This window comes from Bactrocera oleae, chromosome 6 (genome assembly GCF_042242935.1).
Source record: "Bactrocera oleae isolate idBacOlea1 chromosome 6, idBacOlea1, whole genome shotgun sequence".
Classification (NCBI taxonomy): domain Eukaryota; kingdom Metazoa; phylum Arthropoda; class Insecta; order Diptera; family Tephritidae; genus Bactrocera; species Bactrocera oleae.
In genome coordinates this window covers 19,650,115-19,794,293 of record NC_091540.1, presented here as the reverse complement: position 1 = coordinate 19,794,293, position 144,179 = coordinate 19,650,115, and the positions used below count along the sequence as shown (strand labels likewise).

Below are 144,179 nucleotides of genomic sequence, written 5' to 3'. Positions count from 1 at the left end.
AAGTTCGTGCGGAAGAGCCAAGATGTAACCGAACATTTTATACTCTCGCGAAGTCAAACGGTATACTCGTTTGAGATTTCTTTATATATTTTGCTTAATTTGCATAGTAAAAAGTGAAAGAATCAAATGGAATTAAAAATGGAGTTATATGGAAAATAAGGGCACAATAGACCATAGGTCGCGGTGCATACCTCAAAATTATTTAAAACTATCTATATGGAAAATAAGCGTGGTTGTAATTAGAATGTTTTGTACCAAATTTGATTGAAATCGGTTAAGCAGATCCCAAGATATGGGTTTTCACCTAAAAGAGGGCGGTGCCACGCCTAATTTTGAACGCGATTCCTATACGAGTCAAATCCCAAAAATAATATTTAATGTCTATGGTGTGTTTAGTGCTTGATCTACCGCGATTTAGTAGTTTTTAACAGTACGGTTATATGGGGATCGGGCGGACCATTTTCACACTGTCGATAGAAGTGCTAAAAACATTTGTTATCAGTGAAAATATCGAGACTGGCAACCCTGCGTTGCAAGAGAGCAATCAGCTCACTCGTCCGGTCTGTAGAAGCGGTGGTGAATGCTTATTTACATTGCGCTCTTATAAGATGGGTCGTATCAGCTGATTCGGTCTACGGTTTTGCGTCGGTGACTGTTTCCAGCATGAGCTCTAGATTTCTTCTTAATATGATTTTTCCATTGTCAATTAGATAAGGTTGTATTTGCCGAAACAATTGTAGACATTAGGGAATTTTGTCTTAAAACCCCTCTAGCTTTCGTGGGTTATTTAAACGTTATAAAGTAAGCGATCAAAGCTAGCTTCTTACGTAATAGGTAGTTTAAGCTTGTAAACACATAATATTATATATCTTTATTTTAAGAAAGTTTTGTGATTATATTTAGGAAATTTTCTGTACAAATGCACAAATTACATTTAGACTTTTACATAATCTATTCAAACGTCTAATTATTATTATTTTAAAATTTTATTAATTTATGACATCATTCCAGACCATAAAAATAGTCACAAACAGCCGCCGTTTAGTGGAGTTGTTAGCCGCCCACGTGATCATTCACAATCGTCTCAAGGTCATCAGCAAGCAATGGTTCCAGGCAATTCTTCACGTTCAGGTCTTCCATCATCCAGCGGACGATCTCTGAGCAGTATACCTGGTCAAAGTCTGCCACGTCAGACTTTGCAAAGTCATCAATTAGATGTGAACTATCATAAACCTCGAGAAAAGGGTAACATTGTAGGTTCATACCCACATAATGCGCCATCACAATCGCATGCTGGGCATAAGGTGTCGCAAAAACAAGACCCGAATCGAGTGATACAGAAAGAGCAGACTGCTGTCAAAATGTCAGAACCTGGAAAAGGCGCCAGTAATAGTAGTAGCAACAGTAAAATATTCCCGCCTACTTCCTCAATGGCGACTATGCCCCAATATGGTAGCAACCCTTCACAGGTTCAAAGCAAGTTGGATATGGGTCAAGATATGTCACGTAATATTTTGCATGGTCAGCGTTCTTATGGGGTTAACAATGGGTCTGGAAATGTGCCCATATTAGGTAGTTATCAGCCACCGCATGCACGGCAGAGTAGTAATAGCGCTAGTAACAACGGCAAACACGATTTATCAAAACCCGCATCCGTCCACCTTCAACAGCATGGCAAACAACCAACTATTCCGACAGAATCAGTCTACAACACTGGCACGCATGAAGTTCAGCAAACAGCTGCGCATGCGCAATCGCATCCTACTGCCGGTTATTTGATTTCGCGGCCGCCAGAAGGTTCACACAACGAAGAGGCCAATTCTGCCCAGTTACCGTCAGTTCATGCGATACTTCAACAGCCAACGAACGCTAACCAAACAAAGACCTCTATGTTTAGCCCCGACTGGAGTCAACAACAACAACAAACACAGTTATTGTCTTCAAATACTTATGTTAATAATAATATGTCAACCACCGTTGTGGGCGATGCATATAATTATAAATTACTGTCTAATAAGGAGGGAGAGCGAGAGAAAACCGATCGCGATCGTATGGACGCTAATGCCACAGCACCTAAAAAGGACCGTAACCGCAGTGCACATCCTGGAATGGATATTACGAGTTCAATGCTTATGGGTGTACGACCTAATACTTCGCAGACACAGTTTCACCAGCAGTTACAACAACAGTCTTTAAAAATAAGCATGCCAAAGAAATCAGACTCGAGCATTATCGGTGAACTTACTGGTAGGATACATTGTTTCATATCTCTACAACTTTTTCTTAAGTCTTGGGGTAATGATTTCTAGAGTCGTGAACTGATTCGTTAGAAATAATTAAATATTTGTGGGAGGAAAATCACACGCATTTAGTTTTTTACGTTAGATGAGGAGAACAAGGAAGACGTTGATATTACGTGCTTGAGGTTAGTCTTAATTTTTTGAGCTAAGTAAGTTTTCCATTATGAAACAAAAAACAAGAAATAACGATAACTTCGGTTGCATCGAAGCTATAGTTCCCCCCTTCACAAATAAAAAAGTTTTTCATATAAGAATTTGATTTTGATCGTTCAGCTTGTATGGCCGCTATATCCTCTAGTCGTCCGATATCAGCGGTTCCCACAAATGAGCAGCTTATTAGGGAGGAAAGGATGTGTGCAACATTTCAGATCGATATCTCAAAGACAAGGAACCAGTTTATATACAGACAGACGAACATGACTAAATCGACTCAGCCCGCCATGCTGATCATTGTATATGTATATTTTATAGGATCTCCCACGTTTTAATTTACTAAATTTTTTAAATATAAATCAAAGGTGAAAATTTGAAATTCACAGGTATAAATGCCGGTATCAAACGTCCCAATGAAGGTGCCTACAAACAAGAAGAAGAACAAAACAAAATTCGGAAACTTGATACTCAACTTACATTGTCTTCGTATAATGAACCAAAAGCCGGCGATAGTAACAAACTGCATGTAGTAAATGGAATAGAAACTAATCCTGATATGGTGAGGAGTTTGTTAAAAGAAAGCCTATGCCCTTCCAATGCTCTTTTGAAAACGGAACAGTTGGGAGCACTTAGTTTACATCCACCAGCTGAACTTCTCGAACCATCCGTAACCTCTGCTCCGGATATGACGGTTGCATCTGCTGAGTCGTCGCTAAAATCGACAAGCCAAAGTAGTGGAATTGAACCATCATCTATGGAAATTAATGATTCCGGCAGTAATAAAGCAGAAAAGAAAAAGAAAAAAGACAAGCATAAACGTAAAGATAAGGGTAAGTCAAAAGATCGGGAAGATCGAAAAAAGCACAAAAAGGATAAAGACAAGCATAAGGAACGTGATCGGGGCGAATTAGAAAGCTCCGGACACGTAAAGATTAAAATATCTAAAGATAAAATTGAAGGAACTGCCGAATGTTTAAAAATCAAAATACCAAAAGAACGTATAATAAGTGATGTGAACAACAGTACGTGCAGTGCTAACAATAGCTCTACAGATAGCGGTAGCGGTATGCACCCGGCACCAGCGTTAAAAATTAAAATCAGCAAAGATAAATTGGAAAACTATGCGACAGACTCCTCTACACATTCATCTTTACAACAAGCGCAGGCGCTGGCACAAACGGCAGCTGGTTTCTATTCGTCCTTCGTAACACCCAATAATGCATCGACATCCACGTCACATAGTAGTAGTGGTAGCAGTAGTAGTGGGAAAAAAAAGGACCGAGATCGTGACAAGGATCGCGAGCGAGAGAAAGACAAAAAACGGGCAAGCAATGAAGGCATTAAATCGAATGGAAGTGGATCATTTCATTCGGCAATGATGTTACAAGGCGGTACTGGGGGTTCACTGCTTTCACATCCGCCACCAACAACTGTCGTGACGTCGAAAAGCCAAAACGTCAACAAGGTAAGCAATGTATACTTGTAATCGAAATTGGTTAATTGGTATTGAAGGTCATTAACATACTCGCCATTACTATACTATACAAATACTATTTATCGTACACAATCCATGGGCACTCACGTATTTCCATTGATATTATGTACAAAAAAGTCCTCACAATTAGAAATTCTATTGCGTTTTCGCAACACTCTTCTACACAAGTGTTAATAGAGGTACATTAATTTATAGCTAAGCATGAAATTACTGTGTACAATTTTTTAATTAAATACACATATGTATATATATATAAGACATGGGTTATTATATTTAAACACAAACATAAACTAACTTATCCATATAGAAGTTGATTGTAACTGATCTACAATACTAAAAAGCCAGGTTTCTACATCGAACAGTATTCCAGCACTAACATAGAGCTTTAGGTGTCAAGTATGTGTTCCTTTTTTTTTTTTAGTCTAACCTTCACTGTTTCAACGAAGAAACAAATAAAACAGTCAAACAGTCACATACAAGAGCAAATAAGAAATATCATTGCTTCATGCGTACTCAAATGGTGTAAGAATTATAACATTAAGAATTATATTAGTCCGTGTTCTAAAATACACAATGAAACAAACTAATCCTTGTGGTAATGGTGTTTTATGAGCGCCTTTATGGCGTGTTATTCCAAATTTGTAAGGCATTAGCTTGAATCCATTTGAAATGATTTTACAGATGCAACTCTTATCGAATAATATGAATCAGCTCTTCGGAGAGTCGAATGATGATGATGATGACTATGATGATAATCACAGTGTTAATCAAAAAAATTATAAGGATTATCATAAAAACAGAGTTCAAAACACGGACTCCTTCGCATCCACATCCAATAACTCTGCGGGTTCTGTACGTAAAAGCACCGATTACGGGCAAAAATATTCGCAATCACATCAAATGCAACGATGATAAATCCAATCATCACGTAAAATTGGTAATAACAAAACGATATCACATAAATAAGGAAAGCATACACGTTTCAGTTTAGTTACAAACTTCTTTTCTAGCAAAGGCCAATAAAGTTATCTGATAAGAGACTCAAGTTATAATGCTTCAGAAAATGCAAGCTGATGCAAAGACAAGGATGCACATTAAAAAGAGGCGATTTCCAAATCATTTAAATCGTGTTTTCTCTCTGCCATGTTTAGGCATAAGAAAATAAGTTCCATTTAGAGATTTCGTTCTAGCAATGCTCACCCAATATTTGGCTTGACCTATTGAAAACGAAATTTAATAAAACTAGAAAAAACAAATAAAAAAGGTTTCCATACAAAAACTTAAGTTTGATCGGCCAGTTTGTATGGCAGCTATATGCTATAGTTGTCCGATCTAAATTTATTCGGAGGTAATACTGTCGACTTGGACAATATGCCGTGCCAAATTTCGTGAAGATATATTGTCCAATATAAAAGTATTTCATACAAGAACTTGATATATTGTCAAATAAAAAAATTGTCCATACATAGCCATGATTTTGATCGTTACGTTGGTATAGCAGCTATTTGCTACAGTGGTCCGATATCGGGGGTTCCGAGAAATAAGTAGTTTTTGGGGAGAAAATGACGTGCCCAAAATTTCACAGCGATATCTCAAAAACTATGGCACTAGTTCGCGCATTATCAACACAGTTCGTCACGCTGATTATTTATATAATATATACATTTTATAGGGAATCCGAAGTTTTCTTCTGTGTTACAAACTTCGTGGCACACTTAATATACCCTATTCAGGGTAAAAAACACTGTTTTGATATTGTTAAGGGCACGTTGAACTCATTCTAAATTTTCTTTCATTTAAAATAGTTTCATACTTCTGAAATAAATTGAAATGAGTCCTGCTGGTCTGGTACACAAGTGCTAACTGCATGTGGAGGTGAAATATCCGTCATTTCATAAGTCCAGTGTTATCTTTCCATTTGTGTTCTGTATCTTATTATTTGATGTTCGAAGTCGTAGTCTCCATTGAATGTGAAATTGTATGTTCTTTATACCAGACGAAAATGTTGCATTTCTCATTAAAATTATATTCTTTTTTACAGTTTTAAAGAGGCGTTACACTTGGCAGGACTGGCATATACATACTGCACATAAGTTGGTTTGCAAAATTTACACTTTACGTACATTAAGCTGCTACATACGTATAAGAAAACAAACGAATAAATTCTACAAAAAAATGAAAGTAAACTTTATAACGTAGAGATATTTAATTTTAATGTTCGGGCAAGACACTAACTTCGCCATGAACTGGTGAATAACAACAATATTCACACATAATTTCATTGACACATGTTAGATATTGCGTTATAGAGCCAAATACTCACGCAATTCAATTGACGCATTTACTACTTAAATTATTAAATACGCTGGAGTAAAGGCAAATCAATTACATTTAGTCAGTGCTGTTCCTCTATTTTGCAATATTGTTCAGAAATATGTAAACAACAAACTATAGAAAAAATAGTTTGGGGCACGGAAGTGAAAGTGTTTTGAAAAGTGATTATAGTTCATATGTCTCGCGCGTAATGAGATGGAAACCATAAAGAATCTCGCATGTAAATATACCGGAACAACGTACTTAGTATTTGGGTGATTTTGCAAAGTACGCGTATATATGTACAAATAACTAAACGTACATAAACAACATTAATACTGGCCTAATTTACTTTCACTTTCGTTTTTATTAAACCAACGTTTGTTTTTTGATATTCATAATTTTTGAGTGAAGAATTTTTAACGATTGTAGCAATTGTAGAACTTTTAATAATTCGTATTATAAATGTAAAATATATGATTTTTGTTAAAAAGATGTATAAATCTAATTGGAATGAAGATTTTTCTTTGATTGGCAACTGTGTAACAAAATTCAATAAATGCGATCAACGTTTGTATTGAATTTCAAACCTTTACACAAGAAAATAATAATTTATTACGCTAATATGTTTGAATTTAGAAAATTTGCTTATTTTGCAATGTAAGTGCTTGTTTAATATATATAAAGCAGCACTCTGCAACAGTGTTGAAAATATACAATTTTATATTTATATTATTTTATTCAGGCAATCAATTGTATGTACATACATATATACAGACATATGATGTTGTAATTGGAATAATTAGGGAAAAGGCATTCTTATATGGAGGTCATAGGTATTATACTATGCGATAAAGAATTTAGTGATTGTTGATAAAAATGAAAGTTTTTCTTTATTTTTTTCAAAAAATAATATTTTTTTGTATTGTGTTACAATCTTTTCAAGAGGATATAACCATATAGCATTTAAATAAACTTAAGTTAGCTACTAGTTAGAATAAAACAATTTGAGATTAAGTTTTGGTTTTTTTTTTTGTTTTGCTATAACAGTGATGGCAATATTTTTTAAATCAAGCCTCTGTTGCTTGTAGTTTTGAATTAAAATTTGGCGATCGCAATTTTAACGCTATAGTTTCATACAATATGCATAACCTAACTATAATACTTAACCTATGTGGAGCAGATATATTTTGCATTGTTTCCGATAATGTTGCCATTAAATTCTGCCTTGGCATACATGAGAAAGTTGAAATGACCAGCTCTACATTATACTTAATGGAAATCTGTCACACGTGATCAAACGTCCACACTAATATTCACATAAATACAATTCAGTTATAAACAAATGGGCCCACACAAAAGTTTGTGCGTATATATATTCAAATTCGCCTACCACATATATACATACATACATATGTATGATTACAAGTAATTCAAATCTCCCAAATACGGTCAACGTAAGTTTAACTAAATAAGTAGCATTTGAAAACAAGTAAAACACATACATACGAAAAGAAACGCAAGCCAACACAAACAATTTAATTTATGATAATGAATGGAAAGCAGTTAGCGATTCAAACTAACAATAATTTCATTGCAATCTATTTGCAGTTACAAAATCTAAGAGATCGATTATTGAAATATTTTCCAAGCCGTTAATAAGTTCAATTTAAGCACGGACAAAGGTTTTACGAAAAATTAAATATTGTTGTATATAAATTAGAAATACAAAAACATATATGGAACAATTGTATTGGATGCTAAAAATAGAAAAAAATTAAATGCATTGAAATTCATATAAAGGTTATTATATAATATTATAAAATAAATAGCACGATTATAGCAAACATAGTTTTAAACAAAGTTGGCGAGTAAAGGGATAGCGGACAAAACCGTGGCTTAAGCTTATCGTTGTATGTATAAATATAATTATGTAAGTCTTATTATTAAATCCTATCATCATAATTATCATCCACAATTGTATAATAATGTATTGATTTTAGTTTTACAATTGTCATTGTCCTTAATACATAAAAGCAATAAACAAATTTCATTTGGCCTTTCATAAAATCATACAAAAATATATCGAAGGTTGCGTCTAATTTTTCTAAATAAACAAAAATCCTATCACGAAAAAAAAATAAATGATTGCTGCATTATATTCAGATGAAAGATATCTAAAAAAACCTGTGTTGTTATTTGCAAGTGTTTTGGTTGGAGGTAGATTCAAATTAAAATTGTGAACTGTATATGCTAAATTTTTCAGGTATTACCTTTTTTCAGAAGGCATTTGCTTATGTACATATGTAAGTCGATGTATACGAGTATAGCTCCAAATTGAAAACAAAATTATTTGTTTATAAAAAAGGACGAATAAATTAAGCGTATTTCTCATTGGAAAGCGTAAATCTAACGGTTGTTTGTGTCACCTAAAATTAATCGAGTTAGATATAGGGTTATAGGTAAATTAGTGACTGTCTGTCTGTCCGCCCGTACAAGCGATAACTTGAATAAAAATTGAGATATCTTAATGAAACTTGGTACACGTGTTCGTTGGCAAAAAAAGGTAAGGCAAGTTTGTAGATGGGCGTAATCGGACTACTGCCACGCCTACAAAACGCCATTAATCGAAAACTTAAAAATTGTCATAACTAAGCCGCAAAATTTAGATACAATACCGTAATTTGATACAAAAAATCGCAATAATGAGGGACACCAGGGGGCAAAAAAATTTTTTTAAAGTGGGCGTGACCCCGCTTTCTAATGACTTTATTGTACAAAGGACAAATCCTTTAAGAACCCCTACCGATAGTGTGAAAATGGATGGAATCGGATTATTATATCGCCCTTTCCTCATATAACGGCTTTGTTAAAAACTACTAAAAGCGCGATAAATCAGTAACTAAATGCTTCAGAGACATAAAACTTTCCACCACAGATAGTACGTGAGTGATTTGTAGGAATCGGTGTCAAATTTGGACGACGAGCGTGGCATCGCCCACATTTTGGGGAAAATCCATATCTGAGGACTTACTGCACCGCCTTCAATCATTTTCGGTATGTAATATTAACGGGACATTCCTATAGTAATTACATTGAGAAAATAGGCGAAATCCGACAAAAACCACGTCTACTTCCCATATAACACAATTTAAATTTAAACATTGCACAATAAATGCCCTCAAGGTATTTCATCTTACTCCCAAAAGTTTTCAAAATCAGACAATAACTATTCGAGCCCCCAGATACCGGAAATGTAGAGCCCAGTGTGTATGGCTGACTTTTTGCCGAAAATATCAGACAATCTGTGAGATGTATTAATGAAATTAGTGGAAAATGTTTCTTTGATAATAATATACCCTTGTGTAAAAAATGTAAATATAAACATTTTCCAACTTCTAGTTGACTTTATATTACAAATATCGGCCAATGTGGGAGCTATTTTAGTGAAGTTGAGACGTGTTTTCTAATAACAATATATCTTTGTGCCTAAAAGATGTGATAAAATCGGGCGGACAAATGTAGTTCCCCTACCGACAGCGTGAAAATAGGCGAAATGGGATTAAAACCACGCCTACTTCTTACATAACGAGTGCCTTGAAGATATGTATGTCATCATCAAGTCTACAAATTGTCAAAATAGTGTCATAACTGGAGGCGCCTATATACCGAAGATGTGGACCCAGTGTCGAAGGTTGACTTTTTACCGAAATTGTCGTTCAATGTATGAGATGTATGTATAATTGGAATTCGGAAAGAGTCCTTTCCTGATAATATAATGTTTGTATAACATGTTGAAACGGGTCAAAATTTCTCTTAGCCCCCATATAACTAATATCAGGATTTTCAAATATCCGGTTGACTTTACGCATTACATATATCTGATGGTATATGAGATTTCTGAATGAAACTCATGCTTTCTCATTTTTTTCATTAGCAATATGTAGTTATACCGAAAATAGATAAAATCGGGTCAATACTACCCCCATCTCCTATATACCTAATATAAGATTTTCAAACTTCCGGTTGGCTTGATTCCACATATATCGGTCTGTATGTACGATATCGTTAGAAAGCTTAAGCGGACGTATAATATTGGTTATACTATAGTCTAACGCTAAAAAAATGTGAATTTTATATACGGAATGACCAATTCCCATATACTACATACATATGTACATAAAATGATGATGATGATTTTAGTTATTCTTACAAACCGTATGCCGAATATGAATGTCGATTATACCTTAACATTGTCAAAGGTTAACGCAGCAAGCCCCCAATATACCCTGTACGAGTATAGTGATTTCCAACTTTTCAGCTGACTATAAACCGGTTAGGTTGGGCAAAATGTGTGTTACTTACATGAAATTAAGTGGACAAGTTTTCTTCAAAATTATAAAATTATATTAATTGTTTAGTGCTAACTACCCGTATTTAAAGGTTTGGTGTAAACCTTGGTACAAACCTCATATCCCTAATATAATGAATTCCAAGATTTTGGTGAACGTTTTCCATTTCATCTTAATATATTAAATTAAGCCTTTTCGGTTGAGTTTATATCAGATAATTATATCTGATATGAAGATGATTTTAATATAATTAATAAAAGTGAGTCTATGACCTATAACATAACTTATAAAATACCAAATTTTATTGTAATCCATTCAAGATTTCGTCGAATAATATATGTTGAATTCTTTCGAAATATTATATTTTTGAATATGAAGTTTTGCTAAACTTGTAGGCATTTCCCTGCTTTGATCCTTGCAAATGGCAAGAGTATAAAATATTCGGTTACAGCCCTTACTTTCTTGTTATAATAAAATACTTTTCTTCGTATACTCAAATGCTTACAGGTATTTTTCTAATCCCCGCTAGAGTAGTGTTCAAATTGGTTGTCAAAGGAGTCATCTACCGGCAGGGTGGGATTCATTGGCCCAATAATTCAGCATACTTGGACGACCTAAGAATCAATGTTAACAGGAGCCTTTCACAACGGTGCGAAATCATAATTTTCGATTTATAACTATATTGGTTTTATTATATTTTGTAACAGTGATGTGACGCAAAATCTGTTGAGATTAAATAGCAACAAAGGATGGGACAATTTTTGTAGGATGCAGATTTAAACTATTTGCGTAAAAACATTAGCTGAGGCTGGTACTGCAGATGGGCGAAACTATTGTCACGATCACAAAATGCCGTTAATCGAAGAAATATAAAAGCTAAAACTATGTAGGTCATAAATTAGACTAAAAAGCTTAAGGTGCAGACGTTCTCAATAGGAATGACATTAAAAAGTAAAGTAAGAAAGGGCTAAGTACGAGTGTAACAAAACATTTTATACTTTTGCAGCTTGCAAGAATCAAAGACCAGAAAATTCCGCCAGGTGTGGCAAAACTTTTTATTAAAAAGAGTTGAGAAAGAATTTAGCATTGTGAATAAATTACAATTAAATTTGGTATCTTCTTGACTTAAAATGAAGCCCATAAACTTATACTTAATTTTATTGCTATATTTTACTTCGCGTTAGCCAAAATTAGGTTTAGACTAAGGTCTCGATCAATTTCAGCGCTAAACCACATATTTTTAAGAAAACTTGTCCATTTAATTTCAAAACTTATATCGCATATGCATATCTCAATAGAATGTATTATCAAAAAAAAAAAGCTAGAATATTTCGAAAAGAATTATGCCATTTAGTAGTAATAATAGTAATAAACAAGAAAAAACGTTAACTATAGATATAATACCCCTCATAGGTGCATTTCTTTTAGTAACTATTATATGTTTAACTAAATCTGAAAACGTAACTGGCCAACTGTTTGCATCCAACGGAAAACATTTTGCCAGTTTTTTCTAGCCAGGTTGTTGATATAAATAATCTTAAAGCCCAGTTAAGTTATTAGTTAACAAGGAAAATCGATTTTTTAGACATTTAACATACATATATTTTACCTTTTAGGCAGATTGATTATTCACATTAAATTAATGAGAAAAAAACAAATTATAATACTTATATTTTATTACATATACATATGTGTGTATATCCATTATTGTCCGTACCCAATCTATTACTGTTTGCAGTTCTGTTGCGGATTGAAGTCCCAACTGTTGTAAGCGAGCCTACAAATATATAACGGGAGTTCCTGTACACAAGTGATATATGTAGATACAGTTGAATTGTTTACGCTTAACAGTTGGTAAATGTTTGTTAAACCGGTGTCGTTCCTTGAAAATTATCCTTCTGATAGACCTGGGCACTGATATTGCTTGGGATATACTATAAGGACATTGGCAGGACGTCGTCGGGATGGCCTTGTTTCTCCATCAAAGTGTGCAGTAACATTATAGGGAATTCTTCATTAAGCAAAGCCCAAGTCTCGGCAAAGCACAGAATATCAGCAGGACAAATCAGCTTATTTTATCTGATATCTTCAATACTCTTATGCTTGTTTATGCTCCTTACATTTTGATAATAAATATCCAGGCATTGCTCCGATTTTTCGGCCAAAGTCTGTAGCATGTTGTCAACGCACCTCCTGTCTTCAAACTATTAAGTTGAGTTTTAATGGATAGCTTAAAAACTTCACAGTTTCTAAAATATTTGTCCTGCTGCGTTCTCTCAAGGAACTTGACTTAATTGTATCCTTAGCAGTGGAAATAAACTCCTCGGTCATCGCGTTCGCCAGTTTGGTTATATTGAAATTATTTCTTCCAGCATTTGAATAAATTAAATTTAAATAAATTTTGATTAATTGGATGTCAGCGTGTGTGGCAAATACTTGATCCTCACGCTGGCGCATTATTTCGGTGAGGAAGTAACGAAATTGATCCCAAAGCGGTGTTCCTGTAATGTCACTGTAATGATCATTTCTATTTGGTGCAAACATCCAACGATCTCCTACTGGTGGCAGCTGTTATAAGTCACCAAACACGATAATTGGTATACCTCCAAAGTAAGCGCTGCTCCTAAAAACTTCTTTTAGCCTACATTCTAAATAATCAATCATTTGAGATCCAATCCATCCAACCACAGACATTTCGTCAATTATTTTAATAAGACTTAAACGAGATTGGCATGAATAGGGTTCAGTGTGTCAGTTTTCAGTGGCCGAAGATCGCCGGAAGACTGGTTGACGGGGAATGAAAAAACGGAATAAAGAGTTAGGCCTCCAATTTCAAATGCTGCTTTGCCAGTGAATGAGCAGGATGTGCAGTAAAACCTTGCCTGTCTCGGTGTTGGTTCCTGGAACACTATTAGCTCCCAACGTCAACGACTAATATATAGACGTTATAAGGCGGCAAAACATTCCCTCTGATTGATGTTAAGTGACTGCATCATTGCCAGTAAAACTTCATCTAATAATATAGATATTATCTGTATTATTGTTCTCCTGAAAAACAATATTATCTCCTGTTTGCTCTTGAACGGCTAGAGTTCTGAATTCGGGATCTTAAAGTTGTGAGGTAGCTCGATCATCATCTGTTTTTTCCAAAAATCCTGTTCCATTTTTTAATGTGATTGAAAGTGCAGCTGTGGTGTCATCCACGTTTTCTATTTCATTGTAGTCTTCATTATTATCTGAAACATTTCTGCTTGTTTAGAAAAATCTCAACCATGCTACGAATTCGGCTAAGCATAGTTCTTCCAATTTATCGGGTTTTTGGGAGTAGCGCTCCAGCACACTCCGCACATATATGTCCGTCCAATTCAGGTGTGGGCTTTATATTTTCCGATCCGTTTATAAGCCTCAATGGCTTGTGCAATAGTGTTGATACTCATCTATTGGATTTATTTATACATATAATTAAAAATATAGCTGCGACAGGCGTAGGAGTCGAGAATGAATCGAATATACATATTTTCTCTAGGCAGTTTTAAAATATTTTTATTGTATGCATTTAGAAGCCTGTCCGAAAATTTTCTATTTATAAAAATGTGTGACTTTTTCACAGATGAGGGGAGAGCAAGCTTCCTTCATAATCAGTGTTAATTCGCTCATCTGCCAACAAATTTTCGAAACAGTTAAACCGTGTCATTTCTTCCTGTTGTTTCTGCTGTTATTCTTTTATGCTGAAATTAAATTCTGTAATAATGACGGACTACTAAATGCTCTCCAAACAGCCCGTTTTGTAATGACTTCAGCATTTAGCGGAATCGATTGTAGAAATATCTGAAACATATATTTGAATCTGTTCCTATTAGTCTACTCTAGCATATAACCTTTTCTCACCAAGATGCTGCTCATATGTCGGAATGGTCGATATCGGATCACTATAGCATATAGCTGCCATACAAACTGAACGATCAAAATCAACTGCATGAATGGAAAACTTTTTCATTTGACGAGATATCTTAACCAAATTTGGAACGGATCATTATCCCAGGCAGTAGTGGAATCTCCGAAGAAATTGTTCAAATCGGGTCACTATAGCATATAGCTGTCATACAAGCTGAATGATCGAAATCAAGTTTTTCTAAGGAACCTTTTATATTTGTGAAGGGTATTATAGATATATAAATTTATTTTAATTTACTACTACTACCTACTTTCCATATGAAACAGTTTTAAATTCCAGCAATAATATACCATAGTATATAAATCAATCGCGGAATAAAACTTTGGGCAATAATGCTCTCAGGGTGTAACATCTCTCTGGTATAAACGGTGGCAATCGGGAGACAACTTCTTATTGCCTCACATACCGAATTTGAGGATCTTAATGCCTATGGTTGACTTTTTATCGAAACTGTTGGTTAGTCTGCGAGATATCTTGATGCAACTTAGAGGGAAGGTGCTGCTAAAATTTAATCTGTATTTCCTCTAGGCACAATATGCCTAATATAGAGGTCTTCTAACTTCCGGTTGACTTTACAGATTTGTACAGTTTTACTACCGAATACAAGTATATGCAAAATAAATCCATTAATTACCCTAACGGTTACCCTGGGCCCAATGTACCCAATATAATGATTTTTATCTTACCGTTTGACTTTATATGTGCAAAATGAATACGTTTTCTTGACCAAACCTTGCTTTACCGTTAAATATGTATGAAAACGGTCCAATACTTGATCTGTCCCCATATACATATATTTATATTTAACAACTATGTATATAATATTTTTCGCACCTCTATTTGACTCTTACCTTATTTTTCCAATATTTGGGACTTCGGCAATCGATTAAATTAAAGTATGTGTCATACATCGGTGCTAGATATCTTAATAAAATTAAGCGAGAATATGTGGATAGTAAAAATTAGTAATATCGGTATATGAAATATAATTGTAATCCATTTACGGTTTCGTCGAACTTAGTCAATGTTACATGGTTAGATGTTCTGCATCGACATAACGATTTTTATACTCTTTCAGCATGTTGCTACAGAGTATAATAGTTTTGTTCACCTAACAACGGTTGTTTGTATCAGCTAAAACTAATCGAGTTAGGTATGGAGTAGATATGGAGTTACTGTATTGTTGACTGACTGCAAAAATTAAGATATTGTCATGAAACTTTGAACACGTGTTCCTTGGTCGAATCGGAAGACCGGTATTGTAGATGGGTGAAATCGGATCACAGCTATAACGCTGCGCGCCATAAATAGAAAACTTAGAAATTGCCAACCCTAAGCAGAGAATTAATATACAAAACTGTAATTTGATACACGAATCACATTAAAAAGAGGCAGGTGGTTTGAAAATCTTTAAAAAGTAGGTGTGCCTTCGCTCTTTAATCGGTTTAATGTATATATCTCTTAAACCATTCAATATCCCCTGAAGTTGCACCCTCCAATCCTCCCAATATAAGGTATTTGTTACTACTAAAAGTGCCATAAATCAATAACTATGTAAATGCGTCAGAAATAAAACTTTACATCCGGGATTTGTACTTTGTATAAATAGTGCGTTTATAGGATCCCATTTCGGTCCCAAAAATTGTCAAAATCCGATCATAACTGTTCAAGTTCAAGTAAAAAGATATTGAAGATGTGGATTTCTTGCCTGAAGCAGACTTTTTACCGAAAATATTGGTCAACGCGTGAGATATATTATTTAACTTCGAACAGAATCCTTTCCTGATAATAGTATGTATGTATGTCAAAAATGGGTTGAATCTAATCAATACGTTCCGTTTGGTTGACTTTATTCCGTATATATCGGCCAACATGTGAGTTAATTTAATGAAATTGGGAAAACGTGTTTTACTAATAACGATGCATTTTCCTACCTAAAGTCTGTCAGGATTTTCAAACAACCGGTAGACTTTACTCCTTATATATTGCTGATGGTATATAAGGTACCGAAATGAAACTCTGGGAGCATCTTTTGCTGTTAATGCCAAAAATAGTTAAAATCGGATACTACCAATATCTCCCATATACCCAATATAAGATTTTCAAATTTCCGGTTGGCTTTATACCGTATATATCGCTGAATATGTAAGATATGGTAAGAACTATAGTTTTATGAAAAAAATATTTGAATTTAGTATACGAATCACAGCAGTCCCATATGCTTCAATGATTATCTTTATTTTAACATTATGCCGAATATGTCGTTAAATTTGTGAGTAATATATTTATAAATTGCCTCAATATGTTCTCGAGTATACCTGTGCAATGTCAAAAGTTAATGCAATCACCTAAAATCGGAGTAAAATATAGCAATAAAACTTAAAACTCGAACTTAGCCCTTCCTTACTTGTATATTCTGATTTTGATGTGACAACAATCATACTGTTTGCGAATAAGAAAAAAATGTACCTTAGTTAACGGTATGTAGTATGTTATCACTTTCGCAGCGATTAACTTGTCGCGTGCTCACGATGTGACGTAGAAAACCGGCTGGAGGAACCCACTTGGAATTCCCACAAACTGCTGCTATCGTTCACAATACCTATGTATGTAGACGCTTATATATTGTACATACAACTCTATTTCGGATTGTATGCGCATGATTCATGAGATTTTGCTACAATTACTGGTATGTCAAGCTTCTCTGAAAGCGGAATTTACGCTAAGAAAAGAGTCACCAACAATTTGAATGCATATATGTATGTAAGTACATATGTAATTGTGCACGTTGAATATGAATATATGATAAATATTGTATAACTCAAGCCAGTGGACATAGTTTTATTTGTGTATGGATACTTCCGCTCTTTGTAAATTGTATGTAAAACGACATACATTGAGCCAAATGCTCCTTATAAGTTGATAATTAGGCAATTGTATGACCAATAGTTCGCGAACTTTGTGTTATTTAGAAGGAAAAGGCGGAAATTTTTTAGAATACCACAATTGAGTGTGTCGAATTTTTAAACGAAAACTATAAATTTAAACAAATCTCAAAATGTTCACATGAAATTAAAGATTAAAATGAAAAATCTGATCAGTTAACTATTATCCAATGTTCCACATGTACATACTAGTAATCAGTTAATTGATGTTGGTTTAATGCGTTATTTTCAAAAGTTAGAGTTGCTATTTTCGTGTTATTTACACCTGATTATTTTGGTGTAAGGTTTAATCATGAAAATAAGACTTAGTGTGAAAGTTTGATCTATCATATTTCGATAGTTTATACATTTAAAAATAACTTACTAAAATTTCAAATCAATATCTCTAATAGTTTGCGAGTTACAGCCCTTTAAAGGATAGCCGCTCAGTTCATTCATCACAACATTTTTCGAATTTGCTGCAGTGATAAATCGAAGACAAATGATCCGATCATCATGAAACTTTTTTTGTCTGTTCTGTGTTTAATTAAACATAAAATTACTGAACCGGTTTTATGAACTGATCAACATCGAATTGAATCGAACTTTGAAAGGCCAAAAACGACCAAAATTTGGGGTAAAATTCACTTTTTTAAAAAGGGCACCAAGTTGTAAATTTTTAATTTTTTTATCGTATTTCATTCTAGTTTAACGTGATTTTTTTATTTTTGGGTTCCGACCGGTATCGGTAATCTCCCACTCATTAATGTGTCATATTATCCCGAACATATTAAGTTTACCTTGAAGTTTGTAACAGCCAGAAGGAAATGTCGGGGACCTAATAAAATATGTATATAAATGATCAGTTGAGTTGATTTAGACTTGTCCGTCTGTCTGTACATACGCGGGCTAGTCGCTCAGTTTATGAGACATCGATCTGAAATTTTGTACATGTTCTTTTCTCCCCAAGAAGCTACTCATTTAGCGGAACCACTAAAACATATTGCTGCCATACAAACTGAAGGATCCAGTCCTTGTATGCAAAGTTTTTATTTGACGAGATATCTTCACGAAATTTGGCATGGATTATTGGCGAAAGTAAAGGTAATAATCTACCAAGTTATTGTATGGAATCTTGCCGATGTTAACGGCTTTTCTTGTTTTATTCCAGCAAGAAACACGATCAGTGGAGTTCGAGGATCTGAGTCTACTAATTAAAGTTTCGCAATAATTTCATTTTATTTAATAAAGAGGCTTTTGCTGTGGTGTTAAAATGTATTATATTTTCTTGTATTTTTTGTTTTGAATTGAACATCGCCTTGCCAAAATATTCGGTTGCTTCCATTAAAAGAGGCAGTCTAGTTGACCTTGTGTTTCGTACTTGTTTGTCAAGTAGCCTAAACTATTTAATTTGACTGCAGAGTATATAAAAATTTACACATATTCTTTTCTATGTTATGCTCAATACAAAACAGATCTCAATCTTTTGTTGCCTAAGCATAAGTAGAAAATTATCCCCGCCAGTTAGTAAAAGAACAAGGCAATGCGTCTAATTATCTCAATGTGCAAATAGCAAATTTATTTAAATCGTGAAGCGAGATATCACATAGTAAATTAAACCTGTTAACATATATGTACATTGCTGTTTGCAAGTGCTCTGCTAAGTTCTTTTAATCGCCACCTGACGACAACGGCTCACTGAAGGCTCATAACCTGCACAAGCCAACGTACATATCTCTCCCAATTAAATGGCAAGAGAAAAGTTCTTGAATTAACAAAGTATAATGTTGGTGGCTGCCACACAGCACTGCATGAATCCGCTCACCTAGCCACTCAGTTGCAATATGTCAGACTACACTCCAGAGCAACGTTTAAGCCAAAGCTCAACCGCGGCTCAGCTGCAGAGGCGAGTTAGTTGGCTGACTAACTCTCGGCGGCGATATTTATGATTTATAAAACTGCAAAACTACTAAGTCCCCACTTCAGTCATTTGTTTCTTGTGCGTTCGAGTTGAAGTGGTGTTCTCAAAAGAATAACGCGATTGCGAATTTAACCAGCGTCTGCAGTAAGCGTTTAGTACCACATATCACTTATATAAGAGAATAGAAATAACTGCACATTAACTCCCACAAGTGAATAATAAACCCTAAGCAATTAGAACGCTCTAACACACCTTTGAATAAGTATACTCGGACATATGTACTTACATAATTAAATGAAAGTGAAAATGCCACAAGACACAATGGAACGCCAGAACCAAGTCATGAACGATAATATTAAAGATAAATACGGACGTTCCATTAAGCCAGCTGCAACGTTCACAAATGCTGGATTCACCAACGATGAGCATGTTGCAGAGACGATTTTTCGGCGCAAAAGCGGTAATGCCAATGGTCTACAGTTGGCGGAGAGTGGAAATGCCAAGGAAGCAAGTGATTCGAGTCCACCCCCTATGGACTTCGATGATATTCTGCCGTTGATTGGAGAATTTGGGAAATATCAAAAAATTCTATTCCTTCTGATGATACCGTTTGCCACATTTGTAGCCTTCGTTTATTTTTCGCAAATTTTCATGACACTCGTACCTGAACAACATTGGTGTCATGTGCCCGAACTAGAAGAGCTCACTGTGGAGGAGAGGTGAGTTACAATGCAATATCTTTCTCAAATGAATTCCTTATTAAATTAGCAGCGGCAAATTTACACGACTTCTTCGATTATTATTATGTAATTCCTTGATCGCCTCCACCTAAAATAATCTCATTCTTGTACAAATACCATATTGATCGGAAATAGTTTTGAAAACCACATTAATAGTACAATAAAATTCAGATGAAGAATGGCAGGAGACCGTATAATAGTAACCGGGTTACTTGTTGTAGATCGAACAAAGAACCAAGAAAGAATAAGTTTTGAAGTGATCAGCTGTTTTATTCAGAGAACAATAATCGAAAAACTTTAATAATGGCATAAATCTTCAAGTTAACATACTAAGAATTTTGGACAATAATGCCATTATGTACAATATATACAATACATAGATTGAAACCACATTACTCATGTTCAACTTGATGTAGCTATCAATAGTTTAATAAATAATAATACATATGTGAGTTAAAACCAGGCGGAAATTGATTATGCGCACATATTATTGTAGTATGTAGTACTAAAAACAACTAGAACAAGTAAGGAAGGGCTAAGTTCGGATGTAACCGAACATTTTATACTCTCGCAAAGTCAAATGGTATACTCGTTTGAGATTTCTTTGTGGATTGACGGTCAACTATAGGCACTGGGGTCCACATATTTAGTACTTAGGGGTTTGAACAGTTTTGGTTCGATTTAGACAATTTTTGGGAAGTAAGCGTGGTTGTAGTCCGATTTCGCCCATTTTCGCACTATGACATAGAAACATGAAAAAAACGTTATGCACCGAATTTGGTTGAAATCGGTTGAGCAGATCTCAAGATATGGGTTTTCACCTAAAAGTGGGCTGTGCCACGCCCACTGACTAATTTTGAACGCGGTTCCTATAAAGCCAATTTATACCATCTCAGAGATAAAATTTAATGTCTCTGGCGTGTTTAGTGCTTGATTTATCGCGCTTTTAGTAGTTTTTAACAGTACCGTTATATGGGGAGTGGGCGGAGTTGCCACCCGATTTCAACTATTTTCACACCGTCAATAGAAGTGCTAAAAACATTTACTTCTGCACATTAAACCTATTAGAGGCGGGACCACGCCCACTTTTTAAAAAAAGTTTTAACTGTAGATGCCCCTCCCTAATGTGATCCTGTGTACCAAATAACAGTCTTGTATCTTATTGCGGAGCTTAGTTATGGCAAGTTATTTGTTTTTGATTAATGGCGTTTTGTGGGCGTGACAGTGGTCCGATTACGCCCATCTGCAATACCAACCGTCTCACGGTACCAAGAAACATGTCTACCAAGTTTCATAAAGATATCTCAATTTTTACTCAAGTTAGAGCTTGCACGGACGGACGGACGGACAGACAGTCACCCGGATTTCAACTCGTCTCTTCATCCTGATCATTTATATATATATAACCCTATATCTAACTCGATTAGTTTTAGGTGATACAAACAACTGTTAGGTGAACAAAACTATTATAGCAACAGGTTGCGAGAGTATAAAAACAGTTGGCCGTGCTCACATTCCTTACTGTACATATACTAATGAAAGTAGCTTAAAACTGATAGTTAGTGCTACAATTATGTTATTGTTTCTTAGACTGAAAAAAATGCAATCTTATTTAATTGGTTTACTATTGGTTCTTCAGTCCCACACGGATAATTGCAATGATCTGAAGTGAGAGACACTTTTTTCTATAAAGAGGATAGTTTAGTTCTTTAGTGTAGCGAAGACATGCGCAAACGGAGCAGCAAACTTTTCTTAAAATGTCCAGATTTTGCTCTGATTCATTCTATTTACGAAAGGTATCAAAGACTCGTTTTCTCCAGATGCAATTAACGTGACAAGACGTATCTAGGACAAATGAGTAATGTATATCTAAAGTATATTTATTCGTTTTAATAGATGTTATGTGTAAAAGTTATAAGTAAGAATGTAAATAGAGAAAATAGTTAACATTATTCAAAGAAAACAAAGCGAGCGCTAATTGAAAACATTCCTCCTTAAAAATATAAACAATCGTAATCGTTTGTGTAAATAAATTGTGAACACTTTGAAATTTTCCATTGCTAACCAACACAGAATAATCTTAGTTCATAAGGCTAAACAAAACGTAATTTGAAACAGATTAGTCTAATCTAGCCCTTAGGAGCACTATTACCTTTATTTATTATTTGTTACTTTAACTTTTTCTTGTCATCGGGCGGTTTTCGAACTCTAACCGCTCCCATAAGTTACTTATTTTAGCTTACGCCTGTCACTCCAGATATTTAATGTGATTAGTTCTAATCCAATCTTTAATGGCCCGGATCCATACTTTGGAGATATTATCCTGCTGAATTGTCTAAGCTAGTGGCAAGCCTTCAATTAGATATTCTCTCAAGATTTCTTTAAACATAACAACAGCCTCTTGTTATGGATTCGGACAATCGGACTGATACCTGACGATGTAAAATATGCGCACATCATAACTGATGAGCAACACATTTTACGGTGTGTTGTGATTATTGTTTAACTGCATAACTGGTTCCTAATAATTCTAAAGGTCGATAAAGGATTAGTTAGGGTCAACCTGACTGAACGGCAAAGACAACATTTCCTTTGGAAAATCCCAATACCTGTATATAGAGCACTTACGATTTGACTATCGGTTGCACTTGATATTTTATCTTAAAAGGAGATAAATGAAAAAAATTTAATGTCTCACCCTGAGAGCTGATAGTAATTTGACTACTTCATAACTTAATTAAGTGGTGCTAAGTAGAAATAGAAGGGGGAGTATCATAGTTACTTGAAAGTAGGTGTTTTATAAAAATTTGTTATTACAAAAATATATCGAACAAATGTATATAGAAGTCTGACAACTATTGTGGGTCTAAAAGACATATTTTTCTCACAATTAAAAAATAATAATTATTACAGTAATCAAGATATTAATACAGATAAATAAAATTTGAGTGGCTTTTTTACTATTAAAATATCCGCTTTTCACTTAATGCATATCGATGCCAAATAATATTTATACTCTTACAACATGTTGCCACAGAGTATAATAGTTTTGTTCACCTAACGGTTGCTCGTATCACCTTAAAATAATCGAGTTAGACATATGGTTATATATAATATATATAAATGAGCAGGATGATGAGACGAGTTGAAATCCGAGTGACTGTCTGTCTGTTCGTCCGTGCAAGTTCGTAGATCTGACTAATTAGACTACTGCCATTCCCACAAAACGCCATCAATCGAAAACTTACAAAGTGTCATAACTAATCAGAAAATTAAATTAAAAACTGTGAGTTGGTACAACGAATCGCACTAATAAGGAAAACCTGTGATTTTAAAATTTTTTAAAAGTGGGCATAGCCTCGCCCTCTAATAAGTTTTATGTATATATCTCCTAAACTATTAATGCTGTATTACCCAAATTTACATAGAACATATTGTTTTGAAACCTCTTGCGACAACAGGGGAAATCAGATGGTAACCACGCCCACTCCCTATATTACAGTTTTGATTAAAACTACTAAAAATGCGATAACTCATTAAATAAACAAGTCAGAGACTTTAAATTTTGCTCATAAGATGGTACAATTAAGTCTTATCGGAACCAATACAAAAATTGGACAATGGACATGGCAACCAAATGGTAGGTGACATGCCTACCTACAGTGCAAAAACGAGTGAATTCAGCGTGGTCTACTTTCAATATAACACATATATAAATTCTATCTGATTCTTTCACATTGTTGTATACAAATCAAGCACTAATTAATATATCGGGATAAAAATTTGCTCGAAAATTTCCTTTAAGATATGCCATAACTATTCGAGCTCCCAAATACCGGGAATGTGGACTCCAGAGCGTATGTCTGTCTTTTTGCCCAAAATATCGGTCAAACTGTGAAATTCCCGCAAAATGTTTCCTTGTGTAAAAAATGGGTTGAATCGGATCAATACTTCCCTTAGCCCCGATATACCTAATATAAAACTTTTCGAACCTCCAGTTGACTTTATACCACATATATCGGTCAATATCTGAGTTATCCTATTTAAATCTCTCCTACCTCTGTGCCAAAAATCAGGATTTTAAGTCGGCCGGACGATTTTACCCCATATATATGTATGTTTATATTTAAATAATTATAAAATTGCTTGAAATTGAGTATTCAAGTATACCTGAGCAATGTCAAAACTTATTGTAATCAGCCATTCCATCTATATGCCCCCAATGATTTTAGTATAATTTTCTCTGACGGGAAGTAAAATTTAAAGCTAAGTGAGCCTACGACCTTCAAATAAGTAAATTTGATCCCAAATTTGATTGTAATCCATTTACGGTTTCTTCGAACAATGAAGTTGAACCTTTTCGCTACATTTCTTAATACAAAGTTTTGCCAACACCTGAAGGTATTCTCCCGGCTTTGATTATTGCAATTTACAACAATATAAAATATTCGGTTTCACTCCAACTTAGCCCTTCTTTAATTTTTTTTACAATTTTTGTCTATCTGTCTGTTTGTTCCGGATAATCTCTGAAACGGCTGAACCGATTTTGATGGGATTTTCACTAGCAGTTAGCTGATGTAATAGGCAGTATTTTTATTTTTTCACGAATTCCTATAATACCGTTACATTTTCCATTTTAATCAAAAAGATTGCAATTCTCAAGCATGTTTACGTGCGAGGAATGGCAATAGTGTTGTTGGTTTAGCCCAAGAAAATCGCCCAAGTGTTGTACTTATATATAAAAAAAATAAATCAATCAATAAATCTTTTACGGTAATCTAAAAGTAAATAACAATAAAACTCTGCGAATAAGATATTTAAGTAAATACATACTCGTATATAGAAAGATTATTATATTTAATTACCATGTCATTAGATGTAATCATACGCATACATAAGGTATATGTAATTATGTTATGTTTGCTCACATATTCTTCTACACATAATCCACGGCTCAATAATCACAGAGCAGAAAATAATTAAAAAGTAAGGAAGAGCTAAATTCGAGCAGAAACGAATATTTTGAATTCGGCATTTTGCAGAAGAATAAATTTAATAATATATAGTGTTTGTATTGATAGTGATTAGTATTATTAGAATGAATTATAAAATCATCTTCATAAGTTTTCAGATACAGCAAGTAAAACACTGTTTAATTCTACGTTTGAGTAAATAAATTATCAAGTAGTAACTCATTTCATATATGAACATAACTTTACAGATAAAGTGAGTTGGTATAACTCTTGGCGCAAATCGTAAATTATATATTATATTATGAAAAAATATTTCTAGTTGAGATCACCTCGGTCTATTGACAAAGCAACTACACTCTCACATACCTACGTAGGCTTTATGAAATTTGTATGAACAGATTAGATGTTAAATATATATTTTTTAATTTTTATAATATATGTACATAAAATTTTGTTGGAGCGAGTTTCTTCTTATATAGACTTGCCTAATCTTTTAGAACGTGTAAAAGTTAGAATATTTCCGGGATTTTTTCTTTTAATCATTTAATTTACGGCATTTGATGAGACATGGTTTTATTTTTAACTCATAGATGGGTTATTTCTTTCAATTGAAGCATTATTTCCATTTAGTTTTTTATGCATACATATATCAAGTAAGTGAGATTAGTAAGAAAAGTGTCAAATAAGACTTAATTAGATTTAACATAAAATCGTTGATGAACGAAAATGAAAATGAATCATTCAATCGTCATATACGCCGAATACGGTACAAATTTACCATAATCTTATCGTCATTAAACCCACTGCCTGAAAAAAAACTGAAATGTATGTTGTTGCGTTTTTTTTTTAATTTAAATAAGACTTCATCATCAAATATCGAAAGTTTACAAAAAAATTTTTTCAAGAGAGAAGTACTTGTAGATGTCAAACTTCATCATGTATGATATGTCGCAATATATGCAACGCCGATTCATCCAATTATTATTTCAATGATTTACATTAATTATGGCTTTGTGGTGGCATTTAGAATTAAGCCAGTGTAGATACAATAGAATGCTTAAAAGTCAAGCCACCGTTTCCATTACGACATACAAAATACAGCAGAAGTGAAAATTGGTTTAGTCAATGCCATTCGGTAGTGTCGGCACCGGTGTTAACTAACATATACACTTACATATATCGCGGTCTGTCGGGTGTATAAAAAGAATAAACAGTACAATAAAGTTGACTTAAGTAAATTCACTGAAAGTAACATAACAGGAGAATTGGACTAATTCTAGATGACAGTTCAAATATTTTTAATTGTGCCACTTGCCGTTTTTATACCTTAATGCAAAAAATTAAAGTTCTAAAATATTATTTCGTGGACGCGGTTCACTGCATAAGTAGATATGTACATATGTCATCGTGTGTGTAAATTAACACTATATACATTCGTATAACTTAATCTGCTCTAGAATTAGTATACCCGACTGCAATTTCATTTAATCTCTGCTGCATTATAGTTTTGTCCTTTGTGGAATTCTGCAACCGCCCTCATACCTCATAGAATCTATAATGAGGCTATTATATTGCAAAACAAGTAAGGAAGGGTTAAGTTCGAGTACAACCGAACATTTCATACTCTTGCAACTTGCAAAGATCAAAGCCGAGGAAATACCTTCCAGTGTTAAGAAAACTTTATATTAAAAAATGTTACGAAACAATTCAGCATTCAATATTTGACAAAATCGTAAATGGATTACAATCAAGTTTTGTATTTTACTAAGATATAATAAAGGTCCTATACTTGTATTTACTAAGTTTTATTACTATATTTTACTTCCCGTCAGCTAAAATTGTATTAAAATCATCTTCAAATGAGATGAATCTTATATAAACTCAACTGAAGAAGCTAAATTTATTATAATCAGTTGATGTGAAAACGTCAACCAGAGGATCGGAATTCTTTATTTTAAGGATATAAGGTTAGGATCAAAGTCTAGCCTAATTTCATTCACATTTCCACACAATTTTTAAGAAAACTTGTTTATTTCATTTCATTAAAGTATCACACATTTTGTCAGGTGGAAAGTCGGAAATTATTATACAGGCTATATTGGGAGAGAAGGGGGGCCCATCATTTTGAGTTAATTTTGACATTTCTGAGATATACTTGCGATCATATTTTCAAGTAATTTTAAAAATAAATACATATTTGTATAACTCATACAATGAACGATATGTTCGTCACAAGGTTTGTTAGAATAACGAAAATCAATATATGTAGTATTTGGGAGTTAGGGTTATGCGTAGACTAAATTCATATATTTCTGGCATTAAACTATAGTATATCCAATTATATCCGTTAGTTTATTTTGCTATGATATCTTACATATTGACTAATATATATGGTATAAAGCCAACCGGAACGCCCACTTTTAAAAAATTGTTCAACCATAGAGGCCCTTCAGCATTGCAATTTCCTGTACCAAATTACAGCTTTATATCTTAATTTAGTGCTTAGTTATAGCATATTAAATGGTTTCCATTAATAACGTTTTGAGGGCGTGTCAGTGGTCATGCCAAGGAACATGTGTCATCAATATATCTTATTTTTACTCAAGTTACAGCTAGCTCGGACGGACGAATAGACAGACAGTCTCCCGGATTTCAAATCGTCTTGTCATCCTGATCAATTGAATATATGTATAACTCTATATCTATATCTAACCCGATTAGTTTTAGATCATACATACAATCGTTAGGGGAACAAAACTATTATACTCTGTAGCAACATGTTGCAAGAGTATAAATATTTTGAACAAGTTTCGTAGCGACATTTCAGAAAGTAAAAATTCGTATACCTTCGCATTGAGGATGTAATAAGTTTTCTTAATCTATCAATTGTTTGTACGTTGCAAACATTTTATCATATAAATGCCGATATTTAAGTAATTATAAAAGGATTTTGGCGGTAGGCTTGTCGGTACATCAGAACATTTGATACAAAAATAGATATATTTATGAATTTCGGTACACTTTCTTAGAACACTACGAATACCAATACGAAGATTTAACTCATACTAGATAAATTTTTACCGTATAACTTGGTGAAGTTGACACTTTTCGTTTGACCTATTTAGTTGAGATACTGATTCGCATCCGAAGCCGGTTAGCTTAACAGTAAATACATCGGATTATAAAATATATATCGATTTCCGATACTACTTGTGGGTTATTCAGCTTTCGTGTCATACACATATTCGTTGAAATTTAGAATATTTATATATATAAAATTTCATTAATTTAAGTTTTATTCATCAAAATATATATATAGTATAGTATTGCAAGTATAATTCCGATAAAGAATATTGACAAACAATTTGCCAAAACAGTTACAATTGCTCTAAAGCACAGGATATGTAGGTATGTGTGTGGGGAATATATACTTACATATATATTTTGGCTAAATTCCAAGCTCATTTGAATTGAAGTTCATTTATGCACATTATATTTATATTCCTAGCACTCGATGCTAATACGAGTATGTTCTTTAATTCACTTTAGATATGTACGATTTGTATACCTGTATAAACACAGTTAATTATTGTTGTTAAAATTTATTTTTAATTTTTTTACAAATGCAATTTATATATCTACATACATATATATGAATTTACCTTTAGTAATAGTATTAAACACGTCAAAGCTATAAGAACTGTGAGCGGGCAACTAACTGGCAAGTGTTCAAGTCTAGCATACAGCTGCCTTCAAGTGTATAAACAGTTTGTCCTAATGTTTGATATTTTTCAGTTAGCAGTTCACTTCTACATCTATTTTAATTTAAAATTAAGAGTTATTTTAATTCGCTTGAAATTTTATGCTGCATTCCATTGTCGACATCTGGATTGTTTCACAATTTTAACAGAGGTTGATTTCTAAAACACTTTTCATTGAATTTTGGCTTTTCCGTAGCCGTGTGGAATTCACATTCTCCAACCGCTTAAGAGATTGAGATCGCCTAAATTTGCCATTTAAGGCTTCTCGATCAAGCTAAAAAATTTAGAATAGTGAGTATTTCGTTGGGGATTTTGTTAGTTGTGCGGTTTGACTTACCCATCTATTATGGCTACTAGCGCGTGTATAAGTGCCGCTAGGCAACCGAGATAATACAATTTAATCTATGTGGGGCAAATTTCATTAATTTAAGTTTTATTCATCAAAATTCATACACATATAAGTATAGAGCTCGTTTTAGAGGTAGATAACCTCCCGAAACCATTGTTTCACGATCTGAAACATCCAACTCTTTTCCCACTGGTTCTACACTCTATCTATTAAATAGCAAACAATTCCTTCAATGAAAATACTGTTATTATAAAAATACAAGTAAGAGTAAAGCTCGAACTAATAACAAGCGCTTGCCAAATTATAAATATAATATTCCAGTATTGCAAAATTAATGACTATCTCTATATGCACCTGTACAAATGTGGATGCTCATAATAGTCCGTTATCAAGGTTGGTGACATTTTCAGCTGACGCAATGCCGTTAGAAAGTATTAAGATTTTCCGTTGCTTTATTAATGAGCATGTTTAAGATAGTAATAAATAATTATGTGTTAATAAAATACGTTACTGCGAATAGATTTAGAAGCACATAACAGAATCGTTTATATTATTCGGCTGGTCGCACGTAAGCATATTTTTTTGGTAGAAGCAGCAAGGTTCTTTATTGTATAATATCAAGGCAATTAGCTTTTAATCGAAATATACCGTATTTCATTTCGACCAAATAAGCCATAATTTGCCAGCAATCTAAAACGACACAAGTATCAACAACAAAAAGTACAAATTTAACTGAAGCACTTGCAGCAAGCTACAACTACAACAAATTTATTGAAGGTCTATCCGCTTGTCAAGTTAATGGTTAACTTTAAACACATTACAAAAACTTATCTACATTAAATCTCGCGTAAATTAACGTGATCGTAAAGCTCTACGGCATTTTTATAAATAAGCTTAGCTTGTTGCTTGTATTGTATTTTGTTTGTAATAGCACAACCTTATTATAAACATTTGTGCGCACACTTGCATCGCATCAATCAAGATCATGAAAACATAAATGCAAGTTGTAATTTGAAAAAATTAAAAATACAGTTTCAGGCAAAAGTTTTAAGGAATATATTCCGGTTTCTCCTATAAATTTCTAGTCTACCGTATCACCAGTTTCATATAATAATTTCCTTATCTAACAAACCGCTGAACATGATTAGAGTTGGTCTAGACCTTGATCTTTATCTCATATACCTAATATCATCCATTGCGATCTTGTGGTTGACGTTTTCACATCCGCTCAGTATATTAAATTTAGCCCGTTCGGTTAAATTTAACCGATCAGATCATCTTATTTGAAGTCAGATGTATCTTATTTGAAGATGATTTTAATCTAATTTTATTAAATCGCAGAGCACCGACGAGACATCGAATTCACCAGATTATTACTTTTTCCCTAAATTCTTTCTTATTTTTATACCCTGAACAGGCTATATTAAGTTTTCCGCGAAGCTTTTAACACCCAAAAGAAAACATCGGAGACCCTATAAAATATATGTATGTATAAATTATCAGCATGATAAGCTGAGTCGATTTAGCTGTCTGTCTGTATACAAGTATATACGATCTATTCCCTCACTTTTTAAGATTTCGATTTGAAATTTCGCGCCTGTCCTTTTTTCATTAAGAAGCTGCTCTTTTGTCGGAACGGTCCGATATCGGACCACTATAGCATATAGATCCCATATAAACTGAATAATCGAAATCCAGGGCTTGCTTAAAATAATTGAGGCATGCTTGGAGTCATTACCCTGCATGAACTTCCACTTCCACCTCGACATATGATAGCATCACCATCTCCAGTATAGTCACGTAATCTATAGCACACATTCTCCTCTTCTCCAAAATATCAAACCGACTGCTGAAACGGAAAAAGATCCTTATTAGATGATATTGCCTCCCCCATATTTGATAGTTTAATTTCATCAGATCAAAGTAGCAAATTATTCCTATTTTGACGTTTTATGTAAGATAGTCCTTTTAAAATATATCTTTTGCTTAAGAGTGGAACTTTTCTATTCTTATCTGAGCGTGTCTTCTAATCTTTTTCAATTTGTCTATTCGTGGTTGGCTGAGCTGACTGAACACTGGGGAATGCTAGATACTCTTGAGGTCCTTCGACGACAAGGTTTTTTTTAATTTTATTTTTCCTTCGTTTTTAGTTTTGTTTTTATAATATTGATCTGCTATTATTTAGTTAACATTAAAAAAAATACCCAAAATAATCGCGGAATCATGGCTTGATCCAACTATTTTAATTAAATACCTGGTCACTCATAAGATCTCAAAATGCGGTAAATATAAAAAACGAAATCGACTAAATACAAAGAGCAACATAAAGCACCGTTATCAGTGTTCTATGTGATATCGGTTATCTATTTATATATAACTTCCGTTCATAATTAACAATCCCAACACTGTACATTCACATATACGAGAAAATGGATATAGTAGCGATTTCTATAGCGTATGTTAAGAGACTGTTTTGAAAGACCCTTGAGATATTTTATATTATATCAAGCATTTGCGTTCTACATTTTTCTATCACGTATACTTGATTTTACTCGAGCTGAACAGTTTCATATTAGTCCGTATAAATACTTTTAAGTAGGATCACATTGTCGCGCTAACTCTCCTCTCTGCTATTATTTAGCCAACATCTGCTCATCGATAGCCATAATTAGAGCACTTACAACACCGATATATAGTAAATACATAATTTGCACATTTAATTCAAATCTATTACTCTAAGGAACCCGTTTTTCTTTGATACATACATACGAGTATGTATATATGTTTCCTCTTTAGTATTGTTGTATTGTTAATATAATGGTTTGCCCATTCGTCTAAGAAAAAACATATGGCCCAAACTCTTATGGCTTGGCAACCGCAGTTGGCGTGAACAGATTGGAATGCATGTTTTAGCCACCTTTGCGCTACAGCACCTGCTTGGAGATTGTACTTAGGTGTTGATAAATTCACATAGTCTAGCAAATTTGTTTTGTAAATCACGACAAAACCGTTTCCTCTCGTTTAATCAAGGTCGAGTGTTCATTCTCAGCCCATTGTTCAGACATAAATACGCATAGACCGGTCAAACCTAAAAGCGTTACTGCCGTTCACTATAATTTTTAGTGGTACTTGCGATATGTACGATTGTGTGTTCTTATTAAACATGGTGGTCTACACGCATATTTATATTTGCGCTATCTCGTGATCACCAGCAAATTAGATTTTTTTGCGTTTAATTTTATACCCATTAATTGTTTTGTTAATTAAATCTCCATTTTTTACCCATTCTTTCATTATTTATTTTTTGCATAGATTGGCGCTCTCAATACCGAGAATGAGCGGAATTCGGGAATACGACAATTGCAAGATGTATGATGTGAATTATACGGAAGTTTTGGCCAAGGGCATGCGCAAAGCTGATCCGAATTGGCCGGTAGTAGCTTGCCGACAAGGCTGGTCGTACAACTTTACCGATTATCCATACCCCACAGTGGCAACCGAACAGAATTGGGTTTGCGAGCATGACGCGCTGCCTACTTATGCTCAATCGATATTCTTTCTAGGTGCTATTGTGGGCGGCTTACTGTTCGGGTGGATCGCCGACAAATTCGGTCGTATACCCGCTTTAGTCGGCTGCAATTTGATTGGTTTTGCGGCTGGTGTCGGTACTTCGTTTACAAGAAATTTCTGGCAATTCGCCTTGATGCGCTTCTTCGTTGGATTCGCATTTGATAATTGTTTTACAATGATGTATATTCTCGGTAAGTATTAAATTTTAATTCAGCCATAAGTATAAAGTGTGATACACGCAAAGTACAAGTACTTATACGGGTTTGCTCTTTTACATACCGATTGTAATTAATATATTCTTGTATACATTAAACAAGTGCACAAGGTCTATATTTTGACGCAGGGAACTTTTCTATGTGTATGAGACAAATCAACCTATGCTAAAGCGCATGTAGCATATGGAAACTTGGTATCAAACTACATTGCGTTATTCTCTCTCGCTGTGTATTATACTAAGTGGATCACATTATGTTGACCAGTGGACACATAGACCTTGAATCCAGTAGCCCATAAGATATTATATTATATTAAACAAGTCACTAATAATAACTTAATTTCTTCGCGAGTTATAGCGGACGATGAAGCATCTAGATATTAGTTATTTTCGCCGTTCTGTTCATTTTATATATGTACCTATGTAAACAATTATATATATCTCGATTTAATAATAAATGATATGACGTCATAGTCGTATTACTCTATACTGCTCATAATGATGTCAATGTCAAACCCGAAAGCGAATGTATTCTGTGAAAACCCTTCTACTAAAATGTTTTAGCCATTCGAAGTCGTCTTGTATATGTCTTCATTTCTTACACAATATCACATAATGTACAATGATTTACTATTCCGTAACCATAATAGCGCCGTGCGGAAACCAAAACATACATTACAGGCTGAGCCACCAGTCTTTGTACTAAAATATCGGCCAATCTATGAGGTATCTTAACAAAAATCAGGTAGCATCTTTTGCTGGAAATAATATTTCATGATGCAAAAAAAGGATAACATCGGTTCCATACTTCTCCTAGCCTCTGTAATAGAAAGATTTTCAAACTTCCGCTTGGCTTTATACTGTATTGGTATACCGTTCAATATGTGAGATATCTTAAAATAAATAAAATGGTGGAAATAATAACCCTAGCCTTCGAATACGAAGCAAAATGTAGTAATAAAACTAAGTGAGTTTACTACATACAATATACATATGTATGTAAGTGAGTGAGATACTTTGATTGCAATCGTTTCTGTTTCTTCTAATAATGCATGAAAAAATCCTTGCTCTTTAAACACAATAAATTTGTTCAAATAATATTTACTTTCCCACTTTTTTGTTGTGAAATATTTTTTAAGAATTTGAATGGGCTATTGAGGTTTTCTTATAAATTGATAGTTAGTAAATAATTTTCTAGATTTTTTAAAACAACTTATGCACATTAAGGCACTTTAAAACTGGTAATACTAAATAATGATTACGCTTATTCATTTAAAATAAAACTTGGTATTCAAATACATAATAAATAACAATAATATATATATTTTTTTTGTACGCTCAATATTTCTGTGTAGTTCTCGAGTATGTCGGCCCTAGGTATCGGACGTTCGTCGCGAACATGTCGATCGCATTGTTTTTTACGGCCGCAGCATGCATTTTACCTTGGATAGCATATTTCATTGCAAACTGGAAGCTGTTTGCAATCGTTACATCTGCTCCCTTGATTTTAGTCGTTCTAACACCTTTCGTAATTCCAGAATCGGCAAGGTAAATTATACATACTTTCATATGTTATAATGTTCCGACTTTTTGATAACTGACGATTTAATTACAGATGGCTTGTATCACAGGGGAAAGTGGATAAAGCTGTATCTATATTAAAAAGACTTGAAAAAGTTAATGGAAAGCACGTGCCCACAGAAACATATCACAACTTCAGCGCCAGTTGTTTAAAGTTGAAGCAGGAGGAAAACAAAAATAGCAGTTATTCAATTCTTGATCTATTTAAAACGCCCAGATTGCGACGAACCACACTTTTACTTATTGTCATTTGGATGGCAATTTCACTGGTGTTTGATGGCCATGTACGGAATGTGAGCTCCCTAGGAGTAAATGTGTTTTTCACGTTCACTGTTGCTTGCTTCACCGAGTTTCCAGCAGATTCCATACTAACAATCATACTAGACAAATGGGGACGGCGATGGTTGGCGTGCGGTTCAATGGTTGCCAGTGGTATTTTCAGTTTGTTCGCTACAGTTGTGCCAACAGGCATTTACTTCGCTTCATTCGCCATTATGGGACGCTTTTTTGTTAACATTTCATATAATATTGGCCTGCAATATGCAGCTGAGATCCTACCCACGGTTGTACGCGCTCAAGGAGTTGCTTTTATTCACATTATGGGTTATGTGGCGAGCATAATCGCACCCTTTGTTGTGTACTTGGAGAAAATCTCACCAGTTCTTCCGCTTGTAATTTTGGGTGTTCTAGGTATTATTGGGGGTCTGCTGGCTTTATTGCTGCCAGAAACCTTGAATCATGATCTACCTCAAACACTAACAGATGGTGAAGAGTTTGGACGAGGACAGAGTATTTGGGACTTTCCATGCTTAACGAAAAAGCTGGATGAACCTAGAAGCTTAGAAGAGCGCCAACAAAATTTTGTACGTTCTACACAAACGGGCGCTTCGCTTCGTTCTTCAACGCGTGGTGAACTACGATCGAGTATATTAAGGAGGTCCGTGAATTCACGATACTCATCAAAACTTTAAATTCGCTCTATTAATAATTTAAGTTATAGTATAAGAAATAATTTTCCATAAGTATAACTGAAGCAATGCTTCCTAACTATTGATCAAGAAGTTAATTGAGTCCATAAACTTGTGATATTAGTAATAATTATATGCCTAAGAATGTAAACATTGGAACAAAGATATAAAAAAATCAATAAAATATTTTAAGGTATAAGGCAAATGGCTGAGGTGATCAAATCTATCATACTTTCCGGAAGTTTTGTTAAATTACAAATTTAATATAACACATTTCAACTGTATATTTTCATTCAAACTTTTATAATGCTTGAAAATGATTATTCTTTATTAAACTATGTATATCTACTTAAATATATGTACAAAAATATTTATCGCCTCTTCCTGCCCACAGCTGCTTTTTTCCCAGGTGCACGCTGGCCACGTCCACCTTTTGGTTTCCTGCCGCCTTTGCCACCTTTTCCTTTCTTTCCTTTTTTACCTTTCTCAGTAGGGTTGGTCTCTCTCCTGTAACACAATTTAAAATTAAAAAACAAAAAAAACCAATTTATTGTACATAAAAAAAAGCACACTTACTGAAGTTTGTCTTCATTTTTTTGAATGGATATCGCTTTCTCAATATCATATTTTGGTTTCTTGTTTAATACACTCTTTATTAAATCAAGATTAACCTCTTTCTCGGGCTGGGTGCTGATATGTGACGCTTTGCGCTTCGCACCTGGTATCAGTTCTTTTACACCAATACCACGAGCCTGCTTTTCCTTCGGTAATTTATTTTGGAATTTCCCCACAGAAGCTGTAGAGGACTTAGCAACAGTAACTGCAGTGAGCAACTGTCTAGATGAAGCGACTTCTGGTCCAAAATATCCACCTCGTGGTACTTCCACTTTTTTCGCCCTAACAATATTTTTCATGCGTTGTATTTCATTCTTTGCAACTTTTTCACTACGCAAATCAATTTTCTTCTGAAACATATCTTCATTTGGATCAACATTTTTTGGTACTTCCAGTACCCATTCCTTTTCTTTTTCAGCATCCGCTCGTTTGAAACCATATGTGGGTACCCATTTCTGTGCGTTGTCAATATAATAATGATAAACACTTATATTCTAACCCAAGGAAACTTATAATCTTGCAACTTACATCGAGTGTTGTATCGTATACTTTCTTATCCTTCTTTTTCTTCTTAATACCCTTTTCTTTTGCGAATTTCTCCCATTTAGTAAGAGGTTTTGGACCAGGTACTTTCCGTAGTCGAGGCAAAACAGTAGTTGGTTCCGGCAACTTCGCCACAATACATTCGTCTATACGCTCTGTAGGTAGCTCCCAAATCGAATTAATCAGCAACTGAGTATTATCACGGGAAAGATCAAGCAAATATTTTTCCCGATTATTTCTAAAAAAAAATGTTAAATTTAGAAACTACTTTTAGATTTATTAGAAATTCCATACTTAAGTTGACTGTCTTCCAAATCGTTTGGGTCAGTGCACAGTAAAGAGCCGACATCTAAACGTACTTCCAAATGTTTATCTACGGTGATTGGTTTGTATCTCTCCAAATCACGCTGTTGTTTTTCTAACACCTCCTTTACAATATCCATATTTAATATATTTTATAGATCATTTATTTAAAATTAAACAATTTTTTGAATTTGAAAACACAAATCTATTTCTCTTTTCACAAAAAACCAAAATTATGATTGCACGTGTATGACCACGGTTGCATTGCGCATATAAACAATAAATAGTGTTGGAAAGCGTTGATTGCTATTTTATTTTCTATTACCATAAAAAAAATAAATTACCTCACAGCTGATTGGTATTATTCTATTATGATAATCGTATTGTAATATCGTCTTTTACTTTATATATTATAATCATCATATAATATTTAAATATCACTTTACTACACAAAAGCATACCGAAAACAAAACTGATGTTTTTTTCCGACATAATTGTATTCTTAAGGCCGCTGTATTTCGCTACTATTATCCCGAGTGGAAGCCCCTTATTATATGCGATAGAATAAGTAATTGTCAAAAACACCTGATGATTGCAGAAGTACAACAAAAGATTCCGGTATTCACAAGTGTAAAATATACGCTCAACAGAATGAAATAAATTTAATTAATGTATCATAAATAAATAATTCTCGTGCTCAAGTCCAAACAGTAGTATACATTTTAAGAATTGTTGAGAAATTGGATAGAACAAGAATAATGGCTTACGGTTCAAGGAAGAAAGTGCCGAAACTGCAGGGATATCACTTCTACAAACGCGAATTGTGTCTATATTTTGGAGTATATTTTGCCTACCTCATATACGGACTATGGATTCTGTTTGACTTGCGTAAAGTATTACAACAACGTTCTGGATTTACACGTGACCCTTTCAACTACGAGTTGGACATATTCAATAATTATGTCCGATCGAACTGGCATTGGTACATCGTACATGCCATAATTGCAACAGGCTCAAAGTTTTTCTTTAACCGAGACAATATCGGACTTGCATTCGCATGTGTATCAATCCCATCATTGTTGAGCACTCTTCAGTTCCGAATGAACATATTTCTTGGCACAATGCTTTTAATATTTTATTTAGTGTCATATATTGGCAATAGAAAGTTGATATGGTTCGCAACAGCCTTATGGGTAGCAGTACTTAATATTTTAGCATTAAATATCGGCAACTTTTCAGACGAACAAGACATTTTTTATACATTTAGTGTAATATTATTTTGGACTTTGTTGCGTTGTTGCAGTTTTGCACATTTTTGGGCCGATATAAAAAAGGTAGACCTTTTAAAATTGTCCACAGTGACACACTATCTAGGATACACATTATACTTTCCTACGCTTGTAAATGGTCCATTTTTGGACTATAAAAGATATATTGTTATATTAAAAAAAAAGGACGCATATACATTCTTTAATGAAGTGAAATATTTTGCTTATGAAATAGTGCGAATTTTCTTCTGGTGGCTTGTTTTAGAGCTTGGAATGCGTTACTTATTTGTACATTACATGGCTGTAGAAACAGACAAAGCGAAACTTGTGAGATCACCTTTCGGACGGCATGCAATCGGGTATTTCTTAGGTTTGTCCTTTTTCATGACGTATTTCGTAAAATATGGCTTAGGAATTGCTTCCTCCCGTTACGATGGGATGCATCCTCCAAGTAAACCACAATGCATTGGTCATGTCCATTATTATTCGAATATGTGGAAACATTTCGATCAAGGACTTTACGAATTTCTATTTGATTACATTTACCAGCCATTAGTTAATGCAAATTATTCAAAATTCGTGTCCACGGTGCTCACCTTTGCATTTGTTTTCATGTGGCATGGTTGTCAGACTGAGATTCTTATCTGGACAGTAATGAATTTCTGGTGTCTGATATTTGAGAAGTTATTGAAGCACGCTATGCGGTCAACGTTCTACAAAAGTTGCATTGAACAAAATTTGGGTAAACAACTGTCACAACGTTTTCATGCAATAATTTTTAGCCAACTTTTCATTGTGGCTGCTTTTGCGAACGTTTTCTTTATTGGTAGTCCCGAAATGGGCGTATTTTTGATATTGAATGCATACCGGAATGGTTTTGCGAATTATCTTGCATTATCATTTTGTTGCTACTGTTTCTTTCAATGCTCTGAATTAATATCTATGAAACTTTGGAAAGAAAATGTAAAATGGAAAAGAAAAGCTAAATCAAATTAGCTAGTTTGTAAAACTGTAGTTTATTAATGGCAAATTAATTAAAAATACCGATTGAAAAAAAATTGTAAACGTTTATTTTGTGCAAGTAAAATTTTTTGGTCATACAGACAAAATAATAAAAAGGTTATTTTGCTATTTATTGCGTCGAAGTGGGATGTGTAAGTCTTTAAACTTTTTGTTGGTTGTAGCTAATTGGATGTGCTTAGTATGCTTTTACACGGGGACTCAAAAGAGTCTCATTTTTTTCAAATTTTCTTTTGGTGTCGCTCTGTGCATTCACACGGTCAAAAAGAGTCCAGCAACTCGAGTCTAGTTTTTCTGCATTCCTTTTCACAAAATTTTCGTAAATATTTGTGCGGTTCCACAAGAATGTATTGAATATCCGTTACTAATATTTTCAAGGCCAAATTTATAATAAGAATTTCCTAATCTTTAAGTATTAAAAACTCATAATTTCTTTACTCCGTATTAAAAATTCTTAATTTCTTTACTCCATAATCTATATCTTAATTTTCTCCTTATTTACAATTTTTGAAAATATTTTTATTATTCTATGCATACATATTTGCATATTACATACAAAAAATAGATAACAGAATTCAAATTTGCGATCGAATTCATTTGAAACCGAGCGCTCTTGCAACCATTCAAAGGATTTGAAAGTGAAAAGGAATGCTGAAAAGGGTAGCAGCGAGCTGTTACGAACAAGAACACAAAGCGTGCCACCCGAACACGAGTGGCACGGTCCCTTCGTCTTTCCTCGTCGTCCCCTCGCCCACAATAAACTGGTATGAGACTCTTTTGAGTCCCAATAATAAAATCCCAAATAATCATAAATTTTCATGTTAAAAAGCGAACATTATTAAGCGATAGATTAATATTATAAAATTAAAATAATTAAAAAAGAAAAAACCAATAACATGGAAAGATTATACTATTTTATATTTTTAATATTATACTTTTTTATATCTTATACTTTTTTTGTTGGAAATAAAATTGTAAAATAAAAAAGATCTGCTTTACAATTATATGTGATATGACCTAATGTCTATAGTCACATGGCCTCTTCTTCTGTTTCAATTTACGTATTTGGCTGTAAATGGAAAATATTATCTTTTCAATCTTTAATAATTATTATTAAAATTTCTGCTATAAATAAAAAAAAAAATATGAAGCGTAACCTCGTTTTAGAGTTTTAAATGGAACTAATAATTTCTCTTAATCATGTTAATTTAAACATAGGATTTTTGATAATTAAAAGACATTTAAAAAACAAATAAAATTGGATATGTTTTCATACATTGCTGCGACTTTTCTAAACTGACCAGTATCAATCAGATGGCCTATATGGGTTATCAACAATATAAATTAAAAATAGTTTACCTATTGAGACACTCTATATTTTTAGTGAAGTAAACTCAGCTGGAAAATTTGACAATCATATGGCAGCAATATTTTTTGGCACCTACGCTGAACTGAGGTTTGCAAATTAGACAATAATCAAAATTAACTGGATGAAGTTGAAATGAGCTTCTTAATTCAACTCATACAAAGTTTTATACAAAAAATGCTTGCGCTTTTATCGTTTGGCCAAAAAACCATTACAAGCAGTTTAAGTATATATATTAAAACCAACACAGGACGAACTTTAGCTGTGAATTTAGAACCACAGTGGGACATAAAAAATGTTAAGGAAATTGTTGCACCGCAATTGGGTTTGCAACCCGAAGAAGTAAAAATAATCTTCGCTGGTAAGGAATTGAGTGATGCAACAACCATTCAGGTAAGTGCTCTTATTATCATACAATTCCATTTAAATATTGGGAGTAATTTTCAGGAATGTGATTTGGGCCAGCAAAGTATATTACACGCAATACGTAGTCGTCCTCAACCACAGCGACAACGCTTACAGTTCACAGTAATGGAGGAGGAGCCCCAAGATGTTATGAACATATCTACTTCTACTGGTAGAGCAACACCTTCGCCTCCAGAAGAACCTTCCAAACCTTTATGCGAAACATTAGTAGATTTACAGCTGCTGAGCGAAGAACGCATAAATATTACTGAAGAAGGTAAATATAATAGATTGTGTCGATATCTAATCCTATAGTAATCAAAAATTGTAGATCGTCAACGTACAAAGGCTCACTTTTTTGTGCATTGTGCCCAATGCAATAAGCTTTGTAAGGGGAAATTACGTGTTCGCTGCTCACTTTGTAAAGGAGGCGCATTTACGGTGCATCGTGATCCAGAATGTTGGGATGATGTATTGAAACCTCGACGCATAACTGGTCATTGTGAAAGCAAAGAAATTGCGTGCTTTGATAATGAAACGGGAGATCCGCCATATACTGAATTTTATTTTAAATGTAGTGAGCATGTCTCTGGTGGAGAGAAGGATTTCGCTGCTCCTTTAAACTTAATTAAAATTAATATTAAAGACGTACCGTGTTTGGCATGCACAGAAGTTAGGTATGTATTTATGTATATTTATGCGTCGTTATATAAGTGGTGAATAAGATTGTATATTTAGTGAAACTGTTCTTGTCTTCCCCTGTGAATCGAAACATGTTACCTGCCTAGACTGTTTTGAGCAATATTGTCGTTCACGACTGTCCGAGAGACAATTTATGCCACATCCCGATATTGGGTATACGCTACCATGTCCAGCGGGATGCGAAAGCTCTTTCATAGAGGAGATTCATCACTTTAAGCTTTTGTCGCGAGAAGAATATGCCAGATATCAGCGTTTTGCAACGGAAGAATATGTATTGCAGGCTGGCGGTGTATTGTGCCCACAACCTGGCTGTGGCATGGGGTTATTAGTGGAACCAGAATGTAAGAAAATAACCTGTCAGAATGGCTGTGGCGTAAGTTGTGTTATTGAATCATCAACAGACTTTACTTATTGTTAATTTATTTCTATTTTTATTTAAGTATGTCTTTTGTCGTAATTGTTTGCAAGGATATCATTTAGGAGACTGCTTGCCAGAAGGTACAAGCACCAACTCCAGCGGTTCTTGTGAATATTCTGTGGATCCAAATGTATGTATGCAGTGGTAACGAATAGATAATTGGAAGGGCTATGATAATCTCATTATATTATTATAGCGTGCAGCTGAAGCTCGTTGGGACGAAGCGAGCAAAGTCACGATCAAAGTCATGACTAAGCCATGTCCAAAATGTCGCACACCTACAGAGCGAGATGGCGGTTGTATGCACATGGTGTGCACACGGGCCGGCTGTGGCTTCGAATGGTGCTGGATTTGCCAAACGGAATGGACTAGGGACTGCATGGGTGCACATTGGTTTGGATAAACCTTAGGCAAGTGTGCCCACGGCCTTTATGAACATATTAAATTACTATGCTACGATTGAATACGTACGTAGTATTTGTGTAAAAAAATATATTTGAATTCGTACTCGTATAAAGTTTTATAAAAGGACTTATAAAGTTATCATTGCTTGATTTGTTAAAATCAAAATAATTAATAGGTAATAAAGTTAATAACAAAAATACCTTATCTAATGGTGAAAAATTGCGTAAAAATGGTAAGCAGCATATGTATAAGAGCTCTTAGATTAGATTAGATTAGTTTCGAGGTATGCACCGCGACCTATGGTCTATTGTGCCCTCCCCTAAGTCATATCGTGTCATCTAGGCCCAGCATGTTGATTAATTCCAAAATTCTGCTGGGTGCTAGTGAGGCGATATGATCCCTGTGTGGAAACATGGATCCCAGGGCCTTGATTCTGCGTCTGCAGACTGCTGTGTAGTTCATCAGCAGATGCTCAGGGGTTTCCGGCTCTATGTCGCAGAACCGGCAGTTTGCAGAAGAGGCTATGCCCATGTTAAAGAGGTGCTTCTTGAGCCTGCAATGGCCGGTGTAGAACGCTGCCAGTAGCCGGAATTTGTTTCTGGGGAGATTAATTATGGCTTTAAACCGCTTGAGGTCGTAACCCCCCAACAGCAATCTGGCATGGTGCATGCCCTGAAGTTGTTGCCAATGTATCTCCCTGCTTGCTCTTTCCTCCCTTCGGAGGAGCTCTTTGATGGTGTGTGGACCAACCGCTATGTATGGTTCCGGCCCTACCATTTTCGTAGAGGCTGCAGAGCGGGCTAACTCGTCAGCTAGCTCGTTCCCAGCTATACCCCTATGGCCCGGCACCCAAATAAGGTGTACTCGGTTTTGCTTAGATAGGCTGTTCAGCCGTTCTATACACTCCATCACTAGGAGAGGTGTGACCTCATAGGCTGAGATGCCGCCTGACTATCGCTGAGTATAGCAATACTCTTATTGCGATAGTTGCGTTGGAGGTTTATCCCCACACACCGACTTATAGCATAGACCTCGGCTTGGAAAATGCTTGGGAAACTTCCCATGGGAATGGAGAGTTTGGTGCTTGGCCCAGCGACCCCTGCACCAATCCCCTCCTCCGTTTTCGACCCGTCGGTGTACCACTTGATGGTGCTACCCTTTAGCAGTCGGTCCAGTGAAGAGTCATTCCACTCAGATTTGCTGCCAAGGGTTACTTGAAACTTCCTACTGAAGTTTACTACTTTGGTAATGCTATCCCTTGGGAGAAGGGCTAGTGGTATTTCCTCACTTAGCTCTTTCATCTGTTGGGATGAGATTACCTTCCCTTTGCCAGCTCCCTCTGCTGTCATTTGGAGCAGAGTTCGTTTGGCAGTCTGTTTGATTACCAGGTGTAGCGGTGAAAGTTCTACGTTGACTTCCAGTGCTGCGGTCGGACACGTTCGCATTGCTCCCGACGCGCAGATGCAGGCAAGTCTTTGCAGCTTCGACAGTTTAAGTCCTACCGAAGTCTGCGATGCTTTCGAACCCCACGATACCGCTCCATACGTGATAATCGGTTTCACGATCATGGTGTACATCCACCTGATAGTCCATGGGGAGCACCCCCAGGATTTTCCAGCAAGTCGGTTGCACACCATGAGTGCTTTAGTAGCTTTGGTTAAGGTCTGGTTCACATGCTGATTCCATCGTAGTGTGGAATCCAGCGTGAGGCCCAGGTACTTGACCGTGCTGGCCATCTCAACCACTCTGCCGTCCAGGTATATACTCCTGAGGCCCGGCAGTGACCTCAGTCCCAATCCCCTCTGCACGATATCACAGAGTGTGTCTTCAAATTTACCCCTGGCTAAGATAACAATGTCATCCGCATATCCCTGACAGCGAATTCCATTGCTAGTCAGCCGCTCAAGGAGATCGTCCACAACTAGGCTCTAAAGTAGGGGGGATAGCACTCCACCCTGTGGGCAGCCTCTTGTTGTTCCCAGACGAATTTTAGTTTCTCCTACTGCGGTTTCCGCCACTCTAGTGCGCAGTACAGCTGTAATCCATCTGCGCACTGGTGCTGACACGCTCCTTTTCTCTAGTGCTCTTGACACGCTCTCGTGAGACGTGTTGTCAAAGGCACCTTCTATGTCGAGGAAGGCGCATAACATCACCTCGCCCCCATCTAACGAATTCTGGATCTCTGAGGTTAGCTGGTACAGAGCAGTGTTTGTTGACCTGCCTGCTCTGTAAGCATGTTGCTTCTCATGAAGCGGTGAAGCCTTCAGCACCTTCGATCGTAGTTCGTGGTCTATGATCTTTTCCATACTTTTGAGTAGGAAGGAAGTAAGACTGATTGGCCTAAACGATTTCGCCAATGAGTAGTCTTTCCTCCCTACTTTGGGTATGAAGATCACCTTTGCGGTGCGCCATGGTTCTGGGATATACGCCAGCGCTAGGCTATCCCTCATCAGACGAACAAGGTGGGGCAGTAGCACCTGCTCCCCCTGTTGCAGAAAAGCTGGAAGGATACCATCCGCACCCGGTGACTTATATTTTTCAAAGGAGGCCAGCGCCCACTTGATGGAGTCTGCAGTGAAGAGCTGTTTTGCGACTGTCCAGTCCAAGCGTGACGGCCTTCGTTCGACCAGCTCGTAGCTCTTTCTTCTGCGCTGGACGTATAGGTCCCATCAGATCGTTTAATCGCTAGTGCTGTGTCCGTCTTGCCTCTAGCCAGAGCCTTATGCAGTCTAGCTGCCTCTGGCGTTGAGGAGACGCTCTCACAGAACTTCCTAAAGCTCTTCCGTTTCGCGGTCCTAATCTCCTTATTATAAGCAGTTAGGCTGCATCTGTAATCCTCCCAGTTTCCGGTGCGCTTAGCCTTATTGAATAGCTTGCGCACCGTTTTTCTTAGTACTGAGAGTTTACTAGACCACCAGGAGCATTTACCGCCCTTGGCGGTTGTCTTTAGGGGGCAGCTGCTATGATAAGCTTCTATAATGGATTGGTTTAGGGCAGACAGTCTGCTCTCCAATCCAGAAGCCGTTGCGCTTCTATCCAGCTGCTCCCTACTGCTAATTCTTGTTCCAAGCGATTCCCTAAAAACGGCCCAGTCCGTGTTCCCAGGGATACGTTTGGGAGGGAGTTGCTTGACCCCCATCCCCAGCACGAATCTTATGATACGGTGATCCGACATGGAGGGTTCCGATGATACCCTCCATTGTGAGATCAGCCCTACCTCAGACTCGTTACTGAGCGTGATGTCAAGCACCTCCCTTCTGACACTAGTTACAAAGGTGGGTTCGCACCCCACGTTTGCTATACTTAAATTCTTACTGACTATAAACTCGATAAGAGACTCACCCCGTGTGTTGCAGTCCGTGCTGCCCCATTCGGTGTGGTGGGCATTCGCGTCGCAGCCCATGATGAGGGGCAGCTTATTCCTCCTGCAATACTCCACCAGGTTGCCGACTGCCTCTGGGGGTGCTGTCGGAGTCTCCCCCGGAAAATAGGCCGCTGCCACGACGAAGTCCGCTCCTTCGTCGTTCCTCGCTTGCACAGCGTCCAGGTCCTGAGTTAGGAACTCTGAAATACAGAAGAAGTCAATACCGTTCCTAAGTACTATGCAGGTTCTAGGTCTCTCACTTGAGAGATCCCAGATTACCGACGCCGCGTGATGCAGGTTCACCTGGGCAACTTCTAAGCGCGGCCCCACTACAGGATCGGCTCCATGAGGAGTTGATCCTCATGCTCACCGTCCTCCGCGATGTCTCCCGCCAGGTTTGTGAGCCCCTCCAGAAGCTCCTGAGTGGAGGGTAGCACCCCTCCTTGCTCGCCCGTCTTCTCGGAAGGGACCTTCGCCGTTGTCTCAGCAGTTGCCGCCTGCTTTGACGTACTTGCGCAGGGTTGAGTCGCAACCTCATCCACCTGCATTTCCTTTCTCGCATCGCCCTCGGTGATCGTTTTTGGCTTGAACGGCCTCAGGACCACCGAGCTGAACCTATAGTTCAGGCGGAAGCTCACCTCCTGACGAATTTGTATGATTCGTCATCAATGCAGAGGTTGAGCTTCCATCCTGAGTCCTCCGCTATGCTCTTGGTCACCCGCCAGGCCGATGTATCGAGGCCATCGTTCTGATTGCGAATGAGTCCTAAAGCAAACTCGTAAGACCTTCCTGCGCATCTGGGGAGGAAGACCGTCATGCTGTGCATTGGCCGAATTTCGTCCCCCTTTTTTGCGCAGAGGATGGGGCCGTTCCAGCCTGTTAGCTTGGGAGCGATCTCCCTCAGCCAACAAGCCGACCTCTCATCCTTGCAGTCAACCTGCAGCATGCCTCCCTTGAAATATACCCCATGGAAGGAGGCCTTGTATCCAGACCCTGTGTATACCTCCTCCATGAGTAAGTCTTGCAGCGATGTGAGCTCCTCCGCACCCAGCGCCTCCGCCGGATAGTTCAGCGGCAGCACAGCCATGCGAATGCCTTTGAGGGCGTCCGCATACCTGCGCTGTCCTTCCTCTGGCCGGGGGGGGTTTGGGGCGGAGCGGTGGCCACTAGTCGCCTGTGCGTTGTTGCCCCTCTGCCGCTTGGTGTTGTTCGGCTCCTGTGGCGTCAGCTGTCCGCTTTTACGCTTAGCCGCTTGGGTGGTCGAGGGAGCTGCCCTTTCGCAACCTCGGCCTGCGGGCTGAGTTGCGTTTACTGGGCAGTGGCCTCGATTGTTGCCATTACGCTTCCTAATGGCCGCAGTATTACCACCCTTTTGTTTTTCGGAAGCCGGGGAAGTGCTGTCACCTCTCACCCTGTTCCGCGCTAGGCTTTCTGCTACCTCCGGAGTTCTTCCCTCCTGGAGGTGCCTCAGGTACCACTTCAGGCTGGCACCGCTCATACCCTTTCTTCTGGGATCGTCCTGTCCTCTCGGACATCCCGTTGGTGGCAGGGGGGGTAGTCTGCCTCCCCTCTTCCTTTTTCGTTTTTGAGCCCCACCGGAGGTCGCCCGTTGCGACTCCTCTGCATCCGAGCAGTTGCTCCTGCTCGAGAGAGTCTCCGTGGGGTTCTCTTTTTCTTTTACCGCAGCGGCCGCAGTCGAAATCGCCTGCTGAACGCCGCTGCACGAGGGCATGTCATCGTCGTCGTCCCTGGCATGCTCCTCGAACAGCGCTCGCTCCTCTGGCGAAAGGGCGTCCAGGAAGCTGAACTTGCGTTTAGCCCCTGATTCGCCCTTACCTGCACCGCTGCCCTTGTCGTTACCAATGTCCATCGTCGTTTGCTGTTGTTGTTGCCGAGATCCTTTTGTTGTTGTTGTGGTTTTGTTATAGTTTTTGTTGTTCATCTTGTTCGTACGACCCTTGGCTCGACGAGGCGCGCCGTCGGGTCAGCTATTGGAAAGGGGAACAAATAGTCCGCCGCGCCAGAGCCCCTTGACGCGGTAAGGCCACCGTTACTTCCCAATGCGGCCCGGTGTTGGGAAGGCTCCGGTAGAATACAGCCGAATTTACCTCCTGGCTGCAAATCATCCAATGGGCACGGGAGTCGCATAACACCCTGGATTAGGAGGTGGCAGCTCTTGGTTGTCGCACGCATACGGCCTCTGACAACCAGTGTGAGGGTGCAAGCACCGCTCGCACCAGTTGGGAGATGCCGAGAATGCCTGCGACTTAAGCCCCTGCACCACGGCAAGGTGCCTGCCATTCGCAGAGGAAAGCTCTTGGTGTTCGAATAACCTGACTAACCTGATTAACCGGATAGGGCTTTATTCGAATAATAATAATATTCGGTTAATAGTATCCGGATAGTCGTCAACTATTCGATTAACCGCCTATTCGAATAGTCTCAATGTTACGACTATTCTGTGTGTGTTTGTAGTCCCAAATTGCAATTTCAAACTACACTGGGAACGCTTTACGAGAATACAAAGTATCAAGTTTGGCAATAAACCCGGTTAATCATATTGTAACGCGTTTCTCGATAAATCGTCTACCTTGTAACTCACTCTTGAGTTCTATCACTGGATTGTTAAATAAAATTCCCCATTTAATGGCTATACACTTATCTTTATTTCTAATTCCAACACTTGACACTGACTCGCTATTCGAGTTTACAACTTATTGCTTATAGCTCAATGCCCTTTACACGGTAACACTCTAATTAGAACTGTGTTTACTGGACTGGTTCCGGCAGCCGTTATATAGTAGATTGTTAGCAAAACTTCGCTACTCGAGCATTCTAGCAACTACGAATTTCTCTATCTAGTTGGTTCTAGCAGTTTATCGTCGATTCTGATTTCTTTTAGCATTCGTGTTCGCCACAATATATTGTTTATACCGGTCAATATGTATATATGCATGTATTTGTTAAGAACTACGGTAGTATTAAGTTATGGATAGTACAGGGCGTATAAGTAACATTTGCTCGCTAGCCAAGTAAATCAAGAAGTTTGGTAAAAAGAAGAAAGACTTATGAATTCTTAACGGTAATTAATGAATATATACAATATCATCGGTTGTTGTTTGAGTTATTCTATATTTTAATACAGAAAAGTTAATTGGTACACGTACAGTTATATTCAAATTAATAATCGTGGCACTGCGAGCGGAGATATGGTTTAATGCCGATTACTGACCTATTTGCATTAGATTGTGTGACTGTGACTTATTGTGCCCTCGTTTCTTATATCACTTCATTTAACCCAGTTTCAATAACCTGGGCTGATAGATAGGACATGCTCTCTGGGTGGATACATCATTCCGATGGCCTGACTTCTTCTTCTTGCGATTGCGGGGTATTTAAGAAGTATATTCTCTGGTGTTTCCGCCGGAAGATCACAGAACTGACATTGATCTGTAGAGTTAATTTGTGCGAATTACAATTAAAGGCTCTTAACTTAGTTTGTCTCTAGGAAAGATAATCATTTATTTGAACGACGGGATTATCGCTCCCACGGCATTCGCTATATACAATTCGAGAGCGCAATTCTATTCGATTCTACACTGCGATACAAACGATCAGTCCACTAAAATACATACTTAACATATATACACACACAAGTTTATACATACAATATATATTATTATACAAGAAGTGGTGACAAAAACATGGTGAATTAACATATATTGGTATATAAACTATATATTGTATATACAAAGTAATTGTGTGGAGAGAAAATAATAAAAAAATACCTGTGGCACTCGGGGACTGCCGCGGTAAAGCTATTGCATAAAATTAATAATTAGATATGTATGTATGTATGTATGTATGTATGTAGGTAGGTAGGTATGAGGTGAGTGTCTCTTTAATTACTTACTAGGCACTAAGATTCTGTAGTGTAATAAAGGAACTATGCCAACGTTCATCCCAAGAAACCGACAAGAAGTGCTAGATATCACACTTGTGGCGGAAGAACTGCTTAACAAGGAAATCCAATGGAGAGTTCTCGAAGAACACTCCTTTTCGGATCACCGATATATTGAATGTATTATTGAGGAAAGGGCAGATAGAGCCAATGACTTCAGGAATTATAGGAAAACGAACTGGCTAGTGCACATGCAAGAGCTGGAAAAACGCATCCCTATGGTTCCGCCGTTTCAGCCCAAAAGCAAGGAGGACCTCAACATCCTCGTAAAACGATTCGGAAACGGAATTTTGCCGGCAAGCATTAAAGGTGATTTGCCCAATAAAACGAAGTCGGGGTAGAACTAGGACCCCATGGTGGTCTCCCGAAATTAAAAAATTACAGAAAGACTGCAGAAAGCAGACCAATTTAGCTAAGTTAACCCAAGGCGAGTTAGATTGGGATAATTATTACAACCTCCTAAAGTCATACAAAAATGAGGTTAGGAGAGCAAAAAGAAATTCTTGGAAATCTTTTTGTAATGATATCAAGAATACGGCAGAAGCGTCTCGACTTAGGAAAATAATGGCACAATCGGTGCACAGTATTGGATATCTTCAGAAGCCAGACGGCAGTTAGACGGTATCCAGTGAAGAGTCACTGGGACTACTAATGGATACCTACTCCCAGGTAGCTCTGAAAGCCATACTCTATTCTACTATATTCAACTCAAGACAGTGGAGCAGAAATAGACTCCTACTTCACGATAAACCCGCAATGGATTCCAGGGCATAGTGATAGTCCTGGTAATTGCGAAGCAGATTAACTAGCCAGAACAGGCATTCCTCTACAATTAGCCTCTGAAAAATAGGGAATTTTTATGCCTCTGGCAATTTGTAAACATTTAATCAGCGAATATGTTATAGATCTAAAATAAACAAGTAAGAAAGTTCTATGTTCGGGTGTAACCGAGCATTTTATGCTCTCGCAACTTGCAAGGATCAAAACCAGGGAAATACCTTCAGATGCATACGGTTTGTTAGAACAAAGAAAATCAATATACTTGTATGTAGTATAGGATAGTTTGGGTAATTTGTGAACCAATTTCACATACTTTATGTGGCATTAAACTATAGTATATCCAATACTATGCTTTTTATTGTAAATTTTGCTAAGGTATCATATTTATTTGCTGAAATATGCGGTACAAAGTCACCTGGAAGTTCAAAAACCTTTATATTAGGGATATGGGGGCTTAAGGAATATTCAACCAATTTTTGACATACTGACATACTATTATCAGGAAAGGATCCCCTCCGACTTTCAATTATATATCTCACACATTAACCGATATTTTCGGTAAAAAGTCAGCTATTCAGTACCTAGGGGCTTTAACATTTTTGGTTCGATTTAGAAAATTTTTGGTCACAAGGTGGCACACTTTAAACGCATTATTCACTCAAAGGTTTACCCCGATACAATCATTGTTGCTTGATTTGCATAGTGGAAAGTAAAAGAATCAGATGGAATGTAATATGGGAAATAAGCGTGGTTGTATCCGATTTCGCCCATTTTTGCATTGTCGATGGAGCTGCAAGAAACCATTACTCTCAGTGAAATTTGTTATTGTAGCTTTAGCGTTTAGGAGATATGCAGATTAAACCTATTAGGGGGTGGGACTACGCCCGCTTAAACAATTTTTTTATGTGCAGATGCCCCTCCCTAATGTGATCCTGTATACGAAATAACAGTCTTGTATCTTATTGTGGAGCTTAGTTATAGCAATTTAGTTGTTTTTGATTAATGGCGTTTTGTGGGCGTAGCAGTATTCCGATTACGCCCATCTGCAATACCAACCGTCTTACGGTACCAAGAAACATGTGTTCCAAGTTTCATAAAGATATCTCAATTTTTACTCAAGTTACAGCTTGCACGGACGGACGGACAGACAGTCGCCCGGATTTCAACTCGTCTTTTTGTCCTGACCCTTTTCCCGAAATCCCAATACAAGTTTCACTTCAAAAACAAATGTTTCATAGATTTTGTATTTATGTATTTCTATAAAATAATTTAAAAGATTTAGAGAACACACTATATATTTTGGTAGATTTTGGCTGTAATTATATAAACAACATGAAAAAAGAAACATAACCGCAACAATGGTGGTCCCATATTTTATTGTGGATTCTTGTGGATCATTATTCATTTTCAAATTTAATTTTTCCAAAAGAAAAATTGTCAACCGCTCTGATTTTTTATTAGCGAAGTTCATGTTGAAATCGCCAGCCAAGATAAGTGGAAATTAATTACCATTGATAATCCTATTCAAATACTTAATTTCAATTGTATTGTTCAATTCAAACGAGATACTGTTCCAAAAGATGGGGTAGCTATTTACCAAAATAATAATAATGTTACTAATATTATGACTCCGAATATTGAATAATTTATTAATTATCATTTATCGCTGCGTTTAAATCAGTTTACACTAAGAAAATTTTAGTCAACTTTGACACATATACATATTACTACATAATATAACAAAACTGGTTAATAACGACAATAATCCAACTACGCCTGAAGGAGCTTCACGCTCAAAACAGGTTACTAAATTTACTTCAGAAAGTGACATGTTAACAAGATACTGTACTAGATTTTCATCTTATAAGAATACTCTGAATCGGTACTTGAAATCAAAATAAAAAATCTTGACAATTTTTGGACACATCTCCAAGCGGCTCATGACGCCATAGTAAAATCTGATGATCCAGATCTACCACAAAATTTGAAAACCTCGGCTTTTCCCAAGTACTTGTATGAAAACTGCTTAGACCAGTATGAAGCTACAAAGGCTATGAATTCCGATCAATTAATGCTAATAAAAGCAATTGCACCAACTCCACAATCGAGAGTAGAGCCTCCACAAGTACAAGTAGAGCCTCCACAAGGCTATTTCAGGCATCCACCTCAAGGTGCCCGCATGTGACACAGAAACATTTTATGGAGGTTATGAAGAATGGCCGTCCTTCCGGGATATGTTTACAGCCGTTTATATCAACCATCCCAATTTATCCAAAGCGTAAAAATTGTATCATCTACGATACAAAACAAAAGATCAAGAAGGCGTAATAGTCAAACAGTTCGCACTTAATGACGACATTTTTCAATTTGGCTTGGGAAGCTCTACAAATCTAGATATGAAAATGAAAGAATATTGGTCGATAAATAAGTAAGGACACTAATAAACTTGCCTAAAATTCAAAAAGAAACAAGTGAAGAATTTGTTAGACTACTATCCACTGTTTCAAATTGTTTGTCGGTTCTATCGACACAAAATATTCCCACAGACAGCTGGGACCCAATACTGGTAAATATATGCACCGCCGCTTTACCAGAAAAATCGTTATTTTTGTGTGAGCAATCACTTCTTATAGAAAACAATGCCCAATGTGCAACAAATGAAAGATTTTCTGACCATCTATCCAGTACGAAATCGCTGAAAGAGGGCATAAACTCAAATCTTGCGAGATATTTAAAAATTTTAAAATTCACGAAAGAAACAATTTTATAAGATCAAAAAGATTATGCACAAATTGCTTGTCACATACGCAAATTCAATTGTATCTACTGTCAAAAAAGACGTCACTCAATGCTTCACTACAGCACATTTCCCAGTTGACCCCAAAGAGCGCATATATTAGGACAAAAAGAACCACGGGTTTAGTTTCAACTGTAAATCCCAAAAACCAAAATACCGAAAATTGCCAAATGACACCATGTTGCTCAAAGGCACAAAACACTCAAATGCTACACAACGAAATACAAAATAGAGCATTACTACCCACAGTAGTTATCTTCATCGAACATCGAGGAGAACTCTACAAACTTAGAGCCGTAATTGACCAAGAATCACAACGATTCGTCATAGCGTCTAGGGCACAAAACAGGCTAAAACTGCCACTACGGGAATGGGCGGAAGAATAGTCCAAAACTCAAACAAGATCTGCCCCATTACCCTAATTTGCCCCGAAGCGGATAAGCAGATTCAAGCAGAAGCTATAGTCTTACCGCAACTTACAAATATGCAAGCTATCACACAAATAACAAGCAATAGCAAAAGGTTTCACACCTGAAGCTAGCAGATCCCAACTGCAATACCCACGCTCAAATAGATATAATAGCAGGCAGCGACCTTATACCGCAAATAATACTTGAAGGTGTTTAAAAAAATTTCAACAACCCTTCTACCCCAAATACTATATTCGGTTGGCTTCTAAGTGGACTAAATACTGAACCATTTTCCCTATCAACTACTTAAGTTAACGAAAATTCAAATAATCCCTGAATTTATAAGTAAGGAAATTTGGGGAGTTAGAAAAACGCTCCTCATATCAATTACAACCTCAGAAGATCAATATTGTGAAGACTTCCACAAAGCCACAACTACTCGGTCAAATAATGGCCGGTACGTCATACGACTACCCCTAAAGCCACAACTTTCCTATACTCCACAAATTGTTTTTGTGCCAATTGTGCCAAGCCAACGCCAGTGTTAAAAACACATATATATATGTATATAATTCAACCAAATCATCCAAATGAGAAGAAAATTTAATGTACACTAATTTCTTTAAATTCAAAAAGGGCAGTACAACATAAACACAGGGAATCCAATGGAATGCGACATCTGAGCCAATATCCGCACTATCCGCAATAACCACTTCTACCCCACAAGATGGCTTTGGCCAATTATGATACAAGCGAAAATCCTAATTCTTCTTCACTTAGAAATATGGTCACAATTCTCAAACAATCTAAACGATATAAGAATCTCCCGATTCTTGACCACAATCGCCCACTTCCACACATGATATCGTCCGCAAACTACAAGTAATTGTCCTAGAAAGTCGAAAAATCGACACCTCTCCTACTATAGTGCCTCATAAATGCCTAAATTTTCATAACTATAGCACAATTCAAAATTAAAATTAAGAGATCACCACTTCCAATGTGATACATTGTTGCACCCAGACTTTCAAAAAAGCAAAGGTCGTTCTTATTGAATCTATCTAAGCGCCCATCATATGGGTAGTTTATGGGAAACACTTGTTAAAGTTGCAAATCTCACTTCAAAACAGTGGGCGAAGATCACAAATCTCTCTTTCGCAATATCCTCTTCAAAGGTTTCAAAGGAGCACCCATATCTGAGCCAGGCGTGTAGTCGCTAACTTTAATAAGCCGACGGTAATGAAATTAAATTGACTTGATTAAATTAACAAACTTATAAATATAATAAGTACCTAAAGCAACTACAACCTCATCAGAATGCATGCAAAATATGTTTTTAAAATCAAAGCCTTTTAAACACTACTGTTCAATATGGATATATCATTACTCCATCACCATTTGAACCCCCCATGCTCTCGGCTACTTCAGAAGCAGCGCGCCGAAATACAAACATATACAAATGAGTTAAGCCGCCCATACCTATAGAAATTACTCTACTCGAATAAAACTAGCGCACCCTAATGAAATACACCACACCTGAGAATACTCAAGGAATTTCACCCCACACGACGACACCACCACACTCAACCTCAGAGAGGGACATGTACGAAGACAGCTCACCAAAAGGACGGGATCATCGCTCCCACGGCATTTGCTATATACAATTCGACAGCGCAATTCTATTCGATTCTACACTGCGATACATACGATCAAACGCGCTAGACACATTTTTTAATCCATAAATCCATTGGTTTACAAACATCGATCGACATCGCTCCGGATTTTATTCGACCATCCACTTCGACACCGTTCCCCAATTCTTTTCGATAATGCGATTAATTTCACTATTTAAATATATAAATACCTTAAGTGTAACAATAATTTGTGTAAAAATAAATTTTCGCATATTTCCTATTATAAATATATTGCATTTTCACTTGTAACAACCGTGAGTGTAAGTGACTCACAAAAATTTAAATATGTGCTGTGTGCTTCCCATTAAAGTGGGCACCCAATTATTCACCAGGGAATAACCACTTGCAGATGTTGCAAAACTTTATATTAAACTAGAAAGGAAGAGGTGAGTTCGGGTGTTGGTTCGGTAATTGGTATCTGATAAAATTTGTCTCAGACTAGCATATTTAATCTACGCGCACAAGCCGAATTTATATTTTTTTCCTTTTTTATATTCGCGTAAAGTTTGATCACCATATGTTAATTATTGTGTCTCACAAGTGTTTTAAGGAGCTGGCTTTATTACGAACACAACTATTTACGTGATACAAAGCATTAAGTGAATCATCGAAAACTTGCCGCGAGCGAATCGTCCATCCCCACGACGATAACATCGAAAAAGTTGTAGAAATAGAGCTTGAAAATCGTCTTGTTGCGATCAGAAAGATAATAAAGGACCTCAACATTTCTTATGTTTCGACTCAACACAGTTGCACCAAAAGACCTAAATCTTTTCCAAAAATTACGTCGAATTGAGATCGGAAAAGAGATGCTTTAAAACGTAGCTGAGGATACTACATTTAATAAATGCATCATTACTGGTGAGGAGGCCTAGCCCCAAAACGAGCTGAAACCGAAAAATCAAGGTAATGCTCATCGCTTTCTTTGCTTAACGTTGTGTGGTTCACCATGACTTCCTTTCACATGGTCAAACGATTAATAAGGAATATAACTTAACCGTTTTGAGGCATCTACGTGAAGCAAATCGTCGAAATGGACCGGATTGAAAGATATAAAGACTAATACAAATGTATATAATAAAGTCTAATACAAATATTTATATACAAATACGTGAAATTATTGTTTTTCATTCATTCTCTAAATTTTGCTAAGATATTTCACCAACTGAAGGTATGCTATCTGAAGTGTAAAAATTGTCAAAATCGGACCATAACTGTTCAAGCCCCAGAAACCCAATATGTGGACCCCAAATTTTTCCCGAAAATATCGGTCAATGTGTGAGATATGTTATTGATTCGGAGAGAATACTTTCCTGATAATAGTATGTCTGTATATCAAAAATGGGTTGAATCGAGTCAGTACTTCCCTTGGCCCCCATATACCTAATAGAAACAATTTCAAACTTCCGGTTAACTTTATACCGCATATACCGGCAAAGAGAGAATTTTCCTAATCACCTTGTATCTTTGTGTCTAATGGTTAAAAACGGGAGAAAACTTGCCCCTATAACTAATATTACCTTTTTCAAACATCCGGTGCTTTAATCCTAATATGTATATTGGTGATGGAATGCTACAATATGTCATAATGAGACTCAGATAACATCTTAACAGAAAAAGATGGTAATATGTGGTAATGCCAAAAATATATAAACTCGGTTAAATATTATCCCTGTCTCCCACATCCCTAATATAATAAAATTGATAAGAATTATATAAGAATTTCAAACTCCCGGTTAGCTTTGTACTTATATATTTATAAAATGTGAAATTACATCATACTAAAAATAATTATATTCGTTATTCTAACAAACTGTATGCCGAACATGGCCGGCGTGTGAGTTATTTATTTATAAAATTACTTGAATATGTTCTCGAGTATAACTGTACAATATGAAAGGTTGACTTGAAACCGTAGGTTGGTCAAAATATGTGATATTTTAATGAAATTAAATGGACAGGCTTTCTTGAAAATTTTGTTGTTTAGAACTGAATATGAATAAAACGTTTGATCAGACGTTTGATCAAACCTTTAATAACTAATATTTATAATGAATTCCGATCCTTTAGTTGACGTTTTCTACATCAACTCAATATATAAAATTTAGCTCTTTGGTTGAGTTTATATCACATATATGTATGTATCTCATTTAAAGATTATTTTTTATATAAGTTTAGCTGACAGTAAATTATATTAATAAAACTAAGTGCTTAAATGACCTTTAATATAACTTATTAAAATACCAAATTTTATTGTAATCCATTCAAGATTTTGTCGGACAATGAATGCTGAGTTCAAGTACCATATATGTAGTTTTGCTACACCTGAAGGTATTTTCCCTGATTTGACCTTTGCAGATTGCAAGAGTATAAAATGTTCGGTTACACCCGAACTTTTCCCTTCCATACTTATACAATACATCTGTTCTTTAATAGCAATAATTTAGCAGTATATCTTCTCTTTACAATTTTACGTTGCTTCATTGATTTTAAAATTTTCATCCCCATTAAAAGTTTGATGCTCTCTGTTTTGGTTTACATTTTCTTTTGCTTATATTCGCCTTTATTTGCCACTTCCGCTTATTATCTTTGTGGCCAATTGTACCGTACAATGCTACAAAAACTTATGGTGAGCATATACTTGTAATATATATAAAGAAATAAGCACGTTTTTCCTTCTAATTAATAACTCTTAGAAGCTAATGCTGATCGCTCTCTTAGCGCGCGAAATCTCTTTTATTTCTATAGCCTCCTTCCTTTTATTTACAGTTATACATATATATTGGGCGCGTAAAGTCCGGTGTTGTCATCCAGCCTCCAACCCATTTGCTTGCATATATTTGAGCGTTTGCAAATCGTTAGCCGTTCGTGGCCGTCATCGGTGGCTTCGCTCCGAAAGCGCGAAACACACAATCCAGGTCAGAATGTTGGTGCAAGCTTTTTGCACAGTTGGCTACATAGCACAGTGTTTCATTTCATTCGTCACATCACTAAACCGCTCTACTTACCATATAATTTAATAGGCGACACAAAACGAAAATTAAAAAGTTATATAAGTTGAGCCCATAACTTCTTCGATTTGTGGTGATTTCGCCATACAAAAATTACTTTATTTTACCAGTCTAATTCAAAGAAAAGTGTATGTACATATGTACGAGATCCGCTGGTTTGTGAACCCAAATTGCCGATTTCAATAGAATAAATAAATATATATAAATATGTCACACGATTATTTTAACTATCATATTTACTATTACTATATTTTTGTATCACAAGCAAATTATAAAAATTGCAAAATGAACAAAATGAAAAATCTTTTAGATTATTTAGGAGCCCTATGATACACATAGACCAGTGAATGATGACGAATGAAACGTTTATATCTGTTGGAATACTCATAAAATGCCAACCACATACAAATTCGAAAGAATTTTGATAGGTTAAAACTAAACTAACATAGCCCACAGTGCAAAACGAAAATTCGATTGAGGGTCCTTACCATTTTCGCATGGGTTTATAGGGTACATTTTTTGCCTATGTATGTACATATGTATATGAATGTAGCTAAATCCTCGTCCACGCATGACGAATAGCTGACTCGTGCGCAACGGTGTGCCCGATTGGAGCTATGGTATGCACTCGATGCCTGCATTTGGGGTGCGATGTCCAATATTTGTATTTACGGTATTCTGATGGTATGGTGTACTTACAGAGAATGCGGCTGCCACCAGCAATCACTTAGCCGGGCCAACAAGCTTTGAGTCAGTCTTCGTCGCACTTTTGAAAACAACAGTCGCATTTTAGCATATGAAACGCACATATTGTTTTTTCTTTGCTTTCCTATTACATGGTAGGTCTTTGCCACAAACGGGCTAAATTCTGTGTGCGTGTATAAGTGTAGGTGATGGAAGATTCTCGGAATTTTAATGGTGCTCTGACTTTTTACGGCACCAACGAGGTGCTGTTCGAAAATTTGCTGATGGCAATAAAGGGTTGGTGATTTCGACCAGTGCGTTATGTCTGATGATTACATCTATTCATTAATTTTTTTTTGTATGTGCACGTGCGCATAGATATATAAAATGTGACAATATAACGGTTTTGCATTTGAAATTTTGGTAGCGTATTGCAATCAGTGAATTATAAAAGTTTCAAATGTTATGGAAAGTGAAAACCAGACTATGTTCCAGCATAAACAATCAGAAGATAAATCCGCCAGAGTACTGTTCAACACATAAACAGAGGTATAGAAAAATCTATTAGACCCTTTTGGTTTGACGGAAAATGTTGTTTTATCCTAAAAACCATTTTTCATACTCTGAGACTGCATACAGTGTATATGAATGAAACTTTGTAAAAGAATTAAAGGACTTACATACATGTGTACATATACAACAAACAGCTTGTAAAACCAAAGTGGACAACACCCTTTTATCGGTGGATTTAAGCGCGAAAAAAATTCTGCATTTGTATATATGTACACATGTGGATGTGTGCGCAAAGTATATAGTATTGGCAGTCTAGTATAGTAAGTCTTACACATAAGACTCCAGCGTTGTTGAAAAGGCTAATACCTTTTAATTTTTGATCAATGCCCCGTTGAATCTTGACTGAGGATTTCAACGGATAGAGTTGTTGACAAACCCAACGTTTACTTACCCAATTAAAGAAGACAGAACCCGCCATATTCTGATGGTATAAACAGGTCAGTTAATATAGAGCCACCTTTAGCCATCGCCAGAAAACCTGACATTATACTCAATGATGCCCAGATTAATTTTTTTAGTTTGATCGGTGTTTTGTTTGATTCAGCACATTTCGCCTTGCTCGTTCCTTTTTCCCAAATGTGGTGAAAAAGTCGAACATATGGAACAACAAAAACTAATATATGCCCATCCTCGTCTGTATGTAACCCAATAAGCACAAATACACACGCTCATGAAAAAAGTTAGAATATGGAAAAGTTGTTAGCTACTTCTTTTTGTCTTCTTCTGTTGCAATTTGTGAACTTTTAATAGATATTTATACACATGTACACAATATAACGTATGTATAGTAGCATCAAACCAGTCAGGAAGAATATAGTTAGAATTTCCAAAATGAAAACGTAAAAGATGAGTTGTTTAGAAAATATAGGACAATGCATTACTTATTTTATTATATTTTTATAAATGTATTTGTGTAGTAGACTATTTCTTTTTTATTTTTAACTAAAACCATCCACTTGATCCATAAAAAGTTATAAAATATTGGAAAAGACATATGTTAGTTATTTTATAACGGAATTTTGTAGGGCTTCACCATGGAAAACGACAGTCTGAGTCAGCCTGATTTGTTTTGTGGTTATTACTTAAGGAGTAGTTCGTACAGTAGTTTATAACTAGTAGATTTTACTGCATGGTATAATTATATATTATGTACCATATGTACATATATTTCCCGATTAGTATGTTTTTAGGTTTTGTTATGATTACATACTATTTACTTGTACATCCTTGTTCACTATGTATCTACTCAAATGTGCATGCGTGCTTATTAATTTTGCTTTAGTCATGTTCCTCTATTTCGCTTGTTTGATTCTTTTTGCGTTCTTGTAAAATGTGGTGTTTATTGATTAATTTCGTCGCTGCTGTTCCGCTGTTCGTTTTTTGATGCACCAACGACATTGTTCGCAACCATAGCTTGCCGACAGTACGCTAAAACGACAGCAGCTAGGAGTAGACAAATTGTTTGTCCTTCCACAAAATAGCAACAAAATATGTACATATACGTACACACATCATAAAAAGTGACGGAAAATTCGAAAGGAAACCAAATACTTATTTGCGAGATGTACAATATCAGGTTCAGGGTGCCCATTCGATTGAGGAATCAATCTTCATTATCTGACTAGTAATGTTTAGGTGTGTATCAATAGGTGTATGTATACATCCGCGTAATTCATTACAACTTGCGCAATATTTCAGCAAAACATAAAAATAACGCTGTTGTATATTTTCTTGAGAGCTTTCACAAGAAATTCTCTTCATGTTTTCTCTATTTACTCTTAAAAAGAATATTAATCAAGTTGGCACATATGAATGTACATATATACTCGTATATGAAAGAATAACTCTCTATTATTTTTCATTGACTTTTTCGGCATTCTTCATTCTTGTTGTTTACTACTGGAACTTAATGCAATCATTAAAAATTGATAGCATATTAGAAACATGCGTAAAGTAAACAAAAGATTCAGACGTCTCTATAAATGGGGTTTAACGAAAAGTCTTCTAACTATTTTCTACTGAAGGAGAGATTTATTCTCTTAAATTTGTACCATTTACACACATACATATGTAGATAATTTTAAGTCCTAAAGGCACAAACAGTAGCCGACGCAAAACCTTGTCCCGAATCAGCTGATACGACCTATCTTATGAGAGCGCAATGTAAATGATCAGTCACCACCGCTTCTGCCGTCCGCTTCAACAGACCGTAGTGAGCTGAGAGAGCAATCTCTCGCAACGCAAGGTTGCCAAACTCGATATTTTGTAGTAATAATAAAATGAGCTTGAATATATTTGAAATATTCTTAAAATAACTTAAAATCACAGTCGAATACACTTATTTATAAATAGGTAAACTATTTTTAATAGTTGGATTTTAGTTTTGAGCTTTTACATTGGGGCCGTCCATAAATTACGTCATCGATTTTTTCAGATTTTAGACCCCCCTATAATCATCCTATCGTCATTTCTTAAAGACACCGTCTTTGACTTTACCGTCATCCGCAGACCAACCCCCGCCGAAACATGATAGCTGTATTAAATTTTCCAAGCGTTACAAAGTAGCGAACCCACAAAATATACCTGCAGTTTCAATAAAATGTTGTTGCGCATCGTTTTTGTGGAAAAATATGTATATACTTTTTTCCGCGCCAAAAACCATTTTAAAAACCTCTTGGTTTTGAGGCCACGTCTTAAGTTTTCTATTTATATTGTACCATATATTCTTATTTGACAGTAATACAAGTATGTCATTACAGCCAATCGCAATTGTAAACCTAAAAATGGCGTAGAAATTACTAATCTAAAACAGCTATCAGCTACGATATTTACTTTATTCTTAAATTCTATCGCTGTTGTTCCACTGATTCCGTATTTTAAGGCCAAATAATTTTATCATTTGAATTCGAAATGGAAGTATGTGACTCAATTCACATTTTTGATTACATTTCTGCCATCCGGAAGAAATCATTTTAATATTTTATAACCTTTAATATGTGAATCGCGCATGTAATTTAAATTCTTTTCAATATTAACATATTTTGTATTTTTTTTTCCAGAAAGAACTTTTACATTTTGAATATGCGCAAAAAACCATTTCTAATCAAAACTTTGAAAACCTACTTGACTTCTCCAAAGTCAATGGATTTAAACGGGAACGTCACGGAACTGATATAATGGGAGTGAATAGAGTATAAAATAGTACAATGGTCAATTTTACTACGAAAACAACAACTTCTAGTTGGCAGAGTTTCTCTTTTGTTTACCATTGCAAGCAAACAAAAGACCATACAAGAAAATTGAAGCAAGCAAACATTGTGCGAATAGCATCAAATGGAAAGCCCAACAGACAAAACGAACAGTGATGGATCCGTGATACAAGTGAGGGGTACATAATGGCAGGTAGAGGTGCATTTTATGGTCGGAGGAAATAGGCAAGCAAAGTACTCGTATCCAACTCAAGAATGTAAACGTCATACATACACGAAGCAGCGCGAAAAGGAAGTACTTAATGCTAGGGTTAGTGCAATGACTTTCAGTTCAAAAGACAAAACTACCAAAATAAGATAATATAAACACAGGACTGATTACACTTAAATGTAAGAGAATAAACGAAAATTTCAGACAAATTTGAAAATTCGTTCAAAAACAGTGCTCAGATTAATTATCGCCTAGCTTCCACGGGGATCAGTTGAAAAATCTAATATTCAGAGTAGGAAAATATGTTTATGCTAGCACCGCAAACATTCACACCACAGGCGCTGATCAAAAAATTTAGTAGTATATGTAAGTGAGACACAGGGCCACCACTATGAACTTCCCAACTACGCTCCAAAGACAAAGTTTGAATAAGGAATACCCAGAGCCACAGGCTTCCAATATGAGGTATCCGGCCAGGGCACCGTCACCGCAGCAACAAGCATATTCCTCTGGCTATGGCAATTTTGGCGATCCGGCACGTTTCAATGTTTCACCCCAAGCAATGCACCAGCAACATTACTCAGCTGAGCAGCTACAGTATCACCAACAACAACAACATCTTCAATATAATAACATTTTTAACAGTAGGCTAATTAGTGATGGCACCAATAATAATGTGTCCAGTGGACCAGTTTCGAGTATTTACAGTAATCGAGCACGGTACTTGCCTTATGCGTATAGTTTACCGCAGCATTCAATGCGGGGCATGTATACACCAGCTGGACAGCAATTGATACCATCCAGCGTTTTGCATTACCCGCCCCGTAGTGATGCCTATCAACCAAACACAATGGCATTGCAGCAGCAGCGTTCTGTATTGACACAACAATATTCTTCGGCGCTACACACCCAACCGCAACTTCAACCACATTTACGGCAACAGCAGCAACCGTCATCGCAAGCTCAGCTGTCACATCACCAAACCTCATTTGGAGCCAATGAATCGCAAATGCCACAATATGCTGATGCCCTCAATACAACACAGCCAACTTACAAACAAGTAACAGGACCAACGCCGCATTTGTTGATGCATTTAAATGGCAGTAGGTCCCCACCTGCAACGCCAATATCTCCACCATCTCCAGCTGCCACGCAGACCGCACGAAGCGAGTCTAGGCCGCCGTCAGCTGATTGCAATACTTATTTACAGTTAAAAAACCGGTACCGGCAGTCCCTCAGTTCGCCCATCCACGCTCACACATTATCCAACGAAGAATTGCTTTCAGCAAATATGTCAAAATCTCAACAGAGCGCACCACCCTCCCAGCGATTGCCTAGTTTGAAAATTCAATCTACATCCTGCACATCTTCCGAATTGACAACAATGAGTGAAGACGCACAAGCTAGCCCACGAGATTGCCATGAGGATAAGCATCTTCAAACTAGTACGTCACATTCTGTCAGCAATAATAACGGGACAGTCACACCTCGACAAACGGCTAGTAGAGAATGTTTGACCACTTCACCGCCATTAATAAGCGCCACTGGCACGGATAGTGGTATCAGCATCAGCAGCGGCAGTACTCGCGCCCGCAGCGATAGCACACAAAGTACGCCAGTCTACAACGGGGAATATCCAATGTCGGTGGGCTCATCTTCGGGAGTGTCATACCAATGCGCGGATATAAAGGATTTCGAAGATTTTAGCAAAGAAAAGGAAGAAAATGCAGCCTATGCGCCTCCCAACGAAAATGAATTTTTAAAATGCAATCATGAAATCGTTGAAGGTGACATTAATATGAGAAATTCAGTGCCCGGTGGAAAAGATGAGAAAAACTCAACCAATACGAAAGAGCAAGCCATAGATCGAGAGCTTATGAATGATAGAAACGTGTTTGGGGAAACGAAACTATGTGGTGAGTAATTATATAAAACACTTATGCACTTATTGCAGACTAATCTTGAGGAAGGAGCTATCATTTATTCGATGACGAGATTTCGATCCGTCTCGTTTGTGACGCCGCGTCGCTTACCACTTGAAGTTTTGCTGATATATCTGAATATTTATGTGATAACAGGCAGATGTCGTCAGCCTAGTCCAGATCTTCCATGCGACCATTCAAACCCCAGGAAATACTTCTGTTTACCGCGCAGGCTTGTTGCATTACAAGGTCAAGTACTAAGTTAAATAAGAGTGGTTATAAAACACAGCCTTCTCTTACACTAGCTTGAACTTCGACGCTATTACTCAAAGAATTTTCGTGCTTCACACGGCATGCAGCGTCCGAGTACAACTCTTTTATGAAAGACATTTTTTTTACTGGCTCTCCTTTGCATGCAACTGCTTGCCAAATTGCGTCATGTTTTAGAGTATCGAATGCTGTGTCAAAATCGTTGAAGAAGAGATAAAGAGGCGCGCACCACTCCACCGACTACTCGACAATTACAATAAAGGTTTATATTATCAACACATGAGCAATGAACGCGGACGAAAGCCAGCTTGTTTTCTTTGTAGCCCCTGCACAAGCGAGTTGGATAATTGGTTGTGAATTACATGCGCTATGATTTTGATTACCATCATAAGCAGGGTGATACCTATCCAGTTTTTTGCCCTCGGATAGATTACCTTTCCTCAGGAGAAGTAATATCTCCTTCTTAAAGCTCAGATGATATTTTCCCCGAGTTCCAAGCGTTTTTAAGTAAGGGTAGCAGAATCCGAGCACTTATCTTGGGGCCAGCTTTAAGTAGTTCCGGGTTCATGTTGTCCGATCCGGGAGCTTTATTTCATTATTAACTTTATTTTAGCGATATAATCGAGTTGATATGTTATAGTGGAAATGTCACGTCTTGTAGTGTGTCATTGGCAGTCGCAGAATGGGCTGCGACTCTGGCGTTGGAAGGTACTTTTTGTAGTACTCCTACGAAATGTAAATTTACTTGTCCTTGTTAACTTCCCATTTTCATCTTTAAGCAGCTTAGTGGTTTGGAAGCCGGTGCTCTTTAGATGTGTTACCGAGCGATGAAAATCCAACACTTTCGTTTATTCACTATGTAGCTGACGTGCTCCTCTGCTGCATTAAGTAATACTTGTTTTATCTTATGCCATTCGTCTGCAGGTGCGTGTCCTGAAGTAAAGGCAGTGCCTAGAGAATCCGTGAATCTAGAGTAAGTTGCTACGTTCTTTAGTTTTTCATCATCGAACTACTTTTGCGCTTTTTGGTTAGATTTTTTACCGCATGTCCATAAGGGAGTTACGCCATTTTCGACCACCATGGTAATATGTTCGATCTGGTTTTCGGTAGCTCGATCGGGCGACGTCCACGTTGTCATGTGGATGCGCTTTTGATTAAATAATGTACCACCAATAAAAAGATTATAGTTAGAACAACAATCAGTGAACATCTATCCACCCTTAGTAAGCGTTACCAAGCCATACCGACCAATCGTTCTTTCGAGACCCGAATTACATTGGACAACTTTGGCGTTCATGTCGCACATTAGGATAACTATGTCACCTCTGTTGATGTCATTTAAAATGTTCGAAAGACTGCTGAAGAATGCCCTTTTGTCATCAAATCTGAGTGCGCTGGCCATTCTATAAGAGCCGCTACAGCTGACGTGGATTGGAAGAATCCTATGCCATATTCTCTTCCTTGATTGAAATGGTTACCAGAAAAAAGAAGTCTCTCGGCCAGGCCGAGAATTTGATAGCGTTGGAATTCTTTGCATAGTTCCGACAGTTTGGTTGGCTTTAGTAGTGAGTGCACATTCCATGTTCCTCTTAATATGAATTCATAATAATAAAATGCCAATAATATCAAACGTTATAACATGATGTTGACCAACTTTTTTTCCTGGAAAATGATGAAATCGACGTGCACGATCATTATTTCTAATAAGACAGTGCGCCGCCTCAAGTTTCACGTCTAAACATGACACATTAAGATCGCGCGATTAACGCCTCTTAATATTATTTTCTCTGGGGGTATGTTAAATCAAAGGTTTACCCCAATCAACCAGCAACGCTTGAGGAGCTCGAAGACAATATTCAGCGCACTATAGCCGAACTTTTGCACCAGGTCATCGAAAGTTGGCGAAAACGGGTGGAGATATGCAAACGGAGCCATTGTGACTATTTGGCCGACATTTTTTTTAAATCAAAAATGGCATAAAATTATCAGCATATCAAAAAAAGGGAACCCATTTTGTCAAAATTTAAGTGCTTTATTTCATTTTAACATCACATCGTTCTTGTTGGTAGACCCTTTACCAATGAAGATATCTGAAAACTTTATACAAATATACTGATATGTGGCAGATTTGAACCACGGACCATGGTCGACATGAACATACTTTTACAAATTAAGTGATAAAATTTCTTGAAATAATAGTTTTTTTCACCTAACGGTTGTTTGTATCACCGAAAAATAATCGAGTTGGAAACAGGGTTATATACTCTATACAAGTATGTATAAATGATCAGCATGATAAGACGAGTTGAAATCCGAGTGACTGTCTGTCTGTCCGTCCGTCCATCTGTGCAAGCGACAACTTGAGTAAAAATTATGATGTCTTAATGAAACTTGGTAAATTGCCATAACTAAGGCGCAAATTAAAATACAAAACTGTAATTCGGTACAACGAATCGCAATAACAAGGGGAGCCTGTGGTTTGAAAATTTTAAAAAGAGGTCGTGGCACCGCCCTCTAATAGGTTTAATGTGTATATCTCCCAAACTATTGAAGCTATATAACCCAAATTTTAACACCTCTTTCGTCAGCGTGAAAATACGTGAAATCCGATATATAACCACGCCCACTCTCCATAAAACGGTTCTGTTAATTACTATTAAAACTGCCATAAATCAATAACGAAAAGCGTCAGAGACATTAAATTTTAGATGCAGGATGGCACAAGAAGAGCAAGTGTCAAAATTGGACAATGGGTGTGGCACTGCATGCATTTAAGTGAAATCACATATCTCCGGACTTACTCCACCAATTTGGTATCTACGAGTATTCTGACATTCCCATGGGCGAAATCGGATTACAACCACGCCTACCCCCCATATAACACAACTTTAAATTCCAGAGATATTTTCACTTTTCAGTAGACAAATCAAGCACCAACTAATATATCGGGATAAAAACTGGCACGAATATTGCATTTATGATCATCTGAGCCATCTCAGGTCTAAAAATTGTAAAAAGCGTACGTTTTGCACATCAACTCAATATATTACATTTATTTCGGTTACGTTTATGTCAGATATACATATATCATTTGAGGAAAACTTTAATATAATTTTCGCTGACGGGAAGTAAAATATAGTTATAAAACTAACTGAGTCTATGATCTATTATATAACTTAATAAAATACCAAATTTGATCGTAATCATTCACGATTTCATCGAATAATGAATGTTGAATTCTTTCGCAACATTTTTATACTCTTGCAGCATGTTGCTACAGAGTATAATAGTTTTGTCCACCTAACGGTTGTTTGTATCACCTAAAACTAATCGAGATAGATATGTATATATAAATGATCAAGATGACGAGACGAGTTGAAATCCGGATGTCTGTCTGTTCGTTGGTCTGTTTGTGCAAGCTGTAACTTGAATAAAAATTAAGATATTCTAATGACCTACAAGTGTTCGTTGGCAAAAAAAGTGAGGACGAGTTCGTAGCTGGGCCAAATCAGACCACTGCCACGCCCACAAAACGCCATTAAACGAAAATCTGTAAAGTGCCATAACTAAGTATAAGAGATATAAAACTGTAATTAGGCAAAGGAGATAAGAGTAGCAACAAGCACTTGTGGGCTAAAATTTTTGAAAATATGGGCGTGACCTACTCGACCCATATCGACCAAATTTGTTTTTATTTCAGTGCAAAAAATGGGCGATATCGGACTACAATCTCGCCTACTCCCGTATAACACAGTTTTAAATTTCATCTGATTCTTTTTGAATGCATCGGGATAAAACTTTGCACAAATAGTTCCTTTGAGGTGGGCCACCTTAGTACCAAAAATATAACATATTATTTAGACCAAGTTCGTTCATTACAGATATATTATATATTCACCAAAGGCCAGGAGCCTGTATTAGTGATTGAATTAGCCATGCCACTTCCAATGTATTGCCGTAATTTGAAAAGCTAAGTTAAGTTCTGATGTAACCGAACATTTTATACTCTCGCCAAGTCGAATGGTATACTCGTTTGAGAAAAAAAATATTAATACTCACTGACCGACATATTCGGCTTAAAACTGGTTAGAATAACAAAAAGCATTATAAGTAGTATATGCAAGTTGAGGTTAGTACTAACCCGATTTTATCAGTTTTTGCCAATATCACATACTACTAATATGCCACGAACTAATAAAATGCTCCCACTGTTTCATTAAGGTACCTCACATACCATTACCAATCATATGGAGTAAAGTCAGACAAATATTCGAAAATTCTGATATTAATTACATGAGGGCTAGGTAAAATCTTCACCCGATTTCATTCATTGGATACCTTGTTATAAGTCAAAAAAGCTCTCTCATTTTCATTGAGATAACTCACATATAGGCCGATATATGCGGTATAAAGTCACCCGGAAGTTCAAAAATCTTTATATGAGGTATGTAAGGGCTATAGGAAGTATTGATCCGATTCAACCCATTTCTAACACAAAATCATGCTATTATAGCGAGTTTCATTCATTTATTTTATTATATGAATTTCAATTATATATCTTACATATTGACCGATATTTTCAGTAAAAAGTTAACTATAGGCACTGGGGTCCACATATTCAATACCTATTGGCTTAAACAGTTTTGGTTCGATTTAGACAATTTTTGGTCTGAAGGTTGCGTACTTTAAACGCATTAGTCATGCAAAGGTTTACCCCGATACCGTCATTGTTGCTTGATTTGCATAGTGGAAAGTGAAAGGATCAGATGGAATTTAAAATGGTGTTATCTGAAAGAAAGGCGTGGCTGTAATCCGATTTTTGCACTATAACGTAGAAATATGAGAAAAATCGGTTAAGCAGATCCCAAGATATGGGTTTTCAACTAAAAGTGGACGGTTCCACGCCATACTATCTCAGAGATATAATTTAACATCTCTGGCGTGTTTATTGCTTGATTTATCGCGCTTTTAGTAGCTTTTAACAGTACCGTTATATGGTCAAGGAGCGGGGTTGTCACCCGATTTCACCCATTTTCACACTGTCGACAGGTGCTAAAAACATTTGTTTTCAGTAACATTAAACATTTGTTTTAGCGGCTTAGGAGATATGCATATTAAACCTATTATGGGGCGGGACCATGCCCACTTAAAAAAAAAAATTTTATCTGCAGATTACCCTCCCTAATGTAATCCTGTAAACCAAATAACAGTCTTGTATCTTAGTGTGGAGCTTACGTATGGCAATTTATTTGTTTTTGATTAATGACTTTTGGGGCGTGGCAGTGGTCCGATTACGCTCATCTGCAATACCAACCGTCTTACGGTTCCAAGAAACATGTGTACCAAGTTTCATATAATTTTCACTCAAGTTACAGCTTGTACAGACAGACGTACAGACAGTCACCCGGATTTCAACTCGTCTCTTCATCCTGATCATTTATGTATATATAACCCTATATCTAATTCGATTAGTTTTAGGTGATACAAACAACCGTTAGATGAACAAAACTATTATACTCTGTAGCAACAGGTTGCGAGAGAATAAAAATTGGTTGGGATTACTAAACTAGTTCATGAGATAAGTTTCAAATGGTGCAGAAGGTAAAAGTATGCGCATATTAAGTATACGCACTGTAGACTAATAAACTGGACTAAATAAGTCAATGCTACTAGGTTGTAATGCAAATAGAGTTATCACATAAAATTGATTATTTAACAACAGTCAATATTTCTCAAGTAAATATATGTTTAGTTCTTTTCATTAATTATTTACATTGTGTGATGATGACTTAATAAAAATTACAATGCATTTACATCTACTTGTAGTCCAATATTTTGCCCACCTCTTTTAAGAAGCTTTTCCATATCAAAAAAACACCATATAAATATACCAGTTATTGTTACTAATTCGTTATAATTCGGTACAGTGCAGTTTTATACAAATTACCATAAATGTTGGGCACTGTTAAATCAAGTAGTATTTAGAAGCTCTGCACTGACGACTTTAGTATTTGAGTATACATTGAAAAATTTACTGGAAATTAAACAGATTCGTATTAAAAAAATTTGGATTACCTAAAACTCGTCTAGAAATTTACAAATTTAAATATTGGGTATAAAGTACGTCGATATATTAAATAAAAAAGTCTTGCAAATGGATATTTTATAAAAAAATATCAATTCTATATTTTTTTATTATTTACTTTCAAAATAAAAACAATTTTTGTTCATCCAATACTTCTTTTTCATTTGAAAACTAAAAGAGTTTCTACGAGTTAGCGATGTTACCTGCCGTTTAACATTTACATAGTAGCTTTGCTGATCGTTTCCAGTGTGTTAATCGATAAACAGCTTTGAACTCTGCGGCGGACAGTTTTAATGTATAGATAATATGTATGTATATACAAGTATATATTTGGATATGTGTAGAAATTGCAATGTGATATTGACAATATGACAGGTGATGTGCGAGAGACCCAAATGCGACCCTCGCAATGGCGGCGATTTGGCTTAGTGTCATCATGCCATGTAAATGAACTTATAGGAACTTCTTGTTGGAAATTTTTCCACACAAAGGTGCAGCTTGTCAAACTCGTAGTGGAGTCAATATATTGAAACGGAACAAAATGCTGTGTTGGTGGATACGTACGGCGACAAAATCGATGGCAGTAAAGTGTAGAGACAAAAATATGAAAGGAACGGCATTTGTTAAAAGCATTTTGCAACAGAGTCTTACACTGCAATAATTTTGTTGCCGCAGCGTGGTTCGCTCTTTTAATATTCATATGTATGTAAATATTACAGATTTCAGCGTTAGCATTGAATTTCTTTCGCCCACATTTATTACATATTTTCACATATGTACAGGTTGGTTGTAAAGTTTCTCACCAAGAAATAGCACTACTATCTCCAAATGTTTTTTTCTCAAGTTGATACATCTGCCATGAGAGCCATTATTTCTTTGTTTACAAGGCATTTGAAGTTGACGTTTCAGAGTATTATTTTAATACGGAAAACATCGAATATCGCGCAGTGATTAGATTATTTGTTTTGAAAGGTTTAAAAGCGTATTTATGAACAATTGTTAGAAGAGTAAAAAGAGTCCTCACCTTCAAAACGCACTGTTAAATTTAGGGCTGGTGAATTTAAACGTGGCGTACTAGGCTTGGAGGCGACGAAGGTCAACCAAAAACCAGATGCAATTTTGACTAAGCGTGAAATTGCTAATCTCAGACGAACGAGTACTTCATATTTTACATGGAGAATTACATATGAAAAAGCTGTTTGGATATTTAGTGCCGCACACGTTAACAATTCAACAAAAATTAATAAACTAAACATAATTGGGAGCGTTTTAAAGCTGGTATTTCAACTTCAAAGCAGGTGAAGTCTCAACGATCAGCAAAGAAGGTTATGGCATCAGTTTTTTGTGCTGCATCTACAGAAAGGTAAAACAATCAACTCTGAATATTATTGCAGCCATTTGGATCAGATGGATGAAAAACTTCGTGAGAAAAGACCTGGACCAGCACAAAAAAATTAATTTTCGTATTTTGCAGAGCTTCCGGAAAGTCATTATAGGGATGGCACAAAATTATTGGAGGATCATTGGAATAAGTGTATTGAAGTTAAGGGAGATTATATCGTATAAAAAATATATTTCGTACCAAAAACAGTATTTCTTTTTCATTTCGAGCGCAGAAACTTTTCAACCAACCTGTATATGTACCTAAGTATATGAGAGTGAAGTCTTAGCAAAAAGAAAAACTGTTTCTTTGGCGGCAAAAGCTCTTGGTTTACTGACCAAAGCATTGACCACTATCGTCGAATGTTCATTTTTATTAATTTTACTTATGGTGCCTCAATCTTTAATCACTAGAATGTCTAAGTCTATGCGTTCAGATAAGTTTGTATACATATTGTAAGTTAACGAAAAAGTCACAGTGAATCATTCGACCCGCTCACTTGGTGGCTGTAATAGCAACATTCTTGGTGTTGGTGATAATGATGTCCTGTCATAAAACAAGATAGGTATAATTGTCTACCACCCACCAACACCCTGACTGGCTAAAGGAACCCAGTCAACACGAACCAAGTGGCATTACGTCTACGCTGTGGAGAATCATTTTAAACGATTGTTTGCCTTCACTGAATAAGTACAAATCCCGATAGACATATATATACACACATACGCATGAATCCAACTAAATAGGCATTCATTTGCACAAACATTTATTCATTTAACAGAGATGTTGCCACCGACGCCACTTCGCTTGCTCTGACTCTTGCAGCAACTGCTGTGAGAGTTAATCAATATTTGCAAAACGTTGATGCTTGAACTTTCATGTGCACAAGCATACTTTATTTAAGTACAATAACATACATATATATATGGTTTTCGACGATGAGTTAATCAGAAGAATTGGATTTATCTAAAACCAAACTACCAGTCGGAGGGGCGTGTGTCCGTTCGTTTGACTCTATTTCTATTTTGGAAAAACTTTGTAAAATAGGTAAAAGGGACCTGAACGATCGTAATCTTCAATTTTACTTTTTTATATAAAATATATACCTTTATATATATAGAAAAACCCTCCTAACATAAGCCACTATGTTGCTTAAAATTGTGAGAACAACCATTATACACCGGTTTCCCCGTTTCATTACTATAACTTTGTGTGGTAAACAAATATCTATATCTTAAAATTCTAAAGAAAGTAATATAAAATATATATTTTATATTTTATTGATTTACAACGTCATTTTTTTCAGTGAGCGAACCGTATTTTCAGCGTGGCAGTGTGTGTACCATTTCGACACTCAAGGGAGGGTGTATTAATGCAGGTTTTATTTTTTTGCTTGATTCAAGTGCATTTCAACATTGAGATATATCTACAAACTACACATTTACTTTACAGTGTAAAGTCCCGCCTATAAAGCTCTTTTCTAAGTGTAACGTAGGCGCTCTTATATTTGTTCTCTCTTAATGTTTCTTATATACTCATTATCCCATGCAATATAAGGAAGGTTAGTGGGGAAATCTATAAGAAGATGGTAATGAAATAAACAACACTGGGACACGCTTTGCGCAACAAGTTAGGTAGTGCTCTTCTTAGGCTCAATGGAAATTTTCTGTGACGAATGAGTAATAAAAAGAAAGATGAGAAAACGATTCTATGGGTATTTTATATACATATATACATTACAATTACAGTACAACTTTGAAAAGCCTTATTCGCACTCCATGCTTTTGGACAAATTAAATATATACGACTCACAATTTGTAGGATAATTTGCCATATGCCCAATACAACGTTCCATGCAAATTTTTTGCTTCCAATAATGTCTCGTATTCGTTTAAAACGGTATTAAAATGAAGTTTTTCATGTTATTTTTGTAATAAAGTTTCGACTACATTCGAATTTTTCTCTTCCTGCTTGTTTTATTTAATTATGTATGGGTAAACTTTAATTCTAACCGTTGCCAAGTAATGAAATGTTTGGCAGAAAGCAGCTTATGAAAATCTCTACAATGTTGGTAATATACTTATGTATAATTATAAGAATACTATGTTAGGGACCACTTAATTTCAGTCTTCATATTGATACCATGGTTTTGAGGGCAAAAGGTGTTCTTAGTTTTGTTATAAGGAAATTGGAGATCTAAATATTAATAAAACTTTCCGATAAGATTTCAGGTTAAGCTGACCTACATACACTAGTCGTTTAAAACTTATAAATCAAGCTATAATTTTTAGTCGTTTTGAGTTCTTTTATTTTGTTTGAAGATAAATTTAATATTCTAGCTCGCTTTTGAGACAGTTTAAACCCTTTTTGTTTAAATCTTGCAGAACAAATTTGAATCTAAACGAACCTCTTTGCTGCATATGCCATGACTTTAATTCTAATTCTTACACATTTCATGTATCTGACTTACTCATCAAATTTAAAAAGACTATATTGCTTTCTATAAATAAATAAAATCGTAACAATTTATTAGACGTACTTTTAAATGTTAGCTGTTGAAATTTTTGTTTCTGTAGCTAAGCAGTTTTAGATCTAGACGCTTAAAACACGCTCGACCCTTTTAAGCATGCCCGCGGTTGGCGGGAGGAGGAACTACAAAAATTTTTACCATTTATTCCTTGCATAGCTAGTTTTTTTATAAATAATAATATTTGCGTCCCGCGGCTAATACATATAATATATATAAAATGCCTTTAAATCCGTATCACCTGAACCATACGAGTTTACTGTATACTGTATTAATAAAGCAATATTTTGGTGCAATCTTTACAGATGGTAAAGCAGAAGAATTAGATAATTCGACCACACTTTTGGTATCGACAAAATCTTTTCAAATTGAGTCAGCAGAAACTCAAAATAATGGAGAGGAGCCGTCAGATGCCACTCGCACAAAAAAAGCTTTTCATGAGCTAGCTTTAAATGCACAGGAGGTAAGAGTTCAAAATTTTTATATATGGTAAACATACATACAAAGGACATAAGATATTTATTATTGAAAACAAAATATATTTTGTACGAAATGTGAAAAAAAATTTTTGGCAGATCATACATTTCTGTTTGTAAAACAAATTAGAAAATTTGGAAATCGAAAAAAGTTATTTTGGCAAATTTGTTGAAAAATTTCAAAATGTAACATTTAAAAAGCGAAAACCGACAAATTGGGGTTTTCTGGTTACCACCACCAACAAGAATGCGTAAAATCATTTGAAATTAGATATTGAAATGCACACCACAAAGGAAAACAATGCGGGCTAATATTGCAAAATATTATGTTATATTAGTTGAGAGGGTCGAAAATTGATAACCTATGGAAATGTTCCGAACAAATGCATTACAGTGCCTTTGTAGGCTTTATAGGCTATATCCTCGCATGATATACTCGTATAATGTCTTGATATTTATAATATGTATAGAAACATCGTTTTAGCATTTAACTTTGAGAGGAAAATTTATGCTTGAGTATATTTTGCAAGCTGGAAAAAACGAAGAACGTATCGAACGGGAAGTAGACGGGATCGTTCAAAGCCAAATATGAAAGCTCATTGTCACCAGACGGTGTTTGTTGTTGTTTCTTTTTCATTTACGTCCTTTACAAGGGCAGTGAGTATAGGTAAAAAGCGGCGTGAAATTTCGACCGAACACATTCAAGTAGGTAATGGCGTGTGGAGTTTGTAAAAGAACGCAAGGCACTTGAAAAAATATTTAAAAAAATATGTACGTGCACATAAATGAGCAGATGAGAGAATAAATTTGGATGCACAGGTTAAAAAAGCCCATTACAGGCTGTAGGACAAATCGAAAGAAACATTTCAAACGGTAGTAAATTAATTTGGTGATTGAGTTTTTAAATTTTATATTGCAAAATGAGCTGATACATACTATGTAGATATTATACTTTTATACTTCTATTCCCGACTGCTATAGTGTTGTTTAATCGGATGTTATGTATGTAGATATCTTATGGTCCTTGAGTGAGTCATTTTTGTTGGAAAGCGGCTTCATTGCAGCACAGTCGGATTGAGATCTACTAAAGGACCTTGAACAGGGTATATTAGGTTTGCCACGAAGTTTGCAACACCCCGAAGGAAAAGTCCGATACCTTATAAAATATATAAATCTATATATGTATTTGTATATACATGTATGTATATAAATAATCAGCATAATGAGCTGGGTCGATTTGGCTATCTCAGTTTGCGGTCCTTCTGTCTGGCTGTACATATAAAAACTAGTCCTTCAGTTTTTGAGATATCGATCTGAAATTTTGCACACGTTCTTTTCTCTCCCTATGGAGCTGATCATTTGTTGGAACCGCCGATATCGGGACTCTATAACATATAGCTGCCATACAAACTGGAAACATTTATTTTTTGACGAGGTCTTTTCACGAAATTTGGCATTAGGTATTGTTCAAAGTAACAATACAATCTCCGTAGAAATTGTTGAGATAGGGTCACTATAGTATTTAGCTGCCATACAAACTAACCGATCAAAACCACTGTCCTGTAAGGAATATTTTGTATTGTTGATGGGTATTACAACTTCCGTACAACTAAGTTAACGTTTTTTTCTAATGTTTTTTTTTTAATTATTCACAATTGCATCAAAATGTGATAGCCTCAGTATCATTTTAACGAGATAGCGACTTCAGCGTTTCAAGCGACAACTACATCAATTGTACTTTAGTGATTCATTAATTTGAAATCAGCTTCTTTGTCAGTAAAATTCCTGATTTTCAATTAAGATTACAAAGTTTTGTGAAATTCGAAATCTAAAATAGTTTTAATTCTTGAAGAATATTATGCACTGTGCTCAAATGCTTTTATAATTTTATTACTAGCTCTACAGAAATCTTCGTATATGTTGGTCTAAAAATTTCTGTTTACCCCAATGTACAATAGTAATATTATCTACCACTTCACTTTCAGGCAGCTCCCCGAAATATAGAAATTAAAAGTGACTCTAAAGAATGTAAGGAGCATTCTATCCACCAACACCAAACTCAGAAGCAACAGAGGGAAAATCTTCACGCTACAGGAGAAATTAGAGAGGGCAAAGCTTTGAGTAACAATAACAAACGGACCCCGTCACCAACAACGCCACAAAGTCATCCACATTTGGGGCCTACAGCGTTTCAAGAACATGAGTTATCATCTCCACCCGTGCCACCAGCTCCACCGCAAAATTCACCCATCGATTATTGTCGAACAACCAGTATCTCAAACATGAGTGCATTTGCTTATGTATCACCATCAACGACGCAATTAAAAGCTCCGACGTCAGCGGCTGCTGCAGCGGCAGCGGCTGCAGTTGCGGCGGCGGCCGCAGCAGCTGCTGCGTCAATACGCACGAACAAAAATCGCATTATGGAATGTGACCTCATACCAAGCAGAAAATCGAAACGGAAATCGAACCCCATTTCGGGAAAGTGGCAAAAAGACAATGTGGGAGGCGAAGCGAGCGACAGTACGAGGGAGAAGAGGGTAGGTATGCTCAGGGCTTCTCTGATTACACTAGTTTTGCGACTGTGATGTTAGCGGCTGTTTCTAGCTAATTTTGGGTTGCTGAAACCCAACATGACAGTAGAAACTTCCTAACATGTAGTATTTACTAAAATGAAAAAATATCTGTAAGTGATGGAATATTTTTATCTCAAATTCGGGCTTTTGAATAAGAATTCTAAACTTAGCTCAACAACAAAGTTTTGTTATACAACGCGGTAATGAAGCCGCTTTTGATATATGGTATTCAGCTGCAAGTAGAACCTTGAGCTTGTCTAGTTTTAATTAGATTTAAGATTTAATTACTTATTGTTAGGCTTTGAACAAGCTGATTCATTAAATAAAGATATATAATATTAACACAAACAAATCGTAATCAGGACACCTCTTAGCACATCAGTCGGAATTTTTTCCTTTAGATGTGTTGAGTGGTGTTATTTATAAAAGGCATCGTAATATTTGAATTTATCGAAAACACGGATTTTGGGTCTCAGTTTTGCCTTATAGGCTTTATTATATAATTTATTTATTTTATTCTGCACACATAGCGCTATTATAAGATGTATTCTCCTAGTTTTATTGGTTGTGAATTTTTGTATTTTTTATACGCATTTTCTTATTGGTCTGAAATCAAGAGCTCAAAATAATGATGCTTACTTAGAATTATTTGTAATATTTTTTAAAGCTATTTTTATCAATATTTGATTATTTGAAAATGTTAATATCAGTTTGAGGCACATAATATTTAGAATTTGATTTACTAAGGCCAATATTTATTCTAAGCAAAATAAATTTACAGATTTTAGTATTTACTATCATATTTGTCATTAAACAGGATATGACTCCTCTGCCTGGATTCCAACAAGCCTTTGGTTCCACTGAAATCGGTCGATTTTTCGAGACATTTCTATTGAGTCCGCCGGACTGTCAGAGCTTCAATGACAACTACGAGCCTTTAGATGTCGAGGAACCATGGCAACCAGTTCACCAACATCAGCAACAACAGCAATACCAATCACAAATTAAACAGGATCAGGAACCACATGAACTTAATCAGTTACAACAATACAAGCAACAACAGCAGCAACAACAACAACAATATGCACAACAAGAGTATATTAATCGGAGATATGCAGATAATAATTACCAATCGCTTCATCAACGACTGTATCCCCACTATCCACATCCGCCACTACATCCCTCTCACCCGTACCACCGAGGGCAGTCGTACCCATTCCCCATCAGTGCTAACAGTAATCACCGCGATGTGTGGATGTACGGCCGCCACGCCCTCAATCCTTATGTGATGCCTTTGGAATATGGTGCTGCCAGATCGGCAAGCAGCTCGCCCTCGTCGCCTTATCAAATGCCTTTCAATTTGAGATCAGGTTACGGCTCCGCATACGATGGGAGAGGTTACAGTTATGGGCGTATGAATGGTAGTTACAGTGGAATACGATGTAACGGTTATTAAAATAAATTGGTATCGTATGTTTTATGTGAGGAAAAAATCGTTAAAAATAATTACAGAGAAATTAAAAATTAAAAATATATAAAGTCAAGTGATAAGTTAGTTCTTCATGCATATGTACATAGGATCACTGAAATGATCAGGTGAAAAGTTAATACAAATATGTGCCTTTTCGGACAAAATTCTGGAACGTCGTCTTCAGTTCAAAATAACAGTATGCAAACAATTTGATCAAAATTAGAAAAAAATTAAAGTGTATATACATATGTGGAGATATTACACGAAAAATGCAATTGAATTTGCTTTTAATCTCTAAAGTATACAAAAATATCAAAATAAACCAAAATTAAAATAGTACAACTGAGAAAAAATACTAGTAAAGAATATTGATTACGAAATTTATTTAAACGAGTGCAAAATTTTTTAATAAGCTTCGAGTAAACAAAAGGAGGGAATATTGATACTTACGTACATATTATATATAATTTTGGAAATGGAAATATATTCCATTTCAGGATAGAAAACGAATTGAAAAAACAAATTTTATATCATTTGAAAATGTCCGTCTGTTGTTAACAATAAATAAATAATATTTGACGAGCGAAAACGTATAAAGTCGCCATTTCTTTGAAGGTTACTTCACAAATGAAGGGTTACAGACATGAATATGCACATTTATTAAACAAAATTTAAACATTATACTACATACTTATTAGCATTAGAAGTAAAACTAAATAAAAAAAACTTTGTCTGTAGGGCTTACATTAAAAACAGGAGGAAACTGGAGCAAAAGTCAAAAGTAAAAAATTTCAGCAGCAAAATAAAATAAATTTTTAACTTAAGTAAACTCATATGATCATGAATGTGCCATTTAAATATTTAATTATCGAACAATATTATACTCCAACTTCTCTAGACAATTGAAAGTAGTAAAATTTATGTGAATTTAAGTGTAAATGAAGGACATGCAGTTTCATATGTATGCGTTTGCATGTACATCAATGACAAACGGAAAATTTAAAACGAAAATTGTTACAAAGAAAAGAATTTATATATATATATATGCGTATATGTACCATATGTATGATTGTATTTATTTGAGTTTATTACTTTTTGTAATATTAATTGCATAAGATTTAAACGAATTTTTTAAAATATAAATATATTTTTAACTTATCTACTTACTCATACATTTGCAACTATTCATTCTTTTAGTTTTCTTGAAAAAAAAATCATGTTTTAGTGGAAAAAAACTGTTTTTCGCCCTAAATCTTGTGTTTTCATCCATGTAAAATCTGTCAAACGAAATCAAATTGATACCCAGTTTGCTATGAAAACTAAGAAAGAAGTAAAAGAAGTTTCCATACAGGAACTTGATTTTGATTGTTCAGTTTATATAACAGCTATATGTTATAGTGGTTCGATATTGGAAATTTTTAAAATATTATACTGTTTCTTTGAATAATAATCCATGCCAAAGTTATATGCTTTAGTGGTCCGATATCGACGATTCCGACAAATTACCAGTTTTTTGGAGAGAAAAGGTCGCGTGAAAAATTTCAGATTGATATCTCAAAAATGCAGGTATATAGTTCATGTATATGGAGACAGACGTTGATCATTTATATATATTGATCATTTATTTATATATATACGTTTCCTTCTGAGTGTTATAAACTTAATATACCTTGCTCAAGGTATACAAATCTGATTCCGCATATCGTAATTTTCTTAGTGCCCTTTCACTGCGCATCGACTATGGGGTTGATGCGTTTCAAAACAAAATGCAATGGCAGAAATATTTCAGATGCCTTATAGAACATTATACTCGTACTTTGTTCATAATGGAAAACAATGCGAATATGTGATTCACATCCAAATCACGACCGATATGTCCATACGTAAAGGGTATTCTTGCGTTCATAACCTTCGCCTTGGTGCTCATATGAGAGGTTCTGGAGTTTAGAAGACCATTTACGAATGATTGGAATGCCTGGCACAGGATCACACTATTCAAGCCCTATGAGAAACAATTTGTTTTTGATCAAAAAATTATGTTTCATTAACAGACGAATTTCTTTATACAAGTTGGCTGCAGAAAACGTAGAAATTGTAATTTTTCTGAAAAAATTCTTGATGCACGATGTTTATTTTATTAATAAATTAATTCGTTTTCATTTCTTTTGTACTAATTTTTGAATTTAAGTGAGAATTTGACGTCAAGTTGCCGCTTTATTCAGGAATACCGTGACGGCGTTAACGCTGCGCGGTAAAAAACGCGCTGATCAACTATTTCATTTAGCTATGCCAGTTAGGAATTATTACTAAAAGACATTTTGTAGCAACACGTCGTTAATACATGCATCCGAAGCAAAACCATTTACACGAGCATTAAGTAAGTCATGTCACGGAATATTGTCTAGCAAAATGTCTTTAAAGAAAGGGTTGGACATAACACATTAAAAAAATAATTAAATTAAAATATTTTTATTTTGTAATCCAGAAAATCTGAATTAAATCTGGTTAAATGAGTCTGAGCTCCAACACACCATCCCACACATTCCACAACAAAACATCCCGCATGATTATGCCACGCACCAAGCCAACAACCACGATCACACCACACCAAAGGAAGCAAAAGGTAACGACGAGCAACCCCAACGCTCTCTTGCGCAACGTCATCGAATTCATACACACGATATGCACGACCCCCTTGCCATTCGTAACAATCCATCTTACTGGTTTTTAATCTAATCTAATTGATTTTGGTTTTAAACAAAATTGTGAACTCCATTTTCGGAAATAAAGGTGTGCCACTTGAAGTGAAATTTAAACAAAAATTGCAGACAGTTCAATTTTTTAATAAAAGTGTTAAAAGGTGACGTGTAAGTTAAAACAACCGGAGCGATACGTCTTTGACGCAGTTCTGAGTAAAAAAACCCATTCCACATCTTTAAATAACGGTGCCCATTAACAGTTACTGTTACACCGTTTTCTTCAAAGAAGTATGGCCCGACAACACACCTTGATGAAACCGCACACCACATAGTGATTTGTTCTGGGTGAAGTTTCGTATCGTGGATTATTTCTGGATTTTATTCGCTCAATATACGGCAATTTTGCTTGTTTACATTTCCGTTCAGAGCAAAATGGGGCTCATCAGACATAAACTATTTATTAAATTATTATGTTCTTCGGCCATTTCAATAATTTTCGGCAAAATTTCAGGCGGAAAGGCAAATCTAGATGATTTAACCGACTGCAATACCACCATGCGGAACTGCCAAATAAAAAAAAAAGAGTAATTACTCTCACAGAAAAAAGTTATTACGGTTTATTTTTGTTGGGCGATTCGTGCGCCATGCCGTTATATGGGAAAGGACGATTATAGATCGAAAATATTTGCTTTTTAAGCAATTATAGCAATTTGACCATTTTTGATTTTAGCGCCCATATAAGGTCGGTCTTCGCGAGATGTTGCCGTCAAAAGAGACGGAAGACTACGGGAGATAGTATGTGCTTGCAAATTGCAGATAAATAATATGTTTCATATTTTTGTTTTCTGCAACAACCAGTACAAAATGCCTTCGAGAAGCTGTAAACGCGACGCTGAATTGAAGATTTGCGACGCATATCAAGCATACTTCAATCTACCTGTTAAAAATCAGGACAAAAAAAGGGGCTCTACATGTGTCATATAACTGTTGGAGATATCCTGGATGGTGAGTTAATTAGCTCTTTTTTATAATAATTTGTAACTATTTTGATAGCATTTATTAGGTTATGTTTTAATATGTTACGTTTTAATGTAAGCTGGGACAGAGGTGAGAAAAGAGCAATGAAATCTGCAGTGCCGAGAATTTAGAGGGAATCAGATGATCATCTTTCAAATATTTGAAGATTGATTTCTTTTCCAAAGCTTTCAGAGGCGCAAATCAAAGTCGGAATCTTTGTAGGCGCATAAATAAAACAATTATGGATTGTGATATTTTACCGGAGTTACTTATCAATGAGAAGAAAAAAGCCTGAAACAGTTTTAAGGCAGTGGTCCATAGATTCCTTGGCAAATATACAGTATTAGGGACTATATTTTTAGGGGCTAATACGAGGAAATTCTACGGAACATGACAGGAAAAATAAAACTGTATATTTATAAAGATTTTGAGTCTATTGTAAAAATGAATCCTAAATGGATGATTGGTATCTTTTAATAAATTCTTTATATAAGTATGTAAACTTTTTTTGTATTTATATTGAGTTGGATTTTTCTTATTTTTTATACATAAAAGCATATGCAGAGGTATAAAATTGAGGTATAAAAATATAAAAATAAGGTATGTATAACTCGTCCGAAAAACTGATGTTGACCGGTGTTATCTAAGATGTTGAGATTAAAAACTGAAAATATAATTTTTAATTTAATATTTTTAAATAAAGAAAGTTCGCAATCCTTCTTAGCGGTATATTATTTGACTGCGTTTAGTTTTGTTTTTATTTCCGAATAAATTTTTTTCGATAAACATCGTAACAATTATAAAATTTGTGATTTATGTACATAGGTATATATATAACTATAAATATAAATTCAGGTTTCCAAGAACTGCGTAACATCCTTGAAGTTCACACAACACTGATTTCAAATATAGGAATTTTTCCGACAATATACAAGTATTTTAATTAATCTTTTCTTTTAAATATTTCTTCCAAATGTCAAAATACAAACAAACTCGTCACGAATTCGAGGTATATGTATGAATTTAAATGAAATAATAAAAATACAAATTTCGAAAACATCGTTTATGTTCAAGTATTTGTTCAATGGGTGATTACTCTCGGCTTCTCAGCTTAGTGTTTGCCTCTAGTTCCTCTCTTTTGCATAAGGCTATGAATGGGGTGTGGAGCATCTTCAGCTTCTTCTTCCAATTCTTCTAATTCAGCGAAGAATTCCTTAGTTATATTCCGCATTTTATTTGTCATTATTGTCGGATATTCGACTAAAAAGAACAAGCCCATTAGGATTAATCACATAAACTTTAACTATATGCATATACACATACATATGTATTTAAAGACTAGATTTATTTTTTGATCGCAAACAATCAATACAAACCTAACGTTCTTCAAAGAAAGTGTGTTCTGAACCCACAATATTTCTTTTGTATCATAACTGAATAAATTGATACTAATTTGCACAAAGCCTTTAACACTTATTTCCGAATAAAGCAAGGAAAATGTGATGAAAAAGGTTTACAAATTTAAAATTTATTAAAATCTTTTAATACAAGTAACTTGAACTTTAACAAATTAAATTAAATATTCCGCAGAGAAAAAGTCGAAAAAACGATGTTCACTTTGCAGGTTAACGATGACGGCGGACGATCGAAAAGTTGCATACAGGAGCTTTCGTATCAAAAATGTTGACTTGGCGCTCAGGCCTGTGGACGAAACGAATGATATATAGCGAATGAGAATGGTATGTTGTGTTGTCCTGTGTGGTGTCATCTGGTGCGGTGTCATCTGGTGTGGGGTGAAATTCCTTGAGTGTTCACAGGTGTGGTGAGTTTCATTAAGGTGTGTCAGTTTTTCCCGAGTAGAGCGGTGCACTTGGAGGAGGGAGTTAAAACTCATTTAAACATCCTGGGCCCCCTAGGCGAATATTTTGCCTAGTATTACACGTATATGCTTATATTGCATGTATTTCGGCGTACTGCTGGTTGAGTAGCCGAGGGCGCGGCATACATGGTGATATAGTTATATCCATATTTACGTGTATGGGCAGAACGCATATTCGGTATGCATTTTGCTGTGCGTGCAAAAGATATGTAACTTAATTTTGCGGGTTTTGAGGTTGTATGTGCTTTTCATACTTATTGTATTGCGGTTGTTTCTTTTATAATTTTATTATCTGTATTGTTTGTTGAAAATTTCTTTACCATCGGTTTATTACGGTTAGCGACTCCACGCCTGGCTCAGATATGGCCAGAATGGGTGCTCCTTTGAAACCTTGAAGAGGGATCTTGCGAGAGTGAGATTTGTGATTTTCACTCACTTTTTTGAAGTGAGATTTACAACTTTTACAAATGTTTCCCATAAACTACCCGTTTGATGAGCGCTTAGATAGTTTCGATAAGTGCGACCTTTGCTTTTTGTGAGTCTGGGTGCGACACTGTATCACATTGTAAATATGGTGATCCCTTAACTTTATTTTTGAAGTTTTATACATTATAAAAATGTTGTCAACTATCAGGCACTATAGAGGTGTCGATTTTTCGGCTTTCTTAGGACAATTTTGTTATATGTTATGTTAAGTGCGATTTTAGCAAGTAGTAGCGCGCCATATAACTCAAGATTTTTGAAGCAGGATTTTTGTATCATTATTGGCTGGAGCCATCCTGCGGGGTCGAAAAGTTACATATTTGTGTTTTTAAACCTGATCTTTTCAGAAAGGACTCTGACTTGATTTTTTCTGCCAATTCGTGGAGTGTTGGAACATTGGGAATTTAGTGGTAGTCGTATGACGTACCGACCATTATTTGATCGAGTAGTTGTGGCTTTGTAGAAGTCTTTACAATACTGATCTTCTGGGGTTTTAATTGATATGAGGGGGCATTTTTCTAACTCCCGAAATTTCCTTGATTGTGAATTAAGGTATTCTTTTGAATTTTCGTCAACTTGAGTTGTTGATGTGGAAACTGGTTCAGTAACTAGTCCACTTAGAATCCAACCGAATATAGTTTTTTGGGCTAGAAGGGTCGTTGAAATTTTTTCAACACCTTCAAGCATTATTTGCGGTATAAGGTCGCTGCCTACTATTATATCTATTTGAGCGGGGGTATTGCAGTTGGGATCTGCTAGCTTCAGGTGTGAAACCTTTTGCCAATGCTTGCTATTTGTATGATAGCTTGGAAGCATATTTGTTAGCTGCGGTAAGACTATAGCTTCTGCTTTAATTCTCTTATCCGCTTGGGGGGAAATTAGGGTAATGGGGCAGATATTATTTGAGTTTTGGACTACTCTTCCGCCCATTCCCGTGATTTTAAAGTTGGCTTGTTTTGTTGGGAGTTGTAGCCTATTTTGTACCCTAGACGCTATGAAAGATCGTTGGGATCCTTGGTCTATTAAGGCCCTAAGTTTAAACAGTTCTCCTCGGTGTTCGATGGAGATGACTGCTGTGGGTAGTAATGCCCTATTTTGTATTTCGCTGTGTAGCGTTTGAGTATTTTGTGCCTTTGAGCAACATGGTGTCATTAGGCAATTTTCGGTATTGTGGTTTTCGGGATTTGTAGTTGAAACTAAACCCGTGGTTCTTTTTATACTAATATATGCACTCTTTTGGGGTGAGCTGGGCAATGTGCTGTAGTGAAGCATTGTGTGATGTCTTTTTCGACAGTAGATGCAATTGAATTTGCTTTTACAATTTTTATGAGTATGCGTATGTGACAAGCAATTTGTACATAATCTTTTTGTTCTTATAAAATTGTTTCTCTCGCAAGATTGTAGTTTATGCCCTCTTGTGCATAGTTCGCATGACGTATGCTTATTCTGTTCGGATGTGAACGATTGCGTTTTGTAAAATCTTCTGAGGAATTTGTTTTTGCTACTAGCTTGGGGTCTATTGAAGCTTCTTTTTAGGTCGTTTTGAACAATTTTTGTTTTAATTAGTTTTTTATCTACCCTTTCAGCGATTTCGTACTGGGTAGTTAGAAAGTCTTTCATTTGTTGCCACGTGGGGCATTTCTTTCGTGATGAGAGCGATTGCTCCCATAAAAGTAACGATTTTTCTGGTAATGCGGCAGTGCATATGTTTACCAGTATAGGGTCCCAGCTGTCTGTGGGAATATTTTGTGTCGATAAAACCGACAAACAGTTTGAAACAGTGGATTGTAGTCTTATAAACTCTTCACTGGTTTCTTTTTGAATCTTAGGCAAGTTTAATAGTGTCGTTACTTGGTTATCGACCAATATTCTTTCATTTTCATATCTGGATTTTAGAGCTTCCCAAGCCAAATTAAAATTGTCGTCATTTAGTGCGAACTGTTTTACTATTGCGCCTGCTTGACCTTTAGTTTTGTATCGGAGGTGATACAATTTTTGCGCTTTTGATAATTTTGGATGGTTGATGTATACGGCAGTGAACATGTCCCGGAAGGACGGCCATTCTTCATAACCTCCATAAAATATTTCTGTGTCACATGCGGGCACCTCGAGATGGATGCCCGAACTTGCCTCTTGACTTTGAACTTGTGGCAGCTCTACTCTCGGATGCGGAGTAGGTGCAATCGCTTTTATTAGCTTTAATTGATCAGAAATCATAGCTTTTGTTTCTTAATACTGGTCTAAGCAGTTTTCGTATAGTGCGTAAGCCGATAATTTAAAATCGTGTGATAGATCTGAATTGTCATAATCTACTATGGCGTCATGAGCCGTTTGGAGACGAGTCCAAAAATTGTCAATATTTTGTTTTTTTATTTCCAATAACGATTCAGAGATGTCTTGAATCGGTGAAGATGAAAATCGAGCGCAGTATCGTGTTAATCTGTCACTCTCAGAAATGAATTTGGTGGCACAAATAGTTTGCCTTTTGTTTGCTTTGTGGTAACCTGTCTTGCGCGTGTAGCTTCTGCAGGTGTAATTTGAATTTTATCCACATTCATCATTTTTTTTTGTATGTTAAAATATTTGTCAAAATTTATTAAAATTTTCTCAGTGTAAACTGTATTTGCTAGCAATATGATTTTGTTGTGGTTTTATTTTGAATGTATTGCTTTAATTTATTTAATTATTAAAAATCGCACTTTTAATTCAATAATACTTTTTATGTCCTTATATTGATGTATTTAGGTACACCCTAATAAACGGACTTGTTAGTATATATTTATGTGCTCGTAAAATTGAGAGCTCGTTGAAGAGATCAATTGGTTGTGCGTATGTATGTATACTTTCTAATGCAATTGAGAGCTCGTTGAAGAGATCAATGTGCTTTTAGTTTTTTATGTATGCAATCCTGCTTGTTTGTTACAAGGGGTATTGCGGGGTGTATACCAATGTGGACTTTGAAAATATGTACAACTATAATTGTATATGTTTTAATATGTATATATATTTAAATATTATTTTTGTTTGTGTGCAATTGAGAGCTCGTTAGAGAGATCAATGCGTTTTTGTTTGATTCGCAATCCTGCTTGCTTGTGTTTTAACAAGATCAAGAGGTTTTGCTTGAATAGATGTACATATGCGTATGTATATATAATATATTTATATATATATATATATATTTTTTTTTAAGAGTTTGTTTGCTTTTTAATAAAAAATAAAATTAAGGAAATTTTATTTCACTTTGTTTATTCATTCGCAATTTAAAAATCACCTTTTAGTGAATGTTTAAAATTTTAATAATTTAATATTACCCAATGTTGAGTATGGTATAAAAATATAGGTAGATTGTATGCCGTATGTATGTATAAACTGGGCTTCTATATTTTGCAATAGAAAGAGAGCGCGAAAAAGGAATTGATAATGTGCAGGTATTCTCCGTATGCACATATATGGATGTAAATATGTACTTGGTTTTTGAAAATATATAAATATGTCGTTTGTATTTATTTTGTTTCTTCTTCTTTGTCTTTAAAATTTTTGTTATATGTTTGTGCCTTTGCTTACTTATTTAAGGCAATCCTGCTTACTGTTTTGTTAAAAATAAGGGGTATTGCCGGAAAATATTTGCAAGTAAATACTTGAATTCTGTTTTTGTTTTTTGTGTTTGTGAAATATGTGTGTTTGAAAACACAAAGGTAAGATTATAGGCATACAATAATTATTTACATAATATATATTTGGATATATAAGTATATTGTACCAAACTGGTGTTAATGTCAGCGGTATTTCGATTTGTACCGTGATCTATACCAGTTTGGTAATCTTATTTTATATTAGTGTATAAAATAATAAGTGAAATAAATACGCTCACTTTGGTTTTCCTCAAGGGGCTTTTGGAGGGCCTATATATGTATATACAAGTTACGTGCTTGTGCGTTTGTCCCAGTGTCTGTCTTCTTCGGCATTTAGCTGGCTAGCTCCTTATGCGTGTTTGTTGTTTGTATTTTTGTGGATAAATTTGCTCGCGCCCGAATATGTGTTTTTGTTTAGATTTTGTTGTATGGTGCATTAGTTTCGCGCTCAATTTATGTATGCTTTTAGTTTATTTCAGTTTTCGCGCTCGATTTGTGTTGTATTAGTTAGTTGTTTAAGATGTTTAGCAAATTTTGCACGTATATTTATGTATTTGTTATTTTCACCGCACTTATTTTTGTCACAGCACTTCAACCTTTTCGATAAGTTATATATGTATGTTTATGTTTATTTTGTTTGGTTCGTATTTGGTCACTGTGTATATGTAACTAAATTTTTTTTTTTTTTTTTTTTTTTAAATGTTTTTTCACTCCATAGTGCCTCTCACTATGGCTCGAAGGACCATGAATAAAGTAGAGCGGTGCACTTGGAGGAGGGAGTTAAAACTCATTTAAACAATAACAGACCGGCGTTCTAAGCTGTACAAGTGAGATCCCTATTAGGATCGACATCTTAACCTAATCTAACCTAATTGATAACCCTACCATCAACTTATATCTATCAAATTTTGTTATGTTATTTTTTAACAATTATGTTGGCAAATACATATGCATATCACATGTGATGTTTGGAGTGAATTTCAAACGATAGATCATAGCCATACGAGTATCCATTTTTTTGCTTACCTTGAAACTTTATTATCAGATCTCCGAATTTCTTTTTCTTCAACCCAGCAGGTCTCATGTCAGGAGCGATTGGTAAATTTTCACATACTGGAAGTCCCTCCTTTGGCATAGTTTTCATATAGCCAGGATATACCACATCGGAAACGTTTATTTTCAGAGCACGCTTATCTAATGTTCTAATTGTGAAGCTAAAGCCAACAAGTGCGTCCTTTAAAGTTATGTTATGGGTATAGACTAAATCATGATGGTGGCTACGTTCGAATAGAGGATGTGGTTTATCAGCTGTTATAAATATAATATCTGCTGGGATTTTCGTGGGACAGCGGTCACCCTCCTCATTGAAGCAAAATCGTGTGCCTTGGGTGGTGCCTGGTAGTATCTTGAGTTTAAGAGTTTTCTTCCTAACAACCAAAAATATAATATTTATAGACGTTTAAAATCGTTTGCATTGTCATCTTACCTTTTCTCTGTGCGTGTTTCCTTCGTGTCAATGAACTCTTGCCGCCAGACATGCATTAATTTCGTACAGCCTTTGAATACTTCTTCTAACTCCAAATAAATAATTTTCTCTACCGGCGGGTCTTTCTTACGTACTCCAATGCCATGTTCCAATGTAGAATAGAGCAAAGGTGGGTTTGTAACGACGTCGATGATATTTGCGTAAGGCGAGTAGCTGCCAAAAACGGCATGATATACTTTCATATGATCCCCATGATATTGATAAGGCGGAAAGTAACCGTTAGGCAATTGAATGCCCTGAAAGAGACCAACCTCACCGAAACGATCGTAGATGGCCCGATACAAATCGTTTCCTAGAATTGAACGTCATACAAATGTTGTGGCATAAATGTGTATTTTTCGCTGTTGCTCTTACCCAAAACATCATAGGCCATGTTAATATATTCCCATTGGCGATAAGATGACAACGGTTCCATGTGTGTTGGTCCCAAAAGAGGAACGAAGTCACGCTCATACTTTGGATCGCGATGGGGACACAGCTGTATGGCCAATTTGCGATACGCCAGCGTTATATTTTCCTTGGGCGCATCATGAGGAACATTTAATACTGCATAGTAATCAAGTTCTGAACGATTCATGTGGATTGATAATGGAATGCTCTAATTTGTTATGACAAACTAATTTATGCTGTCTATATTGAAGTTTGAATAATACTGTTCGGATACATCATTCAATTATATAAGGTTGTTTCGATACGGAGCGTGCTTTCTCTTACGAAAGAAGTGTCTGTATCCATAATGTCAAAAAAAAACCGGTTATTTGTTTTTAGGTATGACAAATTTAATAGGGAATGTTTATTATCATTCGAAAGAACATTCTTTGGCATTTATTTTTTGAAGGATATCTTTTTCAAATGTTGGCCGCGGCTACGTCTCATATGGTCCATCCGTTGAGTCCAATTTTCGATGACTAATTCGAGCATTTCGACTGGTAAATGGCGAATGACACATGCGTGATGTTTTGCGTGATGTTTTGCTTCAAGGCCTGAATCAAAGCATAGACTTTAAACTTTTCATATCATCACAGGAAAAAGTCTAACGGTGTAATATCACACGATCTTGGTGGCCAATCGACCGGCCCAAAACGTGAAAATATCCGCTCACCGAAGTATTCTCTCAATAAATCCATTGATTGATGCGTTGTGTGGGAAGTGGAGCAAGTTTCAGGCATCGAATATTCGGTTATAGTGGTGCGATAACGGTTGTTGTTGTTGTAGCGGAAGAATTCTGTCGAGTTGACAGTCCTTTGCCGGATAAAAATTCCGGTCCGTTCCGGCTATGTGGACCGACTGTCGTGGGAACGGCCAATTCGCGATATCGGTCAGCATTGACGGTTACGTTCTCCCCGGCATCATTTTTGAAGAAATATGGACCGATGATTCTAACGTCCCACAAACCACACCAAACCGTTGTTCTTTCTGGATGAAATGGCAGCTCTTGAATCTCTTCAGGGTGCTCTTCCTCCCAAATGCGGCAATTTTCTTTGTTTACATACCCATTGAGCCAGAAATGGGCCACATTGCTAAACTACATTTGGCTCGAAAACCTCTGTCGGATCTTCTTGGAACTTTTCAAGAGCCCATAGAGTTAAGTGATGTCGCTTGGGAAAGTCGAGCGGCTTCAGTTCTTGCACAAGCTGTATTTTGTACGCTTTCAATTTAAAATCAATGTCGATCCATACGTCAGTCCGAGTTGTTGCAAACGGCTCCGAATTGACTCTCCACGATCTTCGTGTACACTCACAATAATGAATGCTTGAGACCCAGCTGATCATGAATATACAGTTTTCAAGAAACGACTTTGAACTCAAATATAAGTATAGTAACATGTATTTTTTTTTTAAACGCACTGCCGTTATGGCCACAGAGAAACCATATTAACGTGAAAATAATGCTGTAGACTGAATATGTGAAAATGTTGTTTTGATGCAATTGCGGTAGCTTTTGCTAATTATGAATATACAAGTTACAAGAAAATATAATTTGAACCTAAGTATAAACATATGTATTTATGGCTTCTTGAAAACTCTATTAACCTGAATAATATTTTTAGCCTGAATCTGTGTAGTTGATGTTTTGATGCAATTGGGATAGCTTTGGCTGATCATGAATATACAGTTTTCAAGATAATTGACTTTGAACTCAAATAAAATAATAATATGTAATTATTTCCAAACGCGCTGCCGTTATGGCCACTGATGGGTGATGGTGTTGCAAATAGTACGATCAGTAGGCCGATTATGTTGACCATAAGTTGAGCCAAACGCGCGAAACACATTCTTTACAGAACGTGAACTTTCTTAATAAAGTTTAACGATTTGTAAACGTTGTTCAGGTGTAAGTCTTTCCATGATGAAATGCCAAATACTGAACAAAAATAACATGATAGCTTGACAAGACTTACGTGTGATCTGTCAAAAAAGCTTATTGAAAAGTACCTCTACTGGGATCACCCGTTATAAATGATCAGCGTGACGAGCTGATTTTATTTAGCCATATTCGTCCGTCCGTCTCTCCGTATATACGCAAACTAGTCCCTCAGTTTTGGAGATAAATATCTGAAATTTTGCACACGCCATTTTTCCTCAAAAAGCTGCTCTTTTGTCGGAACCGTCGATATCGGAACACTATAGCATATAGCTACCGTACAAACTGAACGATCGAAAGTAAGATATTATGGTATATGAAAAATTATTTTATTTGAAAAGATATCTTCACGGAATTTGGCATGGATTATTGTCCAAGGCAACGATATAATCTCCGAAGAAACTCCTCAGATCGGACCACTACAGCATATAACTGTCAAAGATAAATTCTTGTATGTAATTTTTTTATTTGAGAAGTGTATTATACATAAGTATGTACATACATAAGTATTGCAGTTTCGGTTCGACTGAAATTAATGTTGTTTTGTTTTTATTTAAATTTGAGGAACACAATATTATCTCATTTATATAATTTCTGCTGAGGTCTGATATACATCAGCAGCCCATCTTCGGATTAACAATGTGGGATTGGTGGAGTGTAGCATATACTTAGAGGCTCTTCAGCCAACTGAAAGGAGGGTGCGGTACATCTATAAAATCATGTATGTAGCTACTTGAAACTGTTCGTAGTTATACATACCTATGTATGTATATCTTACCTAATAGAACCTTCATCGCTTTCGTTGAAACCTTTACAATAACTTATCGCACCTCTAAAGCAAGGGTTAGCCAACGAAGTGGACTTTTCACGACGAATTAATGTGTAATTCGCCTTTTTTAATATAAATATTTACGAATAATGGTACAAAGGTGAAAGAAAAAACAAAGCAAATAGCAGAGAACGTAAATTATGGTTCATATGTATAATTTACGTTCTCTGCAAATAGTTTGAAATGGCAATATTATTTATATTTAAACTTGGCAGCACATTTTGTAATTTAATTAGCTAAGCAAATCAAAAACGAAAAAGTTTGTGAAATTTCTGTCATATGAAAATCCTATAAGTCCAAATCAAATATATTCGTGTTATAATATTTTATTTGTGTTTTTGCGGATATATTACATTACTATGCATTTGGGAGCGGACATTTCTAGTGCCCTGCAGCAAATGGAAGCTGTTAAGAAGGGCATCGATGAGTCCGAAGATGCAAAATTGCAAATGCAAACTGCCGAAAGCCTTAAAACAATATTAGATTTATTGCAGGATCCAGTTTTTCGTACCATTGTTCACGTTCAAGATTCCCTTTCCGAATTAAATGCTCAGTTGGCGCAACATCCATCAATGCTTCCCAATGATTTTGATATCGACGTGGCTGGAAATTTGGTGTTGAGTATTAATGGTGGTGATGTTATGTATGATTTTTCTTCTGCACCACTTTCTCCTCATTCGGGTCCAAGTAGTCCAGGTAGTGGTCAACTTACACCTTCTGTGTTGACAGGAGTAATCGAATCGGATGAACAAGGACGTCCACATTCTCAAAATTCTAAAATAACAGGGGATCTTTTTGCTGCTGACTATGCGCAAATACAGGCTATTGAGTTGGTCAATGATGGTACTGGTCTTGGGTTCGGAATAATTGGTGCGCGTACTTCAGGTGTGACTGTAAAGACTATTTTACCAGGAGGGGTTGCAGATCGCGATGGACGCTTGCGTTCTGGAGATCATATTTTGCAAATCGGTGATGTAAACTTGCATGATATGGTTTCTGAGCAGGTGGCAGCAGTACTGCGGCAATCAGGTACGCACGTGCGCCTCGTAGTGGCGCGTCCTATGGAGCAGTCGTCGCCCGGACAATTTACGCTAGAACCTGGAAGTGCTATAGTACCCACGCGTGTTTTAGCTGATCCAGTTGAGTTAGAGCGATACTTAATATCTACAGGATATCCGGAGATATTCGGAGAAAGTTCTACTGCATCTACACCACAAACTACCACAGAAGATGAAAGATTTATTTACCGTTCGGATGATATTTCTAAACGTCCACCAATGGCAGTGCCGACTATCGATTTGGATGAATTATTGGCTTTACCCGAAACTGAGAAACTACAAGTTGAATTAACTAAAGACATGAATGGTCTCGGTATTACTATAGCTGGTTATGTTTGCGAAAAAGAGGAGCTTTCGGGTATATTCGTAAAGAGCGTTTCACCAGGATCTGCTGCAGATATGAGTGGACGTATTCGCGTTAATGATCGCATTATTGAGGTAGATGGTCAATCGTTGCAAGGTTTCTCGAACCACCAAGCGGTTGAGCTGCTCAAAAAATCAGGCCAAGTAGTTAATTTACGATTGGAGCGTTACTTACGTGGTCCAAAGTACGAACAATTGCAGCAGGCTATTGCTGCCAATGATAAAATACCTAGTGTTCCGTCGACACCTTCTCGAGTTAATTTACCTTCGCCAATTACTCCAGTTACATCACAACGAACATCATCTGTGCCTAAGGCACAATATCCAAGTCATGTCACAGAAGATTCCCATGATCTATCTTTTGATGGTATTTCCAATTTGCCATCGGTCACCATTGCAGATTCATTTATAACTGTGTCGCCGGCAACTACTTCGTCAATACCTACAACTACTTTGAGCAGTTTTGGATCGGGCAAAAAAATGATAGCAGTACGTGATTCCATTGATGGCACACCAAAAATTATACCTACAGACATTTCCATCGGTTCTATTGGCAAGTCCGAAAGTGAATTAACTGAAATGGAAGTAAGTAAAATTATTACTGTTTATTGATATTTCACTAAAACTTTGGTATTTAAAGGAACCAATGCATGCTAAGAATTCAACTTTAATTTCTCGGCACAAATACTACACTGATCCGGAGTTAACTCCAGATGTTGAACAGGAGATCATACGTAAATGGAAAAAGATTGTCGGCCCCGACGTTGATGTGATAGTTGCCCAGATTAAAAAGTTTGCAGTTGGTGGTTTAGGAATTTCTTTGGAAGGAACCGTTGATGTTGAAGGTGGACGTGAAGTCCGGCCACACCATTATATTCGTTCAATATTGGCTGATGGGCCTGTTGGTGTAAACGATGTTCTTCGATCTGGTGATGAGCTATTGGAAGTGAATGGCGAACGTTTACTTGGAATGAATCATTTAGAAGTAGTTGCTATTCTCAAGGAGCTGCCACAAGATGTACGTATGGTATGTGGCCGAGGCAAGAATGCTTTAATGCCATTCTCAGATGATACCTTGAAGAAATTAAGTAGCAATTTTGAGAATTTAATGCCGACCTCTGATCGATTGGTGAAAGCCAAATCCGATGGCAGCTTGGCCACTGCGGGTTCGGTCAACGACGACTCGTTCAACAAGCTGAAATCACGCTCACTAGAGCCACTTACAGGCCTTGCAATGTGGTCGTCCGAGCCGCAGATAATAGAACTGGTCAAGGGCGATCGTGGTTTGGGCTTCTCCATACTAGACTACCAAGATCCGTTAGATCCAAACGATACGCTAATTGTTATAAGATCTTTAGTGCCGGGAGGAGTAGCACAATTAGATGGGCGTCTTATACCCGGAGATCGCTTGTTATTTGTCAATTCTATAAATTTGGAAAATGCTTCTTTAGATCAAGCAGTTCAAGCACTAAAGGGTGCACCAAAAGGAGTAGTGCGTATTGGCGTAGCTAAACCGCTACCAATGACAGATAATTCTTTGAAGAGTGGAAATGGTAACAGCATTGAATCGAAATGCGAAGACTCATCTATGGAATCGAGCGGAATGCTGGGCAGTGAAAATGTCTCTATGCAGCTAAGCAATGCTTCTACAATGATTGTTGAGCCAGATTTAATTCCAGATTGGCGAAAATAAGTTATTCATATAAAAAATGAGCCAAAGGAGCAACTTATTCCAACCTATTGAAACCTTTTATGCACCTAAATGTATTCATTGAAAGTTGCAAGTTGTTATTCTAGAATAGGTTACAATAACATTACTCCTACGTCGAAACTAGAGAATATAGGATGATCGGGTTCAAACATATTGTATTATTAACGAAATGTTATTTTCAATTTATTTCATTTGAAAATGTTAATTGAACTATACTTAATTTACAAACGTGCTTATTCTTAAATAATTTAGAACGCATTCCATTTAATAAATTTCTAGTTATCATCCCTTTTGGAAGCTTTTATATTACTAATATACAAACATATGTGCACACATTTACATAAACAAATGTTTCACTTAAAATAAAAGTTTCACTTTAGAATATGCTTCGTTAATCTATAATGGGCAACAAATATGTATTCATAAGTAAAATAGAATACCATAATTAACCATTTTTATGATGATATCGTTATTAATTTGAATCAAGAGTCTGCAAGTAGCATTTTTCAATTTTAAGAAGCATTACGCTTATAATTAATTATTCTAATACATGTAACTTATCGTTAAAATCTCATAACTTTAATACATACACATCCATATCCTTTGAACCCAATAGCCTAAAGCTGCAATACTGAACTCTGTAAAATATCAGGTGTTATTAGTATTTGAGTTTGAGTTTGATTCGTAGACAAACCTTTTAATGTTATTGCATGCGGTTCAATTGTCGTTCAATTTTTAAATGCGTTCTTCGTGATAATATTCGATCTCTAGCATATGAAACCAGATAGCTAAGTGAGCCTATACAGAAGCATGTAATCTCAAATTTAATGAAATTACGCTGGTCGATAAGCGCAACCCGATCACAGCTACGCGTCACAGTTTCTCCACTTTTACAACGTAGAACTTCCTTGTAGTGCGTGTGTATACAAACACCCAGGCTTTTGCTTACAATGTCGAATTCGGTGCATGGATGACATTCCTGTATGACACTATATTCTTCGCGCTGCCAACATGTGGAATTGTTTTCGATGACGAACTGTTGAGCTCGGGAGCGTCGTGTACTCTCACTATCAGGAAAACGCGACTCGATAATAAGCACTATAACGGTTGCAACCACCAATAGGCTGAGCCCTAGTAGCATGTGACGCCTTTGACAAGTTTCCAACATTTTCAGAGTTAAGAAATATCTCGCCAAAAGTTATGATCTGTTGTATATAATTGTTTGATGTGCAATTTTCTTTGCTTTTGTATGCGATCAGATGTTAGGTTTTTACTTAAAACAGCTGTGATACAGTGGTGCCAAATTAAATAAATAGTGATGTTCATTCAAAGAAAGCTAATAACAGAGAATGTAAATAATCCACATTCTCTGCTAATGACTTCAGATAATTTACGTTTTCTGATAACTTTTTACTGAAGCAAATTTCTTTAAATACATTTTTTATTAATTCAAATATATTTCCTTATAATAAATTAAAAAAGTATCCCCTAATAGTAAGCTATTGCATGTTAGTTGTAATAAAGGTAGAATCGGAGTCGAGCTATCGATCCCTAAGAAAGTGTAAAACAACTCGCGTTATTTGTTTTGGTCGCACTTCTTACATCAATTTTTGGCGCCCCTTTCTTGAATGTGAATATCAACTTATTGTTTTAGCACATTAACGTTATAATTCACGGAATTTAAATCAAATTTAATTTTGAGACATATTTAACATGGATGATTTAACTAAGCTCAAAAGAAAAATAACGGGTTCCTTCAAACTAAGTGGGTTTCTTATACGATCAGAAAATAGTGCTTTTTTGGCGGAGCAACTTCTTCCATTCGATGATGAAGAACGTGATAAGTGGTTGACTGTTATTACTGAAAACTTGCAAGGTCAGCGTTTACAGACGACACAAGTCGAGCGAGGAGCACTGGAAAAAGCTATCAATGAAATAAATCGTGTTGGTTTGGATGAGGGTGAGACAGTTTTCTCGGTTATCGATGCGTTCAAAGTGCCACGCTACCACTACAATGCACAAAATAAAAAGTTCCAGCCAAATAAAGATTTACGCACTATACTGACACGTCCAGCTTTAAAAGCAGGACACTTGCGAGAAAGGTATGCAATGTTACTTCAGAAGACCTTACGTCACGAGTTGTTTGCCCCAGCTATAATACAGGGAGGAGTTTCAGCAGAGTCTCAATTAAAAAAATTCAAATTACAATATGCAGAAAACTTACTTGCAACATCATCGGTAAAAGAAGCAGTTATACTTGGATTATTGACACAGCTGAAAGAAGGAAAGTTTTTCATAGAGGATCCTACGGGTAGTATTGAATTGGACCTAACTAGAACACGTTTCCATTCTGGTTTCTTTTGTGAGGGATGTTTCGTCTTAGCTGAAGGTTCATATAATAATGGCACCCTTAAAGGTCAGTACTTTGAAATATATTTAAGGTAACATATATTAATATATTAAACTTATTCGTCCTCAGTTGATGGCTTAGGTTTTCCACCTGCGGAGGCAGCGACTAGTTCGAGAGCTTTTTTTGGTACTCAAAATAGCTGGGGTGGAGAATCTGTAAAGTTACTGAAATATTCTACACGACTGCAAGAACTGGAAAGCACAAATACTGAGGCTACACTTGTTTTTTTGTCAGATGTTCGTCTAGACAACCCAGTAGTTTTAGAGAGATTGCGTATGTTATTTGTTGGTTATGATTCATGCCCACCTGTTGCAATAGTGCTAATGGGGCCGTTCTCTGCTTCCAGCACCAATTACCATTCACTATCTCAAAATTTAAGTGCGTTGGGATCATTAGCTACTGGATGCGATCAGCTAAAAAAGCAAACAGATTTAATTATTATACCATCTTGCGAAGATCCAACAGCTCCAAATATTTTGCCACGAGCTCCACTACCTGAAACACTCGCAACTGGTTTGCGCAAAGCATGGCCACGGACAATTTTAGCAACTAATCCTTGTCGGCTGCAGTATTATACACAACAAATTGTCGTATGCAGATTAGATTTAATGGCAAAGTTCTGTCGCAACACGTTACACTTCCCGCCCGACACAGATAATATCGAACAACATTTTGCACGTACTCTGATTTGTCAAAATCATTTAACACCTATACACCCGATCGCTATGCCCGTGCATTGGGATTTTGATTCAGCTTTGTGGTTATATCCATTGCCCGATTTAGTTGTTATTGGCGATTCATGCCAAAGCTTTTCAACAACTCAACATGGATGTACGGTGCTTAATACAGGATCTTTTGTGAAATCTAAATTTGCATTTAAAGTTTATATACCGGCGAGCCGCACAATTGAAGATTCAGAAATACCAGATGATATGACAATGGAATAAAAATTCCTGTTTTTTTACTTTAAGCGTAATTGTATTTATATGTGTCATTTTTTAAGTGGTATAATAAATGTTGCTAAAATTTATTTAAGAATGAATGTGTTTCCATAATTTTGTATTACATATTAGCTAATATTCTGTCTTGCGGAGGGTCACAAAAGATATGAAAGACAATACTCAAACCGCAGTAATTTGATTTAACTTTTTAAATTTATTTTGCGGTGATTAAATAAGGCGTATTTTTTATTATATGGATTTAAAAGTTATTAGCCAAACAAAAAAATTCATACCTTAGAGTAGTAATCTTAACTAGAATATTGTTCAAGTTTCATAACATTTTATCAATCGTTCTCAGTTTGGGGCTTTAAAGTAACGGTGATGTTGTTGTTGTTGTAACGGTTACATAATCCCCGTTTGGGTGATAAATTCTAGATTGGTTGTCGTCGAGGTCATCTAACGGGAGGCCCAGGAAACAAGCTGTTTCGACGGGGTCGGACCATAGGGAAAAGGGTGTTAGATGAGTGGGGTTCGTTGGGCATGCAAAGAGGTGGTTAGTGTCATGCGGAGACTCATTGCACGCAGGACATGTGTTTGGTATGTCGGGGTTTATTCTAGATAAGTAGGAGTTTAATCTGCTCCAATATCCAGAACGAAGTTGCGGGAGGGTCACTCTGGTTTCGCGAGGCAACTCGAGCTCTACGTCTGCTATGGGTGGTGGTTTGACTCGTAGTACGCCATTCACTGAGAGGGAGTGAAGGTGTGGATGGCTCCACTGTGAATGGCGGTCAGTGCTTGTCTGAAGTTCGTTGCGTCCGAAGTCCGGTCGGCGTACTGTCTAATGTCGTCGACGTAATCAAGGAAAGACTTCTTGATGTTCCCGCTTCAAGCAGACGACTGCAGGGATGGTTTCTACGAAAACAACACAGCAGAAACTGCTTGGCGACTAGCTCATTGTGTTCCTTAACCGGAAGCATACGGACCTCACTGTGTAGATGTTCGATTTAGGACATCAAGAGGCATCCCGTGATTAGATTAGATTAGATTTGAAAATGAGGTATGCACTGCGACCTAGGGTCTATTGTGCCCTCTCCTCCATCACATGCATTCCCAAAGTCCCAGCACCCTGAAAAACTCCAGATACTTGCTGGGTGCTATTGAGGCAATGTGATCCCTGGTCACAAAAATGGAACCGAGGGCCTTGAACCTGCGTCTACAAATTGCGGCGCAATCTAGGATTAGGTGTTCTGGTGTTTCCGGTCCCATGTCGCAGAATCGGCAGTTTCCACAAGAAGCTAAGCCCATGTTTGATAGGTGCTTCTTGAGCCTGCAGTGCCCAGTGTAGAGCGCGACAAGGAGACGGAGTTTGTCTCTGGGGAGGTTAATAATTGCTCTGAACCTGGCTAGGTTGAACCCTCCCAGTAGCAGTTTGGCCTGACGCATCCCTGCTGTCTGTTGCCAGTGACTGTCTCTGCTCGATCTCTCCTCCGTGCGGAGCAGTTCCTTTATTGTATGGGGCCCTACCGCAATGTATGGTTCTGGCCCCATCATTCTTGTAGTCGCAGCAGAGCGGGCGAGTTCGTCTGCCAGTGTGTGGAATCGCTCCAGTTCGCCTTACTGCCGAGAGTAACTTTAAACTTTTTCGTAAAGTTTACTCTCTTCGTTATACCGTCTCTTGGAAGGAGGGCCAGTGGCGTGTTATCTTCTAAGGCCCTCATTTGTTGAGACGAGATTAACTTCCCTTTACCATACCCCTCTGCTGTCATAAGCAGCATGGTATGCTTCGCAGTCTGATTGATAACCAAATGGAGTGGTGTGAGCTCTAGCATGACCTCAAGTGCTGCGGTGGGGCAGGTGCGCATTGCCCCAGTGGCGCAGACGCAGGCAAGTCTCTGCAGCTTCGATAGCTGAAGGCCTATCGAAGTCTGCTTTGCTTTCGATGCCCAAACCACCGCTCCATAAGTAACAATAGGTCTCACGATCATGGTGTACAGCCACCTGATGATACTAGGTTTGCAGCCCCAGGATCTGCCGGCGAGGCGTCTGCACACCATGAGCGCCTTTGTGGCCTTGGAAAGCGTTAGCTCCGCGTGCCTATTCCACCGCAAGGTGGAGTCTAGTGTGAGGCCTAAGTATTTTACTTCCCTCGACACTTCTAGCTCTCTGCCCCCAAGGGATAGTATTCTAAGGCCCGGAAGAGATCTTCTTTTTGTGAAAGGGATGACGGTTGTTTTTAATCCCGTGATAGTCCGGAGTGCAGTGTTCTGACAGGTCTGAAGCTTCTTCGTCTGCGTGACACTACATCCAGGCGACTATATTGGGGCTGCATAGTTTAGGACCGGCCGGCCGATTGCCCTGTATGTCGCCACCAAAGTTTCTTTGTCTTTTCCCCAAGAGCTGCCAGCAAGAGATTTGAAGATTTTGTTGCGGCTCTGTACTTTGGTAGTTATCGCGGTCGTGTGAGGAGTGAAGGAGCTAAGACTGTCTAGTGTAACGCCTAAAATTTTAGGGTTGTTTACCGTTGAAATTTTGGTGCCATCGACTGAAATGTTTAGATCCAGTCTGTACTCCTTCGTCCAGTTTGTAAATATGGTCGCTATGGATTTTGTGGGGGAGAGTGTCAGACTCCTTGCAGAGAAGAAGCGAGAAAGATCAGAGAGATAGCTGTTTACAGTCGAGCACATGCCATCTATTCCATTACCCGACGTCAATATCGTGCAGTCATCAACGTACGAGGTCACGGAAATTCCCTCTGGTGGTTGGGGGAGTTTCGAGATGTAGAAGTTAAACAGTAAAGGGGAGAGGATACCCCCTGTTTAATTCTTCTCAGTTTGGAGTTTGACCTCGAAACAGTACGGATTAATGCCGACCGCTCAGGTAGTTCATGGTCCACCGCTTCAGCCCTGGAGGGAGCGTAGATTGTTCGATGTCCTCAAATAGCGTTGTGTGGTTGACTGTGTCGAAGGCTTTCGACAAGTCCAACGGTACGAGGATCGTCCTCTCGCAGTGTGGCTTCTGGTTTAGGCCATGAACTATCTGGGCGTTTATGACGCTAAGTGCTGTGGTGGTGCTGTGCACTTTCCGGAAGCCATGCTGATGTTCTGCTAGACTAAGTGGGTGTGTGAACGTCGGGAGTAACAAGGCCTCAAGTGTCTTCACTACTGGGGAAAGGAGAGTTATCGGACGATAAGACTCCCCTTTGTTGGCGGGTTTCCCAGGCTTCAGTAGTGGGACCATTCTTCCGACTTTCCACACATCGGGTATTTGAAGAGTGGCCATCGACAAGTTGAGGTAGCTTACTCCCGTCGAGCCTAGATGTTTTAGCATCAGCATGCTTATTCCGTCTGGCCCAATGGATTTTGACGATTTGGCCTTTGTGATGGCACTCTGAACCTCCCCATCGGTTAAAGTAAGTGGTGCGCAGTCTTTTGGCATTTTGCGCAGCCGTCGGGTAACACATAGTTTGGACTAGTCAGTCGAAGGGTGCAGTGTAAACTGCCGATCGTCATGTTTCCTCGGATTTGACAGGGCCTTGACAGTAGTCCAAAGCTTTCTTACACCGGTGGAGAGGTTGCAGGACTTCAGGTGCTCTATCCATTTTGTCCGCTTATGATAGTTTACCATTTGCCGAATCTCCAAATTGAGATCCCTTATTCGGGGATCACAGGGATCGGCATGGCGTAAGGTGTCGCGCACGTTTGCTAGTACAGCTGCTTCGGCTGGGAAATTAGGGCGGAGTTCCGCGAATCTTCCAACCGGTATGAAGCGAGCAGTAGCAGCAGCGAACACCTTGCGGAATTGACGCTCACCAACGATGACGTCCGTAGGAATGGGTAGTGCGTTGAAGGTGCTCTCGGTAAATTCTGTGAAGCCGACCCAGTTGGCTTTGTTAAAGTTAACAAAAGTGCGGTTGTCCACAGAAATAAAGTCGGGAGGTTTCTCGATCGAGATAATTATGGGCAGATGGTCTGATGCGAGAGTTAGCATAGGTCGCCAGGTTATACTATTTATCAGACTACCGCTAGCGATGGTCAGACTGGGAGTTATGCTGTCTGTGTGAGCTCCTTAGGGCCGTGGAGGTCCTATCTTGGCCACTCGACTGGAGTGGCGGCGCAGTACGTGAACAAGGTGCAGACTGCAGAGCCGTTGAGGTAGATGTCGCAGTATTGCGTTGACACGTAACTCGTAGACACACAGGGGTCTTAAGGCCTGAGCAGGTCTGAAGATGGCTTCATCCATTGCATGTATTGCACCTAACCGAGGTGGAGAAAATTATTGTCCTTACTGCTTTTATGCATGAGCTCTTCATATTTTGTGCTCTAAGCAAGAAATTTAACATGCAAATAAGTATAGTATAGTGATTTTTAATTTAAAGTCCATTTAATCAAAAGAAATGTTATTCAACTAACAAAAATAATATAATGTTGAAAAAACATAAAGTTTTCAAAGTATTACAGTAAAAAAATTATTTACAGCCAAAAGTTCTAAAACTATCAGTAAAATTTTTCTTCTTGGTGATAAGATAAAAGTTGTTTTGTAGTTTTTTTCTTTCATCGATTCCATTGGAATTTCTTTGGGAATCGACCAACAGCTGCTGATGATACCTGGCAACATGCTCATCTGATCCGGCTCCAATATTTTCAGGAAAAAAATGTACGTGCGATTCCAAAAAATTAATTTTAAGTGACAACCTAAGGCTTTATAAACAGAGAGAAACTCTCAAGTAATTTTTGGGTAGAGTTCAGCTTTTGTATTCCCTAGAAAATTTTGACATTCTTTTACAAAAGTTCCTGTTCTGCTTCAAACTATTCTTTCTGCTTTGTTCAACTTTGAGTTAAAACCTTTATTTGTCATAAACTTGCGAATCTGTGGACTAACAAAAATTTCCTCTTTCAATTATGCGTCATTGATTCGAGGAAATTTTGTTTTGATATATTGAAACCCTGTACTTCCCTTCATAGCTTTTGGTTTATATCATTTCGGTGTACTTTCGAAATAAACTCATCTAAAATGTAGCAAAAACAGTATTTAGGATTTTTACAGATTTGCAGCATTCTATATCCTTAAATTAAATACAATTTCTTTTAGCACAATTGTCAAGTTTCTAATTTATATTTATTAGCTCAGTTCATAAAAAACATAAACTGCAAATAAAATACTTTACAAACATAAAAGGAATGTGAACTTGCATACGGTTTACCAAAATATTCGATACAAAAAGTAAATAATTGAAAGACAGTTTTCAACTGATTGGATATATGCATATGTACATATGGTACTTATCTATTACCATAAAATACACTTTCGATCATTTTCTTCTTTATCTAAAAATTCCTTAAAATTTATATTGAATATACATATGTACATATATACTCGTAGCTATACACTAGCTTAAATGTTGGAACACTAGAAAAATTAAAAAAAAAAACAAGAAAAACCGTTAACTTCGGTTGCACCGAAGCTATAAATCCGTTCATAAATAAAAAGTTCTTGTATAGAAACTTGATTTTAATCGGCAAGTTTGTATGGTAGCTATATGCTGTAGTGGTCCGATATAGCCGGTTTCAAAACATAAGCAGCTTTTTGTGAAGAAAGGAACGTGTCTCAAAAACTGGGGGAACAGATCGCGTATATACAGAGAAACGGACATGGCTAAATCGACTTAGTGGCACACTTAATATATCTTATTTAGATTATAAAAAACATACTGAATAAGTAATAAAGGGATACGTTCGGGTGTAACCGAACATTTTATACTCTTGCAACTTCCAACGAAAGAGTTAAACATTCATTATTCGTCGAAATTATTCATAATATTAGGGATATGAGATTAAGACCAAGTTCTAGACCAAGTTCGGTCATATTTAGTGGTAAATCACATACATTTTCAAGAAAACGTATCCATTTAATTTCATTAAATTATCACACATTTTGACCAATCTAAACGGTTTAAAGTCAGGCGGACTTTAGCCTCTGACATTACTCAAGTATACTTGAAAACATATTTTCAAGCAGTTTTAAAAATATACACATAACTCACACACTGAACGGCATATCCGGCGTAAGCTTTGTTATAATAACGAAATTCGTTCCATGTAGTATATGGGAGTTGTAGACCAATTTCACATATTTTCGGAATTAACCCTATCTCAAGTATTTGTCGCATTACTGCATATAATTAAAAGAAAAATATGGTCTCTGAGTTTCATTAAGGTACCTCACATACCATCACCAATATTTAAGGAGTAAGGTGAACCGGATGTTTGAAATTTCTAATAGTAGATATATGGAGGCTAGGGTAAGTTTTCACCCCATTTTATCTCTTTAAAGCACAAAGATGCATTATTAGAAAAAACACTCACTCAATTTTATGAAGATAACTCAGATATTGGCCGATATATGCCTTATAAAGTCAGCCGAAAGTTTGAAGTCCTATTAGATATATGGGTCTTAACCAATTTTTGACATAAAGACATACTACTCTCAAGTCAAGTCAGCCATAGACAATGGGGTTCACATATTCATAGTCTAGGGCCCTGAACAGTTATGGTCCGATTTTTACATATCTTAGACCTGAGATGGCGTATCTTTAAGGCACTATTTTTGTAAAGTTTTATCTCGATATATTCATTGATTTCACCTAAATGTGGGCAGGGCCATTGTCCAATTTTGAGACCGGTTCTAAAATTTAATGTCTCTAGATATTTATTTATTTATTTTATTTGTTTATTATATGAAAAATAATAATACAATTATTATTTTACAAAGTAAAAGGAGCACTAGCTTCAGAGGCTTTCAGCTCGCAGCTTTAATTACAAAGGTCTTAAATAATAAAAATGATAAATTCCGTGTAAAAAATATTTACAAACAATATGTTTTTATGCAATAAAAATTATATGTTATAAATAAATTTAGAAAAGGAAGGATTAGCTTAAATGTATTTTTTTAAATTTGTACGAGATAGGAATTCAGAGATTTTGGTAATATTTACAATAGATGTTACTTTTAGTAAATCAAGAGCTTTATTGTTTTGAAAGATACTGGTTCTTGCAGAGTTGAAGTAGGGGCATTCATCAAGTAGATGGATTATGGATAAGGTCGGCGAGTTGCAATATGTGCAGGGTGGAATTCTGTTTCCATTTAATATATGAGAGTGCGTTAATGACGTATGGCCAAGACGAAGGCGAACAAAGGCCTTGATGTCATGGCATCGGCCTGAGGGTGGGTAGACAGATTTATTCCCGTTCCGATTGCAGGTGGCGTAGTGATGTTGCACATTTTTCCAAGCATTAACTTTTATGGTTTTTTCCTGTGAAGCGATTAAACGGAATATATCCTTTTTTCAATGTAGTCGAAGATAATCAATGGCTGTTTTGCAGCCAGTTTGGCGTTATGATCGGCCCATACATTTCCAGTAATGCCAGCGTGACCTGGGACCCACATAATTTTTATGTTTGTGTTACTAATTAGTATGTTTCTAATTTGCGAAATTAGGTAAGACTTGTTGGTTCCATTAAGAAGAGCTGAGATTGTAGACTTGCTATCTGTGCATATTAACGTTTTTGTATTATAGTCACGAGCTAGAGGTAATGCATTATATATGGCTGCTGCCACAGCCGTGTATACTGAGCAGTAGTTGGGTAATTGTCCAGCTTTTAACGTATTTCCAAAGTTATCAACAATAGCAAAAGACGTGTAGAAGTCGGCCTTGGAAGCGTCCGTAAATATGAGCTTCCAGTCTGCGTATTGTTGTATAATGAGTTCTTTAAAAAAACTTTGATATACCCTGGAATTAGTATTCTTCTTTTGATATTTTTGAAGTTGTAGCTCGAACGAGGTTTTTTTAATTAACCATGGTGCAGCTGAGATAAAGTTTACAACCGGTACAGATGAAATACCTAGATCTTTAGCTAGTTTGATGCATCTAGAGATAGTGGAGCCAATATTGGAGTTTGTTTCATCAGTCCATTTGGCTTTTACTATATAAGAGGTTACTATTGCACAATAGCAGTTTTGGAATAAGTTTTTGTGTAGTGTTCGTTATTCTTTCGTCGGTAGATGGGAGTCCAGCTTCCGTTAAAATAAACTTTATTGGTGGTGTCGGAAATGCACGAATACTTCTCCTAACAGCTGCATGATATGGTGCAAAGATTTGCTTTATATTGCTTTTTGCACAGTTGCCGTAGATAGGGAGACCATAATCTATCTTAGATAAAATTAAAGCTCTTGTGATATTAATAAGAGATGTGATATGTATTGAACAATATTTTGATGATAAATACTTAATTATATTAAGCCTAGAAACTAGTTGTTTACGAAGATGTGTAGAATGTTCCTTAAAAGTAAGTCTCTTATCGAATATTAAACCTAGAAATTTAAGTCTAGTAGTATTTACAATATTTACATTATTATACTGTAGATTGAAGTTATTAAATTTGTGTTTTCTGCAAATATGGAATAATTTAAATTTGTTTATAGAGATATCGCACCTGAACCATTAGCCCAATTTGAAATTTCGGTTAGGATATTTAAGAAAGTTTGTTTTACAATATTTAGGTTGTTTTGTTTGGAGAAAAACAGCACATCATCCGCATAAATAATATGTGAGATGAGCTTATGTTTAGAAATGATCACACTAATTTCGTTAAATGCGATTACAAACAGTATAACAGATAGTGGTGATCCTTGCGGGATCCCGTTGTACATATTGTACGTATTTGAAAAGGTGTTATTGATTTTGGCCGTGGTTTTACGATTAATTAGGAAAGATTTAACAAAATTAAATATTTTTGCACCAATTTGCCACTTCTCAAGCTTTGTGAAATCGAATTCGGCGATGGTTATGTCTGATTCGGTAATATGTACAGGTGGGTTGTCTTTACTATACATTCTTCTGAGAAGTTCGTTTTTATTTAATACAAAGGAGGAGTGGAAATTTGAGTCGCTCGAGTAGTCGGACCATACAGATGCGAAATGATTAGCTATCTCTTTTGAATCGAAAATTGGGCCATTCGGTTTGGCCCATAGTTTCTTGGGGCTTGTTAAGGGAGTGATAGCTTCGGTAAGTTTTTGTAGGCAAGTCCGCTTAGCTTCTTTAATATTTTTTCGTAATACTGCATTGGCTTTTTTTATATTTTATCAAATTGTGGATAGAGAGAGTTTTTTTGTATACTGTCCATAGTAATTGTTTTTCTTCTCTTAGATTTGAAAGTTCGGTAGACCAATAAGGCACATGACTTTTGAAAGTTTTTGTTACCCGTTTGAGGGATAGAGAAGTGGGCAGAGGTTTTAATTATTTTGGTAATCGTAGCTGTTTCTTTATTTATATTATTGACAGGGGGATGTGCAGCAGAATATCTTTCATAAAGTTGTTGAAATTTAGACCAATCCGCCTTGTCCAACAGAAATTTCGGCTTTGCCGAACCTTTGTTAGATAAGGGGGTTGATAGGTGAGTTATAATAGGAAAATGATCACTGTTATATAGTTCAGTTAAGGTTTGGCTATTTAGTTTGGGTGCGATAGCAGAAGAACAAAGGACCAGGTCTACATTCGTGAACGAATTGTGTGTAGAAAAATGTGTAGGAGAGCCGTCGTTTAAAATATTTAAGTTCTCCGCTAATATAAGGTCTTCTAGGATTTTACCTCTTTGGTTAGTACATTCAGAGCCCCAAAGAGGACTCCAGGCGTTGAAATCGCCAAGTATAATTAGGGGTGTTTGAATGGGTCTGATTATATCGCGGAGTTCTTTGATATTGAAGTTTTGATGTGGTGGGATATAAACTGTTAGGATGGTTAATTTAAATCCAATAAAAATTTCCATTGCTATTGTAGAGATATTACAATATGTAGGAAGAAATTTGTGTGGGATATCTTTTTTTATCAGAGTAGCAACTAATTGCTTACTAGTAAGGTTTTTTGTTAGGTTGGAGAAATAGGCAGAGTATTGTTTAGGTACTGCAGCTGTGGTGTTAAATGAAAGGTGTGTCTCTTGCAATGATATAACAGTTGGGGATTGCTCTTTTATGAGTAACTCTAGGTCAGTGTAATTGTTGTAGAAACCGTTCATATTCCATTGCAGAAATTTGAACATTTCTTAGCGATATGAGAAAAGAGAAAAAAGTGAGAAGGAATTTTGAGAATTACTGATCTTCATTATCTGATGTGATAATTATGTGAGGAGAGATATTGCACGAGTAAGTAGGTGGAGAGAGATCGAATTTGTCTGAAGAGAGAGAGTGAGATTGGTTTATAAAAGAATCGGTAATGGACTTTTTTGGAATGAGTGGAATGTTTACTTTGGTTGAGTTTGTTTTTGTTTGGGGAAACGTTAAGTTAGGATTGCTTTTAGTTGTTTGTTTTGCAGTTTCAATTGGTGAATTTTGGTGGGTATTAATTACATAGCAGTTATTGCTCTCTTTTGAAGTTTTCTTTTGTTGTGGAAGAAGATCAGTTGTTGGAGATTGGTCTGTGGGGAATGGCCGGGGGGGAGATGGTGAGCGATGATTAATCACGTTTGTACTTTTTTTGTTTGTATTTTCTTTTGTAACAGAGGCGAAAGAAGAGTTTGTGGTTATGGGGGGTAATTGTTCTTTGTATAAACTTAGTGCTTCTCGCATTGAACATTTTCTTTCTGTTTTTATTTTTAAAATATTTTTCGATTGAAGGTATTTGGGACAAGAGCGTGAAGAAGAAGGGTGATCGCCTGAGCAATTTGCACAGAAGATGCGGCTGCATGATGAAGGGGGATGGGGTGGGAAATTGCATGTGTCGCATGTTGGGTTGTTGTTGCAGCGTTTAGCTGTGTGGCCTAGAAGTTGGCAAATTTTGCACCTCATGGGGTTTGGGAAATAGGCTCTAATCCGTATTGTGCGCCATGAGACTTCGATTTTTTCGGGAAGTTTGTAGAGGTCAAATGAAAGGAGAACCACTCCGATAGGTTTTTGTTTGCCTTCCCGATTTTTAGTGAATTTATAGACATAAGTAACTCCCTGATCTTTTAAATTATCGATAATTTCTTCTTCTGAAACGTCGTTTAAGAATGGCGCATATATTGTACCTTTAGAGCAATTCAAATTGTCATGTAGTTTCACAGAAATATCACAAATTCCATGTAATTTCTTTGTTGTTAAAAATTTTTCAGCAATTTTCCGGTTTTTAACAAGTAAAAGTAGATTACCATCACGCAATTCAGTGATAGACACAATTTCCTTACTAATTGATTCTAAGCTTTTATGCACAGCGAAGCAAGAGTATTTGGAAAGTGATTTGTTCGAATCTGTTGCGGAGATAAGAACAAACTTAGGGCAATCTTTTTTAATTTGGGGTAGTTCTGGAAAATTGTCAAAAAGTTTATATGTCAGTTTTTTTCTTTTGGGATTGGGGCTAGAGGCAAGCAAAGCAAACCTATTTTCCCCGAGGTTAGGAGGCCCTGGGGCCATAATAAACAAAATATCACCAATATACACTAGTTTTTTGTACGCTAGCAACGCGAGTTACCGTACGAACGAAACAAACCAAAAGCACGTGCACTTATATGCAAGGTGAATTACGAAAACAAAGCGAAAGGCACAAAAGAAAACTGTAGTCAAGAAAACACGTCCGCTCAATAAGAGAGATAGTCGAAGACTGAGATATTTATTTATTCAGGGCTGTTGTGGATTCCACGACAGTTTTGCGTAGTTTTTAGAATTGCAAGCCAATTCTGGTTTTTAATGACAAAACCAATATCGAATCAACTGTTACTGTTTATATGACAAAACTTTTAAGATATCACAGAATGCACTTGATGCATCAGGGAAATCCCATGTGAAATTTGTTTTGCATTTACCAGGTGTATTGGTATGACGTGAGAGCGTAAAGATTCTAATGTGTTGGTAGGGAACATTTGTTGTGAACGAGCCTTATTTTTTTCTGTTTCGTTGGCATGACATCTGTCAAACATATTTAGTAACCTTACAGTTATTGAACAAACAACATCATATTTTTCATTGTGTTGAAAATGTCAAATTTTGTACCGGAAAGTGATGATTTGCGGAAAGCATTAATTTATTGTTTTTAGTTGAAGAAAAGTGCTGCAGAGTCACATCGAATACTTGTCGAGGCATATGTTATGGTGATCATGCTCTATCAGAAGCAACATTCAAAAGATGGTTTCAACGGTTCAGAGGTATTGATTTTGATGTGAGAAATGAAGAAAGTGGAAGACCACCAAAAAAGTGTAAAGACGCCGAAATGCAAGCAATATTGGGTGGAGAGTCAAAAGCAAATGGCAGCCATTTTAAATGTAGCACAACAAACAATTTCAGACCTTATGAAAGGTATGGGAAAGATCCAAAAGTGTGGAAAATGGGTACTACATGAATTGAATGAAAGACAAATGGAAAACCGAAAGAACACTTATGAAATTTTGCTTCAAAGACACGAAAGAAAATCAGTTTTGCATCGAATTGTCACTGGCGATGAAAAATGGATTTATTTTAAGATCCTGAACTTAGAAAATTATGGGTTAATCCAGGACTACCATCAACATCGACTGCAAAAACAGATCGATTCGGTAAGAAGGCAATGCTCTGTGTTTGGTGAGATCAGAAGGGTGTGGTATGTCATGAGCTTTTAAAATCTGGGGAAACTGTTAATACTAATCGCTACAGATAACAAATGATCAATGCATTGATCGAAAAGCGACCAGATCGGGCCAAATATTAATTTTGTTACACGACAATGCACCTGCACACAAAGCAAAATCGGTTCACGATACAATCAAAGTGATTGGTTAGGAGCTGCTGCCCCACCCGCCGTATTTACCAGACTTGGCACCTTTCGATTACCATTTATTTTCATCGATGGGACACGCATTGGCTGAGCAGCACCTCGATTCCTATGTAGAAGTCGAAAATTGGGTGTCTGATTGGTTTGCTTCTAAATACGAATATTTTAATTAGGTGGCCTAATTTTATAAAAAAAAAAAACAATGGTCAATACTTTGAATAATTATTTTTTCTTTCTCATTCAAAATTTTTTTAATTTTCACTAAAAAGGCATTTCATACTGGTACACCTGGTACTTGTATACATGCTTACTTTACAGATTTACATCCCATTATCGACCGACGTTTTGTAAATCCTCTTAAAATATCTGGATTTTTCATTAACTCAATAATTATGACATTTGTTATTTTACATTTCCAATCTGTCAGCGACTATCCTCTTGCTTTGTTTCTGATAACATAACCAATAAAACCACCAAACCAATAATATCTGAATTGATGAAACCTACTATATTTTTTTTATCGGTTTCAATTCTGATTCTGACAACTATCAGATTCTACAATACCCCTGATTGATTTATCACACTTTAAGTAGTTTTTAACGAAACCGTTTTATGGTCAAATGGGCGGGGTTATAAGCAGATTTAATTCCATTTTCAGGGAAACAAATACTTCTCCTGAACAATTCGTAGCGGGAATAGTCAAAAATATACGCAGAGTAATGTCTGCATTCTGATAAACATCTCGAAGAGTTTAAGAATGCAATACTTTGCCTTTGTCTTATGCGGAACGTACTTGTTCCCTATTTGGCAGGGTATCGTTGTCTAATTTATTTGTAAGATCTTTTTATTGATTCGTATCTATTTCAGATAATTTGTAAAAAAACTTTAAATTTTCATAGAGACTTTGTTAGGAACTTTTAAGTCCGGCCAATTTTATGCTGCAGTTATCTAAATCTCGGTAATAGTTGAAAACGTAAACATGGAGTACAAAATACAAAATAAAAAATCTCAGTACTTCAAAGTACGTTCGATTTACTTTTAGAATAAAACCTCGTTCCAACTTTACAAACATTTCTATAAATTTTTTAAATCCGTAACTTCCTTTTGCGGTACACCGTTCATAGTCATAAAATCTCGAGATTCCTCGTGTAAATGCCATCGAAAGAGATCACTACTTAATGTAAAATATCAATTCTTGACTATGTTTCTCCGGCATCTTCTGATGGAGGAAAATCAGACGGCCTTTCGTTCAAATCTGTATTTTACAATAAAAAAGGATTTGATTGTACTTCTTCGATATCCTGTGCTGAAGAATTGTCTAATTCGGACTAGAAACAAATCCTTTTAACAACTTTAAATAATTTATTCTTAATTTAATTTTAAACAGTATGTTCAAAGAAAAAACCAATTGCATCAAAATACTTTCGGCAGATGAACCTGATTCACAACTTGACGTAAAATTTATTTTTTCTTGAAGGTTCTTCTGCTTTTTATTTACGATATTCTGCACCGGTAAGTATTTTTCGATATTTAACGAAATTTAGAGCTCAACAAATTATTTGAAGAAAATGCCTGATTCAAAATATAAATGATTTTAATGGCACAAAACTCTATAGAAAAATTTGAGACTACTTTATTGAGAAAAGTGTGGTAAGCTCGATATACGCAAAATATAATATAGCGCAAAGCCTCCCACGATTTTTTAACAATAAAACAAGTCTTTTCCGGTCAAAATTTCTGTAAGTTTATATTAAGAATTTTTTTACACTTCTTAGTGTGAAGTGCAGCATTTTGATTTTATTTTTTGAAACTATATTTATTATTTAGTCACACGTAGTATTCTGACCATTGTATAAGTATAGTAGATTTATACAATGATTCTGACTTGCTTTAAAGATGTTTTTGAGCAAATTTGTTATTCAAATGATAGATAGTTGATGCTTTTAGCTATATAGTTTTAGGAGATTTTTTCTTATGTGAAAGTGATGCTAACACAAAAAGTTACAAACATACATACAAATATACATATACCATATAAAATATATAATATGCGAAAAACTATGCGGAAGGTTTTAAGGTTTTACTAAAAATGAAACGTAGATATACATATCTAGAATTATAGTCTACAAAATATCTCAATAAATATCTCGCTTTTGTTTCAAAAGTAATTCGCATGGACTACTCCGAAATAATGCCAAATACCCAGATATCGGTGCAGTCTAGCAATGGATGTGAATAAGTAAGTAATAAGGGTGAAACATCGACACCAACGTTTTTTCCTCAAAATGAACTCGATGATTTAATACAAGTTAGGAAAGATAAAACAATTTGTTAAAGTGTTCGACGTGGAAGGATATGGTTTTAGTGACATTTGTAAACAAATTTCGAAGTTAGTATGGAAAAGTTTAAAAGTGGAATATTTGATGGTCCTCAAATATGGCAATTAATGAAAGATACAGATTTAACAGTTCCGGAAATTGAAGCTTGGAAAAGGTTTATGTTAAAGTTAAACTATCTCCGTAATAATCTGGATAAATTTTCGGATAATTTTGGAAATTATAGAAAGGATCTAAAAGTGATGGAAGAAAGTATCAATGTCAATGTGATCAGCACATGATGGCACATTATAACTGATTCTTAAAAAGAGAATATCAACTGAAAGTTATAAAAGAAATGCTCATTGAAGAAGTTTTAAAAAAATAAAATACATATATGTTTTCGACATGTGTCTTTCTGTTTACTTCGTTGCCTCATTCAAACCACCTAAAGGTTCAAAAATAAATGAGCGCAAATCTTACAAAAACATTGATAGTTTCATGAACTGAGGACAGAAATATATCCAAAATCGATCTTATATCTAAAGTAACATAACCAGATCAGAGTTACCGATAAAATTTAATTAGATCGTATTTATATCAAGCAGTCTTGGAAACAGTTAAAAAAATACTTTTTTTTTTGTAATATTACTTAGATTAGGTTAGGTCAATCCTAATATTGCTCTTGTCTTTCCCAAAATATGATATGATTAGACAAGCTCTAGGTAGAAATAATTTTGTTACAATAAACACAGATCTAAGCGGTGGCGGACTTCATTGGACGTCTCTACTCAAACTTATTAAATTCTTACGTTTTATGTATGTACTAAGTTATATTATATTAAGTTTGCAAAGAAGTTTGTAACACGTAAACGTCGGAGACCATATAAAATATATACATACTTAAATGATCAGCTTGACAAGTTGAGTCGATGTAGAAATGTCTGTCTGTATATACGTGAACTAATCCCTAAGTTTTGAGATATCAATCTGAAAGAAGCTGGTTATTTGTCGCAACCGTCGATATTGTGTCACTATAGCATATAGCTGCCATACAAACTGATCTATCGGAGTCAATTTGTTGAAGGGACAACATTTTTATTTGTTAAGATGTCTTCACAAGATTTGAAATGGGTTATTGAATAAAGTAATGGATGGGTTATTGAAATAAGAAATTGTTCAGATCGAGTCACTATAGCAAATACATAGCTGCCATACAAGCTGAACGATCAAAATCAAGTTCTTGTACGGAATGGTTTGGTTTTGTGAAGTAATACTTGTACTTCGGAGCAACCGAAATTAATGATTTTTCTTGTTATAAATTATCTTCCAACTTAAGCTTCAACTTTAAAACAAAATAGTCGGCGAATCTCCATCTCGTATAAATACTGTTATTTTTTAAACGCAATTTCTAAATTCGGATGAGTTGAGTAAAGAAAAGGGAGAAGAAAAATATTTTTATACTCCAAAGGCATATTTTTCAAAATTGTTCATTTTCAGTAACTTTCTGTTCGAAAATTCTAATTGTAAAATAGTATTCTTACCTTTTTTGATGCCTTAGTGGAGGCGAATATTTAAAGCGCTCCTCATATGTTTTCTGCTTAAACCCCAAAATTATTGCCTCTTTACTCGTACTCTGTTCGCTCTGGCAGAGGCGTGTGTTGCTTGTGATAAGAATAGGAAGTCGTACCGAAATCATCAACGAGTATTAGCAGGGCCATCATCATCATGCGCATCCTTATTGTCGGTATCAGTAAACAAATAAAGTTGTTGGTGAATGTGCGCTCACTAACAAAGCGCTTGGAATCGGTAACATTGTCACAGCATGTGTTCCATAGCAGACAAACAGTATGTGAAAACGTTGTAAAGAAGCATCTTAACGCGAGTTGAACGCACCGCGCAATCTGTTACGGTTCCAAGCGAGCGAAAGAAATGTCAGCCGTATTGCTATATCACATTTCTACATACCATTTAGTAGGATGTGTTAACCCAAGCAACCCACATTTCGGAAAACATATGAAGCTCAGTTTATTTTTGATTTTCCTATATAAAGATATAATAATAATAATAATAAACTTTGTCATGTAATTGAAGGCTAACGAAATTATGCCTGGATACTTCTTCTCTCCTTACACTCAAAGATGAAAAAGACGAGAATTTATAATATACAAGTATATATTTTATAAATTAGACAAGTTAATCAATTAAAAGCAAATGCATAACCTTAAACTATAATATATACGCATATATATTTATTTCTAATCGTAAAATTTATAAAAACATGTTTAAATATTTTTGATATACTCTTGGGAAGTTAATATCATGATAATTTCCGAAATTCTAGAATATATGGTATGTGATATTTGTTTGTTTAAATGAATTGGTTTACTGGTATATAGTATTAGACAACATTCTGAACTGAACTTTTTTCAACTGGAGTTGCAGAACCTATTATTTTTTATGACCTAAAGCCGATTTAGAAAAATATTGTTTCGTCAGTTGCACACGGAATACTCGTATAGCTCAACGAAGATATGTCTATGACACACATCCGTATTTATATGTGTGTATGTATATATATATATACATATATATATATATATATATATATTCTGTCTAACTGTTTATGTACATATACTGTTTGTAAAAGAATCAATGCATAAAGAGTTTAGGTTTTTAAATATGGCAGAAATTTTTAATGGCGAAAGCATGATTCCCTAATAATAGTATTCCCGTGATGAAAGGCACACACCTACATATGAAACTTTTTGTCAGGTCAAATTCTATTTAGGACCATTTCATAGAATGAGTAGATAAGTTTAATAAGTACAAGTATATACATATGTACATATGGATGGTTTGTCGCTTTCTGTGCCACATCTTTCGATCACTACGCCACAAAAACTAAAATTACCGTATTTGAAGTGCAAAAAATCTTGAAGAAAGGCGTTTCCTCCGTCCCCTGCTTCCAGAAAAAGTTCTGTGTACAGTGGTTTCCATGCTGAAGATAACAGAAGAGATAACAGAGTTTCATATTTATAAAAAATAACACCAAGGTTCTCGCAATAGTAAGCGTACGCTAAGAGAGGTAATCAGCTACTCTTTGTTTCTATTATTTATTATTGAATTATCTGTACTAGTTATGCATGTACATACATTCCCCGCCTAATTATCAAATAAGTTTATATCTTAATATTGCTATGAAATTTTTAATAAATAATACGAGTACATCCTTGATTAGAATATAGTCAAAGAACCATGCGAATTATTTTAATCGGAAGTTATTGGCCTCAAAGTAATGCCAACTGTGCTATTTTTGTTAACTATGGAAAAAACTACTTTGATGTTTCGATAATACATTGTTTACTGTTCGAAAACACTCCGTTGATTCAAAGCAATGGGTTCATAAGTGTTACGGCAAATGTACTCCAACATATTCAACGGTCACATATCAAATGTTACATCCCAAGAACCGGAAAGTCCCAGGGGTTAGGTGACTGTAATTAGATCTTAATGAGTTGTTAACTTATTTCCACAAATGAAAAAGTTTTGTGACCGACAGGTGCAGCATTTTTAACACTATTGCTCATCAATCTTTGATAGGAACTTTAAATTGAAGGCGTTATGCTATGAACTGGTCCCACATCCACCAAGAAGCTGGAAAAGGATTTCATTTAAATGAGCATGTCAAGTTGGAAACAAACGCCTATTTTGAGGCCTTGAAATGTTGGAGGACCGTTACACAGAGAAACTCACGTCTGAATAGTTTTAATACTTTTGTTAAATTTCGTTTCGACAATTTATACTCAATATTGTTCATGGAAAACCCTTCACGGTCACCCACCCCTATACAACCGGAATGACCGGATTTTAGCCTGTCACGACTGTAAACTCGACAACATTCCTGAAAATTAAAAAAACAACAATTTCCATAAAACTACCGTTTCCATATTTCTATGCATTTATTCCATTAGATCATAGATGTAGACTTGTATCTTTATATCGATCTAAAATAAGTGAATGAATATATATTGTACTTTCCATCCATGGTGCAAATGATATTAGGCTGAAACATTATACATTTTAAAAAGCACATAAATATTTTTTATTACGATTATGATTATTTCAGTTTTAATCGTTCAATATTCGAAGCAAAACAACAAGGGCAAAAGTATATCCATATGTAAGTAAGTCTCTATGTTGATGCGGCAAACTCTATGAACAAATGTATTTACAATTTACATATATACAAGTATCTTTACAAACATATATTCTGATATATAAGAAGAGAATGGCAGTGTGAACGCAAAGCGAGTGCGAGCATTAGAAGGTGCCGACTGCTGGTTTAGATGAAACCACAAGGCGATGGCAAATAAAATATTTAAATGAGTAATTCGGAAGAAATAGTACTTAGCGTCATACTCCGTCGACAACGGCGACAAAAGAAAAGTGTTTACGAATTAAATGAACCAGAAGCAAGATTGTCAAAACGACGAAGGGTAATTTATTTAAATTGGCCTTTTTGACAACAATAAGACAGTGTCATTGAAGTTTACCACGGAACTTTTATTGGTTGAGTTTAAGTTTGAAGCGGTGAGTGAGATAAGGAGCAAAAATATGTGTTTGCATTTTTGTCAGCCTTATGTAACATTTCGTTTTCTTATATTTGTAGCTCATGTCCCCACACCAAATGTATATAAGGTCCAATAAAAATAAATCTATTATTTTTCCAATAGATGGCTTTCGTAATCTGTATCTAGTGTTCTATTAGTGCTATTGAGTCACGATTTATTTCGTTGGGAAGATTTTACAGTTTTTCTTCAATAAAGGTGAAAACGCAGGTCAGGATGCTGGAAATGTGAATAGTATTTATGGTCCTGCTACCAAATACACGTAATTTCGGTTTCGGCGATTCTTTTCCGGTAATTGTGATGTCAAAGATGCACCATGCTCTGGAGGTCCAATTGCACAAAACCCCGCTTAGAACTGTTTCAATAAGGCTGCATATAAAAAGATGCTTCATGCATGGGCACCACACGACCAGGACCGAATTTGCATTTGAGAATCGCTATTGAATTGCAACAAAATCGATTAAATTCTGAAGCGGATGGTTATTAGTTGGGAAAAGCGGCTTAGTTACCACAACGTCAAGTGAGGTGAATCGGTGTAAACGGTGGCCAAGCCCGGATTCATGGTCAGGAAGGTTTTGCTGGAATTGACAGCCAACCATATACTATGAGTTGCTTCCCTACGACTCTTCATTCGGACCTTATAGTTTGGACCCGGTACCAAGTGATTACTACCTGTTCCTGTGTATGACGAATGATTTTGCTAGTGAGAAATTCGCCTCAAAAGAATATTGTGAATATCGACTGTCCCAGATTTTTACAATAGGAAGTAGCGTTTCTGAGAGAGAGGCATTATGAAATTACCTTCAAACAATGTCAATAATTTATCGAATATAATAATGCATATTTGACATAAATCAGATCATTCTAACTGTGTTAAATAAAATTTCCCATTTACTGCAATAATAATCTTGACCTAATATAAAGTACATATGTACGTATATAACTATGTATATATCGTCACCTAAAATGCAAAATAACATAAGATCTCTTTTCATAAAATTACAGGAGAAGAAAAAAATTATATAAATTATTGAAACAAAAACTGATAATTTGCTTATATATACATATGTATATCTAATATTATGTAATGAAGCATAATCAATAAAAACTCAGTATAGAATTTTGTAATGACATTTTGTAGTGCCATATATATGTATTTGTATTTTTCTATTTATTGATCTAGAAGCAACTTCGGTTAAAAAGAGTCTAAATTCAATTTTAAGCTGCAATAAAAAGATTTCGTGTTATGAAAATGACACTTTGAACGAATCGCCTTTCCATTTTGTTCCAATAAATCATGAATCAATGAAACGCTTGCATTTTCCCTCCACTGAGCTAATGTGCTCACCCACACACAATAAAACATATTCGCTTGATGTGGCAAAAGGCGGTGGAAAGGATGCCGCAGGACATTTTGCTAAAAATTATATCAGCAAAGATGTAAAGGTCAGAAAGCATTTGGCAAAAGTGAGTTAATGATAGCTTAGAAAGCAATTTTGAGAGAAAATGCGACACTACCCTTCGTACAAAGGTCCATATCCTCGTATTCCCTGCCGAGAAATTACTACGAACAAATATTTCAATACTGACCAGAAAACTTTAGCGAAAAATATGGGCATCTGCAGATGAGGTTGCTTAAACGGACTCTGCGCTGTCGAGTCCAAAAAGTTTTTAAAGAAATCTTAATTTTAAACTTTTTTTTTTCTATGATGCCTCATTGAATTTTTTTTCGAAGATAAATATCACGAAATTTACCTCCATATATATATGCTTGGTTGGTGGGTTGAAAAGAAAATCTAAGTTTAATAACCGTTTACATTCTCCCTGCATGGCGTGTAGATTGTATGTATGTACAATAGCGTCAATAAAAAGAAAATGGAGCACTCAAATCCTTATAAATGGTTTAACATCTTTAGATATGATGTCAATCTAGGGCAAAAGATGTCTTCGGGTCACAGCCGATTACAGATTGATGAAAGAAACGTGAAAAGGTTGCTGTAGGTAAAAATTCAATTAGCAACTCTCGGGGGGTTTATTCTGAAGTGAATGGTTTTCGTATTAAATAGTACACAATTGAAACAATCACTAACACGTAGATATTTATTCTTTTATAGGTAGAAAGGTAGGTAGGTAGAGTGGATGTCTGTCGACGCACCTAGACCTTTGTGAAAATTATTTTATAATAAAGTAACATATTTCGAACAGGTTCTTACATAAGTAGTTCCTCAGAGTGTTGGTGCCGGGGTAATGGGCAGAATTAAATACAATTAAATTTCCCATCACTGTTCGAATCTATGTTCTTTAAATCAACAATGGCGTTATTTTGACAATGTTAGGTTTTTGGAATAGTGACATCATTATGATCAAGATTCTCCTTAATTCATTTTATGGTATAATGTGGAACAAATTGTTTGGAAAAATACTTAACATTACAGTCTTAACTGAATAGAGGTTGCTACGAGTAATTAATGTAGTACGTATGCAGTAACACAACCGACTAATATGGAACAATACCGGTTTACAAGGAATCAGAAAGTAGAAGAATTTTTAATTTGTGGCCGACTCGTGGCAAATATCACGTGCATGAAAAGAATATATGTAGTCTGTGACTTGGTGGGCTTTCGGTTCGCAAGGTATGTATAATATACACATGAACATAACTATGTACATACTATAGTTTAGTACATATGTGTGTAAGTAGCTTGATCGAGTTGTTAAAGATGATTTGTATTCTTGTGCAATTGGACAATCAATCACTTTGCCCTCAACAAAACAACTATTTTCTTTGCACTGACAAAGCATAAGTGATTGAGTTCCGTTTCCGATTTACCAAACGGCGAGGAAGGTACACATATGGGGACAAATGCCAATTTGTTCTAGCCCTTTTTACTTGGTTAACTTGACTGCTGCAGCAAATGAAAGGTGTCAACAAGCTATATTAATATTTGCCAGCAGAGATTTCCGAAATATAATCGTGGAAGAAGTTCTCATGCCAAATATGCAGAATACTCTCGTGCGTTTGTGGCGGGAAATGTAAAAGAAATCAACTCATTGTTATTTGTAATCAACGATCAAAGCAAACGAAGAGGAGTGAACAGACTAGTGGCGGCCACAACCATAATGGTTGTCCAAAAGGGTTGATAAATGCACACATGCGTTCAGTAAAAATTATTTATTTGTGTCCGCATTTGTATTCGTGTACTTTCGTATATTTACAATTGTTTGCTTTTGTGGTTTCTTTGGGGGCATCCCCTAATTCTACAATTTCTACGCACCATATGCCGTCTGTCAAAATGCCACACGTCCATCTTAGAAAAATTATTTGAGTTTATAAAAATGATATTAAATTCATAAATATTCAAATATGTAACTATGTATCTATTTTGTTGTTAATATTATATTAATTTTGTAATATTTCTTGTTGCAAACTGCCACTTTCTAACTGTGAACTTGTATTTTCTTAACGTATGCTTTTAAAATAAGTATTTTTAGCTACAAGTACTGGATCATAGGTATAATTAGTCTTAATTGTGGTGTGTTTGAGACTTACAGCAATTCAAGGGAAAAGCAACGCGTATTATTTGTAGTTGTTGTTTGCACTACATACATATGTATGTACATATGTTCAAATATCGAGCAAAATTAATTCGAATAGGTTTCGCATTGTATAGCTTTTTCTTTGAGGTGACTTTTTGAGTTGGAAAATCAAAGATCAAATTTTGACGTGGCATTTATTACCAAAGCCCGTAAACATGATTATTCGATGTAATGAGAATTGTGCAAGAAAGTTGATGGATTATGATATCATAATCAAGGGAAAAATCCTTTAAGGTCTCTGTAGGACTACAAAACTTTTTTTGTACTTTTGACTTCTAATGTTTGCCCTTGAATGTTTTAGGCCAATAAATAGAGAACAAGAAATAGCAAAAAGTATATTGAAACGTATGACCGTAGAATGCAGTGGTAACCCAACAGTCTCTAAGAGTTAAATTGATAAAATATCTCAATTACAGGGACCATTATACGAATAAAATATTTTAAATACTTTATATAATAACTTATATTTGTTATTCAATTTCAAAAATATTTAAACAAATTATAGTTTATATGTAGATTTATATAAATATAATTAACATAGTCAGTTGGTTTTGTTACAAGCGAATAGTAATATAATATCTTTCGAACCCGCTTTTTCGTAGGATTCGTCGTTAATTACAACGTAATTAAAGTTATGCAGGTATCGTATCCTCCGGATTTTGGATATCCTTAATCAATAAGTTATTAATGCTAATCAACAAGTAAAACTTTAAGGGTGGCTGCTTTGCGGACGACTTCCGTGTCGTTGTCAATGGAGGACTATCTCGACTCATAGGGACGATCCTTGATATCTCGGAAAGTCACGATCTCGCTGTTAATCCAAAGAAAACAGAAATCTCTCCTTTCACAAAGAAAGACAAAAATTTCGCAATTTAATCGCAATTATTTAAGGGTTAAGACTATTGCACTCGTGAGGTCTTTGAAATATCTTGGAGTTATCTTAGATAAAATACTAAGCTGGAGAGAACATATTAATTTCAGGGTATGATGGAAGGAAATAATGAAAAAGCTCTGCATTAAACCACCTCAAGCAAGTATCTGGAGGTCTTCCTTTAATCCGGTCAGCCGGCTCAAGATTTTAAGCAAGACATTGGAGCCAGGTGCAGCGTCTATGCGGACATGGTTTTTATACTCGATCATGAAACTGAATTCGGACAAGATTGGCAAAGGGACCGAAAAAGGGGGGGAGTTAAAAGCAAAGTTTTTCGTTCCCAGTAGAGATGAGTGGACTTGTGATCGACAATACCAGCACCGAAATCTATGTATTCCCCGTTAGATCAAAGAATGAAACAGGAACAGAAGCAAGCTTATTTTATAGCAATCTATACACAGAAAACCGCTTCAAACAAAATTACTAAAATTCAGTCTTTCAGGCCGAAATTGTTAGAATAACAGACGGCATTGAGTGGGTTTCTGTTCTAACCAGTAAGGCCATCACTTAACCATTGGATAGCCAGGCGGTAATAAGGGCTATCCGCAGTGCCAACTCAAAATCTCATTGCGTTAGATTATGTAAGGAGGCAATGACTAAACTCTCAGTGGAAAACTCGGTGAACATTATCCAGATACCCAGTCATATGGGAATAGGATTAAACGAAAAGGCAGATGGTTGGCCCGCTCGGGGGCATCCGTGAATGCAGTTTCCTTAAGCTAATAGGCTAAGTTTCCTTAAACTTATTGAGACTAGTAATTAGTGCACAGTTTTATAGTAGCTAAAATATAGAGATATGACCGTTAGGTAATTAATTCTCTAAAAACTTCCAATTTTAGATTAGAGGCAACGCACTGCAAGAAGAAAGAAATAATATAATTAATGTGAATACGAGTACTCCACGTGACGTGATTATGATTTCTTTGCATTCAGTTAAAAAGAAAAACTAACTGTGCATCTCACTTTGTTCCATTTCAAGAAAGACACGCAACGAATAAAAAGCGTGTCAGCTACGAGTGAAAGATAAAAATTATGGCGCAACGGATATCCTGTATTGCGGTAATTTGTACTTCACTGAACTACTGTTACAACAACAAAGAAAATATTTTTTTATTTACACTACAAAAATATGATAGAAGGTGTGTAGTACGAACGATCTTCGCCGACGCCACTGCCGCCATCACCACTGACGACGGCAGGCACGTGTCCTTTTGTGGCACTTAAATACCGCAGTGATAAAGGCACATTTACAGCCAACTACATACTGGATATGCGTGTATATATGTGGGTATCCAACCAGCGTGGGTTTGGAATTGTTAGCTGTGGTTTGATTGCTGAATTGGTTGGGTGGCTATAAATTAATGGGCGGCACGTGACACCCACCAAATGGCAAGCGCATCTTTAAATCTACGACAATGGCATTTGCGACCACAGCAGTTAAGGTAGAGTCAAATCGCTAATAGAATTGCACTTCAGGAACACAGAGTTCCTAATAATAATTTTTTGTTCATGTTTGCTGTTGTTGTTTGCTTCTTATAATACCAGGACCGCAAGTGTCACTTTTTATTATCGCGAGCATAATTTGTATTGTCGTGATGCGAAAACTAAGAAATGATTACTGGTACAATGCTAATACATTTCAATTATGGTGAGAAGTTTGCAAACTTCCAAACAAAAAAAAAAGACCACCCATGATCAGCCCGATGACGCGTGTACGATTTTAACAGCACACCTTATGCGTACTATTTGGAGGATTTACAATATGCGGCAGAGCAAACTGCTATCTGGGCTTAACTGGCGAATATGTGGACCTGTCAATTGTCGAGCCGTTTTTTTAAGATAATGTTTAAAAACATAACTATTTATATGGATATGAATCAGTGTGGACAATACACAGATAATAATAGTTTTTCACACAACCGTTGTTTAAGATATAGTGAAATAATCGAGGTAGATACTAAGTAGATAATTTGCGTCAAAATGCTGAGGAAATGTGTACCATTTTACAATTTCAGAATACATACTACACGTGCTGAACATTCTTTGGTCTGAATTTTTTTCTTAACTTTAATAGCATCTTATTTTCAACTTTCTTTCTCTTTTTTAATTGCCTTCTAGTAGATACAATAATGAAAAGAGAGTAAATAAATCCATGTGAATCTCAATACATATTGGCTAAAACCTTCCTTTCAAATATTTTGGTTTTCGGGTACTTTAAACCAATTTCACCGAGCAACAACCGTTTATCGGACGGTAATGAATGTATTCTCTTCCATTACCACAAATCGGCGCAGAAGCTCGTACCTATTTTGTTGGATTAGTGCAGACTGTCCTTTTGAAACCAAATACTTTTGTCTTTTTGATCGATCTTCAATAAAAGCCACACCACTTTTGTACAAAACGTTTCACGTTACCTTGAGATGGGAACGATGTTGACTTATGTGCTCATGTTAATCCGCCTGTGCGTCCGTGCAAGCGATAACTTGAGTAAAAATTAGGATATCTTAATGAAACTTGGTACATGCATTCCTTGGCAAAAAAGTGAGGACGAGTTCATAGATGGGCGTAATTGGGCCACTGCCACAAAACGCCATTAATCGAAAACCTATTAATTGCTATAACTATTCCCGATTTTGAAACGTCCGGCTGACTTTACTCCATATACCATATATATGTTTATAATTTTATACTTATAAAATTACTTGAAAATTAGTTCTTAAGTACAAGAGTACCTGTCAAAAATTAACGCAATCAGTCAATTTCGACTTCAAATCGAAAAAACCCGTAATTTTCAATAAAAATGCTTACACAAATTTTTCAGATTTTTTTTCAATGTCAGTAGGCTTAATGGGTATAAAAATAAATCCATTTTTCATCGCCAGTGATAATTCGATGCAAAATTTATTTTTTTTGTGTGTTTGAAGCAAAATTTTACAAGTGTTTTTTCACACTTTTCCCCGTAGCTTTCTAACGGCCGGAAATTGGCTGTTGTGCAACATTTAACATGGCTGCCACTTGCTTTTGACTCTTCACCTAATATTGCTTGCAGTTCGGAGTCTTCAAACTTTTTTGGTGGTCTTCCACTTTCTTCATTTCTCACATCAAAATCATTATCTCTGAACCGTTGAAACCATCTTTTGCATGTTGCTTCTGATAGAGAATGATCACCATAACATATGCCTCGACAAACATTCAATGCGACTCTGCAACACTTTTCTTCAAATGGATACAAAAAATTAATGGTTTCCGCAAATCATCATTTTCCAGAACAAAATTTGATATTTTCAACACAATGAAAAAATATGATGCTATTGAATATGTTTGACAGATGTTATGCCAACCAAACAAACAGAAAATAATTAAGGCTGTTCACAACAAATGTTCTATCTTGACGCTCATTTCATACCGGTACAACTGGTATATACAGACTGACTGACATGGTCATATCTTATATATTTGACAGTGTCTTCACGTTTCCTTCTGGAGCTTTAAGCTCTCTTTATAATTCTACGTTGTGATGTATACTCAAATTAAGACACTATGTAGTTGCAGAAAACTAAATTCGCTAAGTAATACATTTTGACAACATTTTTATTGCCCTAGTTTTTAACTCAATAAATGCCTGGGAAAGTACTAAAACTTTTATTACAAATCTTGAGTATTGCATAAAAAGCTAGTAAAACGCAGCGATTTCATGATTGTAGCTTTAAAATAAAGTTTTCCAACAAAGTTGCATTTTTATAATGCCATTTAACTACTAGTTTCCCATTTTGTCCATTTATATGCATTTTTATATGCGTTGTGGTTACAATCTGCGTTTGTGGCAACAAATACATCACTACAGACTGCCCACATTTTATGCCGAAATCGAATGTATACAAAAACAAGATCAAACGGGAACTTCGGTTGCATTGAAGCTAGAATACCATGCAAGAGCTTGATTTTGTTCATTCAGTTTGTATGGCAGCTATATAGTATAGTTATAGATTTAAAAAATTTCTTCAAATTTTGTAGCGCTGCCTCGGACAATAACCCATGCTAAATTTCGTGATGATATCGCATCGAATAAAAATGTTTTTCATACAAGAACTTGATTTTGATCGTTTAGTTTGTATGGCAGCTTCTTGGAGAAAAAAGAACATGTGCAAATTTTCAGATCGTTATCTCCAAAACTGAGAGACTAGTTCACGTATATACACACACGGGTGGGCATAGCTAAATCGACTTATATCGTTATGCTGCTCATTTATATATCCATTTTATAGGGTCTCCGACGTTTTCTTTTAGGTGTTACAATCATCGAGGCAAACTAAATACACCCTGTTCAGGGTATAAATATGAGGAGGAAACCAAGAATAGGAATCAAAGAATGGAACCAATTAATTTCATATTTTGTTATCGCCCTTAATCGGATGGCGATGAAAAGGCGAGCAAATATTGTATGTGTTACACTTGTCGTTGCAGTTTTTCGCTTTCTGCATCCACCCGACGCTTTGCCACTCAGCTTTCCTTTTTCGAAGCGCGAAATCATGTTAACAAACACAGCAATCCAAGAACGCGTAAAATTGAATTCGCTGGATTTCACGCAGCTTATGTTTTTTAACAATTATCACCACATTGTTACTCATGTTCGCTTATGCCGCAAAAAGAACACTTCACACTTCGCACTTGTCGGTCGCATTGACGTTTTGATGAGATGTGCGAGAGATAACATCATGTCAGGCGCATAAGTCGCTTGATCTTCGTACCATGCCCAGGATTTTATTGTCTATGCTAGTGGTTTTGGAAAATATGTGTGGCCGGACTATGTTTGATTCAAATTGGCTGCTTAGTAATGTAGAAGTGAAAACGAGCTCATACATAAATATTTCAATTTTGTAATGAGAAGACATGTGAAAACGACAAAGGTTAAAATTGTTTGAAAAATTCTTGTTTCGAAGCGTATATGTACGTGTACATTAATTATCTATAAGTAGTATCGTATATAAGATACATATATGAAATATAAAACTTAATTTGCATACAATTCTTGGTCACCATGAAAGTTATCTCATCTGACGAGTTATCGTACCTGCTATTATTGAACTTATCTAGGACAATTCTGACAAAAACTTAAATGACACAGCGTTCATTCGAAAAGTTAGCATTTTTGAATCTTGAATCTAAAATCTTTGGTTGAGTAAATAACACGCTCCTAGATCCTCATGTACAAATTATTAAATATTCGCTTTTAAATACATTGTCTTCAATAATGTAAATTATCAGTCGATGATAGCGGACTATAAAATGATGAATTCATGTACTGGACTTATGGACCACTCCTAACGGCCATATTCACTGTAAGCGCGAAATAATATGATATAGCTCAGAGTATAATTTTTGTAATATAATCAAAATGATCAGAGTTATGAAGGAGATATCGCGATGGAATTATGGAGACATGTTACTTGGCTGCGTGAGGCCTTTAGTGAGTATCGAAAAATGATTTATATATAAGTCCAGGTACGCTCCTAATAAGTTGTCAACAAAACTTGATAGGAATATCCAATTTATCCATTTTATGTATTGTATAAAAATGTTTGTAAACGGCCGGTATCCACACCAACTTTCAAGTTAGTGATATTTTAAATACCTTATTTGTTAAAAAATATATGTGGCCCCCATTGGCTTTTAAGAAAACTTTTTTATTTGGAAAATGGGAAAACTTTTTGCTTTAAAATGTAAGACTATTAAACACATATGAAGTTTACGTCCAAGTATACAAGCGCTGTCGAGAACAATAACAATTATAAGTATCAAAATTTTTTTGCATGCGAAAAAGTAGATTTGTTTTCCATTTTTAGGGCCAATCGACTACTTTTAAATTTTTCTTTAACTCTAACTTCGCTTAAATTTTTTTCGCACATAAGAGTCTAAACTGCTGTTGTGTTATACAAAATCGTATCTCAAACTGTGAATAATGAAACTTTCAACAGGTATTTGGCACATTGCGTCCTTTTAATCGAAAGTGAAGACGTACTGACAACAAACAATAACTTCCACAATTACACAAAGTCGAATTTATGCGACACTTTGACCCTTTTTGTTGCCTTTGTCTTTGCACATAACATTTAAAAACGTGCGATGACAATAATATGCCATTGATACATGTTCACCAGCGCAAAAATGTGTGCGAAGTTGTGGACACGCGGAGCCGATTAGCATTCATGATGGCTCACAATATTTACATTGCTGTGGGGTGACTCACAAGCGCCCGTATACACACATATGCATTAATACATTCGCATATTTAAGCTGCTGAGGGTTGCTATTGCGCTTGTGGCTCACCACAATCTCTTTGCCAGCATCACCATCACCATCATCATCGGCCTGAGCAGCTTTCGCCACATCGACAAATAGGCAAATACAGGTAATCGCATTTGTGTGACAAGGAACCGTCCATACTACACATACATATATCATCTACCACGCTCATGTATGCTCGGTGTTCATTGCTTATGTGAAGCCAGGAAAATCTGCTGAAATGCAGTGAAAATATTCTCCAAAAATTACCAACCTGCCAACCTAGCCGTCGGCCACTTATCCGTTTATACTGAAGTAGCCATTGAGTCCGCAGCGATAGTATTTCATTGCTGTTGCTGCTATTATTGTCGGTTAGGTAATGTTCTTGCCATGGACAAACGTTGAAATCTTAAATCGGCTTATGTCACCAATGGTGATGGGTTTCCAAAGATTCTGTTTGTAATGCAAAAATACAGCTGTGAAGAGTGCACGTGTTGTTGTTTGGTTGGTTGAGAGGCTGTGGGCATTTTAGCATGTGACTATGCTAAAGATAATGCTAATTTGTTGGGAGGGGAAGTGAATGCTTGCGATTGGATGACGTTGGCCACTTGTTCATTTTTGATTTATTGTAAGTAAGTTTTTAGTCCAGAAATTTTGAGGTTTGGACTTATGAATAGCAACTTTTGAATGGGTTGAAGGAGAAAGTATTCGTACATATATGTACATTGGGAAAAATGTACAGAGGCATATCTCTCTTTAAATTAAAAACTCAACTAATCCATTTTTATACTCTTGCAACATGTTGCTACAGAATATAACAGTTTTGGTTACCTAACGGTTGTTAACCCACACAACCGTAATTTGGTGCAACGAATCTTAATAATGAGGGGCGCCTGTTGCTTGAAAATTTGTTTAAAGTGGACGTTGTCCTGCCCCCTAATAGGTTTATTGTCTTCCAAAAATATTCAAGCCAAATCACCCAAATTCGCACCGCCATATACCTAATATAAAGATTTTCGAATTAGTTAGTTTTAATGAAATTGAGAAAGCGTGTTATTCTATTAACAGCGTATCTTTGTGCCTAAAATAGATAAAATCGTTTTTTGCCAAACTCCGAAACGGTTGGATCAATTTTGATGAAATTTGGTGTGCTTTTTGGTAAGGTCTGAGAATCGGACATAATTTATTTTCCATATCCCTAAATTTTAAGGGTGGTCCACCCCAAATATTACCTTCTTTATTTTTTTGGAAAAAAATCTGATTTTTTGTTTACATTTTCAAGATTTTGTATGATTTACAATTTATTCGTAGCCAGTTAGCACTCAAAAAACACATTTTCATTGGTTGAAATATTTGATATTTGAAAAAATATTTGTTGAGCTTTTGACAAAGTGTTGGTTTTGGACTATATAATTGAATCATAAGTGCAACTCTTAAGTTAATATTTACTCAAATTGAATTCATTCATTTAATAACGACACTTTTCTCTTACAATTGATTACTCAATATGATACAATATAAATCAACACGTGTGTTGTACTCCGACAACAACGGTAGTTGTTATTAATAGTGATAGTTTTAGTTTCTAATTAAAACAAAAACGTTTACGTGTTTAATAAATATATGTGTTTTATTATTGTAAAAGTTAAGTCAAATTAATAATATTAATCATAATAATCGATGGTAGGTTCTGCGCCTACTATAGATGTAACGGGTAACGGTAAATCAGGGTGCGATACCGGAGAGGGAAACTGAGCAACGGCTACCACATTCAAGGAAGGCAGCAGGCGCGCAAATTATTAACTCCCGGCATTTCAAATTAATTTATTCATATTTTTTATGTATAGTCAATGATGCCAACAACACGGAAAGGGGACAATTACAGCCGTCAAACAAACAAATCAAGAAACAACGTGAGCATGGCGCAGTTACGTTAATCACAATCGCAAGAGGCCCGAGATGAAAGAAATCAACGAAGAAAATTAGATCGAAGAGAAGCCCACAGATTCATAGTCAACAGACGTAGAGCAATTGACCAACAACGGCAACAAGTACATCGAGCATTTACATCAGGATCATTCCTTCAACTAGCATTCCAGTATGAGCCTGATGTTGAATATTATGCTCATTCCAACGTGATCATTGGCATTTTCGAGAAGGAATGCCCGCATTGTCGGTCACTAATCTTTAAAATGAGCCAGTCAGGATGTGTTCTCATCAGGAAAAGTACAAATAATAGAAATTTAAACACCACCTGAACCAATGAACTGCTTACTTATCGGTACAGATCCAGACTCTAGCCTGTTCCTAAAGTCAATTCGTGCATTCAATTCATGTTTCAAAATGACATCGTTCGGAGCAACAGAAATTGTTCAAAATAATGCTGCAAACGGTCAACAATTTAATTCTACTTTCAAAATCGAAGGCCAAGTTTATCACAAAGTGGGTTGATTGCTGCCAATGAAAAACGAATCTCATAAATTTTTACAAATGTACTGTTGCCTACCAATCGCGTGAATGCACTTTTCGATTACAATAACCTCAATTCACCTTTTGCCGGGCGAATCATCGGCGAGGTGGACGCTTCAAATCACAAATGCTCAAGTTACAAAGTGACAATCACGTTATTGTAAGAGATCCTGATATAACACCGGCTGAAGAGCATATACGTAGGTTCAACGGACCTGTTGTTGGCGACGTTGATGGAATCGTGGTTGGAGACCGTATTGCTACGCGGCAAATCGTGATTTGAAGAAGAGATGATAATCTTAAATTCATTGCTGATACCCACATCTGGAATGCAACACATCGTCATGACATTACAGCAAGCGTTTTGAAACAAAAACTGAAGTCTTTAATTAAATTTATTACAAAATTGTTGGATGTATTCGGTTGAGTGAAAATAATGAGAATAACCTCATGCTTACATTTTGATTTGGTTCATCGACAATATACGTGCTGAAGACATCGATAGTCCAGACCTGTTTACTGATTTGTATTCTGATTATTGTTTAATATTGTTACTACAAACATGATTCGTGGTCGAGAGGAGATCTGAATCGTTCATCGCCATGCATGGTAGACGGAAAATGTACAAAGCGTTGTTTCCTAAAGATTTCACCAACGATACGGTCATACAGGTTGACGGATATCCAATATATCGTCGAAGAAATACCAATAATGGCGATCAGTCATTTATTAAAAAATATCAACAACGCGGCTATTGATATTGACAAGTATGGGAAGAAGAGATGTGGCTGTATTTAAAATTGAAAATACTAATGCAAATGCTCCTCAAATAAATGAAAATTATTAAATATCAAATAATAACAAATTCAATTAAATAACACATTACCAAATTGGCCGGTATATCGTGTCAAATGGAGCTGCCTGACGTATCTTTAGCTTCCCAATTTATAAGTTATACAAGTAAATCCAAAAAAAACACCGCTTACCGAATTTTTTCAATTGTGTCATCGTGCGGATGCTTTTGGTGCCTTTGCACAAACACTGCAACATTCTACTATTCAGAAGTACCATGCTATTTTACATGGACTCAATTGAAAAAATGGATGCTACGCAAGTACAGCACACCAGCTTATGCCTGCCCCGATTTATTCAAGGCACACGGAGTGCTTTTATCTGCGACTGTTGTTGGTTAATGTCACCAGACCATTGTTATTTCAAAATATGCGTAAAGTAAATGGGCAACAGTATCCAATGTGCAAAGAAGCATGTCTTGCACTAGGCTTGCTAACATAGAAACAAGGTGCAACTATCTAACGATATCATTCCGTGAATATCACAGGGTATCGTATGTCCGGCGAATTGGCAGCGACAGTCATTTGCAATGTTCAACTACTAAATGATGAACAAAAAGAATTTACGACCGCATTATGCTGACATTTTCGGCAGGGCAAGGGGGATTATTTTTCTTGGACGCATCTGATGAAAATGCAAAACATTCCTATTTCGTTAATTCTTGTTGAGATACGATCAAAAAATGGCATCGCATTGACTGTTGCATCATCTGGCATTACAGCAACTTTATTAGATGGAGGCAGAACAGTTTATTCAGCGCATAAACTGCCATTAAATATTCAAAATAAAACAAATGCAATTTGCAATATAAAACAAGTAAGGAAGGGCTAAGTTCGGATGTAACCGAACATTTTATACTCTCGCAAAGTCAAATAGTATACTCGTTTGAGATTTCTTTGTGGATTGGCTGATATTTTCGGTAGAAGGTCAACTATAGGCACTGGGGTCCACATATTTAGTACTTAGGGGCTTAAACAGTTTTGGTTCGATTTAGACAATTTTTGGCCACAAGGTGGCATACTTTAAACGCATTATTCACGCAAAGTTTTATCCCGATACAGTCATTGTTGCCTGATTTGCATAGTGGAAAGTGAAATAATCAGATGGAATTTAAAATGGTGTTATATGGAAAGTAGGCGTGGTTGTAGTCCGATTTCGCCCATTTTTGCACTGTGACATAGAAACATGAAAAGAACGTTATGCACCGAATTTGGTTGAAATCGGTTAAGCAGATCTCAAGATATGGGTTTTCACCTAAAAGTGGGCTGTGCCACGCCCACTGTCTAATTTTGAACGCGGTTCCTATAAAGTCATCTCATACCATCCCAGAGATAAAATTTAATGACTCTGGCGTGTTTAGTGCTTGATTTATCGCGCTTTTAGTAGTTTTTAACAGTACCGTTATATGGGGAGTGGGCGGAGTTGCCACCCGATTTCAACTATTTTCACACCGTCAATAGAAGTGCTAAAAATATTTGCTTCCAGTGAATTTTGTTATTATAGCATTAGCGGTTTAGGAGATATAGACATTAAACCTATTAGAGGCGGGACCACGCCCACTTTTAAAAAAAAAATTTTAACTGCAGATGCCCCTCCCTAATGTGATCCTGTGTACCAAATAACAGTCTTGTATCTTATTGCGGAGCTTAGTTATGGCAAGTTATTTGTTTTTGATTAATGGCGTTTTGTGGGCGTGGCAGTGGTCCGATTACGCCCATCTGCAATACCAACCGTCTCACGGTACCATGAAACATGTCTACCAAGTTTCATAAAGATATCTCAATTTTTACTCAAGTTAGAGCTTGCACGGACGGACAGACAGACGGACAGACGGACGGACAGTCACCCGGATTTCAACTCGTCTCTTCATCCTGATCATTTATATATATATAACCCTATATCTAACTCGATTAGTTTTAGGTGATACAAACAACCGTTAGGTGAACAAAACTATTATACTCTGTAGCAACAGGTTGCGAGAGTATAAAAACAATCGTCCATGGCTATAGTGCGGAAACAGTGCAAAATGATCATTTGGAATTAATGCACTATGGCACACAAACATATGCTTGAGGTGTTGGATAGGATATTGAAAGATTTAAAAGAATAAATGACCAACTGTTTGTCGGTACTCTGTTACTCCTTTGAGGTGATTTTAGACGGACACTTTCCGTTATTCCACGTTCAACATACGCTGATGAAATCAACGCTTGCTTAAAATCATCGCGGCTGTGCCGTGACAGTGAACATGCGCGTTCGATACTCCAAGATCCATCTGCCGAAACTTTCTCAATACAACTGTGAGATATTGACAATGGAACAGATGCTATACATGAAAATACTGCATGCATAAAATTACTGATTGATTTCTGCACAATCATCAACTCACAAAATACCCTCATCGACAATATATTTTCTGATAATAACATAAAGTATTAAAATTTTGAGTGGCTGGCAGAAAGAGCGATTTTGGCAACAAAAAATGTGGACGTCAATGGATTAAATTCAAAGATACAACAGTTGTTGCCAGAGGACTTGGTATCATACAAATCTATCGATGTTATTTGCGATGGCAACGAAGTTGTGAATTATCCAACAGAGTTTTTGAATTCATTGAATATGCCGGGCATGTCAATGCACCATTTACAACTAAAGTTTGGATCTTTGGTTATTTTGCTTAGAATTTTATGGCTTAAATTTGGGTATACTATGCTTTTCCCACGGACAACTTTATGTGGCATGTTCTCGCCTGGACAAACCATCCAAGTTGTTTGTATTCGCTAAACTGACCAAAAATATTGTACACTCGATTGCGTTGAGAGATTAATCTTTGTTTATTTTTGATTGTCATAATTAGCAGTAGAAATAACAACTAATTGTAATAATTTATTAACTTATATAAAGTATGTTTTAATTGTCTACAACTCTCTCCTTTTTATAATTACATCTCCATTCATATTACTTTCGCATGTTTGAATTCTTATGAAAACAAAATTTTATTTCATTATTCTGCTGTTGTTCATTATATTAATATTGATATACTCTATTGATACAATATATTGAAAGCAAAAATTTTCCAAAAAGGATGAATTCTATTTGATAATTTAAAAGTTGTGTGGCTATTCTAGTCTAGGAATTTTTCAAAATTCAAATTATTTTCAAAGTTATATCCCTTTTAGTGTCGTGGCAACTAGACCGGTTTGAGCAGACAACGAATTGTAACGCGTTATTCTCGAAATACTTTTTTCGTTATGGTCGATTTACTCGAAATTTGGCGTGAATATTTATAATTTCAGAATATGTTGTTACAGGATATAATAGTTTTGTTCACATAACGGTTGTTTGTATCACCTAGAACTAATGGAAATAGATATACGTAGTGTTATATACTCGTATACAAGTGATGTAGATTATGAGGCGAGTTGAAATCCGGGAGACTATCTCTCCGCCCGTCTGTGCTATCAAAAACTTGACTAAATATTGAGATAAACTAATAAAACATCGGGCATATGGCATATTTCTTGGCAAAATTAAATTGTTGGTATTGCAGTTGGGTCGAATAGGATCATTGCCACACCCACAAAAGGCCATTAATCGAAACCTAATTAAGTGCCATAGCTAAGCTCCACAATAAGAAGTTATTTAGAACTACGTCAGGGAGGGACATTTGTGATTTGAAAATGTTTGCAAAAGTGCGCGTGGGCTCCTGAAAGAGGTGTAATATATATATCTCCCAAACTACTAAAGCTAAATCAACCAATTCGTTCAATAATGGATAAATCAGATCATATCCCCACCCACTTCCTATATAAGTTAATTACTAATAGAACGATAATTTAGTAAAAAAACAGCTCGAGACATTAAATTTTACACCCAATATGGTATAAAATATTGTACTTTTGGGAATGACACCGTCCACTTTTTGGTAACATCCCACATCTAAGGAATTACACAACAATCACGCCTTCTCCCCTTATATAACAATTTAAAATTCCATAAGATTCTTTCAGTTTACATACAGATTATAAATAAAATACCAATAGAGATATCGTGCCCTGAGTGCATGGTATCTTACGCTAATATATATATTGGTCAATATGTGAGGTATCTTATTGTGAGGTATCATCGAGCATCCTTTCTTGCTATCAGTATGTCGTAATGACAAAAATGTATAAAATCGGGTCAATACTACCTTACCCATATACCTAATATAACAACTTCTAGATGTCTTGACAAAATTAACTGAACGCATACAACGTGCGTTCCAAAGTAAACAGGACTTTTAAAAAAAAGACAGATCAAATGGTTTTATTGGCAAAATCAATTAATTTTATTCAAAATAGTCTCCTTCTGTTTTAATACAACTTTTTGCATGGTCCAAAAGCATGTCGAACGAGTGTTTTAGCTAGTTGCCCTGTATGGCCGCCAGTATGCCGGTGCAAGCCTTTTGAATGGCCTCTACGTCTGCATAACGCTTTCCTTTCATCGGAAAATGCATTTTTCCGAAAAGGTAGAAGTCGCACGGTGCATAGTGGTTGATTGTTAAAATGTGATTTTTGGTCAAATAATCGGCCAGAAGCGTTGATCGATGAGACGACGTATGATCGTGCAACAAACTCCAATTTTCGCGATATTCGGGCCGAACACGTCGAATACGGCGCACCAAACGCTTCAAAACTCCAAGGTAGAATACCGCTCTAACGTTTTGACCGGGTGGAACAAATTATTTGTGGACAATGCCCTTAGAATCATAAAAACAAATCAGCATTGTTTTCACTTTTGACTTCTCCAGGCGCGATTTTTTGGGTTTCGGCTCATTTCTCATTTATGTCTCACGACCACTTTGGAAACGTTGAAACCACTCGTGCACTCTGCTACGGGATAGGCAAATATAATGTCGAAAAAGCGTAAAATCTGTCCACAAATTGCCCCATCTATGCCGAATATGTTAGTCAGTGTGTTAATGTATAATAACAGTAATGTCAAAGGTTCAAAGTACATCAATCAAGACAAAAATACACCCAAAACAATGATTTTTCATTTTCCAATTGCCTTTAAACTGTTTATATTGGTCAATATATGTGCTATTTTAATGATATGAAATGGATGTTTTCTCAAACATAATGTAGTAGACCGTAGTATATTGATATCTATTTCTCTGGTTAACTTGCTTCTTATTTACCCTATATATGTATTAAACTTAGCCACTTTGGTTGAGTTTATATCATTCATCATCATTGATTTATTTTCAAAATTAGCAAAAGGATAGAAATCGTGACGACCTGGACTTTACTCGAAGGGAGCATAACTTTTCGAAAATTTATTTTTTATGTGTTTTCGAAATATGAAAAAATATTATTAAAAAACGTATGTGTGTTTTTGTGGAAAAGGTTTATTTAATTTAAGTATTTAATAAAATTGAATCAACTGTTTTGGAACAAAATTACCACACTACTTAGATAGAGCAAAAAGTATGTTCACAGTAATGCTTTTCTTGGCTAAAGCGACTCATCCCATCACGCTGGTATAAATGATTTACATATATACGTTCAAAGATCTTCGACGTTTCTTGGGTGTTACAAACTTTGTGGCAAACTAAAAGTTCTGAATGCAAGGTGTCGAGTCTAATGCTCTTTAAAGTTAATTATTAGACAAGCAAAATTTTTTCGCATTTAAAAGAGTTAATTTAATGCATGAGTAAATATAAAGTTCTCATATCGAATAATAATGAATACCACACTCAAATGCGGCACCTGAGAGCATTTTTAGTGGAATGTTTGCTTCGTACCACAAAGAGAGAACTTTACGTGATCAATATTGTTGAATGTAATCTCTAATTTAAAAAAAAAAAATAACTTTAAAATTAATTTTAAACACTGAAAGTAGATACTACTTGTTCATATCGACACCCATGTTAAATTAATAAATACTTTATTTTTATACTCTCGCAACCTGTTGCTACAGAGTATAATAGTTTTGTTCACCTAACGGTTGTTTGTATCACCTAAAACTAATCGAGTTAGATATAGGGTTATATATATATAAATGATCAGGATGAAGAGACGAGTTGAAATCCGGGTGACTGTCTGTCCGTCCGTCCGTCCGTCCGTCCGTGCAAGCTCTAACTTGAGTAAAAATTGAGATATCTTTATGAAACTTGGTAGACATGTTTCTTGGTACCGTGAGACGGTTGGTACTGCAGATGGGCGTAATCGGACCACTGCCACGCCCACAAAACGCCATTAATCAAAAACAAATAACTTGCCATAGTTGAAATCGGGTGGCAACTCCGCCCACTCCCCATATAACGGTACTGTTAAAAACTACTAAAAGCGCGATAAATCAAGCACTAAACACGCCAGAGACATTAAATCTTATCTCTGAGATGGTATAAATTGGCTTTATAGGAACCGCGTTCAAAATTAGTCAGTGGGCGTGGCACAGCCCACTTTTAGGTGAAAACCCATATCTTGAGATCTGCTCAACCGATTTCAACCAAATTCGGTGCATAACGTTCTTTTCATGTTTCTATGTCATAGTGCGAAAATGGGCGAAATCGGACTACAATCACGCTTACTTCCCATGTAACACCATTTTCAATGCCATCTGATTCTTTCACTTTCCACTATGCAAATCAGGTAACAATGACTATATCGGGGTAAAACTTTGCGTGAATAATGCAATTAAAGTATGCCACCCTGCGGCCAAAAATTGTCTAAATCGAACCAAAACTGTTCATACCCCTAAGTACTAAATATGTGGACCCCAGTGCCTATAGTTGACCTTCTACCGAAAATATCAGTCAATCCACAAAGAAATCTCAAACGAGTATACCATTTGACTTTGCGAGAGTATAAAATGTTCGGTTACATCCGAACTTAGCCCTTCCTTACTTGTTTGTAATAATTGTTGTTTATAAACTTAAATGTCATGAAGAAATGCTCTAAAGGATAAAATTAGTTTCGGCAACTATATGAATATTTTTAATAAATAATAATAAACTAGTGTTATTTAGTTAATACACTTTGTAATATATGTATATGAGGCTTTCAAAGACGGAGAAAAACAAATACTACTACATCATTTCAATCATATTAATATATTTTACTCCAATTTTTGAAAAATATTTATCTTTTTATACTCTCGCAATCTGTTGCTACAGAGTATAATAGTTTTGTTCACCTAACGGTTGTTTGTATCACCTAAAACTAATCGAGTTAGATATAGGGTTATATATATATAAATGATCAGGATGAAGAGACGAGTTGAAATCCGGGTGACTGTCTGTCCGTCCGTCCGTCCGTGCAAGCTCTAACTTGAGTAAAAATTGAGATATCTTTATGAAACTTGGTAGATATGTTTCTTGGTACCGTGAGACGGTTGGTATTGCAGATGGACGTAATCGGACCACTGCCACGCCCACAAAACGCCATTAATCGAAAACAAATAACTTGCCATAACTAAGCTCCGCAATAAATAATGGTACACAGGATCACATTAATACTATAATAACAAAATTCCCTAGAAGCAAATGTTTATAGCGCTTCTATTGACGGTGTGAAAATAGTTGAAATCGGGTGGCAACTCCGCACACTCCCCATATAACGGTACTGTTAACTACTAAAAGCGCGATAAATCAAGCACTAAACACGCCAGAGACATTAAATTTTATCTCTGAGATGGTATAAATTGGCTTTATAGGAACCGCGTTCAAAATTAGTCAGTGGGCGTGGCACAGCACACTTTTAGGTGAAAACCCATATCTTGAGATCTGCTCAACCGATTTCAACCAAATTCGGTGCATAACGTTCTTTTAATGTTTCTATGCCATAGTGCGAAAATGGGCGGACTACAACCACGCTTACTTCCCATGTAACACCATTTTCAATTCCATCTGATTCTTTCACTTTCCACTATGCAAATCAGGTAACAATGATTATATCGGGGTAAAACTTTGCGTGAATAATGCGATTAAAGTATGCCACCTTGTGGCCCAAAATTGTCCAAAACTGTTCAAGCCCCTAAGTACTAAATATGTGGACCCCAGTGCCAATAGTTGACCTTCTACCGAAAATATCAGTCAATCCACAAAGAAATCTCAAACGAGTATACCATTTGACTTTGCGAGAGTATAAAATGTTCGGTTACATCCGAACTTAGCCCTTCCTTACTTGTTTATTTTTGAATTTGAATCAATTTAAACTATTTAAAACTAAAAGTTGCCGGAAGGTTGAAATGTGCTATATTTCATGAACCTTGCTTTATCAGCATTTAAATGAAATTACGCTAAAACTACCGTCAGTCTAGGAGTTTCCACAACAGCATTTGAACAGACTTTATAAAAAACATGTATTTCAACTAAATATTAAGGTTTTTCTCCTGATTTAAAACTTAACTGCATTTGGTGGTCGTGCAAAGGTAATTTCTTATTAAAATATGTAAAAACGTAATGAAGTTTGCGCTTAAGTTTCTTTGCGCCGACGGAAATGAAACTTCCAATTAAAATATTCTCCGTACTTTTTAAATTGACAAGAGTTTTTAGCACTGAAGTGTACCGGCTTTCGACCCACATATAAAGCACAGACCGAAAAACTCGAAAATTATTCAACATCTTCGAAATCGAAGCAGTGCAAATTAAAGCGCATGCCTGAGAAATGTCGAAGAGTAAGTCAACCAACGTGAGTTTACATATTCTACTGAGGGCGGAGCCAGCTGGGGGAAAGCAAGCGATCCAATTGAAATTTCAAAATGGAGACTACATCTAGCTCCGTTTAGAAGAATACCCCAACTACCTGAACTACCACAATAAGTAGCAAAGGATAGCACAGAGCATGGCTTGATAGATTGAAAGAGAAAATTGATTGGAGCAGAGCAATGGAGCGAGCATTATGTGCGAATATACTAAGTACCACCATTGCTACATGATGTTGCTTCGTCGCCACCAACATTTGCTAGTTTGGCACGCAAAATCATTTTTATGCATATATACAAACACGAGCACATAATCAGAAGCTCATATACTTGTACATATAAAAATGTGAACCCGATTCGGTTTGGAGTCGTGCAGCGCAGTGCAGGGAGTACTTATGGCAGTGTGTAAGCTGTATGCGGGCAGGCGTGCTGCTGTTGCCTGACTTCTGTTACGATATGGATGCGATATCGCTTGCAGGCAACATACGTGTGTACTCGCAACAACATGTGTGATGTGTGGCAATCCGTATGGACGATCTCTTGGCGTGCACATATGTAAAGCACATACGATACCATGTAAATAAACAGACTGAATTTGTATACTCTCCACATTTTTGTTATTGCCGTTGTTATATGTAGTTCCTAGCCGGAGGAGCTGCTACTATCAATTCGTTTTATGTGCTTTTTTGGCATT

General features: G+C 36.1%; 10 protein-coding genes and 1 pseudogene across 18 annotated transcripts in view; 8 read left to right on the top strand and 3 right to left on the bottom strand.

Annotated features, from left to right (window-relative positions):
* CycT (Cyclin T) overlaps positions 1 to 8,346 on the top strand; it is an 11,447-nt gene extending 3,101 nt beyond the window's left edge. For 3 of the 8 annotated variants that reach the window (XM_036360392.2, XM_014237216.3, XM_014237214.3), the window contains exons 7-10: positions 1,012 to 2,247; positions 2,819 to 3,918; positions 4,630 to 4,885; positions 5,990 to 8,346. In XM_036360392.2, the coding sequence (XP_036216285.2) occupies positions 1,012 to 2,247; positions 2,819 to 3,918; positions 4,630 to 4,860 (2,567 nt within the window). In that variant the 3' untranslated portion in view covers positions 4,861 to 4,885; positions 5,990 to 8,346. Of the gene's footprint in view, positions 1 to 1,011; positions 2,248 to 2,818; positions 3,919 to 4,629; positions 4,886 to 4,939; positions 5,319 to 5,753; positions 5,927 to 5,989 lie in introns of those variants that run through there. The other 5 variants (XR_011397201.1, XM_014237217.3, XM_014237215.3 and 2 more) reach the window with 5 other exon arrangements.
* An 11,115-nt stretch (positions 8,347 to 19,461) lies between these two features.
* On the top strand, positions 19,462 to 36,069 carry LOC106619210 (organic cation transporter protein). Its single transcript, XM_014237220.3, has 4 exons — positions 19,462 to 20,132; positions 32,549 to 32,997; positions 34,376 to 34,568; positions 34,636 to 36,069. Exons 1-4 carry the CDS (start codon positions 19,708 to 19,710, stop codon positions 35,570 to 35,572), a joined length of 2,004 nt encoding a protein of 667 aa, XP_014092695.2. The 5' UTR covers positions 19,462 to 19,707; the 3' UTR covers positions 35,573 to 36,069.
* Positions 35,843 to 37,268, bottom strand: LOC106619214 (ribosome biogenesis regulatory protein homolog). The gene is made up of 4 exons (XM_014237224.3): positions 37,022 to 37,268; positions 36,713 to 36,965; positions 36,146 to 36,639; positions 35,843 to 36,076 (listed from the first exon to the last, which is right to left on the bottom strand). Exons 1-4 carry the CDS (start codon positions 37,168 to 37,170, stop codon positions 35,941 to 35,943), a joined length of 1,032 nt encoding a protein of 343 aa, XP_014092699.2. The 5' UTR covers positions 37,171 to 37,268; the 3' UTR covers positions 35,843 to 35,940.
* A 251-nt stretch (positions 37,269 to 37,519) lies between these two features.
* On the top strand, positions 37,520 to 39,356 carry rasp (protein-cysteine N-palmitoyltransferase Rasp). Its single transcript, XM_070112249.1, has one exon. The coding sequence runs from the start codon at positions 37,789 to 37,791 to the stop codon at positions 39,292 to 39,294; it is 1,506 nt and encodes a 501-aa protein (XP_069968350.1). The 5' UTR covers positions 37,520 to 37,788; the 3' UTR covers positions 39,295 to 39,356.
* Positions 39,304 to 42,811, top strand: park (E3 ubiquitin-protein ligase parkin). Its single transcript, XM_014237223.3, has 7 exons — positions 39,304 to 39,452; positions 40,703 to 41,077; positions 41,132 to 41,366; positions 41,421 to 41,766; positions 41,828 to 42,164; positions 42,232 to 42,339; positions 42,406 to 42,811. Exons 2-7 carry the CDS (start codon positions 40,820 to 40,822, stop codon positions 42,610 to 42,612), a joined length of 1,491 nt encoding a protein of 496 aa, XP_014092698.3. The 5' UTR covers positions 39,304 to 39,452; positions 40,703 to 40,819; the 3' UTR covers positions 42,613 to 42,811.
* Positions 42,812 to 59,378: 16,567 nt separating this feature from the next.
* On the top strand, positions 59,379 to 81,182 carry LOC106619205 (transcription initiation factor TFIID subunit 12). Of its 2 annotated transcripts, none has more exons than XM_014237209.3 (5): positions 59,379 to 59,864; positions 62,948 to 65,224; positions 75,799 to 75,956; positions 77,955 to 78,509; positions 79,363 to 81,182. In XM_014237209.3, exons 2-5 carry the CDS (start codon positions 63,700 to 63,702, stop codon positions 79,999 to 80,001), a joined length of 2,877 nt encoding a protein of 958 aa, XP_014092684.2. In that variant the 5' UTR covers positions 59,379 to 59,864; positions 62,948 to 63,699; the 3' UTR covers positions 80,002 to 81,182. The 2 variants fall into 2 exon arrangements, with proteins under 2 accessions (XP_014092684.2, XP_036216297.2); XM_036360404.2 differs by having other exon boundaries at positions 59,389 to 59,470.
* Positions 81,183 to 84,446: 3,264 nt separating this feature from the next.
* Positions 84,447 to 91,985, bottom strand: LOC106620736 (dnaJ homolog subfamily B member 13). Its single transcript, XM_036360405.2, has 4 exons — positions 91,627 to 91,985; positions 91,213 to 91,564; positions 90,753 to 91,153; positions 84,447 to 84,992 (listed from the first exon to the last, which is right to left on the bottom strand). Exons 1-4 carry the CDS (start codon positions 91,847 to 91,849, stop codon positions 84,844 to 84,846), a joined length of 1,125 nt encoding a protein of 374 aa, XP_036216298.1. The 5' UTR covers positions 91,850 to 91,985; the 3' UTR covers positions 84,447 to 84,843.
* Positions 91,986 to 94,683: 2,698 nt separating this feature from the next.
* Patj (patj crumbs cell polarity complex component) lies at positions 94,684 to 97,888 on the top strand. Its single transcript, XM_014239335.3, has 2 exons — positions 94,684 to 96,471; positions 96,527 to 97,888. Exons 1-2 carry the CDS (start codon positions 94,825 to 94,827, stop codon positions 97,577 to 97,579), a joined length of 2,700 nt encoding a protein of 899 aa, XP_014094810.1. The 5' UTR covers positions 94,684 to 94,824; the 3' UTR covers positions 97,580 to 97,888.
* Positions 97,861 to 98,887, bottom strand: JTBR (jumping translocation breakpoint protein JTBR). The gene is made up of 2 exons (XM_014239336.3): positions 98,292 to 98,887; positions 97,861 to 98,235 (listed from the first exon to the last, which is right to left on the bottom strand). The coding sequence occupies exon 1, from the start codon at positions 98,763 to 98,765 to the stop codon at positions 98,301 to 98,303; it is 465 nt and encodes a 154-aa protein (XP_014094811.1). The 5' UTR covers positions 98,766 to 98,887; the 3' UTR covers positions 97,861 to 98,235; positions 98,292 to 98,300.
* Positions 98,888 to 98,993: 106 nt separating this feature from the next.
* Positions 98,994 to 101,045, top strand: PolE2 (DNA polymerase epsilon subunit 2). Its single transcript, XM_014239334.3, has 2 exons — positions 98,994 to 100,013; positions 100,077 to 101,045. The coding sequence occupies exons 1-2, from the start codon at positions 99,311 to 99,313 to the stop codon at positions 100,952 to 100,954; spliced, it is 1,581 nt and encodes a 526-aa protein (XP_014094809.2). The 5' UTR covers positions 98,994 to 99,310; the 3' UTR covers positions 100,955 to 101,045.
* Positions 101,046 to 102,775: 1,730 nt separating this feature from the next.
* LOC138857738 (uncharacterized) lies at positions 102,776 to 134,369 on the top strand (annotated as a pseudogene).
* The last annotated feature ends 9,810 nt before the right edge of the window (positions 134,370 to 144,179 follow it).

What these genes read in the sequence shown, in the direction of transcription:
- LOC106619210 (XM_014237220.3), top strand. Translation starts at nt 19,708, where the DNA reads ATGAAAGTGAAAATGCCACAAGACACAATGGAACGCCAGAACCAAGTC. An exon ending in TACAATGATGTATATTCTCG is followed by an intron (nt 32,998 to 34,375) that starts GTAAGTATTAAA and finishes ATTTCTGTGTAG; the next exon opens with TTCTCGAGTATGTCGGCCCT. An exon ending in GTAATTCCAGAATCGGCAAG is followed by an intron (nt 34,569 to 34,635) that starts GTAAATTATACA and finishes ATTTAATTACAG; the next exon opens with ATGGCTTGTATCACAGGGGA.
- LOC106619214 (XM_014237224.3), bottom strand. Translation starts at nt 37,170, where the DNA reads ATGGATATTGTAAAGGAGGTGTTAGAAAAACAACAGCGTGATTTGGAG. An exon ending in TATACGATACAACACTCGAT is followed by an intron (nt 36,640 to 36,712) that starts GTAAGTTGCAAG and finishes GACAACGCACAG; the next exon opens with AAATGGGTACCCACATATGG. An exon ending in AAAAATGAAGACAAACTTCA is followed by an intron (nt 36,077 to 36,145) that starts GTAAGTGTGCTT and finishes ATTGTGTTACAG; the next exon opens with GAGAGAGACCAACCCTACTG.
- rasp (XM_070112249.1), top strand. Translation starts at nt 37,789, where the DNA reads ATGGCTTACGGTTCAAGGAAGAAAGTGCCGAAACTGCAGGGATATCAC.
- park (XM_014237223.3), top strand. Translation starts at nt 40,820, where the DNA reads ATGAGCTTCTTAATTCAACTCATACAAAGTTTTATACAAAAAATGCTT. An exon ending in TTGGCATGCACAGAAGTTAG is followed by an intron (nt 41,767 to 41,827) that starts GTATGTATTTAT and finishes TTGTATATTTAG; the next exon opens with TGAAACTGTTCTTGTCTTCC. An exon ending in AATATTCTGTGGATCCAAAT is followed by an intron (nt 42,340 to 42,405) that starts GTATGTATGCAG and finishes ATATTATTATAG; the next exon opens with CGTGCAGCTGAAGCTCGTTG.
- LOC106619205 (XM_014237209.3), top strand. Translation starts at nt 63,700, where the DNA reads ATGAACTTCCCAACTACGCTCCAAAGACAAAGTTTGAATAAGGAATAC. An exon ending in TGGGGAAACGAAACTATGTG is followed by an intron (nt 65,225 to 75,798) that starts GTGAGTAATTAT and finishes CAATCTTTACAG; the next exon opens with ATGGTAAAGCAGAAGAATTA. An exon ending in TAGCTTTAAATGCACAGGAG is followed by an intron (nt 75,957 to 77,954) that starts GTAAGAGTTCAA and finishes CTTCACTTTCAG; the next exon opens with GCAGCTCCCCGAAATATAGA.
- LOC106620736 (XM_036360405.2), bottom strand. Translation starts at nt 91,849, where the DNA reads ATGAATCGTTCAGAACTTGATTACTATGCAGTATTAAATGTTCCTCAT. An exon ending in GAAACACGCACAGAGAAAAG is followed by an intron (nt 91,154 to 91,212) that starts GTAAGATGACAA and finishes TTTGGTTGTTAG; the next exon opens with GAAGAAAACTCTTAAACTCA. An exon ending in TCTGATAATAAAGTTTCAAG is followed by an intron (nt 84,993 to 90,752) that starts GTAAGCAAAAAA and finishes TGTTCTTTTTAG; the next exon opens with TCGAATATCCGACAATAATG.
- Patj (XM_014239335.3), top strand. Translation starts at nt 94,825, where the DNA reads ATGCATTTGGGAGCGGACATTTCTAGTGCCCTGCAGCAAATGGAAGCT. An exon ending in GTGAATTAACTGAAATGGAA is followed by an intron (nt 96,472 to 96,526) that starts GTAAGTAAAATT and finishes TGGTATTTAAAG; the next exon opens with GAACCAATGCATGCTAAGAA.
- JTBR (XM_014239336.3), bottom strand. Translation starts at nt 98,765, where the DNA reads ATGTTGGAAACTTGTCAAAGGCGTCACATGCTACTAGGGCTCAGCCTA.
- PolE2 (XM_014239334.3), top strand. Translation starts at nt 99,311, where the DNA reads ATGGATGATTTAACTAAGCTCAAAAGAAAAATAACGGGTTCCTTCAAA. An exon ending in TAATAATGGCACCCTTAAAG is followed by an intron (nt 100,014 to 100,076) that starts GTCAGTACTTTG and finishes ATTCGTCCTCAG; the next exon opens with TTGATGGCTTAGGTTTTCCA.